This window comes from Bombina bombina, chromosome 3 (assembly GCF_027579735.1).
Source record: "Bombina bombina isolate aBomBom1 chromosome 3, aBomBom1.pri, whole genome shotgun sequence".
Lineage (NCBI taxonomy): Eukaryota > Metazoa > Chordata > Amphibia > Anura > Bombinatoridae > Bombina > Bombina bombina.
Genome location: NC_069501.1, coordinates 461512923 through 461657101, shown reverse-complemented (window position 1 = coordinate 461657101; position 144179 = coordinate 461512923).

The following is a 144179-nucleotide window of genomic DNA, read 5'->3' as shown; positions in this document are numbered from 1 at the left end:
TGGTATCCCATAAGTAATGGATGATCCGTGGACTGGATACACTTAACAAGAGAAAACATAATTTATGCTTACCTGATAAATTTATTTCTCTTGTAGTGTATCCAGTCCACGGCCCGCCCTGTCACTTTAAGGCAGGTAATTTTTCCATTAAACTACAGTCACCACTGCACCCTATGGTTTTCCTTTCTCTGCATGTTTTCGGTCGAATGACTGGTAATGGCAGTTAGGGGAGGAGCTATATAGCAGCTCTGCTGGGTGAATCCTCTTGCACTTCCTGTTGGGGAGGAGTTAATATCCCATAAGTAATGGATGATCCGTGGACTGGATACACTACAAGAGAAATAAATTTATCAGGTAAGCATAAATTATGTTTTTTGCCATGCTGATATAATAAATCTGAAAGTTTGCAACCGAAAGACATTTATTGGAGATATGGGCAGTGTAGCACTGCTTTCAATCTAAATGGCTTAATCAAATTGGATTCTATATAAAAAAAAAAGACATATAATTCTTCAACACAATCCAATCCAGTGCAAATTTACCAAGGGTGGCTAAGTTACATAATTTAATATTTGGGAAGGCCAAACCCACATTAGTTCTAAAATATGATAACTTCTGAATTGCCAACTGTGCTTTTTTTCCCCCTGCCATAGAAATTTTGCACAAATTTTATAAAAAGATCCGGTCTGTCTATACTGCACTTGCTTGGAGTGCTTATACAAATGTGAGTGGTAACTTTTTATTTTACAATAATTTCCAAGTGAATGAACATATTACACTATAAGGCGCCTCCTATGTTTTGCTTGCTCAATGCACAATCTGGTGTTACAAGTGAACGGTTAAAAATGTTAAATAAAGCATCTTAACAAAGCTAAAACGTGTTCATGTATAGCATAGAGAGTCATATCAGGGCACTCATTTTATTAATTTTACAAGTGGTGATTTAAATGTTGGATTAGTGTGCAATCCAAAATACAGCTTTATATGAAACCCAAATAATATTGTGTGATTCAGACAGAGCATACAATTTAAAAAAAGGTTCCAATTTGCTTCTATTATCAAATTTGCTTTGTTCCCATGATACCTAAGTAGGTGTCTGGAGCACCTCATGACAGGAAATAGTGCGACCATCTAGTAGTCTTGCAAATGGATAACATTCTTGCAAAATTTCTTCCATATAGTGTTCCAGAAATGGTCAGGAGCCTGGGTTTATGTCCCTGCTTTTCAACAAAATATACCAAGAGAACAAAGAAAATTTGATAATAGAAATAAATTAGAAAGTAGTTTAAAATTGTAATCTTTATCTGAATCATGAAAGAAAAACATTTGAGTTTCATATCCCTTTAAAGGGACAGTATACTTTAACATTTTCTCCCATTTAATTTGTTCCCAATGATCCATTCTACTTGCTGGGGGGTATTACATTGTTTACAAATATCTCCTTTATTTCTGCACTTGAAATAGCTGTTTTTCCCACAGTATCTGTATACTGAAAGCAGGCTCGCCCTTTGGGTTGGGCGAGTGGGGCACTGGATCCGGGACCCGCGCTTTGGGGGCACCCGTCACAGAGCCAGAGATGCTGTGCGCAGTTAATGTCACTGAGACTCACGCCAGTAAAAGCAATGGCCAATAGAAAGGCAGGGCCATGGTAAGTATACACCAATGGTAAGACAGCATTAAAAGGAGCCTACAGGAGGAGGCAGAAATAACAAGTGCCTCGATGCACTGAACCCAGGCACGCAGTGATTGACCGGCTGGGCATCAGGCCTTTCACTGGCTATTACGCTTCAGCCTCTCTCTTTTTTAAAGCCCATGAGCAGTAAAGTGTAAGCAACAGATTGGGCTTTTTCAGAGAAGGCAGGACAAGTGTGCCACTTAAGGTTGCTCATTTCTGCAGTAGGCATCGCTCCTTTACACCAATGCAGTGCAGACCGAGCCCTGCAGTGCTATTACAGAGCCAGGTAGCTGTCACTGGAGGAGTATGGAGCTAAGTGCAGGAACTGGCCTTCAGAAGTTTTTCACCCTATGCCGCAGCACTTCGGATATTTGCAGCAGGAGGTAAGAATTAGGAATCTTTATTCACAGAATCTGCTCAGTATTACATCAATGATGTAGAAATCGGGCCAAGGGGGTATTTTGACCTGACAGGTGCAATCTTCTTAAAACTGAGATGCAGAGGAGAAATAAAAAAACAAGGCTTAAGGGATACTAACCAAATATGTACCATTAAATCTATATCTGCCTGACTGTTTAGCAGCCTGCTGCACAGTATTGCACAACTTCAAGTGGACCTATCTTGCTTACACTAGGATTTTATTGTAACTTAATTTTTTCATGTGCACACGTTATTTTTGGTTTTTAAGACTTATCTTTTTTCTTCTTGTGACTACGGATATTCTTTATTGGGATTACATTTACACACCTCCACATTAGAGGATCACCTTTACTTAGAACTCTCTCACAGATTAGTGTAAATCTGACTTTTTCCTCAATTTTTTTCTGATTAGTTTTCTTTCCTAAGATATGGTGAGTCCACGGCGTCATCAATTACTAGTGGGAATATCAATCCTGGCCAGCAGGAGGAGGCAAAGAGCACCACAGCAGAGCTGTTAAGTGTCACTTCCTACCCACAATCCCCAGTCATTCTCTTTGCCTTCGGGGCATGGAGGAAGTGAAGTTTTGGTGTCTGAAGAAAATTGGATCTCTTATCAATCAAGATTTTGTTATTTTGAAAGCCAGAGTAGTTTTGCTCTGATCTTTCCTCTCAAGATTGGGTCTAGCTGTACTCCATGTTAGTCCCTTCAATAGGACAGTGGTGGTTTTAAAGCAGTTAGGAACTTGTGAGGTGGGCCTCACTGCGTTTTTCCTAACATGTTGCTGCCCTTGTATAGAAAGCCAGAGTAGGTTTACTCTGTTCTTTCTTTTTTACACAGGTCTCTGTTAGGGGTGGCATCCTTCCATACCGTGTGAGCTGTCCTCCTGCCGGACAGCTGGATGTGCAGGTAAGTGCCTTTTGTCTTCTGGGGCTAGGAGGCTGGCACTGAAGGGGTTTAGGACTCTAAAGGAAAAGCTGCACTTAATGTGGGACAAGTAATCCTTCATAGAGGATGTTTTTCTGGCAGTGAGCAGCCACTGAGACTTGTATGTGACTTTGGAGACTTAGGGGTTAGTCAGTCAATGAAGAGCACAGGGGCCTTAAAAAGGTGCGCTTGTATGAAGTAGACCAATATCACAGGATAAGAATCCAGACGAAAACGGCAGCACTCTTGAAAGTAAAGTTAAAGAGAAAGTCCTGTGAAAAACAGAAAGAGAGGCGCCACATAGAGCAGTATTGTCTGCACAATTTACACAAAGGACAAACACGAACCCAGACGGGTGGCTACTCACATAGGAGAAGGCACAGATAAAGTGCCAAACACAGCAGGTCGGGACCTCAGAAGTCGGCCGACAGACTCACTTCCAAGATACAAGGCCGGGTACGTGTAAGTTACTCACCAATCCGGAGGAGGGAGCCCCAAAACGTCCTAAAAGCCAACACCAATCACTAATCGACAGCAGGAGGTGTGTAAGATCGGAGACTCATGCGTTTGCTGTTTTATCAGGGGTTTGCCTGGTGATCGCGATTATTTCTTAAGTGGCGCCATTCCTATGGAACTACTCACAGACTGACAGTATGTATTAGAGAAGGTTTCTGAGTACGTTCTTCCGCTCTTTGAAAGAAGAGCGGAGTGGTGCTATTTTTATTTTAAACATGCCCTGCTAGAACAGAGACCTTTGTGTCTTTTGGAGTATGATAAATTAACTTTCCAAATATCAAAAGCCGACTGCAGTATCAAGAGTAATTTTTCTCAGCATGAAGCGTTTCGTTTCTAGGCAGATTTCATGGCCCCGCCTCCTTCTCTGAGAAGCGTAGCGGCGCCATTTTTAGCTCTTGTTGCGTTCGGATATGGGATCCGCATCGTTCTTTGGTTGAGAGCTGAGCGGCATTCTCATTCTATATGGCTATTAAGAAGATGCAAGAATACGCATGTTAATAAGCAGACAAGTTCTTTTATTATCTACTTGTTTGTGCATTATCAAATCCTTAAGTTAAAAGATAATTCCAGTCTTAGAACCACTGTAGTTTCATTGTAATCTTCCAGGATGTAAATCCAGTCTAAGAGATGTAAAGTCTTTTGTTAAAGGGCATATATTCAGGGTCCTAGAACTCTTTTCCTAAGGAATATATGTTTATTGGCTCATGAGGACTAAATTGTTTTTCTAAATGTATCTGTCCCTCATTTTAGAATAAAAACTACAGACTAATAAATAAAGATATTCTTGTTTGAGCCTCATGTCTCTCAGGACTTCTTTTAGACAGAGTATTTGCATATGCTGTATGTTTCACCTACCTATTTAAAGTACAGATAGGTTGTTGCCCTCTGAGTTTCATGTTTCCCAGGATGATGCTGTTCAGGCAATGCCACAGCTTTCTCCTTAAGCGTCCCAAGTCTCTATGGCGTCACATGCAGTGCCCTCTGACTTAAGGGTGGGAACAGGTTTTTTTCTACCACTAGTCAAGAGGAATAGACTAAAGGAAAGTCTCCCTTTCCCTTTTATTACAGGAACAGTCCAGTCCTTTGGAATCCCAACCAGTCTTGGTCCAGGAGGTAGCAATCTAAGATTTCCTCCCAGGTGCAGATTTCTCCTTTGCTAGAGTATCTGCAGTCCAGGTATGTTGAGAGGCATTCTTGAACTGGGTTCAGCATCTTCCTCTCTGGGATTGATAGTTCAAGTTCCAGTCTGGGAATGGGATATAGGTATTTACCTCAAGTTTCTCAAGTTCTGACCTTCAAAATAATATCCATTCTCCTTTGGTTCAACAGGGTCTGTTCATAACGAACATAGACCTGAAGGATGTGTATTTATTGTTCACATGATTTGGGATCTTCTCAAGTTTTGAGTTTCATCATCCTAGAAAGACTTTTAGGTCTTGAGGTATTGCAAGGGTGCTTTTCTGGACAATATATGGTTCAGGTGTCATCTTTCCTTCGAGCAAACTCTCTTTCAAGAGATCTTGTCCAATCTACTTTCCCATGGATGGGAAATTAATCTGGAGATGAGTTCCCTTGTTCCATCTACAAGGGTGATTTATTTGAAGACATTAATAGATTTTCTATCTAGGAGAAGATTTCTAATAGAGGTCAGATAATCAAGGATTTATTCCTTTTCCTCTCTCTGCAGTCTACTGTCCGACCAACAGCAAGTTCTAGTGGTCTGGTAGATAGCTTAGCCATCTTGCAACCAGAAGCTGCTGTTGATTTTGCCTTCACTTTTCAGTGACTCATTGTATGGAGGGAATTGGTCTGATGGTTTCCATGGACATCATTTCCTATTCTATTTTCGATAAAATGGAGACCATTCGGATCTGTCTCAGAGGATAGATCTAGATCAGTCGACAAGATACTCTCTCCTGTAGTGGTTTTTCAGGAGTATCTATCTCAGGGCGCGTGCTTCTGGAGACATTCCTGGGTGATGTGACCAGGGACACCAGCCTGCGGGGCTATAAAGCAGTCTGGGACTTGTTTAAGGCTCAGGGATTATGGACTCGGAAGCATCTGCTCTCCTCTTTAACATGATGGCTTGGCCTCAGTTGTCTTTAGTTTGGTTCCAGTTGGACAATATATCCTCAATGACTTACATCAACCACCAGGGAGGAACTCTGAGTTCCTTAGCCATATCGAAGGTGATTTGGATTGTTCAGTGGGCGGAAGCTCACAATTGCTCTCTGTCATCCACTTTCCAGGGGTGGACAATTGGGAATCGGACTTCTGAACAGACAGATATTTCATCCCGGGTAGTGGGCTCTCCATTCGGTGGTGTTCTCTAGGTAACCCTCAAATGGGGGGTTCCGGAGTTGGCTTCTGAGGGTGTTTCAGCAGAACGCCAAGCTTCCCAGGTACGGTTCAACGTCAAGTGATCCGCAGACTGCCCTGATATATGTTCTGCCGCTTTTTCTTGGGATTTCATTCTTGCATACCTATTTCCTCCGTTTGTTCTCCTTTCATGAGTCATTGCTCGTATCAAATAGGAGAGAGCGTCTGTGATTCTAATAGCACCTGCATGGCCTCGCAGGATCTGTTATGCAGACCTAGTGGAAATGTCGTCTCTCACACCTTAAAGATTGCCTCTGAGGAAGGCTGATTCAGGGTCCCTTCCTTCATCCAAATATTGTTTCTCTGAAGCTGACTGCTTGGAGATTGAGTGCTTAGTTTTGTCTGAGCGTGGTTTTTTTCTGAGTCGGTCATTGAGACCATGATTCAGGCTTGCAAGCCAGTTACTAGAAGGATTTATCATAAGAGATGGTGTAAATATCTTTTTCTTTCATGTAATTGGCAAGAGTCCAGGAGCTAGTGACATATGGGATATACAATCCTACCAGGAGGGGCAAAGTTTCCCAAACCTCAAAATGCCTATAAATACACCCCTAACCACACCCACAATTCAGTTTTACAAACTTTGCCTCCTATGGAGGTGGTGAAGTAAGTTTGTGCTAAGATTTCTACGTTGATATGCGCTTCTCAGCGAATGTCAGAGGGACGTAAAGGGAGTCTCACCTATTGAATACGATGATTTCTCTAACGGGGGTCTTTTTCATGGGTTATCTGTTATCGGTCATAGAGATTCATCTCCTACCTCCCTTTTCAGATCGACGATATACTCTCAATTTACCATTACCTCTACTAATAACTGTTTTAGTACTGGTTTGGCTATCTGCTATATGTGGATGGGTGTCTTTTGGTAAGTATGTTTTCATTACTAAAGACACTCTCAGCTATGGTTTGGCACTTTATGCAAATTATATAAAGTTCTAAATATATGTATTGTACTTATATTTGCCATGAGTCAGGTTCATGTATTTCCTTCAGACTGTCAGTTTCATATTTGGGAATATAAACACTTTAAGAAATGTATTTCTTACCTGGGGTTTAGTCTTTTTTCAATTTGACTACTTTTTGCAATTGCGGGTGTTAGGCCTGCGGGTGCATCAAATGTTAGACTTTATTGCGTCATTTTTTTTGGCGCAACTTCGTCATTTCCGGCGTCATACGTGACGCCGAGACCTTTCACACGGTGGCATCATTAGTGACGCATGTGTGTCATTTCCGGTCATTTTTGGCGCCAAAAAAGTTTACGTTATGTTGTGCGTCATACTTGGCGCCAAATTTTTTTCATTATTTCTATACCCCATTGTTGTTTGCCTCCTGCTTTCTTTTCTATCAAGAGGCCTATGCTTTTGCATTTTTTCCCATTCCTGAAACTGTCATTTAAGGAAATAGATAATTTTGCTTTATATGTTGTTTTTTCTCTTACATTGAGCAAGATGTCCCAATCTGATCCTGCCTCTGAAGTTTCTGCTGGAACATTGCTGCCTGACATCGGTTCTACCAAAGCTAAGTGCATTTGTTGTAAAATTGTAGAAATTATTCCACCGAATGTCATTTGTAATAGTTGTCATGATAAACATTTACATGCAGATAGTGTTTCTGTCAGTAATAGTACATTGCCAGTTGCAGTTCCTTCAACTTCTAATGTGCATGATATACCTGTAAATTTTAAAGAATTTGTTTCTGATTCTATTTTGAAGGCTTTGTCTGCATTTCCACCTTCTAATAAACGTAAAAGGTCTTTTAAAACTTCTCATTTAGCTGATGAAATTTCAAATGACCAACAACATAATAATTCATCCTCTTCTGATGAGGATCTATCTGAAACAGAAGATCCTTCCTCAGATATTGACACTGACAAATCTACTTATTTATTTAAAATAGAGTATATGCGTTCTTTATTAAAAGAAGTGTTAATTACTTTGGATATTGAGGTAACCAGTCCTATTGATGTTCAGTCTAATAAACGTTTAAATGCTGTTTTTAAACCTCCTGTGGTTTCCCCAGGTGTTTTTCCCATTCCTGAGGCTATTTCTGATATGATTTCTAGGGAATGGAATAAGCCAGGTACTTCCTTTATTCCTTCTTCAAGGTTTAAGAGATTGTATCCTTTACCAGCAAAATCTATAGAGTTTTGGGAAAAGATCCCTAAAGTTGATGGGGCTATTTCTACTCTTGCTAAACGTATCACTATTCCTATGGAAGATAGCACTTGCTTTAAGGATCCTTTAGATAGGAAGCTTGAATCTTATCTAAGGAAGGCCTATTTATATTCAGGTCATCTTCTCAGACCTGCTATTTCTTTGGGTGATGTTGCGGCTGCATCAACTTTCTGGTTGGAAAATTTAGTGCAACATGAATTGGATTTTGACATATCTAGCATTGTTCGCTTACTGCAACATGCTAATCATTTTATTTGTGATGCCATTTTTTATATTATCAAAATTGATGTTAGATCCATGTCTTTAGCTGTATTAGCTAGAAGAGCTTTGTGGCTTAAATCTTGGAATGCTGATATGATATCTAAATCTAGATTACTATCTCTTTCCAAGGTAATAATTTATTTGGTTCTCAGTTGGATTCTATTATTTCAACTATCACTGGAGGAAAAGGAGTTTTTTTGCCTCAGGATAAAAAACCTAAGGGTAAATCTAAGGCTTCTAACCGTTTTCGTTCCTTTCGTCAGAATAAGGAACAAAAACTCAATCCTCCTCCCAAGGAATCTGCTTCCAGTTGGAAGCCTTCCTCAAATTGGAATAAATCCAAGCCATTTAGGAAACCAAAGTCTGCCCCTAAGTCCGCATGAAGGTGCGGCCCTCATTCCAGTTCAGCTGGTAGGGGGCAGATTAAGGTTTTTTCAAGGATTTTTGGATAAAATCTGTCCAAAATCATTGGATTCAGAGCATTGTCTCTCAAGGGTATCGAATAGGATTCAAAGTAAGACCTCCTGTGAGAAGATTTTTTCTCTCACGCATCCCTGTAAATCCAGTAAAAGCTCAGGCTTTTCTGAAGTGTGTTTCAGACCTGGAGTCTTCAGGGGTAATCATGCCAGTTCCTCCTCAGGAACAAGGTTTGGGGTTTTATTCAAACCTATTCATTGTACCAAAGAAAGAAAATTTGTTCAGACCAGTTCTGGATCTGAAAATTTTGAATCGTTATGTAAGAGTACCAACTTTCAAGATGGTGACTATAAGGACTATTCTGCCTTTTGTTCAGCAAGGACATTATATGTCCACAATAGACTTGCAGGATGCATACCTTCATATTCCGATTCATCCAGAACACTATCAGTTTCTGAGATTCTCTTTTCTAGACAAGGATTACCAATTTGTTGCTCTTCCATTTGGCCTAGCAACAGCTCCAAGAATCTTTTCAAAGGTTCTGGGTGCCCTATTCTCTGTAATCAGAGAACAGGGTATTGCGGTGTTTCCTTATTTGGACGATATCTTGGTACTAGCTCAGTCTTTACATACTGCAGAATCTCACACAAATCAACTATTGTTGTTTCTTCGGAAACATGGTTGGAGGATCAATTTACCAAAAAGTTTCTTGATTCTTCAGACAAGGGTCACCTTTTTAGGCTTCCAGATAGATTCAGTGTCCATGACTCTGTCTCTAACAGACAAGAGACATTTAAAATTGGTCGCAGCATGCCGGCACCTTCAGTCTCAGTCATTCCCTTCAGTGGCTATGTGCATGGAAATTTTAGGTCTCATGACTGCAGCATCGGACGCGATCCCCTTTGCTCGTTTTCACATGAGACCTCTACAACGTTGCATGCTGAATCAATGGTGCAGGGATTATACAAAGATATCACAATTAATATCCTTGAATCCCAATGTACGACACTCTCTGACATGGTGGATAGATCACCATCGTTTGGTTCAAGGGGCTTCTTTTGTTCGGCCAACCTGGACTGTGATCTCAACAGATGCAAGTCTTTCAGGTTGGGGAGCTGTTTGGGGATCTCTGACAGCACAAGGGGTTTGGAAATCTCAAGAGGCGAGATTGCCAATAAATATTTTAGAACTCTGTGAAATTCTCAGGGCTCTTCAGTTTTGGCCTCTGCTAAAGAGAGAACTGTTCATTTGTTTTCAGACAGACAATATCACAACTGTGGCTTATGTCAATCATCAGGGTGGGACTCACAGTCCCCAAGCTATGAAAGAAGTATCTCGGATACTTGCTTGGGCGGAATCCAGCTCCTGTCTAATCTCTGCGGTGCATATCCCAGGTGTAGACAATTGGGAGGCAGATTATCTCAGCCACCAGACTTTACATCCAGGGGAGTGGTCTCTCCATCCAGATGTGTTTTTTCAGATTGTTCAGATGTGGGGTCTTCCAGAGATAGATCTCATGGCCTCTCATCTAAACAAGAAACTTCCCAGATACCTGTCCAGGTCCAGGGATGTTCAGGCGGAAGCAGTGGATGCACTGACACTTCCTTGGTGTTATCATCCTGCTTACATCTTCCCGCTTCTAGTTCTCCTTCCAAGAGTGATCTCCAAAATCATCATGGAACAGTCTTTTGTGTTGCTGGTGGCTCCAGCATGGCCACACAGGTTTTGGTATGCGGATCTGGTGAGGATGTCCAGTTGCCCGCCTTGGCCACTTCCGTTACGGCTGGACCTACTATCTCAAGGTCCATTTTTCCATCAGGATCTCAAATCATTAAATTTGAAGGTGTGGAAATTGAACGCTTAGTTCTGAGTCATAGAGGATTCTATGTTACAAGCTCGTAAATCTGTCTCTAGAAAGATTTATTATAGAGTTTGGAAGACTTACATTTCATGGTGTTCTTCTCATAAATTCTCCGGGCATTCTTTTAGAATTCCTAGAATTTTTACAGTTCCTTCAGGATGGTTTGGATAAGGGTTTGTCTGCAAGTTCCTTGAAAGGACAAATCTCCGCTCTTTCTGTTTTATTTCACAGAAAGATTGCTATACTTCCTGATATTCACTGTTTTGTACAGGCTTTAGTTCGTATTAAGCCCGTCATTAAATCAATTTCTCCTCCATGGAGTCTAAATTTGGTTCTGAAGGCGTTACAGGCTCCTACATTTGAGCCTATGCATTCTTTGGACATTAAACTATTTTCTTGGAAAGTGTTGTTCCTTTGGCTATCTCTTCTGCTAGAAGAGTTTCTGAGCTATCTGCTCTTTCTTGTTAGTCTCCTTTTCTGATTTTTCATCAGGATAAGGCAGTTTTGCGGACTTCTTTTCAATTTTTACCTAAGGTTGTGAATTCTAACAACTTTAGTAGAGAAATTGTTGTCCCTTCCTTATGTCCTAATCCTAAGAATTCTTTGGAGAGATCCTTACATTCTTTGGATGTGGTAAGAGCTTTGAAATATTATTTGGAAGCTACTAAAGACTTCAGGAAGACTTCTAGTCTATTTGTTTTATTTTCTGGTCCTAGGAAAGATCAGAAGGCTTCTGCTAGTTCTTTGGCTTCTTGGTTGAAACTTTTGATTCAACAAGCTTATTTGGAGTCGGGTCAGGCCCCTCCTCAGAGAATTACAGCTCATTCTACTAGATCAGTTTCCACTTCGTGGGCTTTTAAGAATGAAGCTTCAGTTGATCAGATTTGCAAAGCGGCGACTTGGTCCTCTTTGCATACATTTACTAAATTCTACAGTTTTGATGTATTTGCTTCTTCAGAAGCAGTTTTTGGTAGAAAAGTTCTTCAGGCAGCTGTTTCAGTTTGATTCTTCTGTTTTTGATTTAAGTTTTTTTCTTTCATGATGAAATAAACTTATTTTTGTTTTGGGTTGTGGATTATGTTTTTTTGTATAAAGCACAATTATTTCCAAATTTCCTTTGTTGATGCTTTCTACTCCTTTCTTTATCACCCCACTGCTTGGCTATTCGTTAAACTGAATTGTGGGTGTGGTGAGGGGTGTATTTATAGGCATTTTGAGGTTTGGGAAACTTTGCCCCTCCTGGTAGGATTGTATATCCCATATGTCACTAGCTCTTGGACTCTTGCCAATATGAAAGAAATGAATTTATCAGGTAAGTTCTTACATAAATTATGTTATTTGTGGGAATCCATGGGTTACTCTTAGAGTAGGGTCAGGATTCCTAGGATTTTGTCTTTTGTCCAGGAAGGTCTGGTGAAGGGTTGTCAGTGAGTACCCTGCAGGGTCAGATTTCTGCATTCTCTATTTTGCTACATAAGCGTCTGGCGGTCGTGCCAGATGTGCAATCTTTTTTTCAGGCCCTGGTTAGAATCAGGCCTGTGTTTAAGTCTGTTGCTCCTCCTTGGAGCTGTCAGGTTAGGAAATGTCCAGAAGAAGACCCAAATGCTAGGGCGAACTTAATCAACACCTTTGCACTCTGAGTTTAATCCAGGACGTGACCCCACAACAACTTCTATAAAACAAGGTACTCACGATATGGAGCAGTGTTGGTCTGAGTTTTCTGGGAAGAGAAAAGGAATTCAGATATCAGCCGGATAGACTTTTGAAAAAAGGAGCTGATTCAGGCGGTTCAGGAATAGTCCTCCTCAGATCCAGGCATGCAGGTGTAGAGAACTTATACTCAGACAGAAGGAGGGTTAAACAAGAAACAGTTAATAATGCAGATTCTGGCAACAGGTTACCAAACAATTTGAGGGTTAAAAGAGCGTAGTCAGTACTTGCAGAGTTTGGCAATAGGTAATCAGGCCGTTTGAGGGTTAACACAGAGTAGTCAGTACTTGCAGAGTTTGACAACTGGTAATCAGGCAGTTTGAGGGTTAACACAGAATAGTCAGTATTTGCAGAGTTTGGCAACAGGTTATCTGGCAGTTTGAGGGTTAACACAGAGTAGTCAGCACTTGCAGAGTTTGGCAATAGGTAATCAAGCCGTTTAAGGGTTAACACAGAGTAGTCAGTACTTGCAGAGTTTGGCAACTGGTAATCAGGCAGTTTGAGGGTTAACACAGAATAGTCAGTCCTTGCAGAGTTTGGCAACAGGTAATCAGGCAGTTTGAGGATTAACACAGAATAGTCAGTCCTTGCAGAGTTTGGCAACAGGTAATCAGGCAGTTTGAGGGTTAACACAGAATAGTCAGTCCTTGCAGAGTTTGGCAACAGGTAATCAGGCAGTTTGAGGGTTAACACAGAATAGTCAGTACTTGCAGAGTTTGGCAACAGGTAATCAGGCAATTTGAGGGTTAACACAGAATAGTCAGTACTCGCAGAGTTTGGCAACAGGTAATCAGGCAGTTTGAGGGTTAACACAGAATAGTCAGCACTTACAGAGTTTGGCAACAGGTAATCAGGCAGTTTGAGGGTTAACACAGAGTAGTCAGTACTTGCAGAAATCGGCAACAGGTTATCCGGCAGTTTGAGGGTCAACACCAAACCAAGAGCACAGGAGCCACGAAGGAACAAACAAACGGGCACCGCAGAAACTGGAAGCCCGGGCTATGAAGCCTGAAAATGACGTCAGCTGAAGGGACGGCAAAAGCCGAGCTAGACGTCGCTAATGGCAACATAAGCATGCAAGGAGGACCGCCAGAGCTTCCCGGCGGCCGAGCGTGAAAGTGCCCCCTTCTCAAAGACCCCTCCGGGGGACCTGACCAGGCCTGGCAGGGTGTTTCATGTGAAAAGACAAGAGCAGGAGCATGAACATGATAGGCTGGTTCCCAAGATCGTTCAGTGATAGGGTAACCCTTCCAATGGACCAGGTAGTACAACCGATTGCCCATTAGCTTGGAATCCAGAATCTGACTGACCTCAAACTCTGAAGCACCCTCTACTGAAAGTGGAGGAGGTGGTTTTCTCTTGATGGAGTACCGGTTGTAGATGACAGGCTTGAGCAGGGATACATGAAATACAGGATGGATCTTGAGGGTTTTGGGTAAAGCCAGGTGGTATGCTGAAGAACAGACTTTGGAAACAATCCGAAAAGGTCCTATGTACTTAGGACCCAACTTTGTACAAGGTTGTTTCAGACGTATGAATTTAGTGGATAAAAATACTCTGTCTCCAGTACGAAGTAAAGGAGCCTTACACCTTCTGCGATCAGCATATCTCTTGTGCTTTAAGGAAGAAGAGAGTAGATTTTGATGAATAAGTTGCCAATGGTTACTGAGATTTTTCACAATACGATCTGCTTCAGGAACATCAGTAGTATTGGTAATCATAGGAAAAGTTCTAGGTTCAAAACCATAAGCCGCCTTGAAGGGTGAGGTCTGTAAGGAGGAATTGTAGCGTGAGTTGTGAGCTAATTCTGCTAAAGGCAATAACTGAGACCAGTTGGAGTGATGATGGTTTACATAATGTATAAGAAAAGATTCTAAGGATTGATTTACATGCTCAGTCCGTTGGATTGAGGATGATGAGCAGTAGAAAGGGATATGTTGATTCCGAAGTGCTTACAAAAAGACCTCCAAAATTTGGAAACAAATTGAACTCCATGATCAGAGACTATGTCAGAGGGGAATCCATGTTAACGAGATATATGTAGAACAAAGAGTTCAGAAAGCCTTTGAGCCGAAGGAAGAGGTATGAAGTGAGCAGCCTTGGAGAACCGATCCACCACTACCCAAATGGTCGTATTTCCAGCAGAAACAGGAAGGTCCGTGACAAAGTCCATGGATAGGTGGGACCAAGGGTAAAGAGGAACAGGAAGAGGGTATAACAAACCAAACGGTTGATGAGAAGATTGTTTGTTCAAAGCACAAGAGCTACAAGCAGCAATGTAATCCTTAACATCCCTCCTCATGGTGGACCACCAAACATGCTGCTTCAGTTTCCACAATGTATTGGTTACTCCAGGATGACCTGCAGAAATGTTGTCGTGAGCCCAACATAAAAGTTTAAGACGTAAACCTCTGGGTACATACAGGATTCCAGAAGGTAGTTTGCAAGAAGATGGTACCCGGACTTTAGCAGAATGTAAAGCTTGTATTGGAAAAGAGGATACTTGAGCCAAAACTCTGATTGGCCATAGAATAGGTTCAGAATCCAGTGGAGAAGTTTCAGAAGAAAGAAACTGCCTGGATAATGCATCTGCCTTGGAATTTTTGGAACCTGGAACATAGGAAAGTATGAAATTAAACCTGGAGAAGAACAAGGCCCACCGAGCTTGACGAGGATTGAGGCGTTTAGCTGTATGGAAATATAGAAGATTCTTGTGGTCTGTCAGAATGAGAAAAGGTTGACTGGTACCATCCAACCAATGCCTCCACTCATCCAAGGCTAGTTTTATAGCCAAAAGTTCCTTATTGCCCACATCATAGTTTAACTCGGCTGGATTGAACTTTTTCGAAAAGAACGCCACCGGATGTATCTTGCTGGTACACGGATCTTGTTGGGAGAGAACAGCTCCTGCAGCAATTGAGGAAGCATCTACCTCCAAAATAAACTGGAGATCAGGAATTGGATGACTGAGGAGAGGTGCAGAAGAAAATGCTGATTTTAGCGTTTCAAAAGCCTGTACTGCCGAAGTAGACCAGTTCTTACAATCTTGCCCTTTCTTAGTAAGAGTAGTGAGAGGAGAAGAGATGTCAGCAAAGTTTTTTTATAAACTTTCTATAATAGTTGGCAAAGCCAAGAAACCTTTGCAGGGATTTGAGAGTAGTTGGCCTGGGCCAGTCCTTGATAGCTGAAAGTTTAGCAGGATCCATCTCAAAACCAGATTCTGAGATCATATAACCCAAAAAGGGAATGGAACTCTGATGGAAAGAGCATTTCTATAATTTAGCGAAAAGGGAGTTTTCACGTAATCTTTGAAGCACAAGTTTTACATGATGTATGTGTTCCTGATGTATGTGTTCCTGTAAGGTTCTGGAATCGATCAGAATGTCATCGAGATAAATGATAACAAATTGATTTAGATAATCTCTGAAGATCTCGTTAACAAAGTGCTGAAATACTGCTGGTGCATTGCACAATCCAAAAGGCATTACTAGATATTCGTAGTGACCAAATCTAGTGTTAAATGCAGTCTCCTTTATGAATTTTGACCAAATTGTAGGCCCCACGGAGATCCAACTTGGAGAAAATAGAAGCACCTTGAAGTCGATCAAATAGCTCAGGGATAAGCGGCAGAGGATAACTGTTTTTTACAGTAATCTGATTCAAAGCCTGATAATCAATGCAGGGACGAAGACCTCCATCTTTTTTCCCGATGAAGAAAAACCCAGCACCCACAGGTGAAGAGGAAGGATGAATAAATCCTCTGGCTAAGTTGTCCTTAATGTATTCTTCAAGAGAGACATTTTCTTGACGAGAGAGAGAGAGGATAGGTCCTTCTCTTAGGTGGAGGGGCCCCTGAATACAATTCGATAGGACAGTCAAATATCCGGTGCGGAGGTAGCGTCTCCGCCTCTTTTTTAGAAAACACATCACTAAAGGCATGATAGCTATTAGGCAATGAAACAGGAACTTCCACCATAGCTATGACAGGACAGGATGGTTTAGAGGGACACTGCAGGCAATGCTTGAAACAGGTAGTTCCCCAGGAAATAAGTTCTCCTTTCGACCAAGAGAATACTGGATCATGAAGCTGCAACCAAGGTAACCCCAAAATCAATGGTATGTGGGGGGAAGAGATGACATCAAAACAAATAATTTCAGAGTGAAGTATGCCCACAGACAAAAGAAGAGGAACAGTAGAATGTTGAATGATTCCAGAACCCAGAGGCTGTCCACTGACTGTAGTTACCTTGATTAACTGTTTCTTGACTAGAAGAGGAATCTTGAGAGAGTCAACAAAACTTGAATCAATGAAAACCCCAGCAGCTCCAGAGTCTATGAGAGCTTGAGCTTGAAACTTAATGTTTCCAAAAGTAATAGTTACTGGAACAAAGAGTTTAGGATTGAGGGATGATATGGGATTCTGGCTTAACTCTGTCCCTCTATCAGTAGTTAAGCCTTGGCTTTTACTGGCCGGATTGGACACTCCTTCAGTAAATATCCTTTGGTACCACAATACAGACATAACCCAAGAGTACGCCTTCTATGGCATTCAGCTTCTGTTAACTTAATAGCTCCTACTTCCATGGGTTCTACAGACTCCGGAGAATGGGAGTTATTACTTGAAAGACTTGAGGTCCGAATAGGAGGATGATAAGTAGATCTAAACAAGGATCTCCGATTCCTATCTCTCTCCTGAAGATGTTCAGAATTCCGGGTATCAAGATTAATACACAAATTGATAAGACCCTCCAGCGAGTCAGGAAGTTCCCGAAATACAAGTTCATCCTTAAGAGGTTAGCAAAGTCCTTTGCGAAAGGCTGCCCGTAAAGCTCCATGGTTCCAATCAGTTTCTGCGGCTAAAGTCCTGAATTCAATAGCATATTGAGCTACAGAAAGGGATCCCTGTCTAAAATCCAACAATCCTGCCTCAGCTGCTGCAGACCTCCCAGGCTTGTCAAAAACAGAAGAAAAAATAGACAAAAATAATTCCACATCCTGAAGTAAAGGATCATCTTTTTCCAGAAGAGGAGATACCCAGGCTAGAGCCTTACCCTTCATGAGGGATATAATAAAGGTGATCTTGGAAGAAGAATTGACAGTTTGAGGGTTAACACAGAATAGTCAGTACTTGCAGAGTTTGGCAACAGGTAATCAGGCAGTTTGAGGGTTAACACAGAGTAGTCAGTACTTGCAGAAATCGGCAACAGGTTATCCGGCAGTTTGAGGGTCAACACCAAACCAAGAGCACAGGAGCCACGAAGGAACAAACAAACGGGCACCGCAGAAACCGGAAGCCCGTTCTATGAAGCCTGAAAATGACGTCAGCTGAAGGGACGGCAAAAGCCGAGCTAGACGTCGCCATGGCAACATAAGCACGCAAGGAGGACTGCCGGAGCTTCCCGGCGGCTGAGCATGACAGGAGCCTTAACCTTGTTCTTAAAGTTTTGCAGCAGACTCCATTTGAGCCATTGCATTCCATATATATTAAGTTGTTTTCTTGGAAGATTTTGTTTCTTATTACTATCTCTTCTGCTCGGAGAGTATCGAACTCTCAGCTTTGCAGTATGATTCGCCTTATCTTATCTTTCATGTCGATAAAGTGGTTCTCGTACTAAGTTAGGTTTCCTTCCTAAAGTGGTTTCGGACAGAAATATTATTCAGGAAATTGTTGTTCCTTCTCTATATCCTAGTCCTTCTTCTCATAAAGAAACTTGGATGTTGTGCGTACTTTCAAATTTTATTTACAGGCGACTAAGGATTTTCCCCAGTCTTCTGCCCTGTTTGTTTCTCTGGGAAAGTAAACGTCAGAAAGCTTCTGCTACTTCTCTTTCTCTCTGGTTGAGAAGTATAATTCGTTTGGTTTATGAGACTGCTGGACAGCAGCCTCCTGAGAGAATTACGGCTCATTTCGCGAGAGCTGTCTCTTCTTCTTGGGCTTTCAAAAACAAAGTTTATCTATCTTGAGAAAGGCCTAGTCTAGGCCGAAACGCGTTGGCATACTGGTGAGCTTGGTTTTAATTACCTATATTATATATCATATACAGTGTTGCACTATTTGTTTCTCTTTTGTTCCCTTTTAGGTATTTTATCGATGTATTTGTTTGTTATGGATCTTACCAAGGATTTTTAACATCTGAATTAAGGATTTGTTTTCACTAGATCTTTAGTGCTTTTTAATATTATCACTGATTTTCTATTTTTGTCTTTTGATATTTTTGTCTTTTTATTTTTGTCTTTTGATTTTTGACCTTTGTTTATCATCTGAATTCAAGTTTTCCACGTGGATTTTTTCACAAGTTATTTTTATTTTTATACACCTCACAGATTTACAATTTTTTAATTTAGAAGCTGAACCACAATAATTTGACCCACTCTACGTTTACATTCTACTATTATTGACTTCACATTATATTTCTACACGTCACTTTGGAGGAAACACTACTGGATTCACTTACATATAACCGGTTGAACATTTGAACATTTTTTATGTACGCCAATTTTTGTGAACACTATTTTTTGTGAATGCTATTTTTCTTTGTTGACAGCTATTGTGTGCATTCAATCACTCACTTAGGTTGTTTATATAATTGAATGTACATGTCCTTCTAACTCCTCATCACTGGCTCAATAAGTCAGCTTCACATGCTTTACTCCATTGGATATTTTTAGATATTTTTAGATTTGTTTATTATATATTTTTTTGTTAAGTCAGACATGGATCCATGCGTCAGATTGCTATTTGTAAATTTTTATATGTATTAAAATTTACTTTTTACTAGCCTTTTAAGCTTTTTTGGAGTTTATTAAATTGTTTACAAGTATTTCCATTACCCTTATATTGGCATTTGAAATAGTTGATTTAGCCGGTGGTATCCCCACCTATTCTGAAGTTTCTGGCCTTAGGGCCAAGCTATAGATAAGCTGTGTAAACACAGCAATTAGAAGAAATTACACTCCCAGTGGGTTATAGAAGAGATAAAGTAATACAATGTTAATTTTCCATTGTTCTCTCCAAGTTTTGGTGATTGGTTTACGGACAGATATAAGATAAAGAAGCATCTATATGTACACAATGTGATAAACTAATGAGATCTGATTATATCTACAAGCTCAAAATTTTTTATTAGGTTGTGACTTCAAAACACAAAATCAGCTAATTCATATACACAAATAAACCTTAAACAGCAATTCTCATACATATTATACTCTGCAGGTGGTAAAAAAGTAATTTGAAACACATTAAGGGAAAAACTATTTTATAGTATACTGTCCCTTTAAGTTTAAGACAGTTGTTTTTAACTAAAACTCAGGTACCTCTACACCTTTGTGTTATTCCTTTTTCCATTTTCCTTTTGGTCGAATGACTGGGGATTGTGGGTAGGAAGTGACACTTAACAGCTCTGCTGTGGTGCTCTTTGCCTCCTCCTGCTGGCCAGGAGTGATATTCCCACTAGTAATTGATGACGATGTGGACTCACCATATCCGGAAATGAATAATTTTATCAGGTAAGCATACATTTTCTTTGTTGTTAGCATATTTTCATATATCACATTTTTCTCTCTATCCCCAGTGGGATGTGCTCCTCAGTTTTATTGTCTTATTGTTTTATTTTGGTTAGTGTAATAAATGTATAATTTTTATGCATTCATCTGTTTTAATTCTACTTGATTTTTATTCTGCATATTTACAGTGTCTAATTATACCACTGCTTGTTTTATTTTGCCTATTTTATATTGCCTGGCTCATTGTTTAGCTTGTTGGCACGCTTATTCAACCCAAAATTGTATAACATGGTATTTAAACTGGTGAGTCATGAGACAGTTATTTGAATACATCTAAGGACCACTGTGAGTGCCTGGGCACTGGAAATAAATGAATATGGATGCCATGTTTACTTTATTATACTTTTTATTATACTTTTTGCATGCTGAATAAACATTCATTTCATTATTATGCTTCATTTAACCTGTCCACCCATCCAGCAACTTGCTAGTGAGCATGCATATTACATTATACAGGGCATTAACATTCCTCCCAACATTTTAAAATCCAAAAGAGGGACCCCCCACTGAGCAAAAGTGTGATATGTGGTGGGCAGGAGCAGGAGTGGGCTTAACAAGTGGCAGAACGTAACCCACATGATAACTTAGGTTTGTTACTAGGGGTACACTTTCTGGTAATGCGTGCAGACTTAGCTTGAAGCAAACTTTTTAACTGACAGCAGAAGGAATATTCCTAACAAATTAAAGCTGCTACTTTTTCTTTTTTTGTAGTGTTTTTCTTATGTTTGTACATGATACTCCCGAGGTTTAGCAGGTATTAAGTGCTCTGTGTAAGAAAACAAAAGGCATTTGAAGCAATATATAAATCCCACAAAAAAAAATGATAGCCCAGTATACAACTTTCAAATAATTGACTTGTGCTGCCGGACGGTTCAGAGACCACTACAGATCACTATGCAAAAAATTAAACTATTCAGCTGAGCAGACGCATTGCCCTGGCTGCTGCTGCAGTGGCACCCCCCCGCACCACTGCATCCCCGCCCATATCACCGCTGCCCCCCGCTACACACAGTGATCTGACTTTTTTGTACCTTTAGTTGTAGCAACAGTTTGATATCAGCCTGCCCCTTGTCCCCTCACCCTCTTGCCTGGGTAGTAAGACCGCCTCTCTTACATGTAGGATTAGAAGCAATGCCTGCTTTATGTGACATAATAATAGAGACTGGGTGCGGTCACTCCTCACACTGCAGGCATAGGTATAGGATTATGTTGCAAAACCCATTGTACAACTGTAAAGCAATAAATTGTGTATAAACAGCCTGGGATTAAAGGGGAGATAAATCTCTAGAGATGCTGATGATCCGACTCTGAGTCTGAGCTTCTCTTAGATCTTACTCGTGGCCAGAGTAGTCGTGATCGCCGTCCTCAGAGACTCACAGCACATTGCCACACTGCACTAGTAAGTAGACACAGTGAGACTCCTGAGGTAACTAGTCAGAACTTCCAAGTTAGTACTCGAGACAACACTGCGGCACGGTTGCTGCCTTCTCATGCCTTAGCTCAAAGACAATCAACACAACACATGCAGTCACATGTGCCAAAAACCACTGACTGTGTATTGGTAATTGATAGCATGTGGTCACGTGATGACTATGTATGGGCCCAATAGAATAATAAAAAAAAAATATTTAATTTTTAAATGCATGGGGCAATGCGGGACAGACGTCAATCTTCCCGGGACAGCGAGACTGTCCTGCAAAATTCAGGACAGTTGGGGGGTATACACGTTGTTCTTGTTAGTTTACATATTACTTTATACACATTTTACTTAACCTTTTTATGCAAAACATTTGACATGTTTTATTATTTTTCTTTATATGCATGAATAAAACATGACTTGTGTGTCAGTGTAACTTATAATTTTCTCTCTTTCAGATTCACTTTTGGGCCCCTATTTATCAAGCCGTCAACCGCAAATATGCTGGAATTCCACAGCGTAATTGTGGCGAGCCTGATTCCCCTTAGTTATCAAAGCCTACAGACTGGCAAAAGTAGAATTTTGTGACGTACCATACAATCTGCCGGTCTCAGTCCGACACAGATCGATGCTTACGTCACTACAGATGTTCCGAATGCAAATTCGGCACTATCTGACTACTTTTGCTAGTTATCAAATTTCTACCGGGTACGCTCGCCACTATTCCGGCCCATGGTACCTGGTTTTCAATCCGCCACCCTGGAGGCCACAGATGCCATAGGAATCAATAGCTTATGTTCGCTGCTGCCCGATATCCCATTGATTCCTATGGGAGAATAAAAGTAACGTTTACACCTAACACCCTAACATGTACCCTGAGTCTAAACACCCCTAATCTGCCACCCCCTACACCGCCGCCACCTACATTATACTTATGAACCCATAATCTGCCGCCCCTACATCGTCGCCACCTACATAAAGTTATTAACCCCTATTCCGCTGCTCCCGGAGCCCATCGCAACTAAATAAAGTTATTAACCCCTAAACCTAACAACCCACTAACTTTATATGAAATATTAACTCATCCCTATCTTGTAATGTATTTAAAGTTAACTTTAAAATTAAATTAAACTATATTAAACTAATAATTAATCTACACTAACTTTTATAATAAAATTACAATAAACTATATTAAACTGATAATTAATCTACCCTAACTGTTATACTAAAACTACATTAAACTACAATTTAAATTAACTATATTCTATATTTAAACACCTAACCCTACTCAAATAATTTAAATCTACACTAAGAAATTACTAAGTTACAAAAAACTAACAACTTAGTTATAAAAAATAACAAACACTAAGTTACACAAAAAAATAAACACTAACGGCTAGATTTAGAGTTTTGCGTCCAAAGGGATGCGTTAGCTACGCGTGTTTTTTTCCCCCCGCACCTTTTAAATAACGCTGGTATTTAGAGTTCTCTGAAGGGCTGCGTTAGGCTCCAAAAAGGGAGCGTAGAGGCATATTTACCGCCACTTCAACTCTCAATACCAGCGTTGCTTACAGTAGCGGCTAGCTGGAAAAACGTGCTCGTGCCCGATTCCCCATAGGAAACAATGGGGCAGTTTGGGTTTAAAAAAAACCTAACACCTGCAAAAAAGCAGCGTTAAGCTCCCAACGCAGCCCCATTGTTTCCTATGGGGAAACACTTTCTAAGTCTGCACCTAACACCCTAACATGAACCCCGAGTCTAAACACCCCTAACCTTACACTTATTAACCCCTAATCTGCCGCCCCCGCTATCGCTGACACCTGCATTATACTATTAACCCCTAATCTGCCGCTCCGGACACCGCCGCCACCTACATTATACCTATTTACCCCTAATCTGCTGCCCACAACACCGCCGACCCCTATAGTATATTTATTAACCCCTAATCTGCCCCCCCAACGTCACCGCTACCTTACATACACTTATTAACCCCTAATCTGACGACCGGACCTCGCCGCCACTATAATAAATGTATTAAACCCTAAACCGCTGCACTCCCGCCTCAAAAACCCTATAATAAATAGTATTAACCCCTAATCTGCCCTCCCTAACACCGCCGACACCTAACTTCAAGTATTAACCCCTAATCTGCTGACCGGACCTCGCCGCTACTCTAATAAATGTATTAACCCCTAAAGCTAAGTCTAACCCTAACCCTAACACCCCCCTAAATTAAATATAATTTTAATCTAACAAAATAAATTAAATATTATTAACTAAAGTCTTCCTATTTAAAGCTAAATACTTACCTGTAAAATAAACCCTAATATAGCTACAATATAACGAATAATTATATTGTAGCTATTTTAGGATTTATATTTATTTTACAGGCAACTTTGTATTTATTTTAGCTAGGTACAATAGCTATTAAATAGTTATTAACTATTTAATAGCTACCTAGTTAAAATAATTACAAAATTACCTGTAAAATAAATCCTAACCTAAGTTACAATTAAACCTAACACTACACTATCAATAAATAAATTAAATCAATTAACTACAAGTACCTACAATTAAATAAACTAAACTAAATTACAAAAAACAAACAAACACTAAATTACAAAAAATAAAAAAAGATTACAAGAATTTTAAGCTAATTACACCTACTCTAAGCCCCCTAATAAAATAACAAAGCCCCCCAAAATAAAAAAATTCCCTACCCTAATCTAAATTAAAATAGCTAACAGCTCTATTACCTTACCAGCCCTTAAAAGGGCTTTTTGCGGGGCATGCCCAAAGAAATCAGCTCTTTTGCCTGTAAAAAACACACAATACCACCCCCCAACATTACAACCCACCACCCACATACCCCTACTCTAACCCAAACCCCCCTTAAATAAACCTAACACTACCCCCTGAAGATCTCCCTACCTTGAGTCGTCTTCACTCAGCCGAGCAGCGATGGACCAAAAGAAGACATCCGGAGCGGCAGAAGTCTTCATCCTATCCGGGCAGAAGAGGACATCCGGACCGGCAAACATCTTCATCCAAGCGGCATCTTCTATCTTCATCCATCCGCTTCATCTTCAAGACCTCCGGCGTGGAACATCCTCTTCTACCGACGACTACCGACGCATGAAGTTTCCTTTAAGTGACGTCATCCAAGATGGCGTCCCTCAAATTCCGATTGGCTGATAGGATTCTATCAGCCAATCGGAATTAAGGTAGGAAAAATCTGATTGGCTGATTGAATCAGCCAATCTGATTCAAGTTCAATCGGATTGGCTGATCCAATCAGCCAATCAGATTGAGCTCGCATTCTATTGGCTGATCGGATGGATGAAGATAGAAGATGCCGTCTGGATGAAGACTTCTGCCCGTCTGGAGGACCACTTCGCCTGGCATTGGATGAAGACTTCTCCCGGCTTCGTTGAGAACTTCGGCCTGGTTGGATGAAGACTTCTGCCACTTCCTTGAGGATGGATGTCGGGTCTTCAGAACAGTAAGTCGATCTTCAGGGGGTTAGTGTTAGGTTTTTTTAAGGGTGTATTGGGTGGGTTTTATTTTTAGATTAGGGTTTGGGTGCAATAGAACTAAATGCCCTTTTAAGGGCAATGCCCATCCAAATGCCCTTTTCAGGGCAATGGGGAGCTTAGGCTTTTTTTTAGTTAGTGTTTTATTTGGGGGGTTGGTTGTGTGGGTGGTTGGTTTTACTGTTGGGGATTGTTTGTATTTTTTATTTACAGGTAATAGAGCTGATTTCTTTGGGGCAATGCCCCGCAAAAGGCCCTTTTAAGGGCTATTTGTAGTTTATTGTAGGTTAGGGTTTTTTTTATTTTGGGGGGGCTTTTTTATTTTCATAGGGCCCTTAGATTAGGTGTAATTAGTTTAAATCATTGATAATTTCTTTTTTTATTTTTTTGTGTAACTTAGTGTTTGTTATTTTTTATAACTAAGTTGTTATTTTTTTGTAACTTAGCAATTTCTTAGTGTAGATTTAAATTATTTGAGTAGGGTTAGGTTTTTAAATATATAATACTAGTCCTAAAGCCCGTTCACACGGGCCGTGTTGTGTTATATTTTCATTCTCTCTCTCTCTCTCTCTCTCTCTCTTCTCTTCTCTCTCTTCTCTCTCTTCTCTTCTCTCTCTTCTCTTCTCTCTCTTCTCTCTCTTCTCTCTCTTCTCTTCTCTCTCTTCTCTTCTCTCTCTTCTCTTCTCTCTCTTCTCTTCTCTCTCTTCTCTTCTCTCTCTTCTCTTCTCTCTCTTCTCTCTCTTCTCTTCTCTCTCTTCTCTTCTCTCTCTTCTCTTCTCTTCTCTCTCTTCTCTTCTCTCTCTTCTCTCTCTTCTCTCTCTTCTCTTCTCTCTCTTCTCTTCTCTCTCTTCTCTTCTCTCTCTTCTCTTCTCTCTCTTCTCTTCTCTCTCTTCTCTTCTCTCTCTTCTCTTCTCTCTCTTCTCTTCTCTCTCTTCTCTTCTCTCTCTTCTCTTCTCTCTCTTCTCTTCTCTTCTCTCTCTTCTCTTCTCTCTCTTCTCTTCTCTCTCTTCTCTTCTCTCTCTTCTCTTCTCTTCTCTTCTCTCTCTCTCCCCAGTTTTGAATAACCAACACAGTTATAATAATATACTTTTAACCTCTGTGATTATCTTGTATCTAAGCCTCTGCAAACTGCCCCTTTATTTCAGTTCTTTTGACAGACTTGCAGTTTAGCCAATCAGTGCCTGCTCCCAGATAACTTCACGTGCACGAGCACAGTGTTATCTATATGAAATACGGGAATTAACACCCTCTAGTGGTGAAAAACTGTTAAAATGCATTCTGAAAAGAGGTGGCCTTCAAGGTCTAAGAAATTAGCATATGAACCTCCTAGGTTAAGCTTTCAACTAAGAATACCAAGAGAACAAAGCAAAATTGGTGATAAAAGTAAATAGGAAAATTGTTTAAAATTACATGCTCTATCTGAATCATGAAAGTTTATTTTGGCCTAGACTGTCCCTTTAATATAGTTTAATGTAATTTTATTATAAAAGAGTAGATTAATTGTTAGTATAATATAGTTTCATTTAATTTTAAAGTTATGTTTAAATTTGTTATAACATAGGGATTAATTAATATTTCATATAAAGTTAGCGGTTTGTTAGGTTTAGGGGTTAATAGGTTAATTTAGTTTATGGCGAGGTGGGGGGCTGTCGGTTTAGGGGTTAATAACTTTATTTAGTTACGGTGGGCTCCGGAAGCTGCAGGATAGGGGTTAATAAGTATAATGTAGGTGGCGGCGGTGTAGGGGGTGGCAGAGTAAGGGTTAATAACATAATGTAGGTGGTGGTGGGCTCCGGGAGTGGCAGGATAGGGGTTAATAAGTTTAATAGAGTGGCGGTGGGCTCCGGGAGCGGCAGGATAGGGGTTAATAACTTTATTAGAGTTGTGGTGGGCTCCGGGAACGGCGGTTTAGGGGTTAATAAGTTTATTTAGTTACGGTGGGGTCCGGGAGCAGCGGGATAGGGGTAAAACAGTATAGTATAGTGGCGGTGTTTAGTGACAGTATACAAATAAAGCTGGGAAAAAGCCGAATAGCAGCGAGATTGATGACTGTTAGTTAACAACAGTCTGCTGCTCATCGCCCCGTACTTGGTGCGCGGCTTTTTGGAGAGCGTATTCAGGTCCGTGGCAACGATGTTAGGCGATGTCAGGCGAGTGTATTGGTGCTGTCGAATGCAAGTAAGTTGACGGCTTTATAAGTAGGCCTCTTGGAGTGATGTTCTTTAGTTTGACATAATATATGAAAAGTACACGAATAGTTTAAACTCACCGGAATGTGGTTTTAGCTCTGCCTATTGAGGCTTTAAACTGGGTGAAGCGTACATTATTATATGTAATAAGATTAAGGTCGTATAGACCAAAACATTGTTGTACTTTTTGAGGTGATGTTCCAATAAATACTTTATTGATATACTAAGGAACGGTGCTGATATTTTTTGGATGGTAAAAGTTTCTTGCCCAAAGACCATCTATGCGTTTTTTCTGCCACTGGACATAATAATAACATTTTTTACTTCCGCTCATAATTTTTACATTCCTGTAATGTAAAACTGTGAGCAGTTCTTGTCTGAATGACATGGAAATTACTAGTCCCTGGTTTATCTTACTCCTAAATTTTTACTTACCGAATGCATAACTTGGATCACATTTTTTTTGTGTTTCATCCTCTGCAGTTACTTTTTGCAATCTATCCAAAATAACTAATGAAACTGCTCCTGAATCTTGACAGTTTGACACTATTAATGGTTAGATCAACATCTAAGTGATTCCCATTATCTTTCACCATTTGATGCTCTGAACAAATTGAGGATAATGCATCTGCAATTAAGAAATATCTTCCAGGGGGTGAACTGTAGGTCACAATCCTATTTTTGCAGCTTAGAATAGCTTAGAATTTTTGGTCTCATAACTCTGTGGGAAATGATGATTAAGAGTTTATGATCAGTTTCATTTGTAAAAGATGCTCCATAATAATTGGATGTTTTAGTAGTAATGTAAAATAAACTGTATGTTTTTTTTTACTCAGACAAATGTTGTTTATATACTTTCCGCATTGTTGTACATCATAACTTACAGAATGTACTGACCTTAAACTCAAAAAGGAAATATTAACCACATTACAGCTAATGAGAATGCAACAGAACTAAATTATGCTTTTTTTGCACACATGGCTTCTATGACACTTATTGCAGACATCTAAAATTATGTTGAGCAGTTAACCATAATAATAAGAAAGTTATAATAGTCAGACATTAGCCCCTCTCAGTCATGTGCCATCATCAGACCTCAGATCAGACCCCTGGCCCTCTAAAAAAAAACAAAGAATCTCATTATACCTCAGATCTGAGCAGTCCAGGTCAGATCGGCATACCTTGGTACTTTGCAATTAAGCTCGCTCTTGATATACTTAAAAAATTAAAGGCCAGATAACAAGTAGAACATTATTTAACACTCACGCTCAAGCGTTAACTGCGATGGAAATAGGCTTTTTGCACACGTCGGGAAATGCACGTTTTACAAGATGAAAGTAAACCGTTTTCGCTGTTAAGCTAACCCGATTCACGTAAAAAACTAACTTAGAATATTGCATGTGCGATAACCTATTCCCCCTTAGAAGTCAATGAAGCAAAAAAGTGGAAAAAAAGCCCTACTCGCGCAAATCTGATTGCATATTCTCAAGTGCGCTAACCCGAAAATATGAATATTTCACATTGCAATGTTCTTCACATAAAAGAATATGTTCTATTTATTCATAAATACATATTTCTCTTTAATAATCTTTTATTGAGATTTTTAGTAGCAGCGCAATGAAAATGGTCATATAGGATACAGATGTGTAAATGTTGACTGGAATATAAAGATTAAATATACATAAAAGGGTATGGTAAGCGAGTTACAAGTACACTAAAATATACACATATACGCATATGCAGTGAACATATAAACATATGAAACCTCTATTTTCTATTTTATGCTCCCCATGGTAATCATAGGGCCACCTTTGGACCTAAAACCAACTTGTATTGAAATGAGAGGAGAATTAAGGAAGTATATAGCAATGATATAGGTATATTGTTCAATTTATATTATTATGTTGAGACTCCTCTGTGGGTCCCAGAGCGTAAATGAGATAGTAAAACACTGCTTAAAAATCAGCGGGTAAGCACCGCTTATGCATTAATTTAGTGCTGCATTTTGTATGATAAACTTTGAGATATACATGTACACGTACAAACACATCCGCACAAATGTATGAAGTAAAACAAAATTGAGCATCTTTGAAGTATATCTGCACAGATACATGGAAAAAAATGATTAAATAGATTGGAGTAGAACAAGAGACGGCTGAACTCCTATATGTATCAATATAAGATCCACTAGAAGTAGTCTTCATTCTGCCCATCGTAGATAAACTGATGATTAGGTATATAGAGATTCCTTCATAAACATGAAGTCATGAAACATGCGCATTGTAGTACTATGTTATTGTGACTTTAGTTATCGAGTTAAGGATGCATTGTTATCTAAGGAACAATAGCAGGGGTACTGTCAAAAGGCCTAAATGTGGATGTCCCTTAACTATAGGGGAGTAGTTGCCAGGTATAAGATTATAAACATGTAACCCAAAAGAAATACTAGGCTATACCAAACTTGGGTAAAGAGTGTGATTTGCTTCAGCAATAGTTGATACTTGTTGAGGCTAGGATAGTGTATAGCACTATTTAAACATTAGAATGAACTAGAACCTATAGACTGAAGCTAACTTAGTAAACATAGTATAAGAACACACAATCTACCTGAGATAAGCAAAATTTACCACAAAAATAAGCAAATCGGGTACATTCTGTAGGACTGTAGAGAAGATGTTTAGACTAGTCGCCCCACCGTTTGGGTAATACACAACAAAGTAAATATGGGCATACAGATGAATTGCCATAACAATATATAATAATAATAATTAAAAAAAAAAAGACACAGGCAGATCTCCTTTCCAGGTTCACCAAACAACCCACATCACTACTCTATGCCACAAGCCAGAGTCATTGGGACAGGTTCTGTCTCTGCCCTCCATAGAACCCCACTTGAAAGACGTCGGAGGCTCATGGGACCATGGTCAGTCACCGGGGCAGGGGAGCAGGTATGTCCCAAATGTTGGTTTGCTATATCCTTCGTCGAAGAGCAACTAGTGTCTCCTGCAGAATAGCTGAAGCCCGGTGTGTTTGTGTAATAGGGGACCGGGTACGGGCTGGCCAGATATTTCCATCTGCGCTTAACCTTATGGCCCCCAGCGATCGGCCGCATCACTAGGGAACCAGGAAACCACTGCTCCGTGTCCAATGTATGATTGGGGCTAAATCCTGAAGTAGAAAGGTTTCCTGTCGTCAGCTCCTCCAAGTTAGGCATTGCGTCTTCGTTTTGCTGCTTATCTAGCCGAGCGTGCTCGACAGCAAGGTGTTTATCCTGCCGGCTCGTGTCCTGTTGTCTGGAGGACGTTAGTGCAGGTCTGTATGGCATTTCTTCAGCAGATATATCACTCCGCACATCTTTTAGAATTCCCATAAGGGAGTTAAAGTCTGTCTCCATCTTGGCAGCTACCATTTGCAGCAAGGTAGTAGCTGTGATCTCCATTATAGGTTATAGTTGATAGTTTTGTAGCCGTTACACTCAGTTCTAATTGTCTGGAGTTCAGCCAGTGTTGGACTCCAGACAATTAGAGCAAGCTTTACCCGGTTCCAGCAAACCGGCGGGGGTGGGGGGGGGTGTAAGTAAGCTTATGTGAGGCCGCAGCCTTCAGGCACAATCAAATAGGTTTGGGTCCACTGAAAAGATTGGCTCAATAAAAAAAAGCTGTCGCCACTTTCTGTCTCCTCTCCGCAATATGTATTCACAATTTTTGCGTAGGATGATTTCAAATAAGTAAGATACTCATCCGATTATTTATAAGTTCATCAGAGCTTCCCAGTTTAGCGTCTTAGCATGGCTGCGGCTTGGACACCCCCCCCATAAATACATATTTCTATATATATCTGATGGATTTTTGGTAAAATATATATCTTTACCTATATATAGATGATTATACATAGGTATAGATATATACAGATGTATATAGGAATATCTATTTAAAAATATATAGAACATATTCTGCTATGTGCAGAACATTGGAATGTGAAATATTTACAGTAAATACACAGTATAGCACTTTATTAAAAAATAATATTGAATAAATGCTACTTAACTGCAAAGGGCTCAAATGCACCAATATATTGTATATGTCTATATGTGTGCACATATGTATTTATGTTTTTATATGTGTATTTATGTTTTTATATGTGTATTTATGTCTTTAAATACATATATACACATATAAATACATATATACACATATATATACATATATACACACACATATATATATATATATATATATATATACACATACATACATATCCATCTTTAGAGATGTATATATATATATATATATATATATATATATATATGTATCGCTATGTTAAAGCCTGCCTTTTTTACTAACACCTGAAACCTCACATCTTTGAGCCCTTATAATTTTTTTGTGATATATATATATATATTTATTGGATGATGTTATAATGAGTGTAACTGTACCTTGTAATGTATGTTTGATGTGTTTTGTTACACTTTTTTTGTTTGCGAAACAGTTAACCAGAGCTCTGAGGACACGGTAATCATTCTAGGGTAAATTGCAATTGCGCTCAAGCGATCACGTTTACTTTCAACATGTAATACGAGCAAAAAACCTGACACGCAAACAGCCGCAATAAACCCCTTTTCACTTGCGAGTAACTGTTAACGATCCACTCGTAATTTGGCCCTAAATGTACCTTGCTCAGCTGTCATGTATAAAGTTAATGTAAAAACGAGGGTTGTTTGACAGAATTTTGGGTCATTTAGTAATGTAGCCAGTAAATACTACAATGGAAACCATACCAGAGGTACAGCTTGCAGAAATCCATAATAAAAGTGTTCCCATTTATTAAAAGGCAAAACACTGACAAAAACAGCTTAATGTTTATATAAATGATCTAACCCCGAGAATGTATCTAAGCACCCAAAGATTACAGTTAAAGGAATAGTCTAGTCAAAATTAAACTTTCATGATTCAGAGCATGCAATTGTAAACAACTTTCTAATTTACTCCTATTATCAATATTTCTTTATTCTCTTGGTATCTTTACTTGAAAAGGCAAGAATGTAAGCTTAGGAGCCGGACCATTTTTGGTTCAGCACCTGGGTAGCACTTTCTGATTGGTGTCTAAATGTAGCCACCAATCAGCAAGCGCTACCCAGGTTCTGAACCAAAAATGGGCCTGTTCCTAAGTTTACATTCAAATACAGGTGGCCCTCGGTTTACAACGGTTCAATTTGCACCGTTTCAGAATAACAACCTTTTTTTTCAGTCATGTGACTGCTATTGAAAAGCATTGAGAAGCAGTGCATTGATTAAAATAGCCAGTAGGTGGAGCTGTCCGCTTGTGTTGCAGCAAAGATATGCAAGCCAAGCAAACTGAAATTAATCAGTTTAACTAGACCTGAACTATCGAGCATCTTGCAAAGGAACAAGATCTCCCTGTCTATAAATCAGTCCAGATTTGAATGCATAGAAAGAACTGTTTGCAGAAAAATGCAAGTAAAGTCTGTGTTGTGTTATTTTATTAGTTTTATAATGCTGTTTAGCAACTGTTTTTGTTCATTTAACTTAGTTTAATTATATATTCTGTGTTGTGTGATTATTTTATTAGGTTTATAATGCTGTTTAGCATTTAAAGTCTTCATTTCCATGCTTTAAAAATAATATATTAGGTGTTACTTATGACAATTTTGAGAGTGTCCTGGAACCTAACTCCATCACTTCCCATTGACTTACATTATAAACTGGGTTTCAATTTACAACGGTTTCAATTTACAACCATTCCTTCTGAAGCCTAACCCCGGCGTAAACTGAGGGCTACCTGTACAGATACCAAGAGAATGAAGAAAAATTGATAATAGGAGTAAATTAGAAAGTTGCTTAAAATTGCATGTTCTGAATCATGAAAGTTTAATTTTGACTAGACTATTTAAAATCTTGGGGCTTATTTAAAGGGATAGTCAAGTCCAAAAAAACTTTCATGTTTCAAATAGGGCATGTAATTTTAAACAACTTTCCAATTTACTTTTATCACCAATTTTGCTTTGTTCTCTTGGTATTCTTAGTTGAAAGCTAAACCTAGGAGGTTCATATGCTAATTTCTTAGACCGTGAAGGCCGCCTCTAATCTAAATGCATTTTGATAGTTTTTCACCACTAGAGGACATTAGTTCACGTGTTATAGATAGCACTGAGCTCATGCACGTGAATTTACCATGGAGACAGCTTTGATTGGCTAAAATGCAAGTCTGTCAAAAGAACTGAAATAAGGGAGCAGTCTGCTGATGCTTAGATACAAGGTAATTAGAGAGGTAAAACGTGTATAATTATAACTGTGTTGGTTATGCAAAACTGGGGAATTGGTAATTAAGGGATTATCTATCTTTTAAAACAACAACAATTCTGGTGTTGACTGTTCCTTTAACAAAGGTCTGTCGGACCTGATCCGACAGTGCGGATCAGGTCCGACAGACATCGCTGAATGCCTTTGTCTTTATTATTTTCGGACCATAAATGTGCAAAGCTAAAACTGTACATAGATTTCTTCATATTTTTAAATTTTTTTAATTTTTTTTTTTATTTCCTTTTTCCTTGGATCAGGTCTAACAACATATTTAAAAGAGATGATTTGTCCTTTATAAGGAATCTCTCAGCAATACAGTATCTTTTATAATATTCAGTACTTTCTGTTCACTCACTAGTATAAAATAAGCTATATCTTTTTTGACACACGTTCCTCAATCAAATAACTTGTATTGGTTGATAAAATACTTGCTCAAAAATTGTGTTATTTTCTCACTGAAAGTACCTTTATAGCCCACCCCCAAAAAATACATTAAAGACATTTTTTTCTTCATGATTCAGAAAGATCATACAATTTTAAACAACTAATTTGCTTAGTTCTCTTGGAATCCTTGTTTGATAAAAGCATACCTAGGTAGGCTCAGGAACTGGGAGCTAGCTGTTGATTGGTGGCTGCACATATAAACCTCTTGTCATTGGTTTACCAGATGTGTTCATCTAGGTCTTAGCAGTGAATTGTTGCTCCTTCAACAAAGGATACCAATGGATGAAGCACATTTGATAATATAAGTCAATTGGAAAGTTGTTTAAAAATGTATACTTTATCTGAATCATGAAAGAACAATTTTGGGTTTCATATCCCTTTAAAACTCTGTGCTCTGTCTGAATAATTAAAGTTTAATTTTGACTTTACCGTCCCTTAATGTCCAAGAAACACCAAAGATTCACAGTTTGAAAGGCAACTATCTTCTCTTTCAAACTGTGTAACTTGGTGGTATAAAGCAAAATCACAAAAAATGAAAAAAATTTGTCCCTCAAAACACTTTGTTCTAAAGTCCAGAGAAGCCCCTCTTTAAAATAAAGCAGCTATATAGGTTTTAATAGCTAAGTGACCCCTGGCATAAATAAATGTGCATTTATTTAAGTAGAGGCTCATGGGAGCCCCTATGTGCAGATCAAAGTGATATAAATATACCAAAAGGCCCTTATTTGTTTTGACAATACAGTTTAGAAAAAAAAAATACAGCCATGTTATAGTTTACAACCTGGTTTATTAAAATGCAAATATGGGGTTTGTTTTTCACACTTTTTGTTATAGATTTCTCACATATCATGATATTTACAGGTGTGTGTGTATATATATATATATATATATATATATATATATATATATATATATATATATATAAAATTTGTACATAAAATTATATAACTTGCAGAGTCTTTGGAAAAAAACCCAATACATAATATGTGTGGGTTTCTCACTGAAAAATGACCTACAGAAGGGCTTAAATATGAACAGCACCTAAAAACTCCAAAGTAGCTCAGCACAGGGGTGTGAAATGGCTCAACAGTTAAAGGGTTAATATTAATTTAATCTGTAATATTTATGACTTCTTGCTTCATCAGACAGATGCCATGGAAACTTTGCTCAAACAGGAGTAATATACTGTCTAGTAAAAGGACAGCATACTATAAAATTGTCTTCCATTTAATGCATTTTCAATTGTCCATTTTACCTGCTGAAGTCTGTTATTTGTTTACAGATAGCCCCTTTACCTTTATTTTGGCATTAGAAGTAGCTGATTTTACCTGTGGTATATTCATCTATACTGAAAATAGCAATATTTAAGTATTGGCTATAGAAAAGCCATGTAAAGATAGTCAGCATAAGGCATTACACCCGCAGTGGTGGGATGTAGAAGAGATAAGTAATAAAATGTTAATTTTCAATTGTTCTCTCTAAGGCCCTGATATTCAAAACATCGACAGACCATCGAGAAACTGCCTCACTGGCCTCGTCGGTCTTGCAGTCCGAAGGTCTATCAAGATATTCAAAGAATAAGGGCGAGAAGCGATGTCTCTCCAATAGAAGTCAATTGGAGCATGACGTCAACATTCACATCGCCAACATCTCTGCATGTCGGCATTTTGCTGTGACCGTGCACCTTATTTGAAGTTGCACACTTTAAATATCTCCATGGTGACCTAAGTTTTGTTACACCTACTCTATCTCGACAGCTGATAGCTGGTGAGACAAACACTTTGCTGATCCGAACATATTGATCTTTTGTCGATGTGTCCAAATCAAAGTGCAGGCTACTCTCATTAGCATGCCCCACTATCTCCCCCTGAAGTCTATATCTATGTTACATGTAACCTACACTCCACGTGCTCCCCCTCGCTACTTCCCACTGACCGCCTACACCTACATCACAGCTAACATACACTCCCCCTAAACTGCCCAGCTAACTCCCCCTGACCCCCTACACCTACGTCACGCCTAACCTACACCCCCCGAACACCTAGCTAAGTTCCTAATACCGCGTACACTTACATCATGTTTATCCTACACTCCCCTAGAACGCCCCAGCTAACTCCCACATACTGCCTACTGTCAAATCGCTTCTTAAAAGAAGTGCTGATCGAGCAGGGGATCAAGTCTCCCTTTTAGTATGTTGTCGGTAATTTGATGAGGTGCTAACTTCTGGGAGGAATGGGGGAAACTTAAATTCTGGTCCTCTATTACTCCCAGAAGAGGGATTTATAGTTCAAGACATGCGGTGGGTATGTGGCTGCATAGGGGTTAATAGGATAGAAATTACAGTGGGTATGTGACATTTTAGATCTTTATTAGTGTAGTGTTAGTTTGCGATCACGGGTTGGTTCCGTTTAGGGGTATTAGGATTAGTGGTTAGCTTAGGCATGCAGCTATATTCAAGGGATCTCTTTACTATGCATTGCCAATATGGCTGGCGATGCAGTGTCTTGACTATAGTCAGCATCGCCGACCAATGGAATTTATAGTAAACGTCACTCAGCAATGTTCCTATGTTGGTAGTTTGGAATATTTTGAAAGGCTCACTCGACAAAGCGGCGGATCCCTTGGAATATTTCGCCGCCTCATAGCACTTACGATCATCGGGGGCCTAAGTATTGGGCTTTGATATACAGACAGTGATACGAGAAATAAATATTTGAGTGTATAGAAAGTGATACGATAAGGAGGTTTGATTTTCCTGCAAGAGCTGCCAATTTTAATGGTTTATAGCATTAAATAATAACATCATGCTATTTCATATACAAAAATGAACATAAATGACACTTTTTACCTTTAATATTCTGCAGCTTGTATAACAAGTCATTGGAAACACATTAAGGGGAAACCAATTTTATAGTACACTGCCTCTTTAAATGACTACTACCCCTTTTTGTGCAACATAGTCCCTCATACGGAATCAAGTTTTTCATTAGGAATGGTTTTGTTTTTTTGTAGTTATATAGGGGGAGAGAGGGGGGAGAGAGACAGCAAAAGAGAGGGAGGAGAAAGATAGCAAAAGAGAGGGGGGAGAGAGACAGCAAAAGAGAGAGAGGGAGAGAGACAGCAAAAGAGAGGGGGGGAGAGAGCGCAAAAGAGAGGGTGGAGAGAGAGCGCAAAAGAGAGGGTGGAGAGAGAGCGCAAAAGAGAGGGGGAAGAGAGAGCGCAAAAGAGGGGGGGAGAGAGAGCGCAAAAGAGAGGGGGGGAAGAGCGCAAAAGAGAGGGGGGAGAGAGAGCGCAAAAGAGAGGGGGGAGGGAGCGCAAAAGAGAGGGATGGAGAGAGAGTGCAAAAGAGAGGGGGGAGAGAGAGCGCAAAAGAGAGGGGGGAGAGAGAGCAAAGAGAGGGGGAGAGAGAGCACAAAAGAGAGAGGGGAGAGAGAGCGCAAAAGAGAGGGGGGGAGAGAGAGCACAAAAGAGAAGGGGGGAGAGAGAGCGCAAAAGAGGGGGAGAGAGAGCACAAAAGAGAGGGGGGAGAGGGAGCGCAAAAGAGAGGGGAGAGAGAGGGGGGGAGAGAGCGCAAAAGAGATGGGGAGAGAGAGAGCGCAAAAGAGATGGGGGAGAGAGAGAGCGCAAAAGAGAGGGGGTAGAGAGAGCGCAAAAGAGAGGGGGAGAGAGAGAGCGCAAAAGAGAGGGGGAGAGAGAGCGCACAAAAGAGAGGGGGAGAGAGAGAGCTCAAAAGAGAGGGGGGAGAGAGAAAGCTCAAAAGAGAGGGGGAGAGAGAAAGCTCAAAAGAGAGGGGGGAGAGAGAGAGAGCAAAAGAGAGGGGGGAGAGAGAGAGCAAAAGAGATGGGGGAGAGAGAGAGAGAGCGCAAAAGAGAGGGGGAGAGAGAGCGCAAAAGAGAGGGGGAGAGAGAGAGCTCAAAAGAGAGGGGGGAGAGAGAAAGCTCAAAAGAGAGGGGGGAGAGAGAAAGCTCAAAAGAGAGGGGGAGAGAGAAAGCTCAAAAGAGAGGGGGGAGAGAGAGAGCTCAAAAGAGAGGGGGAGAGAGAAAGCTCAAAAGAGAGGGGGGAGAGAGAGAGCGCAAAAGAGAGGGGGAGAGAGAGAGCTCAAAAGAGAGGGGGGAGAGAGAGAGCTCAAAAGAGAGGGGGGAGAGAGAGAGCTCAAAAGAGAGGGGGGAGAGAGAAAGCTCAAAAGAGAGGGGGGAGAGAGAGAGAGCAAAAGAGAGGGGGAGGGAGAGAGCGCAAAAGAGAGGGGGAGGGAGAGAGAGCAAGGGGTGGGACCGCTGTACTGCAAAAAATGACCCATGTGAACGGGCTTTAGGACATATATATATATATATATATATATATATATATATATATATATATATATATATACACAAGTATGTGCAAAGATATATGTACAAATTCTAGCATTAATAATCATTTATAAAATAAAAAATTAGATAAAAGCATATGACTTCTAGAAATACAAATGCACATTAAAGTGAAGGTAAAGTTTAGCGCAAGTGAAAGCAGTAGTTTGTTAATTAGTTGATATATGCCAAGATTGCTAATTTTTTAACTCATTTTTGTATACATATCAATATAAAATAAATACTTTTTTTCTCCGTGTTCGGCCGCTTATAGCTCCTCCCTCCATCTAGTTCCTGGTTTTTCTTCTGTATTACGTATAGAGCGTTCCCACCCGCTCTATACATACTGTCTTTGCGCGTTCTCGATTCTCTGAATGTTTGCGCATGCGCACTGTTGCCAAATGTGTGTAAACACACTGCGTTCAGGCGAGTAGCTTGATTGACTGCGATTTGCTCATGCGCTAAGCTGGAACGAGCACGGCTCACAAGACATAGGAAGTGTAACTAACGCATGCGCACAATTTATACTAATGCAGTGACGTCAAATGACGGCCGCCTAACGGCCAGACATATGATTGGGTACTACGTAGAAAAACGTGAGCTGGTCCCGAAAAAAAAAAAAAAAAAAAAACGGGCAGATTACACAACGAATATTTTCAAGATTAGAAAAGCGGATAAATAGGTAAATATTGATAAATACGAAAATTGATGACTTAAACTACCATTATTTTTAATGCTATTTACATTTGCAAGCATCGACACAAGCTAACTTTACCTTCACTTTAAATTATGTGAAAGTATCATATAACAGATGTTTTTTGTATAACAAATAAATATAAAAATAACTTTCTATGAGATATTATTGTTTGTTGAGGTATAAATCTAGCTATTTCTTGGACATTAACAGATGAAAAATAAAAGATTAGCTTTAGAGAAATGTGCTTGTTCATAAACATTAATGAAATGGTATAAATAAAGTTGGGAAAAACCTGAATAACCACAACATCGATGACTGTTAGTTAATAACAGTCCGATGCTCTTCGCACCGTACTGTTGTTTCTGGCGAGCCTGAAGGCTCGCCAGAAACACGGGCCCTCAAGCTCCATACGGAGTTTGATAAATACGACCCAATGTACATACATATACATGTCTAAATCGAAATATATATATATATATATATATATATATTTATATTTATATGTGTGTACATATGTATTTATGTATTTATATGTATATATATATATATATATATTTATATTTATATGTGTGTACATATGTATTTATGTATTTATATGTATATATATATATATATATATATATATATATATATTTATATTTATATGTGTGTACATATGTATTTATGTATTTATATGTATATATATAGATATATACAGATATAAACACATAAATACATATGTATACATCTGTCTGGCTGTTGAGAGCGTGTCTCTCATTTTTTAATTGCTTACTCTCCTTGAATATTTATGCCCAAAGTTGTGTGAATGATAAAGTGGTACAGTGCCATGTAATGGATATACCGTGATACAAGCAAGATAAATGTAAATTCAGCCCTCGCTATAGAAGGGGCTTAGGCAGGGAGAACTTTTGTCAAACTGAATTGTAGTGAATGTGCAAGCGGTTTTAGCAAGGAACTTCACAATTTGAGATAGGGGAAATACTAGCAAATAGCTACAATCCCTTTATTTTGTATCTAACAGATTTATAAATTCATCCACTGCTACTCCATTGTAAGCAAGAAAACAACAGGCTATTTTCGACCTACTCAATATGTTTCTCTCTGCTAGCAACATTGTATCTGAAATATAGCCTTACACCAGTCCTTCAAAATTGCCTCTTAGCTACTCATTATTTTGATATTATTTTTCATTCTGGAGAGTTTAAGTGTTTTTAAACAAGTATGATTGTATAGTGATCCAATAAAGATAAGGTATGAAAGTATATTCAGTAAATGTTCCTGTACTGATGACACAAAAGAAGAGTAAATTGCGCTATATGTGAATGAACCATACTATGTCAGATGTATATGTATATACAAATATCCAAACACAAATAATGTGTGTATATATATATATATATATATATATATATAAACCAATAATGTGTGTATATATATAAACCAATAATGTGTGTATATATATAAACAAACCAATAATGTGTGTATATATATATATATATATATAAACCAATAATATGTGTATATATATATATATATAAACCAATAATGTGTGTATATATATATATATATATATAAACCAATAATGTGTGTATATATATATATATATATATATAAAAACCAATAATGTGTGTATATATATATATATATATATATATATATATATATATATATAAACCAATAATGTGTGTATATATAAAACCCAATTTGAATGAATAAAATAATAAACAAACCAAAGTCAACTCTTATTGGACTGTATATAGTAAAATGCTTAACCTGATATATATGGTTGTATACAGATAGAAAGAGGTTGATATTACAAATTAAAATCAATACAGTATATACTTTGCTTGTATGTGTAAATTATTAACACATTTAATGACTCTGTTTCACAGTACCTTTTGTTATTCAAATGTATATTGAATAAAAGTTCAAAAAAGGAAAAAGTCCCAGATGAGAATTATTATCAGATGCTAGCTGGTGTAGAAGAATATCCCTTTATATGTCCCTGTTGGTTTTCAAACACAAGTACTTCCTTATGCTGCTCCAATCAAACCAGGCGAATCCCAACCTCAGTTTCGGAGACAATCATATGTAAAAAAGGAGAAAAGAGAGAGTGCACAAAACGACTCGTGTAAATTTTATTGGGACAAAAAGGCGCACAATATATGTTGCACTTACTAGATATAAACTTTAAAATAGCCTTCAGGAAGATACGCTCATTCCTCAGCGTTTGGCAGCCTCACACTGCAACCTAGGATGTCAGTGTCTCCAAGATGTTAAAGGGACATGAAACCCAATTTTTTTCTTTCATGATTTAGAAAGAGCATACAATTATAAACAACTTTCTAATTTACTTCTATTATCTATTTTGCTTCATTCTCTTGATATTATTTGCTGAAAAGCATATCTAGATATGCTTAGTAGCTGCTGATTGGTAGCTGCACATAGATGCCTCCTGTGATTGGTTCATCGTGTGCATTTCTATTTCTTCATTAAAGTATATCTAAAGAATGAAGCAAATTAGGTTATAGAAGTAAATTGGAATGTTGTTTAAAATTGTATTCTCTACCTTAATCATGAAAGAAAATGTTTGGGTATAGTGTCCCTTTAAGTCAAAAACAGCATCCACACAGGGCTTTACGGATGCCCTGACTGTCTGCTTGTTTACCAGGATATGAGGACAGCAAATGTTTGAGTTATGGCGTCGGACCTGTCAGCTGGTACCTGCTGGTGATGCTGTTTTTGACTTAACATCTTGGAGACACTGACATCCTGCAGTGTGAGGCTGCCAAACGCTGAGGAATGAGCGTATCTTCCTGAAGGCTATTTTAAAGCTTATATCTAGTAAGTGCAACATATATTGTGCGCCTTTTTGTCCCAATAAAATTTACACGAGTCGTTTTGTGCGCTCTCTCTTTTCTCCTTTTTTACAAATGTTCCTGTACTATGAACTTTTGTTTCTATTTTGTATCTCTCTCTATATAATTGAGGGGTAAGCACTTTATTTTGTTGTTACATACTCTGTAACTCATCTACCTATACATCTATATAAGGAGCCCTTTGTAGTCAAGTAGCTGAAAACATGTATAATCATATTTGGAATGTATGGACATTTAATCTAATTTTGCTGTAACAATGTCACTACACTGAGGGTAATTTCCCCACCCAGGGGAAAGTACTAGAATTTCAACAGGGTTTATGCCCCACATGCAATGTCCAACATCCGAGATTCTGTCCTCTTGAGAAAGCCCGGCCGAGGACCAGAAAAGCATATGTAATAGCTCTTATTTCTTTCTTTTTTTATTTATTTAGATTTTTTATTGAGGTTATAAGAAAAGTTACATAACATAGTCATCCGATAACAAAGATATCATAAGTTTAAAAGATACATCCTTAGTACATAAACATAATCATAAACCAAAGAAGTAGCAGGTCTTGGAATAAATTCTATATCCCTTTGGAGGGAAATGTGTACAATAGTCATAGGAAATATATCTATGTCCCATAATCAAAACTCTCTTATGAAAGGGCAGGTATTTACAACCAATAGGTGGCATATGAGATTGCTATAGTTACCCATGTAAAACAAGGATGTCTGTAATGGAATATATGTGTGTGCATCAAATAATGGAACCTCAGTTTTCTATTTTATATATAAGCGATGTGGCCCATACCTTACCGATTAAAGAGTTTATAAGGTTATTTATTCTAGTAGGATTGAGGTAAGTGTGGGACAGTATTTGTGTAATCACTCTCAGACCAAGGTGGTCAAGAAGGGAGAAAAAGAGTTCAGCGGGCGAGAGCCGCTCGTGTTAGAAAAGGAGGAGAATGAAAGGGAATGAGGGGCGGAGCTATCTAAATGCCAATTTAACAATGTGAATGGAGCTATTAGAGGGCTTAATATCAAGTCACGAATATGGGCTCTACAAGTAGGGCAGTACCTGGGGATAGTTTGGGCTAGGAGTAGAGGGGTCTCATTAAGTACATAACCTAAAGCTTGTGTCAGGTGTGGCAAGAACACACAGCATATATAGGCTTCAAGCTGATAGGCCCAAATAAGATTGGATCTTGATGAAAGGAAACGCTACTTAAAGGGACATAATACTCATATGCTAAATCACTTGAAACTGATGCAGTATAACTGTAAAAAGCTGACAGGAAAATATCACCTGAGCATCTCTATGTAAAAAAGGAAGATATTTTACCACACAATCTCCTCAGCTCAGCAGAGTGAGTTCTGTGTAAAAAGTTATACTCAGCTGCTCCCAGCTGCAGGTAAACAAATTTAAAAAAATTAAGAAATGAACAGCAGCCAATCAGCATCAGCAGTGCTGAGGTCATGAACTCTTACTGTGATCTCAGGAGATTTCCCTTAACTCTCATGAGATTTCATAGTAAGCTTCCTTTACCTGATTGGTGAAATAATATGAGAGTGCACGATGCTAGTCCCTTCAGATGTCCCAGGACAAACACACTAAAATGCTGCTTAGAAATCCTTTACAATGGGAGGTGGCTACTGAGGAACTTTTGAGGTAAAATATCTTTCTTTTTTACATAGAGATGTTCAGGTGATATTTTCTAATCAGCTTTTTACAGCTATGCTGCATCACTTTCAAGTGTTTAAACATTTGGGTATTATGGCCCTTTAAAGACTGAGCAAAGAGATCATATTGTGTGAGGCATTGGGACTACAGTGTACTGTGCGACAAATGAGAGGGTAGAGGGCGAAGACCAATATTGCTAAAGTAGTACCTATCATTAGATTCACAGCAATAAATGTTCTGAACCAAGTAACTTGTGTAGTATTATGAGGGTAAGGAATTTACACTGAGCCATGTCTACAAATATTTAGTAGCATAGTATAGAAAGTGAGTATTAATATCTAGCGTGTCTATGAACCTAAATGTGTCATGTCATAGGTTCATTTTGTCATGAGGGTAAAATTTGATATTGTAAGTGCCTTCTGATTTATCAATTGCGTTCTATGACCACGCCTGCTATCGGTTTTCAGAAGCATAGGTGTTATGAATTAAATGTAGACCTGAAACCTCTGATACATACAGTATGTAACATGAGAGAAAAAAAACACAAAAAAAAACCAGCAAATGCATCTTATCAGATAGAACCCTACACCTGCTATTCAGCATCTAATATCCAACAGGAGAGCCTAAACACTTGAATACCCAACTAGAATTCTATGAAGTGAATTAAGTGAGACAAGGGGTGGTTGCAATACAAAATTAATAACAACAGTGACATAGAAAGATTGACAGGGAGGTAAATGTTAATGATTACTTGGTCGTGACAGGGTAAGCTATCATAGCGTAGAGTACTAAATCCATATATCATCTAGCATTTGCGAGGAGAGTGGATCCTCATGTAAGGGAGACATATAATACCCAGGTCACTATGCATAACATGCTTAGGGGGTTATGATGCGACATGAGATTTTCCTCTCATGGCGTATTTAGTGTAAACATCTTACTATAGAGTATTTACATTTGGAATAACTTTTAACTCAAAAGCATAAATAGTTATATATATAAATTACCTATATAACATAGATGGCTACGTGCTACATGAGTGGTGAGAAAGTATATGGAAGGTACAAGTAGACTGACTAGGTGGCTGGGTGTTAGATGAAAGCATTAGGCGTAATGGAGCAAGAGATCAGAGTGTGGGTTAGTTGAATCGCTCTGTCAGATATAAGCTCCCATATCCTTTCTTGTAGTAGTCAGGGATATGTTCTCAACTTAGGACTCCTTTCTTCTTCGTTTTTCCATAAAATTTTAGGTACTATCTAGGTCTTGATATTGTTTTTTAGTAATTCTATACGGAGAGCTGCAAATCTGCACGTCTGCTCCTGTTGCAGGCTAGCTCCGCCCCCGCTCTTATTTCTTTTAACAATATATACACTTGAGTCAGAGGTTGTGCTCTGTTTTCTTTTCAACAAATTTTAGATCCTTGTCAATACTGGAAAAGGAAACCCGAGTTTAAAGAGCTTTTAGGGAATTTCAATTTACTCTGTTTGTTGTTTTCCCTTTGTGGTTTATGATCGTTCACAAACTAAAGTGAGATCCCCTCATACTGAAAAGAACTGGTAATTTTCTTCAGAGGGCCTAATTTGCAATAACATTACCTTTATGTTTCTTTAAGTTTCATATCTCTATGCATTTAACAACATTGTAATTATTAGAACCCTATGGGTAAGATTACAAGCCGCGTGTTATGATTTTTCGGCACGCGATATGGTCTTTTCATAATCAATTTCCATTGCGCAGGTATTACAAGTCTTGAAAAATCATGATTGCGCGCATTCGCCTTTTACGCAACAATCCTTTCCGCGCTCAAAGAGCTGTAGTTAATGGTTTTGCCCAACATAAAAGTTTCAAAAAACACTTCAAAAATACATTACAAACTACAGTTAAACTCATAATAACACTATGTAATAAACATTATTTAAAAAAAAATATTGAATACAAAAGTTATAAGGGATCAAAGAAGATCTCATACATACACATACATAGAGAAACATGGATTTATATGTATAGAGATATGTTTAACTATGGAGATAATGAAAATATTTTACATTACAATCTTATGCACATTAAACAATATCTCAAAGGGTTTTTTAAAGAGATATTCACATATAGATCTCAAGATATCTAGACATATATATATTCATATGGATATCTCACTATAAATAGATATATCAGTCCAAAAATCATCACATATATAAATATTTATTTATAAATAAATAGAACATATTCCGTTACAAAAACATTTTCGTAATATGAAATATTCGCATTTTCATGTACACTTTTGGAGGAGAATACATCATGGACTTTGTGCAACAGATTAGGGTTTTAGTGTTTTTTTTTTTCTATTTGTCTTCTCCATTGACTTCCATAGGGAATACGTGAACGCGCACGCGGTTTGGATTACGTGGTTTTACACATGCCCACAATAAGTAATTTTGCAACATTTAATAGCTGCGCAACCCCAAAAACAAAAAAGCCATAAAGCGCGCAACTGATTTGCTTGCCCTATAAATCTTAAAGAATTGTGTGTTTTTTTAAAAATTATCTTAGTGTTAGCGCTTGTATATTTTATCTTATTGTTTTAATGGAAGAAAATAGAGCTGCCATCTTGTGCTCTTGCAAATGGATAACATTCTTGCAAAACTGCTGCCATATAGTGCTCCAGACATGTGCACGCTCCTGAGCTTATGTCCCTGCATTTCAACAAAAGGTTCCAAGAGAATGACGAAAATGTAATAATAGAAGTAAATTAGAAAGCTGTTTGAAATTGCATGCTCTATCTGGATCATGAAAGAATATATTTGGGTTTAATGTCACTTTAACTAAGGACAACGGTTTTCGCCCTAATATCAAGTTGGGGTCTAGCATATGTTGGTAAATAAACATTTCCAGTGGACCTATATGACTAAAGAGTTGGATCAATATAAAACCAGGACTAGGTACAGTATGTAGCAGAAGAAAACATGGACCTCAATTTGGCAAAGCTGAAGAGTCCCACACAAAACACATAGGGCTACATTTATTAAGCAGCGGACGGTGCTTCGGAGCCCCATCAGCCTGAAATGGAAGTTAAGAAGCAGCAGTCATAAGAGGTGACGGATTGAAATCATCTAGATCCGATCAGGATGATTGACAGCCTCTGCTCGTGGCCATTTGTGCAATGTGCAATGTTAAATGCAGACAGCGTATGCTGTCAGCATTTAGCGAGGTCGAGCTGACGTCTACTCGACTATTAATAAATCTACCCCATAAACTTTAGCTGTTAGATGTCAGAACTTTTCATATCAAAAGTCCCTCAAACCAACCCAAATAGTTAAAACTATTAAAAATAGAAGTCCCATGCTATCATATAACACATTGTATGTCTGTGCAACTTTCAAACCTAGATCACAGATAAACTGGGGCTCAAATAATGCAATAGTAAATATAACCTCCAGTAGAGTCACAATTTTGTAGCTAAGCTGCAGTATAGCAGCAAATCAAGGAAATCTAAATTGCATATATTTTGACTATAATAAAATGAAGCACTATCTTATTTGACAACACTGTATGATATTGGAGCAGATCCAACTGATTTTAAACAGCCCATATTGTCAACTAGAGCTTCAGTAATGCTAGCTTAAAGGGACAGTCAACACCCGGATTTTTGTTGTTTAAAAAGATAGATAATCCCTTTATTACCCATTCCCCAGTTTTGCATAACCAACACAGTTATATTAATGTACTTTTTACCTCTGTGATTACCTTGTATCTAAGAATCTTCTGACAGCCCCCCGATCACATGACTTTTTATTTATTATCTGTTACTTGCATTTTAACTCCTCGGGTGTGAACACAATGTTATCTATATGGCCCACATGAATTAACAGTCTCCTTTTGTGAAAAGCAAATAAAAAAGCATGTGATAAGAGGCTGTCTGTAGTGTCTTACAAACATGCAGAAATTTAGAGGTTTAAATAGTTGTGCAAAGCTGGGGAATGGGTAGTAAAGGCGTTATCTATCTTTTTAAACAATAACAATTTTTGTGTAGACTGTCCCTTTAAATTAAGATAGGACAGTTACAAAATAAAGAAACTATCTATCTGCAGCACATTATATAAAATAGGTAAGTTATTAACTCCTAGGTAAAAATACAGGTTCCCTAGATTGTGTGACCCCTCAAAGCAGAGAAGTAAACCTCTGAAAACTATTAAGGAGCATAAAGGGTCATGAAACCCAACATTTTTCGTTCATGATTAAGTTAGAACATACAATTATAAACAACTTCTATTATTAAATTTCCTTCATTCTCTTGGTATCATTTGTTGAAAGAACAGCAATGCACTACTGGGGAACACATTCTAGGATAACACACTGTATTCCAGCAGTAAGGTGGTGTTTGCTACTGCCAATATGGAGATGTAACTGTGCACTATGGTTACTAATAGTAAGGAGTAAATACTGCCAACTACTGGTCAAGTCTGGTACATTACCTAGAAACACAACACAAATACTGGACCCCTCTACACTTATCTTGCTAACAACTCCTGTTTCAGTAACCACCTATGGATTTCTCAAGCACGCCACAAGTGTTGGGAAGCAGATATCACTATATATATAATATCAATTGATTTATTGCATTCACAAAGAAATCTGATTAAAGCGTCTGTAGATTTGCAGGCAAGCCCATTTTAAATACACAAACACTTATATTTCTACTAGTTAAAAAACACGAGTCTTTTCACCACACTATATTTTAAAGTGTTAGGTGTTGTTTTCAGAGGGGGAGTGTCAGTCAGGACTTGGGCCCACCGTACCACCTGGAGATGAATAGATTATTTGATAAGGACATCCAGAGAACAGTAATTCAGACCACGCAGCAATGATCTAAACCTGTTCTGTTTATTGAAAGATACAAAGCATGTCTTATAGACGACAGATTTAGCGTATGGGGTTAACATGATGACACGTTATGGCAGCGTAATTTTACACAGTTTTACACAGTGTTTGTCAGGAAAAATACTAGCTCATAAACAATATTTCTATAGTCATAATAAGAAGTGCATCTAGGATGAAAACAAGGTTATTTAAACCTCTTATAGAGATAGTACCCTCCAGGCATTGCACCAGGAACATCTACAAGGTTAACTAGCTTTGCAGAGAATAATAACAAACATTTATTTCTCACTACAGAATAAACCATTATAATAAAGGTTATTCAGACAAGATGGATGCCAAAGACAAAATGGCTGCCAAGAACAAGATGGCGCTACTCACGCTAACAATAATTCCTAACATAATGCATATTATTATTTAAAGGGACAGTAATGTCAAAATTAAAGTCTCATGATTCAGAGATATCAGGCAATTTTACTATGATATTTGCTTAGTTCCTTCAGTATCTTTTGTTGAAAAGCATACCTAAGTGGGTTCAGGAGCGAACTAGCTAGTGATTGAGGGCGGCACATACACACATCTTGTCATTAGCTTACCCAGTTTATTCAGCTAGCTCGCAGCAGTGCATTGCAACTCCTGACTCTTCAACAAAGGATCTCAAAAGAACAAAGCACATTTGATAACAGCAGTAAATTGGAAAGTTGTTTAAAATTGCATGCTGTATCGGAGTCAGGAAAGTTATATTTTTAGTTTACTGCCCCTTTAACCCTTTCAGTGCTAATGCCATCACAGAGTTTCTCATTCTGATGCTAATGACGGCTCAGAGCCGTCATGAGCACTCTCCCACCTTGAGGGAGATCTGGGGGCTCCTTTCTGCTCCTACCCCGGCGATCATGCCTGTAGAGTGACAGGCATCGCCGGGGATTCACGTGATGCGCGGTGACATCACGCGCAATTACGTGATGACGTCACCGCGCAACTTTATTTATACTTAACAATGTTAAGTATAGGAGGAGGGGGCATGCTGCTTAGAAGCCTGTATCTCAGGCATCTAAGCAGCTACAGACCCCCAAGACCCACTGTTGGAAAGGTAATCGCCTAACCTTTCCAACAAGTCTTGGGAGTCTGTAAAAAAAAAATTAAAAAGTTAAAAACATTTTTTTAAAAATAAAACAAATTAAAAAAAGAAAAGAAAATATTAGCACCCAGGTGGGAAATGGCTTAGCAGCCAAAGGGTTAAAGAAGAATGGTGCATGATACATTACGGCCCCCCAGTGGTTAAAGTCAAGATTGAACACTCCTAATTTACCCCTTAAAGGGACACTGAACACAATTTTTTTCTTTCATGATTCAGATAGAGCATGCAATTTTAAGAAACTTTCTTTTTTTTTTTTTACTTTTATTTTATAGTAAAGATAATATATTACAATAATCAATGTAAAAATACATCACAATGAATAAAATATTCCATATACAGTTTAAACATTAACAGTCCGTGTCAAGGTAAGGGTCAGCAAATCCCCTTACAATAGTGATTTACATAATAAAGATAATCCAAAATTTAGACAATCAACCAGAGTTTATCCTATGTGTATCAAAGTCTAAAAAACATACTACACTTGTGCAAATTTGTGATCATTTTTCATCTTTACTTCTTTTAATAATTAATATCCCTCCCAGGCATTCACACATCACACATAACAAAAAAAAAAAAAAAAAAAAAGGGGAAATCCGCAACTCTCTCGTCTCCCGCCCCACCTAATCCCCTGACCCAGAATCTGACGCCCAATCTCCAGGGAAATGGCCAGCTAAAATGTTTACCATAACATACTCCGAGTCTCTGAAAGGTTTAATTAACTTTTTCTGAAGTGCGAGAGGACAAGATCTCACAAGTGTTTCCCATTTTTTGAAGAATGTAGGCAGATATTTATCTTGTGGATAGGGAATGTTGAATTGCTCAGTTGTGAAATGGTTAACCATAGCACTTTTAAATTGTTTCATGGTAGGTGCAGAAGCATCTTTCCACTGTTTAAAAATAAGATTCCGAGCTGTTAGGATTATCGTGTTTATCAAATTGTAATTCTTGGTTATTCCCTGAAATTTCACCAAAAAGAAAACATCCATTGGGGATACTTTATGATCTAATTTCAAAATTACTGTCATCCAGTAGGATATTTTCTTCCAGTATTGATGGATTTTGGGGCAACTCCAGAGACAGTGGAATAGATCTGCACTTAATGAGGAACATCTAGGACAGAGGACTCTTGATTTATACCATTTGGAGAGAACAGCCGGAGTAAGATATCTTTAAAGAGCAATTTTTATCTGCGACTCTCTCCACGAAGTCGGTACCCAGCTTTGCTGGATTATTTGGAAACTCCCTATAATGGTCTGTTCATCTATATCTGGGAAATATGTGTCCCACATTGCCACCATCTCAGTTACCTGTGTCTTTGACGTTTTCTGGTTTGTGAGAAGATATAGTGGAGAAATTGTATAGATTCCTGCCGCATACAGGGAGATCCTGGCCTGTAGCTCGCCCCGTGACCAATTATTCCCGTATTTTGAGCTTAGCTCCTGCAGATAATGTCTAACTTGGAGATAAGCATAGAATTCGCGTGGCTGTAGATCGTATTGTGTTGCAATATCCTCAAACAGTCGTGGGTATCCATCTGTACCTAGTAGTTGCCAAATATTTTGAAGACCCTTTGACGCCCAAGCTTTGAATATCTGGTTGGTTAAGCCCGGCCCGAACTCAGGATTACCACATATAGTTAAATATTGTGATATATGGGGGGAGCAATCGTTTTCCACACAAAGCCTCTGCCAGGCCACCAGGACGTTCTTAAAGGTGGTCATATAGAATATATTGGAGGGCAAGGAAGTGAGGGGACAGTGTAAAAGTGCCTTCAAATTGAACGGGGCCACCATTTGATTTTCCCAGATAACCGAGGAAATTTGGTCTTTCCCAGTTAGCCAGTCTAGAGCAAATCTGGCTAAGGTAGCCAGATTATATGATTGAATATTAGGGAGAGCGAGGCCGGCTGAAAGCTTAGAGTTCATAAGTCTATGGGGCGCAATGCGTGGTCTCTTACCATTCCATAAGAGCAATTTTAAGAAACTTTCTAATTTACTCCTATTATCAATTTTTCTTCATTCTCTTGCTAACTTTATTTGAAAAGAAGGCATCTAAGCTTTTTTTGGTTCAGACCTCTGGAAAGCACTTTTTTATTGGTGGATGAATGTATCCACCAATCAGCGAGGACAACCCAGGTTGTTCACCAAAAATGGGCTTGCATCTAAACTTATATTCTTGCATTTCAAATAAAGATACCAAGAGAATGAAGACAATTTGATAATAGGAGTAAATTTGAACATTGCTTAAAATGTCATGCTCTATCTGAATCACAAAAGAAAAAATTTGGGTTCAGTGTCCCTTTAATTTTGGTATGATTTACTAAAATTTAGCTCCTTTACATAAGAGCATACTCAGGAAGGCTCAGTACTCACCACATTTATTGAGTACTGAATGGCAGCAATGTTAGTAACAATGGTTATGCATATAGTGCTCAAGATACGTGCACTCTCCTGAGCCTACCTCAATATGATACCACAAGAAAGATGCACATTTGCTAATAGAAACAAATGGGAAAGTTTTGTTTTTTTATGGTATGCTCTATCTGAATCATGAAAGAAAAATGTAATGGCCCTTAAAAGATAAATGGAAATAAAATTAAACAACGTTCTAATTTATTCTATTATCAAATGTTCTCTTGGTTATCTTTTGTTGAAAAGCAGAGACGTAAGCTAAGGAGCGTGCATGTGTCTGGTGCACTATATGGCAGCAGTTTTGCAAGAATGTTATCCATTTTCAAGAGCAGTAGATGGCAACACTATTTCCGGCTATGTAATGCTTCAGATACCTTCCTTTAAAATTGATCACAAAAGAACATTTTGGGTACCTCACATAATTTTAAGGGGAAATGAAAGTCAAAAATAAACTTGCATGATTCAGCTAGAGCAAGTCATTTTAAGGAATGTTTAAATTGACTTCTCTTATTAAATTTACTTGCCATCTTGGTATCCTTTGTTTAAAGGCATATGTACATATCCTTAGCAGCACCAATATGCTACTGTAAGCTAGCTGGGAATTACTGGCTACACACATATGCCTATTTTCAATGGCTTACAATATGTGTTCAGCTAGGTCTCAGTAATTTCTTGCTACTCCGGAGCTGACTTTAACTATGTGTTTAACTCATATGCAGGAGTTAACCACATAGTTATATACAAGCAATAGCACAATAATAAAATGCTCTTACATATTAGAGGATTTTCTTTTTTTGCACATTTATGTCCCTGTAAAGGGACATTGTACACTAGATTTTTCTGTGTGTGTGTGTGTTTTTTTTTTAAATGTATAGTTTTGCTTCTTTTTAAATAGCATTGTGCTGATTTTCAGACTCCTAACCAAGCCCCAAAGTTTTAGATGAATACAGACTTCTGTTTGTATAATGGATCTTTTCATATGCAGGGGATGATCTACTATCAGCCCTTTTCAGTGGGTGTCCCAGGCTAATCTTAACAACAATGCCATATTGGGAGCTTCTAAGTAAGTTTTTAAAAGGTTTTATACTGGATTTTTATATTAGTATATGTGCATCTTATTCTTTATAGTAGTGTCTATTACATGCAGTTATGTTAAAATTGGTGTATACTGTCCTTTTAAGAGAACGAGCCCTTGTGAAGGACAGATTCATCTTTATGGGACCTGCCAAGTCTGTTGAAAATTAGTATTGCTTTCTTTTTTCTTTCTGTGCATACCTGATGTAGGTTGTGCATGGATCTAAAATTACAGACTCAGATATTCCACCTGTTCTCCTTTCAACAATATCTGCCCTGCAGTAACAGCTTGGCAGCTCTCACAGTTTGGATTGTGCTAACAGAAAAGAAAGATGTAACAAAAGAATTTCTTATTTGGCAGATCTGTAAAGGTTTGAGAAAGGAAAGGCACAGAAAAGATAATAGGGGTTGCTGATCCTGACAATGATGGAGAAGATAATAGGAGAATTGCAGAAATGCCTGTGCTTCAGAATACAAGTAGTAGCTTTACTTATTGGCATTCTTGTTAGACCTTTTCAGAACATTAGGGTTTGCAGAATGCTGCATGCTTAATAAGGACATTATGAGATGGTAGCTGTCATTTAAAAGCTGGTTGGGCTCATAAAAAAAGCAATAAATGCTGATTTATTATTGTAAAGCCCTGATTTCTAAACTAAATAGCTATTCATTTCTTTCTTTGGCTTAAAGGGATACTAAAGCCACATTTCTTTCATGTAATTAGCAAGAGTCCATGAGCTAGTGACGTATGGGATATACATTCCTACCAGGAGGGGCAAAGTTTCCCAAACCTTAAAATGCCTATAAATACACCCCTCACCACACCCACAATTCAGTTTTACAAACTTTGCCTCCGATGGAGGTGGTGAAGTAAGTTTGTGCTAGATTCTACGTTGATATGCGCTCCGCAGCAAGTTGGAGCCCGGTTTTCCTCTCAGCGTGCAGTGAATGTCAGAGGGATGTGAGGAGAGTATTGCCTATTTGAATGCAGTGATCTCCTTCTACGGGGTCTATTTCATAGGTTCTCTGTTATCGGTCGTAGAGATTCATCTCTTACCTCCCTTTTCAGATCGACTATATACTCTTATATATACCATTACCTCTGCTGATTCTCGTTTCAGTACTGGTTTGGCTTTCTACTACATGTAGATGAGTGTCCTGGGGTAAGTAAATCTTATTTTCTGTGACACTCTAAGCTATGGTTGGGCACTTTGTTTATAAAGTTCTAAATATATGTATTCAAACATTTATTTGCCTTGACTCAGAATGTTCAACATTCCTTATTTTTCAGACAGTCAGTTTCATATTTGGGATAAATGCATTTGTTTCAATCATTTTTTCTTACCTTAAAAAATTTGACTTTTTTCCCTGTGGGCTGTTAGGCTCGCGGGGGCAGAAAATGCTTCATTTTATTGCGTCATTCTTGGCGCAGACTTTTTTGGCGCAAATTTTTTTTTCTGTTTCCGGCGTCATACGTGTCGCCGGAAGTTGCGTCATTTTTTGACGTTTTTTTTGCGTCAAAGATGTCGGCGTTCCGGATGTGGCGTCATTTTTGGCGCCAAAAGCATTTAGGCGCCAAATAATGTGGGCGTCTTTTTTGGCGCAAAAAAATATGGGCGTCATTTTTGTCTCCACATTATTTAAGTCTCATTATTTATTGCTTCTGGTTGCTAGAAGCTTGTTCACTGGCATTTTATTCCCATTCCTGAAACTGTCATTTAAGGAATTTGATCAATTTTGCTTTATATGTTGTTTGTTTTTTTTCTTTTACATATTGCAAGATGTTCCACGTTGCAACTGAGTCAGAAGATACTTCAGGAAAATCACTGCACAGTGCTGGAGCTACCAAGCTAAGTGTATCTGCTATAAACTTTTGGTATCTGTTTCTCCAGCTGTTATTTGTATTGCATGTCATGTCAAACTTATTAATGCAGATAAAATTTCCTTTAGTACTGTTACATTACCTGTTGCTGTTCCGTCAACATCTAATTTTCAGAGTGTTCCTGATAACATAAGAGATTTTATTTTTTAAATCCATTAAGAAGGCTATGTCTGTTATTTCTCCTTCTAGTATACATAAAAGTCTTTTAAAACTTCTCTTTTTTCAGATGAATTTTTAAATGAACATCATCATTCTGATACTGATAATGGTTCTTCTGGTTCAGAGGTTTCTGTCTCAGAGGTTGATGCTGATAAATCTTTGTATTTGTTCAAGATGGAATTTATTCGTTCTTTACTTAAAGAAGTGTTATTTGCATTAGAAATAGAGGATTCTGGTCCTCTTGATACTAAATGTAAACGTTTAAATAAGGTTTTTAAATCTCCTGTAGTTATTCCAGAAGTATTTTATCTCCCTGATGCTATTTCTGAAGTAATTTCCAGGGAAGGGAATAATTTGGGTAATTTATTTACTCCTTCTAGACGTTTAAGCAAATTATATCCTGTGCCATCTGACAGATTAGAGTTTTTTGGGACAAAAATCCCTAAGGTTATGGGGCTGTCTCTACTCCTGCTAATGTACTACTATTCCTACGGCAGATAATACTTCATTTAAGGATCCTTTAGATAGGAAAATTGAATCCTTTCTAAGAAAAGCTTACTTATGTTCAGGTAATCTTCTTAGACCTGCTATATTTTTAGCGAAAGTTGCTGCAGCTTCAACTTTTTGGTTAGAAGCTTTAGCGCAACAAGTAACAGATCATAATTTTATAGCATTATTATTATTCTATAACATGCTAATAATTTTATTGGTGATACCATCTTTTGATATCATTAGAGTTGATGTCAGGTATATGTCTCTAGCTATTTTAGCTAGAAAAGCTTTATGGATTAAACTTGGAATGCTGACATGTCTTCTAAGTCAACTTTGCTTTCCCTTTCTTTCCAGGGTAAATAATCATTTTCGTTCCTTTCCTCACAACAAGGAACAAAAGCCTGATCCTTCATCCTCAGGAGCGGTATCAGTTTGGAAACTATTTCCAGTTTGGAATATATCCAAGCCTTATAGAAACCTATAGCCAGCTCCTAAGTACCTATGAAGGTGCGGCCCTTATTCCAGCTCAGCTGGTATGGGGCAGATTACGTTTTCTTCAAAGAAATTTGGATCAATTCCGTTCTTAATCTCTGGTTTCAGAAACATTGTTTCAGAAAGGTACAGAATTGGCTTCAAGTTAAGGCCTCCTGCTAAGAGATTCTTTTCTTTCCCGTGTCCCAGTTAACACAGCAAAGGCTCAGCATTTCTGAAATGTGTTTCAGATCTAGAGTTGGCTGGAGTATTTATGCCAGTTCCAGTTCTGGAACAGGGGCTGGGGTTTTATTTTATCTCTTCATTGTACCAAAGAAGGTCAATTCTTTCAGACCAGTTCCGGATCTATCATTATTGAATCGTTATGTTAGGATACCAACATTCAAGATGGTTACTGTAGGACTATCCTGCCTTTTGTTTAGCAAGGGCATTATATGTCTACAATAGATTTACAGGATGTGTATCTGCATATTCCGATTCATCCAGATCACTTTTAGTGTCTGAGATTCTCTTTTTAGACAAGCATTACCAGTTTTGTGGCTCTACCGTTTGGCCTAGCCTCAGTTCCAAGAATTTTTTTTCAAAGGTTCTCGGTGCCCTTCTTTCTGTAATCAGAGAATAGGGTTTTGGTATTTCCTTATTTGGACGATATCTTGGTACTTGCTCAGTCTTCTCATTTTCGAAGAATCTCATACGAATCGACTTGTGTTGTTTCTTCAAGTTCATGGTTGGAGGATCAATTTACCAATCAGTTCATTGATTCCTCAGACAAGGGTAACCTTTTTTAGGTTTCTAGATAAATTCAGTGTCTATGACTCTGTCCTTGTCAGACAAGAGAAGTTTAACATTGATATCAGCTTGTCAAAACCTTCAGTCACAATCATTCCCTTTGGTAGCCTTATGCATGGAAATGTTGGGTCTTAGGACTGCCGCATCAGATGCGATCTCCTTTGCTCGTTTTCACATGCGACCTCTTCAGCTCTGTATGCTGAACCAATGGTGCAGGGATTACTCAAAGATATCTCAATTAATATCTTTAAACCGATTTTACAACACTCTCTGACATGGTGGACAGATCACCATCGTTTAGTTCAGGGGGCTTCTTTGTTCTTCCGACCTGGACTATAATCTCAACAGATGCAAGTCTTACAGGTTGGGGAGCTGTGTGGGGGTATCTGACCGCACAAGGGGTTTGGGAATCTCAGGAGGTGAGATTTCCGATTAATATTTTGGAACTCCGTGCAATTTTCAGAGCTCTTCAGTCTTGGCCTCTTCTGAAGAGAGAGTTGTTCATTTGTTTTCAGATAGACAATGTCACAACTGTGGCATACATCAATCATCAAGGAGGGACTCACAGTCCTCTGGCTATGAAAGAAGTATCTCGAATTTTGGTTTGGGCGGAATCCAGCTCCTGTCTAATCTCTGCGGTTCATATCCCAGGTATGGACAATTGGAAAGCGGATTATCTCAGTCGCCAAACGTTGCATCCGGGCGAATGGTCTCTTCACCCAGAGGTATTTCTTCAGATTGTTCAAATGTGGGAACTTCCAGAAATAGTTCTGATGGCTTCTCATCTAAACAAGAATCTTCCCAGGTATCTGTCCAGATCCCGGGATCCTCAGGCGGAGGCAGTGGATGCATTATCACTTCCTTGGAAGTATCATCCTGCCTATATCTTTCCGCCTCTAGTTCTTCTTCCAAGAGTAATCTCCAAGATTCTGAAGGAATGCTCGTTTGTTCTGCTGGTAGCTCCGGCATGGCCTCACAGGTTTTGGTATGCGGATCTTGTCCGGATGGCCTCTTGCCGACCGTGGACTCTTCCGTTAAGACCAGACCTTTTGTCTCAAGGTCCTTTTTTCCATCAGGATCTGAAATCCTTAAATTTAAAGGTATGGAGATTGAACGCTTGATTCTTGGTCAAAGAGGTTTCTCTGACTCTGTGATTAATACTATGTTACAGGCTCGTAAATCTGTATCCAGAGAGATATATTATAGAGTCTGGAAGACTTATATTTCTTGGTGTCTTTCTCATCATTTTTTTTTTGGCATTCTCTTAGAATACCGAGAATATTACAGTTTCTTCAGGATGGTTTAGATAAGGGTTTGTCCGCAAGTTCCTTGAAAGGTCAAATCTCTGCTTTTTCTGTTCTTTTTCACAGAAAGATTGCTATTCTTCCTGATATTCATTGTTTTGTACAAGCTTTGGTTCGTATAAAGCCTGTCATTAAGTCAATTTCTCCTCCTTGGAGTTTGAATTTGGTTCTGGGGGCTCTTCAAGCTCCTCCATTTGAACCTATGCATTCATTGGATATTAAATTACTTTCTTGGAAAGTTTTGTTCCTTTTGGCCATCTCTTCTGCCAGAAGAGTTTCTGAATTATCTGCTCTTTCTTGTGAGTCTCCTTTTCTGATTTTTCATCAGGATAAGGCGGTGTTGCGAACTTCTTTTGAATTTTTACCTAAGTTGTGAATTCCAACATTAGTAGAGACATTGTGGTTCCTTCATTATGTCCTAATCCTAAGAATTCTAAGGAGAAATCGTTGCATTCTTTGGATGTTATTAGAGCTTTGAAATATTATGTTGAAGCTACTAAGTCTTTCCGAAAGACTTCTAGTTTATTTGTTATCTTTTCCGGTTTTAGAAAGGCTAGAAAACTTCTGCCATTTCTTTGGCATCTTGGTTGAAATCTTTAATTCATCTTGCCTATGTTGAGTCGGGTAAGACTCCGACTCATAGGATTACAGCTCATTCTACTAGGTCAGTTTCTACTTCCTGGGCGTTTAGGAATGAAGCTTCGGTTGATCAGATTTGCAAAGCGGCAACTTGGTCCTCTTTGCATACTTTTACCAAATTCTACCATTTTGTTGTATTTTTTTCTTCTGAAGCAGTTTTTGGTAGAAAAGTACTTCAGGCAGCGGTTTCAGTTTGAATCTTCTGCTTATGTTTTTCATTAAACTTTATTTTGGGTGTGGATTATTTTCAGCAGGAATTGGCTGTCTTTATTTTATCCCTCCCTCTCTAGTGACTCTTGTGTGGAAAGATCCACATCTTGGGTAGTCATTATCCCATACGTCACTAGCTCATGGACTCTTGCTAATTACATGAAAGAAAACATAATTTATGTAAGAACTTACCTGATAAATTAATTTCTTTCATATTAGCAAGAGTCCATGAGGCCCGCCCTTTTTTGTGGTGGTTATGATTTTTTTGTATAAAGCACAATTATTCCAATTCCTTATTTTATATGCTTTCGCACTTTTTTCTTATCACCCCACTTCTTGGCTATTCGTTAAACTGAATTGTGGGTGTGGTGAGGGGTGTATTTATAGGCATTTTAAGGTTTGGGAAACTTTGCCCCTCCTGGTAGGAATGTATATCCCATACGTCACTAGCTCATGGACTCTTGCTAATATGAAAGAAATGAATTTATCAGGTAAGTTCTTACATAAATTATGTTTTTTTGTTTCATGATTCAGATATTGTCAGGGTACCAGGAATCAGACTTCACACCTTTATTAATAACAAAAAATAATAAAAAGTCCATAAGCCAAATGACAAGCCAGGAGTCAAAGCCAGGGATGGTAGTCAGACGAGCCAGGATCAGGAACTAGGACAACAGCAGAATCAGGAACAAGCCAGGGATCAGGAACCAGAAGGGACGTCAGACAAGCCAGATAATACACAGGAACTGGAACGCAGGCACTAACAAACAAGTCTAAGGCCTAGATTTAGAGTTTGGCGTTAGCCGTGAAAACCAGCGTTAGAGGCTCCTAACGCTGGTTTTAGGCTACCTCCGGTATTTGGAGTCACTCAAAAAAGGGTCTAACGCTCACTTTTCAGCCGCGACTTTTCCATACCGCAGATCCCCTTACGTAAATTGCGTATCCTATCTTTTCAATGGGATTTTTCTAACTCCGGTATTTAGAGTCGTGTCTGAAGTGAGCGTTAGAAATCCAACGACAAAACTCCAGCCGCAGGAAAAAGTCAATAGTTAAGAGCTTTCTGGGCTAACGCCGGTTTATAAAGCTCTTAACTACTGTACTCTAAAGTACACTAACACCCATAAACTACCTATGTACCCCTAAACCGAGGTCCCCCCACATCGCAGACACTCGATTAAATTTTTTTAACCCCTAATCTGCCGACCGCCAACTACGTTATCCTTATGTACCCCTAATCTGCTGCCCTTAACACCGCCGACCCCTATATTATATTTATTAACCCCTAATCTGCCCCCCTCAACGTCGCCTCCACCTGCCTACACTTATTAACCCCTAATCTGCCGAGCGGACCGCACCGCTACTATAATAAAGTTATTAACCCCTAATCCGCCTCACTAACCCTATAATAAATAGTATTAACCCCTAATCTGCCCTCCCTAACATCGCCGACACCTAACTTCAATTATTAACCCCTAATCTGCCGACCGGAGCTCACCGCTATTCTAATAAATGTATTAACCCCTAAAGCTAAGTCTAACCCTAACACTAACACCCCCCTAAGTTAAATATAATTTTAATCTAACGAAATTAATTAACTCTTATTAAATAAATTATTCCTATTTAAAGCTAAATACTTACCTGTAAAATAAATCCTAATATAGCTACAATATAAATTATAATTATATTATAGCTATTTTAGGATTTATATTTATTTTACAGGCAACTTTGTAATTATTTTAACCATGTACAATAGCTATTAAAGAACTATTTAATAGTTACCTAGTTAAAATAATTACAAAATTACCTGTAAAATAAATCCTAACCTAAGTTACAATTAAACCTAACACTATACTATCATTAAATTAATTAAATAAAATACCTACAATTACCTACAATTAAACCTAACACTACACTATCAATAAATAAATTAAATACAATTCCTACAAATAACTACAATGAAATAAACTAACTAAAGTACAAAAAATAAAAAAGAACTAAGTTACAAAAAATAAAAAAATATTTACAAACAGAAGAAAAATATTACAACAATTTTAAACTAATTACACCTACTGTAAGCCCCCTAATAAAATATCAAAGACTCCCAAAATAAAAAATGCCCTACCCTATTCTAAATTACTAAAGTTCAAAGCTCTTTTACCTTACCAGCCCTGAACAAGGCCCTTTGCGGGGCATGCTTTAAGAAGTTCAGCTCTTTTGCATGTAAAAAAAAACATACAATACCCCCCCCCCAACATTACAACCCACCACCCACATACCCCTAATCTAACCCAAACCCCCCTTAAATAAACCTAACACTAAGCCCCTGAAGATCATCCTACCTTGTCTTCACCTCACCAGGTATCACCGATCCGTCCTGGCTCCAAAATCTTCATCCAACCCAAGCGGGGGCTGGTGATCCATCATCCGGTGGTTTAAGAGGTCCAGAAGAGGCTCCAAAGTCTTCATCCTATCCGGGAAGAAGAGGCATTCCGGACCGGCAACCATCTTGATCCAAGCGGCATCTTCTATCTTCATCCGATGACGACCGGCTCCATCCTGAAGACCTCCACCGCGGACCCATCTTCTTCCGGCGATGTCCAACTGAAGAATGATGGTTCCTTTAAGGGATGTCATCCAAGATGGCGTCCCTCGAATTCCGATTGGCTGATAGGATTCTATCAGCCAATCGGAATTAAGGTAGGAATATTCTGATTGGCTGATGGAATCAGCCAATCAGAATCAAGTTCAATCCGATTGGCTGACCCAATCAGCCAATCAGATTGAGCTTGCATTCTATTGGCTGATCGGAACAGCCAATAGAATGCGAGCTCAATCTGATTGGCTGATTGGATCAGCCAATCGGATTGAACTTGATTCTGATTGGCTGATTCCATCAGCCAATCAGAATATTCCTACCTTAATTCCGATTGGCTGATAGAATCCTATCAGCCAATCAGAATTCGAGGGACGCCATCTTGGATGACGTCCCTTAAAGGAACCGTCATTCTTCAGTTGGACGTCGCCGGAAGAAGATGGGTCCGTGGTGGAGGTCTTCAGGATGGAGCCGGTCGTCATTGGATGAAGATAGAAGATGCTGCTTGGATCAAGATGGTTGCCGGTCCGGATCGCCTCTTCTTTCCGGATAGGATGAAGACTTTGGAGCCTCTTATGGACCTCTTCAGCCACCGGATGATGGATCGCCAGCCCCCGCTTGGGTTGGATGAAGATTTTGGAGCCAGGACGGATCGGTGATACCTGGTGAGGTGAAGACAAGGTAGGATGATCTTCAGGGGCTTAGTGTTAGGTTTATTTAAGGGGGGTTTGGGTTAGATTAGGGGTATGTGGGTGGTGGGTTGTAATGTTGGGGGGGTATTGTATGTTTTTTTTTACAGGCAAAAGAGCTGAACTTCTTGGGGCATGCCCCGCAAAGGGCCCTGTTCAGGGCTGGTAAGGTAAAAGAGCTTTGAACTTTAGTAATTTAGAATAGGGTAGGGCATTTTTTATTTTGGGGGTCTTTGTTATTTTATTAGGGGGCTTAGAGTAGGTGTAATTAGTTTAAAATTGTTGTAATATTTTTCTTATGTTTGTAAATATTTTTTTATTTTTTATAACTTAGTTCTTTTTTATTTTTTGTACTTTAGTTAGTTTATTTCATTGTAGTTATTTGTAGGAATTGTATTTAATTTATTTATTGATAGTGTAGTGTTAGGTTTAATTGTAATTATTTTAACTAGGTAACTATTAAATAGTTCTTAACTATTTAATAGCTATTGTACATGGTTAAAATAATTACAAAGTTGCCTGTAAAATAAATATTAATCCTAAAATAGCTATAATATAATTATAATTTATATTGTAGCTATATTAGGATTTATTTTACAGGTAAGTATTTAGCTTTAAATAGGAATAATTTATTTAATAAGAGATAATTAATTTTGTTAGATGTAAATTATATTTAACTTAGGGGGGTGTTAGTGTTAGGGTTAGACTTAGCTTTAGGGGTTAATACATTTATTAGAATAGCGGTGAGCTCCAGTCGTCAGATTAGGGGTTAATAATTGAAGTTAGGTGTCGGCGATGTTAGGGAGGGCAGATTAGGGGTTAATACTATTTATTATAGGGTTAGTGAGGCGGATTAGGGGTTAATAACTTTATTATAGTAGCGCTCAGGTCCGCTCGGCAGATTAGGGGTTAATAAGTGTAGGCAGGTGGAGGCGACGTTGTGGGGGGCAGATTAGGGGTTAATAAATATAATATAGGGGTCGGCGATGTTAGGGCAGCAGATTCAGGGTACATAGGGATAATGTAAGTAGCGGCGGTTTACGGAGCGGCAGATTAGGGGTTAATAATAATATGCAGGGGTCAGCGATAGCGGGGGCGGCAGATTAGGGGTTAATAAGTGTAAGGTTAGGAGTGTTTAGACTCGGGGTACATGTTAGAGTGTTAGGTGCAGACGTAGGAAGTGTTTCCACATAGCAAACAATGGGGCTGCGTTAGGAGCTGAACGCGGCTTTTTTGCAGGTGTTAGTTTTTTTTTTCAGCTCAAACAGCCCCATTGTTTTCTATGGGGGAATCGTGCACGAGCACGTTTTTGAGGCTGGCCGCTTGCGTAAGCAACTCTGGTATCGAGAGTTGAAGCTGCGTTAAATATGCTCTACGCTCCTTTTTTGGAGCCTAACACAGCCTTTATGTGGACTCTCAATACCAGAGTTATTTTTATGGTGCGGCCAGAAAAAAGCCGGCGTTAGCTTTTCGGGTCGTTACCGACAAAACTCCAAATCTAGCCGTAAGACAACACAAGGGCCAAAGCATACTGAACAGAGGCCCTTAAAATAATAAGTGTGACATCATAATCCTGGGACTGCAACCTGTCTCACACTGATGATGTTCACCAGTTTGGCCTTAAAGGGACATGAAACCAACATTCTTTGCTGAAAAGCATATCTAGATATGCTTAGTAGCTGCTGATTGGTGGCTGCACATAGATGCCTCGTGGGATTGGCTCACCCATGTACATTGCTATTCTTTCAACAAAAGATATCTAAAGAATGAAGCAAATTATATAATAAAAGTAAATTGGAATGTTCTTTAAAACTTTATTCTCTACCTGAATCATGAAAGAACAATTTTGGGTTTAGTGTCCCTTTAAGAGGGCGCCCAGATGAGAGAACAGCATTACACACTCTACATCAGATTCAGTGAGAAAGGTAAGAAAAATGGCAGCCAGCAGCAAATAGCAAACAAAGTAGGGTGAACCCCTGACAGACATAGCATGCAATTTTAAGCAACTTTCTAATTTACTCCTATAATAAATTTTTCTTTGTTCTCTTGCTATTTTTATTTGAAAAGCAGAAATGCAAAGCTTAGGAACCAGCCCATTTTTTCATTAAGAACCTGTGTTAGGCTTGTTTATTGGTTGCTAAATGTAGCCACCAATAAGCAAGCACTATCCAGGGTGCTGAATCTAAAATGGGCTGGCTCTAGGGTTGCCACCTGCCCCGGTTTCACCGGGACAGTCCCGGTCTGAGGCTCTGTGTCCCGTGTCCCGGAACTAGCCTCAAATGCCCCGGGCTAAGCGCTCCCCTGGCGCAGCAGTGAGCAGACTTTACAAAAAATTAGCTGGCCAGAGGAGCGCTTAGCCCGGGGGTTACATACAGGAGCGAGCTGATCAGCCAGCAGCATGTGAGGATTCCTCTGTTAACAGCATTAGCACAGTGCACTTAGTCTATTTGCAAACTTTACTCTGCTACTACAAAACGGGTAGGGAAGGGAGGGACTCGGGAGGGACTCTGCAGGAGAGAGTGAGGAGATTGGTGTGGGAGTCGGACAGTGGGAGGGGGGAAGAGGGTCGAGGGAGTCGTCACATCCGGCTGCAGCTGAGAGCGGCAAAGACAGCCTCGAAGCAGTTGTTGGTGCGGTGGCCGCGCGGCGGGCTGTCTCTCTGCCTGCCGGAAAAATGGCGTTGTTACCTTCATGGTACCACCTCCCGTCGACTGTGCAGCATCCTTCCTAAGCCAACAAGTGCAGAGCAGCCACAGACTCAGAGAAACTGTGAGTAATACTTGGCTGTGTCTGCTGTTTTTAAATTCAAATTGGTATGGTAATTTTTGTTTTTTGGGGGCTGTCTTAATTATGTGTAAATATAATATATTATATATCATATATATATATATATATATATATATATATTATTATATATCATATATATATATAATATTATATATATATATATATATATTATATATATATATATATATATATTATATATATATATTATATATATATATATATATATATATATATATATATATATTATATATATATTATATATATATATATATATATATATATATTATATATATATATATATATAATATTATATTATATATATATATTTATATGTGTATATATATATATATATATATATATATTTATATATATTTATATATATAATATTTATATATATATATATAATATTATATATATATATATTTTATATATATATATATATATTTATATATATATATATAATATTATATATATATATATATATATATATATATATATAAATTGATTTCATAATGAATTTGAGGCCGCGAGAAGCCACGCCCCAAGCCACGCCCCAAGCCACACCCTCTCCACGCCCACTTAAAAAGTGTCCAGGAATTTTCTGGGCAAAAGGTGGCAACCCTAGCTGGCTCCTAATGAAGAAAAATTGATAATATGAGTAAATTAGAAAGTTGCTTAAAAGTACATGCTCTATCTGAATCATGACAGAAAAAAATTGTGTTTAGTGTTCCTTTATGGGCCTAATTCTTTAAAGGTCTCTTGTTTGTTGAGATTCTATAAGAAGCCTTGTCAGTGTTATTAGTCCCCTCAGGGATTGTTTTAAAGGCAATTATTTTGAGAACTGTGTATTTCATTAAGGGGCGTTCACTCATTTACATTATGTCAATGGACATTTTTCTTAAAGGGGCAGTCAACACCAGAATTTTTGTTGTTTTAAAAAAATAGATAATCCCTTTATTACCCATTCCCCAGTTTTGCATAACCTACACTGTTATATTAATATACTTTTTACCTCTGTGATTATCTTGTATCTAAGCATCTTCTGACAGCCCCCTGATCACATGACATTTTTTTTATTATTATCTATTGACTTTCATTTTAGCCAATTAGTGCAGTGTCTGCCAGAATTCACGGGCGTGACCACAACGTTATCTATATGGTTTACATGAACTAGCTCTCCCCTGTTGTGAAAAGCAAATAAAAAAGCATGTGATTAGAGGCGGTCTTCAAGGGCTTAGAAATGATCATATGAGCCTTTCTAGGTTAAGCTTTCAACTAAGAATACCAAGAGAACAAATCAAAATTGGTGATAAAAGTAAATTGGAAAGTTGTTTAAAATGACAAGAAAGGTTTTTTGGACTTGACTGTCCCTTTAATTTCATTAAAAAGTCTATTCAGTTTTATCATTCACAATTATCTCCAGCTTCACCAGTTCTTTTGTGGTTGAAGCTCACTAATCTCATCATTATTTAGCGAATTAGCGGCCTAGAATAACATGGCTGCGGTGGTTGGTGAATTTATTAAAGGCTAAAGGGACATAAAAGTAGAAATTAAACTTTCATAGCGCATATAGTTTTAAGATACTTTTCAATTTACTTCTATTAGCATATTTACTTTTGTTGGAAAGCATATGCTCATAATATCAGCATGAGAAACACAGTTCTGAGAGCTAGCTGGTGATAGGTAGATACACACATTTTTCTCTTGTCATTGGCTCACCAGATATGTTCAGCTAGCTCCCAGTAGTGTATATACACATAGAGAACTGCTCAACCAGGAAGGAACAACAGCTCAGTGGCTCGTTTCGGCCAGTTACCACCTGGGGGCATTTTTTTTTTTTTAGCCCAATTGTGCCTTTCACAGAGGAGATCTTTCCTGATGTCAGTCTTATCCCTCTTAAAAGGGTTAGTTCAATTCTCCTCTGAAAAAGGAACATGGCAACCCCAGGGTATTGGTTCCGCCTTCTGGGGGCCTTGTTAGTGAGGTGTAGCTATATCTCTCTATGCATATTAGACAAGGATTCCCCCCTTCAGCAGACTTTCCCCAGGGTCATAATAAAAGTATACACAGAGAGAAGTCATCATCTGGGGTTCCTCATTCAGAGGAGAATTGCCTGGTATTTCAGGGGGGGGATTAGCTGGTGATTTGTAGATCCATAAATTTGTCTCTTGTCATTGGCTCACCAGATGTGGTCAGCTAGCTCCCAGTAGTGTATATACACATAGATAAATGCTCAACCAGGAACAAACAGCTCAGTGGCTTGTTCTAGGCCAGTTCCCCACTTAGGGGCAGCTATTTTATATATAATATACTTCTATCCTATACTTTTAATGGATATCACTACTGTGCTAAACTTCGCTCATATTACAAGTTGAAAGTTATGGGTTGCGAGCACCAAAAATGAAATGTGTTTATATGTGTACATATACACATACAAATAAATACACACATACATATATAGATCTACACCTTTCAGCAGGGGGCACTAAGGTGGGTGCAGCGGGTTCAGAGCACACAGGTGCATCAAGAGGATAGGAGGATCAATCTGATGCTGATCCAGGTAGGGTTGCCACCTGCCCCGGTTTCACCGGGACAGTCCCGGTCTGAGGCTCTGTGTCCCGTGTCCCGGAACTAGCCTCAAATGCCCCGGGCTAAGCGCTCCCCTGGCGCAGCAGTGAGCAGACTTTACAAAAAATTAGCTGGCCAGAGGAGCGCTTAGCCCGGGGGTTACATACAGGAGCGAGCTGATCAGCCAGCAGCATGTGAGGATTCCTCTGTTAACAGCATTAGCACAGTGCACTTAGTCTATTTGCAAACTTTACTCTGCTACTACAAAACGGGTAGGGAAGGGAGGGACTCGGGAGGGACTCTGCAGGAGAGAGTGAGGAGATTGGTGTGGGAGTCGGACAGTGGGAGGGGGGAAGAGGGTCGAGGGAGTCGTCACATCCGGCTGCAGCTGAGAGCGGCAAAGACAGCCTCGAAGCAGTTGTTGGTGCGGTGGCCGCGCGGCGGGCTGTCTCTCTGCCTGCCGGAAAAATGGCGTTGTTACCTTCATGGTACCACCTCCCGTCGACTGTGCAGCATCCTTCCTAAGCCAACAAGTGCAGAGCAGCCACAGACTCAGAGAAACTGTGAGTAATACTTGGCTGTGTCTGCTGTTTTTAAATTCAAATTGGTATGGTAATTTTTGTTTTTTGGGGGCTGTCTTAATTATGTGTAAATATAATATATTATATATCATATATATATATATATATATATATATATATATATATATATATTATTATATATCATATATATATATATAATATTATATATATATATATATATATATATATATATATATATATATTATATATATATATATTATATATATTATATATATATATATATTATATATATATATTATATATATATATATATATATATATATATATATATTATATATATATATATATATATATATATATAATATTATATTATATATATATATTTATATGTGTATATATATATATATATATATATATTTATATATATTTATATATATAATATTTATATATATATATAATATTATATATATATATATATTTTATATATATATATATATATTTATATATATATAATATTATATATATATATATATATATATATATAAATTGATTTCATAATGAATTTGAGGCCGCGAGAAGCCACGCCCCAAGCCACGCCCCAAGCCACACCCTCTCCACGCCCACTTAAAAAGTGTCCAGGAATTTTCTGGGCAAAAGGTGGCAACCCTAGATCCAGGGGTGGACTGACCGCTCAATAGTAAACAGTTTGCAGTAACAAAATACAATCCCATATCTGCAGCTCATGATGTCTTAGAGTGTGTGTGTGTGTATAAGAGTGTGAGTGTGTGTATGAGAGTGTGTGTATGAGAGTGTGTGTATGTATGTATGAGTGTTTGAGAGTGTGTGTATGTGTGTATGAGAGTGTGTGTATGTATGTATGAGTGTTTGAGAGTGTGTGTATGTGTGTATGAGAGTGTATGTATGTATGAATGAGAGTGTGTGTGTATGAGAGTGTGTGTGTATGAGAGAGTGTGTGTATGAGAGTGTGTGTGTGTATGAGAGTGTGTATGTATGTATGAGAGTGTGTGTATGAGAGTGTGTGTATGTATGTATGAGAGTGTGTGTGTATGATAGTATGTATGAGTGTATGAGTGTATGAGTGTATGAGAGTGTGTGTATGAGTGTATGAGAGTGTGTGTATGAGTGTATGAGAGTGTGTTTGTATGTGTGTATAAGTGTGTGTATATATGAGTGTGCATGTGCATATGAGAGAGTGTGTGTATCACAGTGTGTGTGTATATATAAGTGTGTGTGTTTGAGAGTGTGCATGTATGAGAGTGCATGTGTATATAAGAGTGTGTGTGTATGAGAGTGTGTGTGTATATATGAGTGTGCCTGTGCATATGAGAGAGTGTGTGTATCACAGTGTGTGTGTATATATAAGTGTGTGTGTTTGAGAGTGTGCATGTATGAGAGTGCATGTGTGTGTGTGTGTGTATATAAGAGTGTGTATGAATGTATGTGTGTATGAATGTATGTGTGTATGAATGTGTGTATGTGTATGAATGTGTGTATGTGTATGAGAGTGTGTGTGTGTGTATGAGAGTGTGTGTGTGTATGAGAGTGTGTGTATGAGAGTGTGTGTATGAGAGTGTGTGTATGAGAGTGTGTGTATGAGAGTGTGTGTATGAGTGTGTGTGTGAGTGTGTGTGTGTGAGAGAGTGTGTGTGTGAGAGAGTGTGTGTGTATGAGAGTGTGTGTATGAGAGTATGAGAGTGTGTGTATGAGAGTATGAGACTGTGTGTATGAGTGTATTAGAGTGTGTATATGAGTGTATGAGAGTGTGTTTGTATGTGTGTATAAGTGTGTGTATATATGAGTGTGCATGTGCATATGAGAGAGTGTGTGTATGTGTGTATGAGAGTGTGTGTATGAGTGTATGAGTGTATGAGAGTGTGTGTATGAGTGTATGAGAGTGTGTGTATCACAGTGTGTGTGTATATATAAGTGTGTGTGTTTGAGAGTGTGCATGTATGAGAGTGTATGTGTATATTAGAGTGTGTATGAATGTGTATGTGTGTATGAGAGTGTGTGTGTGTGTATGAGTGTGTCTGTGCATATGAGAGAGTGTGTGTATGAGAGTGTGTGTGTGTGTGTATAAGTGTGTGTATATATGAGTGTGCATATGAGAGAGTGTGTGTATCACAGTGTGTGTGTATATATAAGTGTGTGTGTTTGAGAGTGTGCATGTATGAGAGTGCATGTGTGTGTGTGTGTGTGTGTGTGTGTATATATGAGTGTGTATGAGTGTATAAAAGGGAATGAAAAGGTAGTGTGTGTATAAGTGTTTGCATATGCATGGACTGAACTTTTTTTTTTTTTACTGACAATACTTTGACAAAGGCCTGTTAATAATGGGTGGTAAATTATAATTGCACAGCAGATATGAAAATATTAAAATTACTTTTACAAATTACACATTTTTCTCTTGTCATTGGCTCACCAGATATGTTCAGCTAGTTCCCAGTAGTGTATATACACATAGAGAACTGCTCAACCAGGAAGGAACAACAGCTCAGTGGCTCGTTTCGGCCAGTTACCACCTGGGGGCATTTTTTTTTTTTTAGCCCAATTGTGCCTTTCACAGAGGAGATCTTTCCTGATGTCAGTCTTATCCCTCTTAAAAGGGTTAGTTCAATTCTCCTCTGAAAAAGGAACATGGCAACCCCAGGGCATTGGTTCCGCCTTCTGGGGGCCTTGTTAGTGAGTTGTAGCTATATCTCTCTATGCATATTAGACAAGGATTCCCCCTTCAGCAGACTTTCCCCAGGGTCATAATAAAAGTATACACAGAGAGAAGTCATCATCTGGGGTTCCTCATTCAGAGGAGAATTGCCTGGTATTTCAGGGGGGGATTAGCTGGTGATTTGTAGATCCATAAATTTGTCTCTTGTCATTGGCTCACCAGATGTGGTCAGCTAGCTCCCAGTAGTGTATATACACATAGATAAATGCTCAACCAGGAACAAACAGCTCAGTGGCTTGTTCTAGGCCAGTTCCCCACTTAGGGGCAGCTATTTTATATATAATATACTTCTATCCTATACTTTTAATGGATATCACTACTGTGCTAAACTTCGCTCATATTACAAGTTGAAAGTTATGGGTTGCGAGCACCAAAAATGAAATGTGTTTATATGTGTACATATACACATACAAATAAATACACACATACATATATAGATCTACACCTTTCAGCAGGGGGCACTAAGGTGGGTGCAGCGGGTTCAGAGCACACAGGTGCATCAAGAGGATAGGAGGATCGATCTGATGCTGATCCAGGGGTGGACTGACCGCTCAATAGTAAACAGTTTGCAGTAACAAAATACAATCCCATATCTGCAGCTCATGATGTCTTAGAGTGTGTGTGTGTATAAGAGTGTGAGTGTGTGTATGAGAGTGTGTGTATGAGAGTGTGTGTATGTATGTATGAGTGTTTGAGAGTGTGTGTATGTGTGTATGAGAGTGTGTGTATGTATGTTTGAGAGTGTGTATGTATGTATGAGAGTGTGTGTATGAGAGTGTGTGTATGTATGTATGAGAGTGTGTGTGTATGATAGTATGTATGAGTGTATGAGTGTATGAGAGTGTGTGTATGAGTGTATGAGAGTGTGTGTATGAGTGTATGAGAGTGTGTTTGTATGTGTGTATAAGTGTGTGTATATATGAGTGTGCATGTGCATATGAGAGAGTGTGTCTATATCACAGTGTGTGTGTATATATAAGTGTGTGTGTATGAGAGTGTGTGTGTATATATGAGTGTGCCTGTGCATATGAGAGAGTGTGTGTATCACAGTGTGTGTGTATATATAAGTGTGTGTGTTTGAGAGTGTGCATGTATGAGAGTGCATGTGTGTGTGTGTATATAAGAGTGTGTATGAATGTATGTGTGTATGAGTGTGTGTGTGTATGAGAGTGTGTGTGTGTGTATGAGAGTGCGTGTATGAGAGTGTGTGTATGAGAGTGTGTGTATGAGAGTGTGTGTGTGAGAGTGTGTGTGTATGAGAGTGTGTGTGTATGAGAGTGTGTGTATGAGTGTATGAGAGTGTGTTTGTATGTGTGTATAAGTGTGTGTATATATGAGTGTGCATGTGCATATGAGAGAGTGTGTGTATGAGAGTGTGTGTGTATGTGTGTATGAGAGTGTGTGTATGAGTGTATGAGATTGTGTGTGTATGAGAGTGTGTGTATCATTCCCAACAGGAAGTTGCAAGAGGACACCCACAGCAGAGCTATCTATATAGTTCCTCCCCTAACTGCCATATCCAGTCATTCTCTTGCAACTCTCAACAAGCATGGAGGTAGCAAGAGAGAAAGTGGTGAAATGTAGCTGTTATTTTGCTTCAATCAAAAGTTTATTATTTTTAAATGGTACCGGAGTTGTACTATTTTGTTCCAGGCAGAAAAATAGAAGAATCTGCCTGTGATTTCTATGATCTTAGCAGGTTGTAACTAAGATCCCTTGCTGTTCTCACACATGACTGAAGAGAGAGATAACTTCAGCGGGGGAATGGCGTGCAGGTTATCCTGCTATGAGGTATGTGCAGTTAAGATTTTTTCTAGAAGATGTGAAATGCTAGAAAATGCTGCTGATACCAAATTTATGTAAGGTAAGCCTCATTACAGTGATTTAATAGCGACTTGTATCATGCTTACTTTCTGAGGTAATACTCTTTTATATTTACAATATAAAACGTTTGCTGGCATGTTTAAACTTTTTATATATACTTTGGTGATAAAACTTTATTGGGGCCTAGTTTTTTCCACATGGCTGGCTTAAATTTGCCTAGAAACAGTTTCCTGAGGCTTTCCACTGTGTTACTATGAGTGGGAGGGGCCTAATTTAGCGCTTTTTTGCGCAGTAACTTTTACAGACTCAGACATCCAGCTTCCTCCAGGAGTCCCCTGAATGCTATAGGACATCTCTAGAGGGCTCTTAGGCTTTCCAAAATTGTTTGTTGGGGAAGGTAGGCCCACAGCAAGGCTGTGGCAGTTTGGTGTGCCAGAGAAATTGTGTAAACTGGATAAATACTATGCAGTGCCGGTGTGCACTGATGTTTTTCCAATACCTAAAAGGTTTACAGAAATTATTACTAAGGAATGGGATAGACCAGGTGTGCCGTTCTCTCCCCCTCCTATTTTTAGAAAAATGTTTCCAATAGGCACCACCACACGGGACTTATGGCAAACAGTTCCTAAGGTGGAGGGAGCAGTTTCTACTCTAGCAAAGCGTACTACTAACTCTGTCGAGGACAGTTGTGCTTTCTTAGATCCAATGGATAAAAAGTTAGAGGGTTACCTTAAGAAAATGTTTATTCAACAAGGTTTTATCCTACAGCCCCTTGCATGCATTGCTCCTGTCACTGCTGCTGCGGCGTTCTGGTTTGAGTCTCTGGAAGAGGCTTTACAGGTAGCGACTCCATTGGATGACATACTTGACAAGCTTAGAGCACTTAAGCTAGCCAATTATTTTGTTTCTGATGCCATTGTTCACTTGACTAAACTAACGGCTAAGAATTCTGGTTTTGCTATCCAGGCGCGCAGAGCACTATGGCTTAAATCATGGTCAGTTGACGTTACTTCAAAGTCTAAGCTGCTTAACATTCCCTTCAAGGGGCAGACCCTATTTGGGCCTGGTTTGAAGGAGATTATTGCTGATATCACTGGAGGAAAAGGTCATGCCCTTCCTCAGGATAGGTCCAAATCAAGGGCCAAACAGTCTAATTTTCGTGCCTTTCGAAACTTCAAGGCAAGTGTGACATCAACTTCCTCGAATGCAAAACAAGAGGAAACTTTTGCTCAGTCCAAGACGGTCTGGAGACCTAACCAGACCTGGAACAAAGGTAAGCAGGCCAAAAAGCCTGCTGCTGCCTCTAAGACAGCATGAAGGAACGGCCCCCTATCCGGTAACGGATCTAGTAGGGGCAGACTTTCGTTCTTCGCCCAGGCGTGGGCAAGAAATGTCCAGGATCCCTGGGCGTTGGAAATTATATCCCAGGGATATCTTCTGGACTTCAAGGTTTCCCCCCCAAAAGGGAGATTTCACCTTTCACAATTATCTGCAAACCAGATAAAGAGAGAGGCATTCTTACACTCTGTACAAGACCTCCTAGTTATGGGAGTGATCCATACAGTTCCAAAGGAGGAACAGGGACAGGGATTTTACTCAAATCTGTTTGTGGTTCCCAAAAAAGAGGGAACCTTCAGACCAATTTTGGATCTAAAGATCTTAAAAAAATTCCTCAGAGTTCCATCATTCAAGATGGAGACTATTCGTACCATCCTACCTATGATCCAGGAGGGTCAATACATGACTACAGTGGATTTAAAGGATGCTTATCTTCACATTCCGATACACAAAGATCATCATCGGTTTCTCAGGTTTGCTTTCCTAGACAGGCTTTATCAGTTTGTAGCTCTTCCCTTTGGGTTAGCTACAGCCCCAAGAATTTTTACGAAGGTTCTGGGGTCCCTTCTGGTGGTTCTAAGGCCGTGGGGCATAGCAGTGGCCCCTTATTTAGATGACATCCTGATTCAGGCGTCAAACTTCCAAATTGCCAAGTCTCATTCGGACATAGTGTTGGCATTTCTGAGTTTGCATGGGTGGAAGGTGAACGAGGAAAAGAGTTCTCTATCCCCCCTCACAAGAGTTTCCTTCCCAGGGACTCTGATAGATTCTGTAGAAATGAAAATTTACCTGACGGAGTCCAGGTTATCAAAACTTCTAAATTCCTGCCGGGTTCTTTATTCCGTTCCTCGCCCTTCGGTGGCTCAGTGCATGGAAGTAATTGGCTTAATGGTAACGGCAATGGACATAGTGCCGTTTGCACGCCTACATCTCAGACCGCTGCAACTCTGCATGCTCAGTCAGTGGAATCGGTATTACACAGATTTGTCCCCTCTACTAAATCTGGATCAAGATACCAGGGATTCTCTTCTCTGGTGGCTATCTCGGGTCCATCTGTCCAAAGGTATGACCTTTCGCAGGCCAGATTGGACAATTGTAACGACAGATGCCAGCCTTCTAGGTTGGGGTGCAGTCTGGAACTCCCTGAAGGCTCAGGGATCGTGGACTCAGGAGGAGTCACTCCTTCCAATAAATATTCTGGAACTGAGAGCGATATTCAAAGCTCTTCAGGCTTGGCCTCAGGTAGCAACTCTGAGGTTCATCAGATTTCAGTCGGACAACATCACGACTGTGGCTTACATCAACCATCAAGGGGGAACAAGGAGTTCCCTAGCGATGTTAGAAGTCTCAAAGATAATTCGCTGGGCAGAGATTCACTCTTGCCACCTATCAGCTATACATATCCCAGGTGTAGAGAACTGGGAGGCGGATTTTCTAAGTCGACAGACTTTTCATCCGGGGGAGTGGGAGCTCCATCCGGAGGTGTTTGCTTATGTGTTTCCACCGTTTCCTCTGCTCCCTCGTCTGATTGCCAAGATCAAGCAGGAGAGAGCATCGGTGATCTTGATAGTGCCTGCGTGGCCACGCAGGACCTGGTATGCAGATCTAGTGGACATGTCATCCTTTCCACCTTGGACTCTGCCTTTAAGACAAGACCTTCTACTACAAGGTCCTTTCAATCATCCAAATCTAATTTCTCTGAGACTGACTGCCTGGAGATTGAAAGCTTGATGTTATCAAAGCGTGGCTTCTCCGAGTCAGTCATTTATACCTTAATACAGGCACGAAAGCCTGTCACCAGGAAAATTTACCATAAGATATGGCTTAAATATCTTTATTGGTGTGAATCCAAGGGTTACTCATGTAAGGTCAGAATTCCCAGGATATTATCCTTTCTCCAAGAAGGTTTGGAAAAAGGATTGTCAGCTAGTTCCTTAAAGGGACAGATTTCTGCCCTGTCTATTCTTTTGCACAAGCGTCTGGCAGATGTTCCAGATGTTCACGCATTTTGTCAGGCTTTAGATAGAATCAAGCTTGTGTTTAAACCTGTTTCTCCGCCATGGGGCTTAAATCTGGTTCTTAAGGTTCTTCAAGGAGTTCCGTTTGAACCTCTTCATTCCATAGATATCAAACTTTTATCTTGGAAAGTTCTGTTTTTGGTAGCTATTTCCTCGGCTCGGAGAGTCTCCGAGTTATCTGCTTTACAATGTGATTCTCCTTATCTGATCTTCCATGCGGATAAGGTAGTCCTGCGTACCAAACCTGGGTTTTTACCTAAGGTGGTATCTAATAAGAATATCAATCAAGAGATTATTGTTCCATCTTTGTGTCCTAATCCTTCTTCAAAGAAGGAACGTCTATTACACAATCTGGACGTGGTTCGTGCTTTAAAGTTTTACTTACAAGCTACTAAAGATTTTCGTCAAACATCTGCTTTGTTTGTTGTCTACTCTGGACAGAGGAGAGGTCAAAAGGCTTCAGCAACCTCTCTTTCTTTCATGTAATTAACAAGAGTCCATGAGCTAGTGACGTATGGGATATACATTCCTACCAGGAGGGGCAAAGTTTCCCAAACCTTAAAATGCCTATAAATACACCCCTCACCACACCCACAAATCAGTTTTACAAACTTTGCCTCCAAGGGAGGTGGTGAAGTAAGTTTGTGCTAGATTCTACGTTGATATGCGCTCCGCAGCAAGTTGGAGCCCGGTTTTCCTCTCAGCGTGCAGTGAATGTCAGAGGGATGTGAAGAGAGTATTGCCTATTGAATGCAGTGATCTCCTTCTACGGGATCTATTTCATAAGGTTCTCTGTTATCGGTCGTAGAGATTCATCTCTTACCTCCCTTTTCAGATCGACGATATACTCTTATATATACCATTACCTCTACTGATTCTCGTTTCAGTACTGGTTTGGCTTTCTACAAACATGTAGATGAGTGTCCTGGGGTAAGTAAGTCTTATTTTCTGTGACACTCTAAGCTATGGTTGGGCACTTTATTTATAAAGTTCTAAATATATGTATTCAAACATTTATTTGCCTTGACTCAGAATGTTCAACTTTCCTTATTTCCAGACAGTCAGTTTCATATTTGGGATTATGCTTTAAATTATCATATTTTTTCTTACCTCAAAAATTTGACTTTTTTCCCTGTGGGCTGTTAGGCTCGCGGGGGCTGAAAATGCTTCATTTTATTGCGTCATTCTTGGCGCGGACTTTTTTGGCGCAAAAATTCCGTTTCCGGCGTCATACGTGTCGCCGGAAGTTGCGTCATTTTTGACGTTATTTTGCGCCAAAGATGTCGGCGTTCCGGATGTGGCGTCATTTTTGGCGCCAAAAGCATTTAGGCGCCAAATAATGTGGGCGTCTTATTTGGCGCCAAAAAATATGGGCGTCGCTTTTGTCTCCACATTATTTCAGTCTCATTTTTCATTTGCTTCTGGTTGCTAGAAGCTTGATGTTTGGCATTTTTTTCCCATTCCTGAAACTGTCTTATAAGGAATTTGATCTATTTTGCTTTATATGTTGTTTTTTCTCTTACATATTGCAAGATGTCTCACGTTGCATCTGAGCCAGAAGATACTACAGGAAAACCACTGCCTGCTGGATCTACCAAAGCTAAGTGTATCTGCTGTAAACTTTTGGTAGCTATTCCTCCAGCTGTTGTTTGTAATAATTGTCATGACAAACTTGTTAAAGCAGATAATATTTCCTTTAGTGATGTACCATTGCCTGTTGCAGTTCCCTCAACATCTAAGGTGCAGAATGTTCCTGATAACATAAGAGATTTTGTTTCTGAATCCATAAAGAAGGCTTTGTCTGTTATTTCTCCTTCTAGTAAACGTAAAAAGTCTTTTAAATCTTCTCTCTCTACAGATGAATTTTTAAATGAACACCATCATTCTGATTCTTTGGACTCTTCTGGTTCAGAGGATTCTATCTCAGAGATTGATGCTGATAAATCTTCATATTTATTTAAGATGGAATTTATTCGCTCTTTACTTAAAGAAGTACTAATTGCTTTAGAAATAGAGGATTCTAGTCCTCTTGATACTAATTCTATACGTTTGGATAAGGTTTTTAAAGCTCCTGCGGTTATTCCAGAAGTCTTTCCTGTTCCTAATGCTATTTCTGCAGTAATTTCTAAGGAATGGGATAAATTGGGTAATTCATTTACTCCTTCTAAACGTTTTAAGCAATTATATCCTGTTCCGCCTGACAGGTTAGAATTTTGGGACAAAATCCCTAAAGTTGATGGGGCTATTTCTACCCTTGCTAAACGTACTACCATTCCTACGTCAGATGGTACCTCGTTTAAGGATCCTTTAGATAGAAAAATTGAATCTTTTCTAAGAAAAGCTTATCTATGTTCAGGTAATCTTCTTAGACCTGCTATATCATTGGCTGATGTTGCTGCAGCTTCAACTTTTTGGTTGGAAACTCTAGCGCAACAAGTAACAAATCGTGATTCTCATGATATTATTATTCTTCTCCAGCATGCTAATAATTTCATCTGTGATGCCATTTTTGATATTATTAGAGTTGATGTTAGGTTTATGTCTCTGGCTATCTTAGCCAGAAGAGCTTTATGGCTTAAGACCTGGAATGCTGATATGGCTTCTAAATCAACTCTACTTTCCATTTCTTTCCAGGGAAACAAATTATTTGGTTCTCAGTTGGATTCTATTATTTCAACTGTTACTGGTGGGAAAGGAACTTTTTTACCACAGGATAAAAAGTCTAAAGGTAAAAACAGGGCTAACAATCGTTTTCGTTCCTTTCGTTTCAACAAAGAACAAAAGCCTGATCCTTCGTCCTCAGGAGCAGTTTCAGTTTGGAAACCATCTCCAGTCTGGAATAAATCCAAGCCTGCTAGAAAGTCAAAGCCTGCTTCTAAGTTCACATGAAGGTACGGCCCTCATTCCAGTTCAGCTGGTAGGGGGCAGGTTACGTTTTTTCAAAGAAATTTGGATCAATTCTGTTCACAATCTTTGGATTCAGAACATTGTTTCAGAAGGGTACAGAATTGGTTTCAAGATGAGACCTCCTGCAAAGAGATTTTTTCTTTCCCATGTCCCAGTAAATCCAGTGAAAGCTCAAGCATTTCTGAATTGTGTTTCAGATCTAGAGTTGGCTGGAGTAATTATGCCAGTTCCAGTTCCGGAACAGGGGATGGGGTTTTATTCAAATCTCTTCATTGTACCAAAGAAGGAGAATTCCTTCAGACCAGTTCTGGATCTAAAATTATTGAATCGTTATGTAAGGATACCAACGTTCAAGATGGTAACTGTAAGGACTATATTGCCTTTTGTTCAGCAAGGGAATTATATGTCCACAATAGATTTACAGGATGCATATCTGCATATTCCGATTCATCCAGATCATTATCAGTTCCTGAGATTCTCTTTTCTAGACAAGCATTACCAATTTGTGGCTCTACCGTTTGGCCTTGCTACAGCTCCAAGAATTTTCACAAAGATTCTCGGTGCCCTTCTGTCTGTAATCAGAGAACAGGGTATTGTGGTATTTCCTTATTTGGACGATATCTTGGTACTTGCTCAGTCTTTACATTTAGCAGAATCTCATACGAATCGACTTGTGTTGTTTCTTCAAGATCATGGTTGGAGAATCAATTTACCAAAAAGTTCTTTGATTCCTCAAACAAGGGTAACCTTTCTGGGTTTCCAGATAGATTCAGTGTCCATGACTCTGTCTTTAACAGACAAGAGACGTCTAAAATTGATTACAGCCTGTCGAAACCTTCAGTCTCAATCATTCCCTTCGGTAGCCTTATGCATGGAAATTCTAGGTCTTATGACTGCTGCATCGGACGCGATCCCCTTTGCTCGTTTTCACATGCGACCTCTTCAGCTCTGTATGCTGAACCAATGGTGCAGGGATTACACGAAGATATATCAATTAATATCTTTAAAACCGATTGTTCGGCACTCTCTAACGTGGTGGACAGATCACCTTCGTTTAATTCAGGGGGCTTCTTTTGTTCTTCCGACCTGGACTGTAATTTCAACAGATGCAAGTCTCACAGGTTGGGGAGCTGTGTGGGGATCTCTGACGGCACAAGGAGTTTGGGAATCTCAGGAGGTGAGATTACCGATCAATATCTTGGAACTCCGTGCAGTTTTCAGAGCTCTTCAGTTTTGGCCTCTTCTGAAGAGAGAATCGTTCATTTGTTTTCAGACAGACAATGTCACCACTGTGGCATACATCAATCATCAAGGAGGGACTCACAGTCCTCTGGCTATGAAAGAAGTATCTCGAATTTTGGTTTGGGCGGAATCCAGCTCCTGTCTAATCTCTGCGGTTCATATCCCAGGTGTAGACAATTGGGAAGCGGATTATCTCAGTCGCCAAACGTTGCATCCGGGCGAATGGTCTCTTCACCCAGAGGTATTTCTTCAGATTGTTCAAATGTGGGGGCTCCCAGAGATAGATCTGATGGCCTCTCATCTAAACAAGAAACTTCCCAGGTATCTGTCCAGATCCCGGGATCCTCAGGCGGAGGCAGTGGATGCATTATCACTTCCTTGGAAGTATCATCCTGCCTATATCTTTCCGCCTCTAGTTCTTCTTCCAAGAGTAATCTCCAAGATTCTGAGGGAATGCTCGTTTGTTCTGCTAATAGCTCCGGCATGGCCTCACAGGTTTTGGTATGCGGATCTTGTCCGGATGGCATCTTGCCAACCATGGACTCTTCCGTTAAGACCAGACCTTCTGTCACAAGGTCCTTTTTTCCATCCGGATCTGAAATCCTTAAATTTAAAGGTATGGAGATTGAACGCTTGATTCTTGGTCATAGAGGTTTCTCTGACTCCGTGATTAATACTATGTTACAGGCTCGTAAATCTGTATCTCGAGAGATATATTATAGAGTCTGGAAGACTTATATTTCTTGGTGTCTTTCTCATCATTTTTCTTGGCATTCTTTTAGAATACCGAGAATTTTACAGTTTCTTCAGGATGGTTTAGATAATGGTTTGTCCGCAAGTTCTTTGAAAGGACAAATCTCCGCTCTTTCTGTTCTTTTTCACAGAAAGATTGCTATTCTTCCTGATATTCATTGTTTTGTACAAGCTTCGGTTCGTATAAAACCTGTCATTAAGTCAATTTCTCCTCCTTGGAGTTTGAATTTGGTTCTGGGAGCTCTTCAAGCTCCTCCGTTTGAACCTATGCATTCATTGGACATTAAATTACTTTCTTGGAAAGTTTTTTGTTCCTTTTGGCCATCTCTTCTGCTAGAAGAGTTTCTGAATTATCTGCTCTTTCGTGTGAGTCTCCTTTTCTGATTTTTCATCAGGATAAGGCAGTGTTGCGAACTTCTTTTGAATTTTTACCTAAAGTTGTGAATTCCAACAACATTAGTAGAGAAATTGTGGTTCCTTCATTATGTCCTAATCCTAAGAATTCTAAGGAGAAATCATTGCATTCTTTGGATGTTGTTAGAGCTTTGAAATATTATGTTGAAGCTACGAAATCTTTCCGTAAGACTTCTAGTCTATTTGTTATCTTTTCCGGTTCTAGGAAAGGCCAGAAAGCTTCTGCCATTTCTTTGGCATCTTGGTTGAAATCTTTAATTCATCTTGCCTATGTTGAGTCGGGTAAAATTCCGCCTCAGAGAATTACAGCTCATTCTACTAGGTCAGTATCTACTTCCTGGGCGTTTAGGAATGAAGCTTCGGTTGACCAGATCTGCAAAGCAGCAACTTGGTCCTCTTTGCATACTTTTACTAAATTCTACCATTTTGATGTGTTTTCTTCTTCTGAAGCAGTTTTTGGTAGAAAAGTTCTTCAGGCAGCGGTTTCAGTTTGAATCTTCTGCTTATGTTTTTTGTTAAACTTTATTTTGGGTGTGGATTATTTTCAGCAGGAATTGGCTGTCTTTATTTTATCCCTCCCTCTCTAGTGACTCTTGTGTGGAAAGATCCACATCTTGGGTAGTCATTATCCCATACGTCACTAGCTCATGGACTCTTGTTAATTACATGAAAGAAAACATAATTTATGTAAGAACTTACCTGATAAATTCATTTCTTTCATATTAACAAGAGTCCATGAGGCCCACCCTTTTTTGTGGTGGTTATGATTTTTTTGTATAAAGCACAATTATTCCAATTCCTTATTTTATATGCTTCGCACTTTTTTTCTTATCACCCCACTTCTTGGCTATTCGTTAAACTGATTTGTGGGTGTGGTGAGGGGTGTATTTATAGGCATTTTAAGGTTTGGGAAACTTTGCCCCTCCTGGTAGGAATGTATATCCCATACGTCACTAGCTCATGGACTCTTGTTAATATGAAAGAAATGAATTTATCAGGTAAGTTCTTACATAAATTATGTTTTCTTTTTGGCTAAGAAGCATAATCCGCTTAGCCTATGAGACTGCTGGCCAGCAGCCTCCAGAAAGGATTACAGCTCATTCTACTAGAGCTGTGGCTTCCACATGGGCCTTTAAAAATGAGGCTTCTGTTGAAAAGATTTGCAAGGCGGCGACTTGGTCTTCGCTTCATACTTTTTCAAAATTCTACAAATTTGATACTTTTGCTTCTTCGGAGGCTATTTTTGGGAGATAGGTTTTACAGGCAGTGGTACCTTCCGTTTAAGTACCTGCCTTGTCCCTCCCTTCATCCGTGTACTTTAGCTTTGGTATTGGTATCCCACAAGTAATGGATGATCCGTGGACTGGATACACCTTACAAGAGAAAACATAATTTATGCTTACCTGATAAATTTATTTATCTTGTGGTGTATCCAGTCCACGGCTCGCCCTGTCATTTTAAGGCAGGTATTTTTTAATTTTAAACTACAGTCACCACTGCATCCTATGGTTTCTCCTTTCTCTGCTTGTTTTTGGTCGAATGACTGGATATGGCAGTTAGGGGAGGAGCTATATAGACAGCTCTGCTGTGGGTGTCCTCTTGCAACTTCCTGTTGGGAATGAGAATATCCCACAAGTAATGGATGATCCGTGGACTAGATACACCACAAGAGAAATACATTTATCAGGTAAGCATAAATTATGTTTTTGTTGTGCGGTATGGTGCGTTAAGCTCCATACCGCACAAAACCCAAGGCCTGAATTTACGTGCTCATGCACGCTTTCCGCCATAGACATAGCTACTAATAAAATAAACCTATTATCCCCTAAACCGCTGGCCCCTCACATCGCAATACACTAAATTAAACTATTAACCCCTAAACCTAACACACCTAATTTTAAATTAAATTTACAATATAACTATCTTTAAATAAATAAAAACTTACCTGTGAAATAAAAAAAAACTAAGTTTAAACTATAAAGTAACCTGACATTACTATTTTAAAACAATAAAATTAACGAATTTTTTTTTTACAAATTTAAAGAAATCCTAAAACTACGAAAAAATTACATTCCAAAAAAATAAAAACTCTAAAGTTACGAAAAATAAAAAACTTTGATTACAAGAAATAATAAACGAAATTATCCAAAGTAATAACAATTAAACCTAATATAATACCCCTATAAAAACATAAAAGACCCCCAAAATAAAAACACCCCCTAACCTAACAGTAAACTACCAATAGCCCTTAAAATGGCCTTTTGTAGGGCATTGCCCTGAAGCCAATAGGATTTCAGTATTTGAAAATGTCAGGCAATAGGAATGCAAGGTACCCCATTTTTAAACGGGTACCTTGCATTTAAGCTTCAGTGTACGGCGGTGACCGTATGAAGAGGATCCTCCATGCTGGATGTCCGCCCTGCCCAGAGACAATCCCCAGTGCCTCCACAACTCCTTACCTCCATAGCTCCTTGCCACCGGAATGAAGATAGGAGATGCCCCCGCGATGCATGAAGATGTCGCTGCCTGGATGAAGACTTCTCGCCGCCTGGGTCAAGATGGATGTCCAGTATTTTTTTTTTTGGGTGTTGTTTTTTTTTTTAGATTAGAGCTTTGGGCACAAAAGAGCTGAATGCCATTTTAAGGGCAATGCAGTGGTTTAGGGGTTAATAGCTTTATATAGTGTTGGCTATGTGGGTGGGCGGCGAATTAGGGTTTAATATAGTATTTGCGATGCTGGAGCGTGGCAGTATAGTGGTTAATACACTGTGTGCAGAATTATTAGGCAAATGAGTATTTTGACCACATCATCCTCTTTATGCATGTTGTCTTACTCCAAGCTGTATAGGCTCGAAAGCCTGCTACCAATTAAGCATATTAGGTGATGTGAATCTCTGTAATGAGAAGGGGTGTGGTCTAATGACATCAACACCCTATATCAGGTGTGCATAATTATTAGGCAACTTCCTTTCCTTTTGGCAAAATGGGTCAAAAGAAGGACTTGACAGGCTCAGAAAAGTCAAAAATAGTGAGATATCTTGCAGAGGGATGCAGCACTCTTAAAATTGCAAAGCTTCTGAAGCGTGATCATCGAACAATCAAGCGTTTCATTCAAAATAGTCAACAGGGTCGCAAGAAGCGTGTGGAAAAACCAAGGCGCAAAATAACTGCCCATGAACTGAGAAAAGTCAAGCGTGCAGCTGCCAAGATGCCACTTGCCACCAGTTTGGCCATATTTCAGAGCTGCAACATCACTGGAGTGCCCAAAAGCACAAGGTGTGCAATACTCAGAGACATGGCCAAGGTAAGAAAGGCTGAAAGACGACCACCACTGAACAAGACACACAAGCTGAAACGTCAAGACTGGGCCAAGAAATATCTCAAGACTGATTTTTCTAAGGTTTTATGGACTGATGAAATGAGAGTGAGTCTTGATGGGCCAGATGGATGGGCCCGTGGCTGGATTGGTAAAGGGCAGAGAGCTCCAGTCCGACTCAGACGCCAGCAAGGTGGAGGTGGAGTACTGGTTTGGGCTGGTATCATCAAAGATGAGCTTGTGGGGCCTTTTCGGGTTGAGGATGGAGTCAAGCTCAACTCCCAGTCCTACTGCCAGTTTCTGGAAGACACCTTCTTCAAGCAGTGGTACAGGAAGAAGTCTGCATCCTTCAAGAAAAACATGATTTTCATGCAGGACAATGCTCCATCACACGCGTCCAAGTACTCCACAGCGTGGCTGGCAAGAAAGGGTATAAAAGAAGAAAATCTAATGACATGGCCTCCTTGTTCACCTGATCTGAACCCCATTGAGAACCTGTGGTCCATCATCAAATGTGAGATTTACAAGGAGGGAAAACAGTACACCTCTCTGAACAGTGTCTGGGAGACTGTGGTTGCTGCTGCACGCAATGTTGATGGTGAACAGATCAAAACACTGACAGAATCAATGGATGGCAGGCTTTTGAGTGTCCTTGCAAAGAAAGGTGGCTATATTGGTCACTGATTTGTTTTTGTTTTGTTTTTGAATGTCAGAAATATATATTTGTGAATGTTGAGATGTTATATTGGTTTCACTGGTAAAAATAAATAATTGAAATGGGTATATATTTGTTTTTTGTTAAGTTGCCTAATAATTATGCACAGTAATAGTCACCTGCACACACAGATATCCCCCTAAAATAGCTATAACTAAAAACAAACTAAAAACTACTTCCAAAACTATTCAGCTTTGATATTAATGAGTTTTTTGGGTTCATTGAGAACATGGTTGTTGTTCAATAATAAATTTAATCCTCAAAAATACAACTTGCCTAATAATTCTGCACTCCCTGTAGGTAGTTTATGGGTGTTAGTGTACTTTGTAACATTTTAGTTATGAGTTTTGTGAAAATATGAAAATATGAATATTTCATATTCCAATTTTCTTTACTTAGAAGAATATGTTCTATATATATATATATATATATATATATATATATATATATATATATATATATAAAATACCGTTCACAATACAGTGTTACCCTCCTTAGGATATCTGCCTGGCTGCAAACATGCAATAGATACTCCTGGATAAACGGATGCACTCTCAGGTCTTTTTTGTGCAGAAAAAATCTTTAATGGAACGTTTTCAGGGACTTACTCCCCGTCATCAACATAAATTTAGTGTCAAACTCACAAAAATATATATCAATACATGTGATTAAACAATATCAAATACCTGTGTTGAAATTCAGTGAGCTGGCGCCAAACCAGTGTGTGTGGAACGCATCTCCTGCGTTCCATTGTGTGTGTACCGGAACTAGTTAAACCACTTGTATTTCCGGTTATTACAATCAATGTTAAATGGAAAAAAGTGAAAATATACTTATAACTTCTTGTGAATAATGTGCAAAGTATATTACAAATCAGGCTCAAGTGTACCAGGAGTATATATATATATATATATATATATATAATGTTGTTTTGCACAAATATATATAGGTATAGATATATAAAGGAATATCTATTTAAAAATACATAGCACGTATTCTGCTATGTGCAGAACATTGAAATGTGAAATATAAATATACATATACAGTAAATACACAGTATAACACTTTATTAAATATGTTTATTGCATAAATATGTTTTTACATGTTTTCATCCAATAGGATTCCTTTTGTTTTAATACTGATTCCCTATTACCACCCCTTCTTAGTTTATCTACTCCATCAATTATTTGCCACCTTAATTGACTGATACTGTGACCTGCACTTAAAAATGACACAATGAAGGGGCTTCCTGATCTCCACATCTAATGTTGGATCTGTGTTGACAAAAGGAATCCTATTGGATACATAAATTGGATACATTGATCCCTAAAAGCATCAATATTTCTATAATGTGCATTAATAATATGTGAATTAATTTGTTTACTTGATCTGTATATTTTATCATCAATATGTACATAGGTAAATGGTATATTGTTTTTAATTTTATATATGTGTTTAACTGTAATAATAAATGTAACCACTAGGTGGTAGTATTAGGTGATATAATTCACTTTGTAACAATATACAATGGGTTAATATGTAGGCCTATAAATGCATCTAACCAGATGAGGCCCATTAGCATGATTAAGGGATAATTTCCCGAAATGTTGCTATTGCTGTTTGTACCTACATGGGAGAAGAAGTTTAATAAAATTTGTTGAAAAGGAAGGTGCTGTGGAATTTGCTAATACATCACATTAGTTTATTTGTCAGGATTTCGCTAATCATATATTTTGTGATTACTGTATAGTAAGTGGGCCCACTTTCTTCAATGATATGAATTGTGGTTATAGGTTAATTAACATCAAAGTGTTCATGATTGTCATGTAAAAGGTGAGATATCATTGGAAGCTATGTGCACAAATATCATATTGATTAATTCATTCATATAGGAAACTTTATTACTGCATGCATTGGCTGCATTGTGAATAAAAGCTGGAATGGGTGATATCAACCCCTCTTATTCTGAAACACAGATAAGTAGAACAAAGAAATAGACACTTGTAAAACTCAGGATGTCACTTTAAAGAGGATCTTTCTTCTATGTAATAAAATTACCAGGTAATGACCCCCTGAGGGGAGGGAGCCCAAGAGTCTAAGACTTACAAGAAAAGCAACCACTTAGCATGCGAAAGCTAAGAAAAAAAAAAAAAGAAAGCTAAGTATCCCATGCCGGGCTAAAATACACAACTCCCCAGACAAACTGACAATGTAAATCTTGGTTTTAAAAGGAGAAGTTAGAATTTCATATAAAATGAAATTGTGTCATTTTCAAATGTTTCATTTATACTCAGATCATATTAAAAATATCTATACATATGTATTGATCTGAAAAGTATACTATATTGGATGAATGTCTGCTGTATTGAATGATTAGCTACATTGATACATTTAAAATGTGTTCCAAAATCTCAGAATAATAACAAAATGTTTTTGCTCTTTTGATGTACACATTAGGTTCCAAATATGACAAGTAGTTACGGCAAAGTTTACTTCCAATTACATTTATGATATAAGATGATGACTGGGAAATTAAATATATACCAGTATATCAAATGAACTGATATACAAATAAAGTCAGATATACATATATCTTTTATTGGTTTATACTACTAGTCCACAAATAAAATGGAACTTTAAAATGCATCCTTTAAAATATTATAAGTGAAATACCTCATATTTAGTCTTAAAATACTCAGATTAAATAGTATTAACTGGTTCCATACATATTGGACATATTGCAACACAGCAATCAGCACACCCAGGAGAGGAGTGCAAGAAAAATAGGCACACATAGCTTGCTTGTGAAATTTAATGTAATGTATAACAAAGCACATTACAAAAAGTTAAGGCATGTTAGCATAAGTGATACGGCTGGCAACACCAGTCAGGATAAACAGGTCTTGCACTCCTCTCCTGGGTGCGCTGATTGCTGTGTTGCTGTTTCGTGTTGGAGCTAGGGTGGAGCGCTCCTTTCTCTGCACCGGTCGAGTGAGAGTGCTACGTCAGCACGACGCTCTTGGGGGTGTGACTTACTACTTGAAGGCCACTGCAGGTATTTGGATACAAGGCTATTCCGGCTCCCGTGTCTGAGCGCTCCCTGATGATTGATTGAATATTGGACATATTGGTTGCTGATACCGGAAATTATAAGTGTATTTAATGAACACTTTAAAACATGTATATTAAGCTGTAGCAATAACTTATAATGAAACTGTTTTTCTATTGTTTTTTGCCCTCCTGTGTTTGATGTGAGAATTGCAACCAAAAGGCATTTGGCTGCTCAGGAGGCATTTCCCAAATAACCTATGAGAGACAAGCTTGGATTAAGGGCGTGACCAAATTCTTGTTGGAATGATTAGAGAAGGAGGGGTTATATCTTTGATAAAACACCCACACACTGGTAGACAAAGGACATACTCAAACAGAGACACTCACTTTGACTGAGAGAGAAACACACAGATTTGTGCCGGTATCTTCTCTGCATTTTGGTTGGGACCCTTTCTTAGGATAAGAAAGAAAATAATTGAGGCCTGTATCCTTGCAAAATAGTGGAATAATCCTTCTTATATGACCAAAAGGAAGACCCAGAAAAATCTGAACTCTTATCTGGTTATTTGGTAAAGTATAAGCGATTGTTAAGTATATTTCATATTTAAATCAAGGTATTCTAAACCTATAACTAAATTGTAGCTGATATTTAAAGGGGTATTTTATAGTCATGTCGCTAGTATTAAATAGACCAGTATATTCCATGTATTAAGCATACTAGTGGTAAGACAATTACTACTGAGAAAAGAGTCAGGCATTAATATTTATTAAGTCATTGGAGCTACTGTGATATATTATAAAAATTGCATCCATTAGTGTATTTAAATTTCTGGTGGCTTTATTGAATATATATATATATATATATATATATATATATATATATATATATATATATATATATATAACTCATTGTGTAGTTCATTAACAAATCTAGACAGGCCCAGAGGCTTGTTTTCCCACAGAAAACCTCTGAATTACATTGTTTCCAATGCAGCAAAGGATTCTGGGTAAGATGTGCAAATTAAGTACACAATGACACACCTCAGCAAAGGTCTCCTTTATATGGAGTAAGTTACTACATTTTTTCTTTGTTTATTGGCTATCTTGGTCATTTGAGTCTCCATTTATTCGCAGTCCTTTGAAAATTGAAACCCTACACCACAATTCTGTGAATTCACATTATCTGGGGACATACTCCACTGGAGCTGAACAACTACAACTTATGGAGTGAGTATACTGCACCCATATTCATTGGCTTCTACACATATTTCAAGACCCTTTTTCTCTTCATTCATTAGAGAAAAAATTATTCAACAGACCAGCGCCATCTATTATCCTTCTGTCAATTTAACTATAACCTGTAATTTTCTCACAAGTTAGGAATATCATGCTTATGTAGAATAGTTGTGGTGAAGTTGTCTTCTTTATTTGACCAGAGCTCTCCCTATATTAATCAGAATTGAGGACTTATACAGAATATAGAAACATATCTTGTCTTTTATATGAAACTATAAAGAATTTAGGGTTAACAGAAAAAGTATGCTCAGACATGGAGCAGGAAGGAGTCTGGGATCCATGATTTGGTTTCCTATTACTATGCTGCCATGTTAGCTCAGCAACATTTTCGCACAATACAGGGGACACTATAAGATGGATTAGACTGGAAAGCTGACATATTCAATATCCTGCCCATCTATAAGTTATTGTGATTGAGGAAAGAGCATAGATCACCCTCTCTGAGAAATTTAACAGTAACAGCTCATACTGTATTCTCTGGGACCCTCTTACAAGGAAATTTCCCCTAAAAGCTGAAAACTCTAGACCTACACCAATTGTTACACAATAAAATGAATGGTAAGTAGGCTAATAAAGGTATTACAATGTATTGTAATGCGGATGCAATGAATGACAAGGAAAAACTTACTTTTAAGCCATGTGTAGCATTGGAGGAGTCAGATACACCTAGGTGGCTCCACTACATTCAACTTCAATCTAGGATTAGGGAAGTGCTGGCTCACGGAGCAATAAGACATTTTTAGATAAGCTCTGTCTAGAAAACTCTTGGGTTAAAGGGGCAGTTGCAGGTCTATATCCCATTTTGAATCTGCCTACTAAGCAAACTCACCTACATTTTATGAGTAGATGGGAGGAAGATATCCAGGTTGATTTTTGACAGCGCATTGGTCAAAACTATTAAGAAGGGGTACTACATTTATCTGTAGTGCCAATCTCCAAGAATTTGTTTTATAAAAGTGGCGTATATAAGGTATATTTCCCCTGATTGGTGGCACACACAATCAAAATATCAGAATAACTTATGCTTTAGAGGTTGTGGTTAGAGAGGACCTACATACACATTTGGTGGACCTCTCCACTTGTTAAAAATCTCTGGACCCAAACCTAAAGTTATTAAGTAGCATATTTTAAAAAGAGATTTCTCTTAAGTCAGCTCAGTCTTTACTTCATCCACATATTAAAGGGATGAAAAGATACGCCACTAAATTAATAGCAATCACTTGTACAGCAACTACAAGGTTATAGCCTGATAAAACAGGGATTATACACTAAGAAACGCGTCGCTATTGTTACTATTTTAATGAATTGTATCCACTTTTACCTCTGCTGCATTGGATACCTGTTATTCCTGTGTGGAGTTCCCTGCGCTTTGGTGCCTTCTTATTAGGTACTTGACAATCTAGATTCTTTAGATGCCTACGTTCAGCATTTGCATGAGGACAGAGATCCAGCACTGGGGGTGAGTCTGCTAGGCGAATCCAAGGATATGGCCTGCTTGTTTAGCACGTTTCTGTGCTTCACCATATGTGAGTAATTTTCCAAATCTGTTCCTGCTCATAGCCACTTGGTGCGGTCTGTCTACCCTTTTGAGGCGCCTTCTTTCCTGTTTTTGTATTGCAGAATTTCCTAGTGTCTGTCCATATAATTATAATTTTTCCAATACCGTTTTATACATATAATCTGTTTTTTATATATATATATATATTTAAACTGATAAAGAAATCAGCTCATTTACATTGCAATAGGAGCTCAATGAAAGTTCAATCCTATTGGCTGATTGGATCAGCCAATAGGATGAAATCTTAATCCTATTAGCTGATTGCAACAGCCAATAGGATTTTCCCCCTTTAATTCCTATTGGCTGATAGAAATCTTTAAGCCAATAGGAATGTAAGGGACGCCATCTTGGATGACGTCACTTAAAGGGAAACTTCAGTTGATGCCTACAACCGTAAGAAGAGGATAATCCGCGCAGGATGTCTTGAAGATGGACCCGCTCCGCGCTGGATGGATGAAGATAGAATACGCCGTCTGGATTAAGACTTCTTCTCGCTTGGATGAGGACTTCACCGGCTGGATGAAGATCGAAGAGGCTGCATGGATGAAGACTTTTTGCCCCTTGGATGAGGACTTCGCCGGCTGGAGGAGGATGGATGTCCAAACTTCGATAACTGTAAGTGGATAGTCGGGGGTTAGTGTTAGATTTTTTTAATTGGTGGCAATGTTAAGGGCAGCAGATTAGGGGTTAATAACTGTATGTAGGTGGCGGCGATATCGGGAGTGGCAGATTAGGGGTTAATAGTTTTATTTAGTTTAGGTGGCGGCGATGTTAAAGGCGGCAGATTAGGGGTTAATAACATTATGTAGGTGGCGGCGATGTCGAGGGCGGCAGATTAGGGGTGTTTAGACTCAGGGTTTATGTTATGGTGTTAGGTTTAAACATAACTTTTTATTTGCCCATAGACATTAATTTGGCTGCATTACAGAACTTTTCTTTCCACGATCGCAGGTGTTAGGCTTTTTTTTTGCCGGCTCTCCCCATTGATGTCTATGGGGATATCGTACACCAGCACGTCAAAGCAGCGCTTGTATTTGTGTGCGGTATGGAGCTCAACGCAACCATATCACCTGCACAAGCCAGGTTTTTGTAAACTTGTAATAGCAGCGCTATAGTGAGGTGAAATAATGCTGCTTTTGTGGCAGTTGTTAAAATCCCTATAGCGCTCAAAACTCGTAATCTAGCTGTCAGTTAGATAAAAGAGCTTTATGTTTTGGAATTTGAGAACCCTAGATTTTGTGGAAAGAGAAGAATAGAGTAGAGGAGGATCTAATTAATATGACAGGTAGAAAATAGTGTGTATATATATATATATATATATATATATATATTTATATATATTTTCTACACTAAACAACTTTGTTTGCATATTAACCTATACAGGGAATGTGGGAATAGATTCCTATAGAGGCGCTTTTCTCTAAACCCCTCACTCTCCATTTCTGCCACTGGAGGGATATCCCAGGACATCCCCCCTTTCTTTGAGATATACGACTGCCACTACTGAACCCCCTACCTACCCTGCAACCTAAGCCACTTCCTGCGCTAACTAGGTTTTGTAGGGACTTACCCCCTACAATATACCCCCCACTTTGTCCATATATATATATATATATATATATATATAAATCTTTATAAAAAAATGGTGGAACTTCATGGCGGTGGCCATGATAGGTGACGACTCTGAGAGCTGGAGAATATCATATTAACAAAACAAAAAAATCCAGAAAAATGCATTTCAAAAAAGTTATAAATTGATTTGCATTTTAATGAGTGAAATACATATTTGATCCCCTATCAATCAGCAAGATTTCTGGCTCCCATGTGTCTTTTTTGTTACAGATAACAAGCTGAGATTAGGAGCACTCTCTTAAAGAGAGTGCTTATAATCTCAGTTTATTACCTGTATAAAAGACACCTGTCCACAGAAGCAATCAATCAGATTCCAAATTCGCCACCATGGCCAATACCAAAGAGCTGTCCAAGGATGTCAGGGACAAGATTTTAGACCTACACATGGCTGGAATAGGCTACAAGACTATCGCCAAGCAGCTTGGTGAGAAGGTGACAATATTTGGTGCGATTATTCGCAAATGGAAGAAACACAAAATAACTGTCAATCTCCTATAGTCTGGGGCTCCATACAAGATCTTACCTCGTGGAGTTTCAATGATCATGAGAACGGTGAGGAATCAGCCCAGAACTACACAGGAGGATCTTGTCAATGATCTCAAGGCAGCTGGGACCATAGTCACCAAGAAAACAATTGGTAACACACTACGCAGTGAAGGACTGAAATCCTGCAGCGGCCAGGACAACTTCACTGCATTAAAGGGACGATGGACAGGGCCATGTACCATAAAATCTTGGGTGAGAACATCCTTCTCTCTGCCAGTGCATTGAAAATGGGTAATGTATGGGTATTCCAGCACGTCAACGACCTAAAACACACAGCCAAGACAACAAAGGAGTGATTCAAGAAGAAGCAAATTAAGGTCCTGGAGTGACCTAGCCAGTCTTCAGACCCTAATCCCATAGAAAATCTGTGGAGGGAGCTGAAGGTTTGAGTTGCCAAACGTCAGCCTCGAAACCTTTATGACTTGGAGAAGATCTGCAAAGAGGAGTGGGACAAAATCCCTCCTGAGATGTGTGCAAACCTGGTTGCCAACTACAAGAAACGTCTGACCTCTGTGATTGCCAAAAAGGGTTTTGCTACCAAGTACTAAGTCATGTTTTGCAAAGGGGTCAAATACTTTTCACTCATTAAAATGCAAATCAATTTATAACTTTTTTGAAATGCGTTGTTCTGTCTCTCACTGTTCAAATAAACCTACCATTAAAATGTTTGACTGATCATTTCTTTGTCAGTGGGCAAACATACAAAATCAGCAGGGGATCAAATAATTTTTTCCCTCACTTGTAGATAGTTAGAAATCTGTAACCTTCGTTGGGTCAATATGTACTGCAAGTGTAGCCCAACATGTAGACCGTTTTTTTGGCATTGGTATCTAGTTATATAGGAGGGATAGCTTTTTGATTAATGACATAAGGAGTATTCAGTATTTATTATCAAAAAGTATGTTATTGATTCCCTTAAAGTAATTCATAATACCTATACTCTACAAAAGGTTTTCATTCTAACATCCTCCCTCAGTTTTATAGTTATGCTCTGTCTGCGGCTGGGACAGAATAACCTACTCTGATTTTTTTCTACATTCTCTGTGGGGAGTTTAAATTTATGCTTTAAAATGTTTTCCTCTTATATTGATTCTGCACTGTACTGTTAGACACAGCTTTGCAGAAAGTGATATATAAGAAGCAAATACAGAGCATATGCATCTAAGGTACAAGAGCATACTAATGTTGAATTATCCCTTAGTGGTGCTTATAGTTTCTTATGCTTAAATTGGCCTCTGTTTATTTCAATGTATAGTTTCATGCTCCTACAATTACCTTTAGAGAGCTTTTTATCCTCAATCTCTGCATACATTAAATAGATTTATTTGGAACGTTATGTTAGCAGTCATATATTAGTGTTACAGAACATATGCATCTAAAGCTAAATAGCATATTAATGTTAAACTATCCCCCAATATAGCTTATAGCATATTAGGCTTAAGCTGGTTTTTAAAGGGACAGCCAAGTCCAAATTAATCTTTCCTGATTCAGATAGGGCATGCAATTTTAAACCATTTTCCAATTTACTTTTATCATCAAATTTACTTTTTCTCTGTATTCTTTTTTTGAAAGCTAAACATAGGTAGGTTTAACCCTTTAATGACCGTGACCATGTACCCTGTACATCACTGGTCATTAATGGATTGTCTGGGTGTAATAGCTTGCGGCAAGTCCGTTCTATTTAAAAACACACCCCCATAGAAACATCAGTGGTGTACAGGGTAAGCAGCTGGTCATTTTAAGGGGTTAAACTGAGTTCTAAACCGTTGAAGGCAGCATCTTATCTCATTGCATTTTGACAGTTTTCACAGTTAGACACTGATAGTTCATGTGTGCCATTCAGATAACATTGTGCTCACCCCTGTGGAGTTATTTATGAAGAGCAAAGTGATTTCTCCTATCTGTGTGTTCCTCGGACAAAGCACCTCTCCTCGCCCCTGCCCCAATAGGTACTAACAGTGAACAAGGCAATCAAATACAATGGCTCACATACAATTTTACTCACTGATCGTTGCTTCAGTACTCGGTCCTGGGGGAGCGCAATCCACCCGCCAACTGCAGTATCTCTGGCTCTGCTGTCTGCTCCCCTGCTCGAGCTAACTGGGATCCTCGATGCCATGTGAGTTCATGTGGCGAAGCTCAGTTCGGCGTCTGATGTCACTGTGTAGTCCCGCCTCCGTTTCCTATTGGGTGGGCGAGGGGGCTCAACCTGGAGCGATGTAACCAGGCTCCCGCGTAGGCTCAGGATAAAGGAAAGAAAGAAATGAAGGAGATCCAGTACTTCTTGGTGCACTTTGTAGAAACACGGCTTTATTGGCAAGTAAAAACAGGTATCAACAGCTCCAACATTTCACTCATTGCAGCAGACAACAGCACAGGATGGTGGTCACTAACGCTGACGCGTTTCAGCTTCCCACGACGTAGTCATAGCATAATTAGTGACCATCACCCTTGGTTTACTACACAGTGATGTCAGACACCGAACTGAGCTTGGCCACATGAACTCACACGGCATCGAGGATCCCAGTTAGCTTGAGCAGGGGAGCGGACGGCAGAGCCGGGGATACCACAGTTGGCGGGTGGTTTGCACTCCCCCAGGACCGAGTACTGAAGCAACGATAGTGAGTAAAATTGTATGTGAGCCATTGTATTTGATTGCCTTGTTCACTGTTAGTACCTATTGGGGCAGGGGCAAGGAGAGGTGCTTTGTCCGAGGAACACACGGATAGGAGAAATCACTTTGCTCTTTACATTTGTTATAATGGGTTTGGCTACCCTTTCTCTCCTAGGTGTGAAGAATTGGACTTAAGAGAAAGCATACTAATTACTGCTTTGTCCCTTTGTGAGTGACTTGTTGCCTGACACCGGCTTTTAAAAAAGAGATAGAATAGTGCAATAAAATCTTTTGATACAACAGCGTCTAAAAGTCAACATAGAGAAAGTTTGCTTTAATGTTGTGGAAACTAAGCTTGAATACCGATACAGTGTAGTATTTTGTTTTTCACCTTCTATTTACAGCCATTATAACCATTTAGAAGAGATGTGTGAATTATTCTCTTTAAAAAAAAACACAGAGAGGAAAGGAACTGACATTGAGTTGGACAAAAATTTTACCACTGACAAATCACAATTAACATTGAGCAGCCTGTTTTGATGATATGGAGCTTTTATTAAGAAGGGAAATGAAAACTATATGCGATATACAGATTCTCATGAGATATCATGAAATGGGGATAATACCCAGAGGACTCCGCATGAACAAATTTCCTACGTTCATAACTGATAACAAGGAGTTTATTTCATGGTGGAATGAGACTTTGTCAGAGTGCTCACTTAAGCTTATATTGTTAATTGTTGAATTTAATATATATCTTATTAAAGGAAATACTAGTCCAGATAGGGTTAACTCAATCAGAACTAAACAAAAGAAAAGATTTTGAGGATTTTCTGAAATTTGATAAGATTTTATCAGAAAGCATATCAGAAGCAAAAAAGTTGTTGTTAGAGATTAAACATAAGAAATATGTCAGGGACCAGAGTGATTATGATCAAAATAGAGTATATGTCTGGAATAAAAGGGACAGATCATTGTCCAGGAATTACCAATTTTACAACAGAGGTAATAGGGGTAGGAGAGGTAGAGGAAGAGGCAGAAGGGGCAGGAATTATTATCAATATGATAACAGGAGAGTTAGGTTCAGTGAAAGTAAGGCTGAGTCTACTGATGAATTCTCCAGTTTGGGAGGAGAAGATGAACAAACATACTCAGGGAGAACTCACTATATTCCACCCCCAGGTCCCAACCAAGAGAGATTTGAGGAATCTGCAGTTAAACCAAAGATTAAATCTATTCTAGTTCAACCCCCTCCCCCACCTCCCCCAATAGTTACACACAGTACGGAAAGTACAGGCAACTGCAGTAAATATGTACCAACATCTAAAAATGGAGGTATAGAAACTAAGACAAATAGCGAGCTTGATAAGGTTTTTTGCCTGGGCCCAGTTGGTATAGAAGGGAGGGGGCCAAAAGGTGATAAACAGCCTGAACCCCCGTACACCAACACTGGAACAAGGCCCATCAGAACAGATCAGGTCCAACCGCTATCCACAAAGAAGTCAGAGAAGGGGTTATCACACAAAATACCAATAGATAACAATATAATTAATATCTCTGATTATACACTCACAGAGACTGAGATTAAAGTTTTGAATAAAGGACTTAGTTTCGTCCCTACCTCCAATTTCAACTTATTCTCAACGTTATTAGATGTCAACAAATTAATTAGAACATTGACACTAAAGAAATTTTACAAACAGACTGAAAACATAGACACTGACTGTGACAAAACCGACATCGCCACAAGACCCAACCTCACCTTTGATGAGGATTGCGATAGAGTGGCCTTAGAAGATTTGCACTCAGCAAGAGCAGTGGGGCCTTCAGACACCCTGAGTCTGCCAAAATTTAAAGGCAACTCATCATTTTACCCCATACAAAATAGGGGACAAATCTTAGAGATTTTTCAAAAAAGGGTGGAAGATGACCTCACTGCACTTTCTGTTAGTAGCAGATCACATATGGGTAAATCAAATCTAACCACAAAAGAAAAAGAAGCCCTAACTAGACTACAGAATAACGAAGATCTAGTGATCAGAGCCGCGGATAAGGCGGCTCAATAGTGGTCATGAACAGAAGTCAATACATAGCTGAAGCCAGGAGACAACTAATGGATGTAGAGCACTATATATTGGTTAATAAAGATCCTACAAGTGACTTCAACCTTGAACTAATGGATCTACTAGATGAAGGTAGAGAGATAGGGATGTTCGATGACGATACCTATAAATATCTACAAGTAGAGTTCCCCATCAGACCCACATTTAATCACTTGCCCAAAGTCCATAAACCAGGCAGAGAAATACACGGCAGACCCATTATAAGTGGCATTGGATCTCTAACGGAGAGGCTCTCACAATGGCTTGATGCGATATTACAGCCATTTGTGGAAAGTTTACCAAGCCATTTGACAGATAAAAAACATCTACTAGGATTGTTGAAGGAACAAGGCTGGAATAGAACTAATATCTGGCTTACCATAGATGTTAAATCTCTTTATTCTTCCATACCACATAAGGAAGGCCTAAAAGCCATCAGGTATTTCCTAACTAGATCGGGACAATTTGAGGATGAACAATGCAGTTTTATACTGCGAGTGACACACTTCTTACTCACTCATAATTATTTTTGCTTTGAAAACAGTTTCTATCTCCAGAGATGTGGGACTGCCATGGGGGCCAAGTTTGCCCCCTCCTACGCCAACCTCTATATGGGGTGGTGGGAGCAGTCCCACATCTATGGAGATAGAAATTAGTACAAACAATACATCCAATTCTATAAGAGATTTATAGACGATCTCATAGTGATCTGGCAGGGAGATACAGATTTGGTCGTGAGATTTATTGATGAGCTAAACAATAATAACATAGGCCTAAGTTTCACTTTTGAAACCAATCCCAATACAATTAATTACTTAGATGTGTCTTTAACAGGAGTAGCATCAGGAACAAAAGGCTATATATCCACGAGTGTATTCCGCAAACCTACAGCCAAAAACACAATGCTAAGAGCAACCACCCAAGTAGAGTCTTTAAAGCTATTGCCAAGGGACAATTTGTCAGGACATTGGGGAACTGCTCTGACAAATCCACATTTCAGACACAAGCAAGTGAGTTAACAGACAGGCTAGTCTCTAGAGATTACCCCAAGAAAATAGTATTAGGTATCAAGAAAGAGATTAGCAAAAGAGACAGGGACTCCCTATTGGTGACAAACAAAAATAAAAACAGTGACCAGACTAAGGGCTACACACAAAATATAACAACATTTTTGACAACTTACAGTGACCAGTATGGGGAGATTTGTAACATAGTGTCCAAACATTTTCCCTTACTTCTAGCGGATGAAGGCCTAGCTGATGTAGCCAGAAAAGACTGCCGTTTTGCATTTAGAAGAGGGGCCACAATAGGAAACAAAGTGGCACCCACTATGCTTAGAGCTAGGAGTAGGGATACCCCAAGCTCTTGGCTGAGCACAAAGGGGGTCTTCAGATGTCACTATACTGACTGTATAGCATGCAACCATCTATCCGTGGGAAATGGTTTTGCTAGTACTATGACTGGAGAGACTTTTGAACATGAGAAATTTTTTAATTGTAGGGCTACCTATGTAATTTACTTTCTAACATGCACACAATGCAATTTGCAATATGTAGGAATGACCTCACGAGAAGTCAGATCCAGAGTACGTGAGCACATTAACAATATCAAAATAGGTACCCTCACTATACCCTTGATCACACATTTTTCACATGTTCACAACAAAAGTTCTGTCTCTCTAAATTGGATCATTGTAAAACATATCCCATCTCCCCAGAGAGGAGGGGATAGGGATTTATTACTAGCCAGAGAAGAGGTCTTTTGGATATTAAAGCTTAAGACAAGGAGACCTTTTGGGCTAAACAGTGAATTTGATCTCATTAATTTTTAGCATTAGGGTCTATTCAGTTCATCTATGTTTCCGAATGAGAAATATGCAGCACATAATTTAAAACAATATTTTGTATTGTAAAATGCAAATGATGTATAATGTGAGATATAAGTTACCTAAATTGGCACCATTTGATTATCTCCACACTTAGTGTGTAATATCTATCCTTTTGATATTTTTTGATTGAGACAAAACATTATGGAACCAATGCATTTGGCTGTTCTTCTAACTGTAATTTATAAATGCTGTTATTATTTTTCTAACAGTTTACCATTGCTCATATCACACTCTGACCTAACTAATCTTTAACATTTGTATTGGATTGATATAAGCCTTACCCAAATTGAAATATATTGCTATGCAAAGCTGAGGTATTAAGGTATACTAATACGAATACACATATCTTTTGATTACCACCAGTCATGTTATATTGCCCTAGATAGAGGCTTTATCTTAAATGTATAATCTTTAAGAATTACGTCATAGGAGCTGTGTTTAACATTTTAACCAATAGGGTGTAAGCAACACCTTTTTAAACCAAGGGTGATGGTCACAAATTATGCTATGACTACGGCGTGGGAAGCCAAAACGCGTCAGCATTAGTGACCACCATCCTGTGCTGTTGTCTGCTGCAATGAGTGAATTGTTGGAGCTGTTGATACCTGTTTTTACTTGCCAATAAAGCCGTGTTTCTACAAAGTGCACCAAGAAGTACCGGATCTCCTTCATTTCTTTCTTTGAGTTATTTATGAGTCAGCACTGATTGGCTATAATGCAAGTCTGTCTAAAGAACTTGTTGACAGCCTCTAATCAAAAATCATTTTGACCACTAGAGGGCATTAGTTCATGTGTTTCATATAGATAACATTGAGCTCATGCACGTTAAGTGACCTAGGAGTGAGCACTGATTGGCTAAAATGCAAGTCTGTCAAAAGAACTGAAATAAGGGGGCAGTCATCAGAAGCTTAGATACAAGCTAATTACAGAGGTAAAACATGTATTATTATAACTGTGTTGGTTACGCAAAACTGGGGAATGGGTAAATTAAGGTATTATCTATCTTTTTAAACAACAAAAATTCTGGTGTTGTAGGATGTAGTCTGACCACCCTATTACTATATAATACAAAGATCCCAGCACTGGATTATATAAAAATGTATTCATATATATAGATACTATCATTACAATGATGTAACATTACAAGAAACTCATCTCATTCACATACTCCTCCTCACTTAAACCCACATCCACCAAAAACAGAAAAAAATTAAACAAATCGCCAATCTATTGGCAATAAAATAAATAAAAAGCTTGCCAATTTTTAAAGAACAGAAAAGAAAAAAAATCAGATACAGTATATATAGCCCCCAAGGCGTCCCAAGGGGGAACTGACAAGTTACTATAATTTGTATAGACCCCAGCTTTTTAGATTCAAAGATTCCTGAGTGGAGGTGAGTTTACACCTATTGCCAACACTCTCAAGTTATACAATCCCATTGTGTTATAATTGTTTCATCAAACCGGACTTGAAACAAGGTATCACTTTCGAGATTTGCCAGTTATATCATCCAGTATATGACCAGTATTTCACCAGGCTAAACTTGACATGAAATATCGCTTTATTGGGTTTGACATTGGTCTGTGACCTGTAACATCTACAATAGGTTAGCGCTATTTTGATACAAAGTCCGTATATTCGTGTGGCAGTGATACTGACAATAGCAAAAACATAACGGCTTACGGCTCAATCTTCACTCGCTCCGACCACCAATATTCCTACTTGGTACACTCATAAACTTGCCACCACACCTGCGGTTTGTTATTGGCGAGTCCGTGTCACAAATATGTGGTCCGTGGTGTCCGTGGTAGCCTGGTGAAATACTGGTAATATACTGGACGATATAAATGGCAAATCTTGAAAGTGATACTTTGTTTCAAGTCTGATTTGATGAAACAATTATAACACACTGGGACTGTATCACTTGAGTGTTGACAATAGGTGTAAAATCACCTCCACTCAGGAATCCTTGAATCTAAAAAGCTGGGGTTTATACACATTATAGTGACTTTCGCCTAGATTTAGAGTTTGGTGTTAGACGTCAAAAGCAGCGTTAAGGAGTCCTAACGCTGCTTTTTAACGCCCGCTGGTATTTAGAGTCAGGCAGGAAAGGGTCTACCGTTCACTTTCTTTCTGCGAATCGAGGCTACCGCAGATCCCCTTACATCAATTGCATATCCTATCTTTTCTATGGGATTTGCCTAACGCTGGTATTATGAGTCTTGGAAGAAGTAAACGGTAGAGCCTCTACCGACAAGACTCCTACCGACAAAAAAAGTCAGTAGTTAAGAGTTTTATGGGCTAACGCGGGAACATAAAGCTCTTAACTACCGTGCTACAAAGTACACTAACACCAATAAACTACCTATGAACCCCTAAACCAAGGCCCCCCCACATCGCAAACCCTATAATAAATCTTTTTTATCCCCTAATCTGCCGCTCCAGACACCGCCGCAACCTACATTATAGCTATGAACCTCTAATCTGGTGTCCCTAACATCACTGACACTTATATTATATTTATTACCCCCTAATCTGCCCCCCCCAACGTTGCCGCCAACTACCTACACTTATTAACCCCTAATCTGCCGACCAGACCTCGCCGCCACTATAATAAATGTATTAACCCCTAAACCGCCGCACTCCCGCCTCGCAAACACTAGAATAAATTTACTATAATTAAATAAATTATTCCTAATTAAAACTAAATACTTACCTATAAAATAAACCCTAATATAGTTACAATATAACTAATAGTTACATTGTAGCTATTTTAGGATTTATATTTATTTTACAGGCAACTTTGTATTTATTTTAACTAGGTACAATAGCTATTAAATAGTTAATAACTATTTAATAGCTACCTAGTTAAAATAATTACAAAATTACCTGTAAAATAAATCCTAACCTAAGTTACAAATACATTTCAACTACACTATCAATAAATTAATTAAATAAATTACCTACAATTAGCTAAACTAAAATACAATTAAATAAACTAATCTATAATACAAAAACAAACGCTAGATTACAGAAAATAATTTTTTTTACAAGAAGTTTAAACTAATTACACCTAATCAAAGCCCCTAATAAAATTAAAAAGCCCCCCAAAATAATAAAATGCCCTACCCTATTCTAAATTACAAAGTAATCAGCTCTTTTACCAGCCCTTAAAAGGGCTTTTTGCGGGTCATTGCCCCAAAGAAATCAGCTCTTTTACCTGTAAATAAAAATACACCCCCCCCCAACATTAAAACCCACCAACCACATACCCCTACTCTAATACACCCAAACCCCCCTTAAATACTAACCCCCTGAAGATCTCCCTACCTTGAGTCGTCTTCACCCAGCTGAGCCGAATTCTTCATCCAAGCGGAGCAAGAAGAGGTCCTCCATCCGGTAGAAGTCTTCATCCAATCAGCCAATCGGATTGACCTCGCATTCTATTGGCTGTTACGATCAGCCAATAGAATGCAAGGTAAATCCGATTGGCTGATTGGATCAGCCAATCAGATTGAACTTCATTCTGATTGGCTGATTGAATCAGCCAATCAGATTTTTCTTACCTTAATTCCGATTGGCTGATAGAATCCTATCAGCCAATCGGAATTTGAGGGACGCCATCTTGGATGACGTCCCTTAAAGGAACCGTCGTTCATCGTTAGTCCGTCGGTTGAAGAGGATGGCTCCGTGTCGGCTGTATGGAAGATGGCTCCGCTCTGCTCCGGATGGATGAAGATAGAAGACCCCGCTTGAATGAAGACTTCTACCGGATGGAGGACCTCTTCTTTGCCCCGCTTGGATGAAGACTTCTACCGGATGGAGGACCTCTTCTTTCTCTGCTTGGATGAAGAATTTTCTCGGCTGGGTGAAGACGACTCAAGGTAGGGAGATCTTCAGGGGGTTAGTGTTAGGTTTATTTAAGGGGGTTTGGGTGGGTTAGAGTAGGGGTATGTGGGTGGTGGGTTTTAATGTTGGGGGGGGTTGTATTTTTATTTACAGGTAAAAGAGCTGATTACTTTAGGGCAATGCCCCGCAAAAAGCCCTTTTAAGGGCTGGTAAAAGAGCTGATTACTTTGTAATTTAGAAAAGGGTAGGGCATTTTATTATTTTGGGGGGCTTTTTTTATTTTATTAGGGGGCTTAGATTAGGTGTAATTAGTTTAAACTTCTTTGTAATATTTTTTTTATTTTCTGTAATTTAGTGATGATTTGTTTTTGTATTATAGATTAGTTTATTTAATTGTATTTTAGTTTAGCTAATTGTAGGTAATTTATTTAATTAATTTATTGATAGTGTAGTGTTAGGTGTATTTGTAACTTAGGTTAGGATTTATTTTACAGGTAATTTTGTAATTATTTTAACTAGGTAGCTATTAAATAGTTATTAACTATTTAATAGCTATTGTACCTAGTTAAAATAAATACAAAGTTGCCTGTAAAATAAATATAAATCCTAAAATAGCTACAATGTAACTATCATGTTAGGGTGTTAGGTGTAGACTTAGAGAGTGTTTCCCCATAGGAAACAATGGGGCTGCGTTAGGAGCTGAACACTGCTTTTTTGCAGGTGTTAGTTTTTTTTCAGCCAGCTCAGCCACATTGTTTCCTATGGGGATATCGTGCACGAGCATGTTTTTCCAGCTTACCGCTACCATAGGCAACGCTGGTATTGAGGGTTGAAGTGGAGCTAAATTATGCTCAACGCTCCCTTTTCTGAGGCTAACGCAGCCATTCAGACAACTCTAAATACCAGCGTTGTCTTAAGGGTGCGCTGGAAAAAAAAGGAGCGTTAGCACCGCGGGTCTTTACAGACAAAACCCTAAATCTAGGCGTTTGTTTGCAGGTGATGCTGGTCATTTCCCCATCGGGCTCCTTGTTGGGGCTATATATATATATATGATTTTTTCTTTTCTGTTCTTTAAAAATTGACAACCTTTTAATTTATTTTGTTGCCAATAGATTGGCAATTTTTTTTTTCTGTTTTTTTGGTTGATGTGGGTTTGAGTGAGGAGGAGTATGTGAATGACATGAGTTCCTTATATGATTACATAATTGCAATGATTTAAGTATCTATATATGAATAAATTGTTATATAATCCAGTGCTGGGATCTTTTTGTATTATATAGTATTAGGGCGGTCAGACTACATCCTATCCCGGGCACTAGGCATAGCATTGGTTATTGAATGGCTTATTCGGTACTGTCACATAGTATATTTACTATCAGTATATACTATACTGGTCGTCCTTGACTATGCTACTCGCTAGCCTGAAGCAGTTCCACTTCGTAATAGCTCTGCAAAGTCCATTGCAAAAGAGCTAATGCTGATGTTTAGCAGAGTAGGGATACCTAAGGAAATTTTGACCAATCAAGGAACTTTTATGTCCAGGGTTACGAAAGAATTGTGTAAATTGTTTTATATAAAACATCTAAGGACTTCAGTTTATCACCCTCAGGCGGATGGTTTAGTGGAGAGGTTTAGTAAAACTCTCATGAGTATGCTAAGAAAAGTAATTGTTATAGATTGGAAAAATTGGGACCTTTTGCTACCCTATTTAGGGCTAGATTCAAAGTGGAGTGCAAACCTTTGTGCCCGAGTGATAAGTGATGTATTGTGGGGGGTTTACGCTAATCGGGCTTACCGCTCATATTACAAGTTGAAAGTAAACATGATTGTGTGAGCGCAACCACAATGTAAGCTAGAATGAATACCACGACTTCAAAGCTCTGGTTAACTGTTTTATGAATTATAAAAGTTGCACAAAACACATTTGGCCTTTCCAGTTGTGATTTTATCTTAGCTGTGAGTTAGCTGGTGAGTGCTGGGTGTCTCTATGGGTTGTATTACTTTTTGTTTGTAATCCCCCTTGTTTCTTGCACCCATTCCGGACTGGGGATAACTGCCTGTGGCTCTGGTGACATCACAGCTTTTTTGGAGTGCTATTTAGCACCCAGGGCTGGGATGTTGCTGAGTCACTGGATGTGTACCTGGTCCGGTCCTGGAGTGCAGTTCCCTTCCGTGTTTTGTATTTCTCTGGGTGATTACATACACCTGTGCACCCCTTCTTTGTTCTCAGCTTGTTTGGCTTTGTGAGCTTGCATGATGTGGCTGTATTAGGGACTCAGGCAGCGGAAAGGACCTTGACGTGGTGCCTGAGCTTTTCCCATTTGGCCAGATGCGGTAACTAACCTTTCTAGTTGTGATTTTATCTTAGCTGGGAGCTAGCTGGTGAGTGCTGGGTGTCTCTATGTGTTGTATTACTTTTTGTTTGTACTCCCCCTTGTTTCTTGCACCCATTCCGGACTGGGGTTAACTGCCTGTGGCTCTGGTGACATCACAGCTTTTTTGGAGTGCTATTTAGCACCCAGGGCTGGGATGTTGCTGAGTAACTGGATGTGTACCTGGTCCGGTCTTGGAATGCATTTCCCTTCCGTGTTTTATATATTTATCTCACACAGAGAAAACCAAGCACTCACTTACAAGCTCTCAGCTAAGATTTAAAAGCAAAAATGGAAAGGTTAGTTACCGCATCTGGCCAAATGGGACAAGCCCAGGTACCTCGTCAAGGTCCTTTCCAATACCTGGGACCCTAAAACAGCCACACAATGCAAGCTCTCAAATCCAAACAAACTGGGAACAAGGAAGGGTGCACAGGCATATGTGTGTTGTATTAATTTGTTTTGTAATTTTCCCTATGGTTCTTGCACCCAGACCCGTCTGGGTTTAACTGCCTGTGACTCTGGGGACAGCACAGCTTCCTGTGAGTGCCAGTGGCACCCAGGGCTGAGCATGTTGCACGGTCATGGGATGTGTGCCCGGTCTAGTATGAGAGTGCAGTTCCCTTCCGTGTTTTGTATATGTCTAGGCTGATTGCATATGCCTGTGCACCCTTCCTTGTTCACAGTTTGTTTGGATTTGAGATACTTTTTGTTTGTAATCCCCCTTGTTTCTTGCACCCATTCCGGACTGGGGTTAACTGCCTGTGGCTCTGGTGACATCACAGCTTTTTTGGAGTGCTATTTAGCACCCAGGGCTGGGATGTTGCTGAGTCACTGGATGTGTACCTGGTCCGGTCCTGGAGTGCAGTTCCCTTCCGTGTTTTGTATTTCTCTGGGTGATTACATACACCTGTGCACCCCTTCTTTGTTATCAGTTTGTTTGGCTTTGTGAGCTTGCATGGTGTGGCTGTATTAGGGACTCAGGCAGTGGAAAGGACCTTGACGAGGTACCTGGGCTTGTCCCATTTGGCCACATGCGGTAACTAACCTTTCCATTTTTGCTTTTTAATCTTAGCTGAGAGCTTGTAAGTGAGTGCTGGGTTTTCTCTGTGTGTTTTATATATATATATATATATATATATATATATATATATATATATATAAATATATATATATATAGAACCAAAGTACCCTCAAATATACAGTATGTAGAAATATTTATTTATGAACAAATAGAACATATTCTGTTATGTGCCGAACATTGGAATGTGAAATATTCATATTTTCATGTTAGGTTGGTGCAAATTAGAATATGCAATCCTGTACGTGTGTTTTTTTTTCCCCCCCACATTTTTTCTCCATTGACTTCTATGTGGGAATGCGCAAAAGCATATGCAATATTAACTTCATATTTTTACATTCATTGGGTTACCGCGAGAGCGAAGACAGTTTACTTTCAACAATAATATGAGCACAAAAATCGTATATTTCTAGCGCAATCAACACTCAAGGGGGAGCGTTAATTTGCGCTCCACTCATAATCTGGTCCTTAATGTTGTCTATTAGAGACTGTTATGTGGGTGACATCCCAGGGGGCTACTGGATATAGTTAAAGAGACATGAAAGCAGGCAGGAGACAACAACATATCCCAAATGCAGGACTGTATGGAAACTCTCATGCCCATTATTAGAGAACATATAGGAAAAGCCCAAGAAGTGCAAAAAAGTTTTAACTGTAATGCTAGGGTTAGAGTGTTTCAGCCTGGTGATAGGGTGGAAAATAAATGTTTGGCTACTTGGCAGAACCCATATGTTATAATTGAGAAAGTGGGTAGTAAGCCAGCAAGGAAACCCGAGCAAATTTAGTATGTAAATCTGTTAAAACCTTAGAGGGATACGGAGGTTTTAGTAGCTATAAAACCTACAGAACTCCTTGTCACTGAGCCGGATGTAAAATATATCTGAATCTCTATCTGTGCACCAGAAGCAAGAGGTTAAGGATTTAATCAGGAGAAACAAAGAGGAATTTTCAGTAGTACCGATGAAAACATATGTGATTAAGCATTATATAATAACACAGCCAGGTAGAAAAAAAATCGTAAGCCATATAGAGTCCCTGAGGTCTGTAGGAAGGCTATTAAAACTTGAAGTTAAAAAAAACAGTTATAACTTGGGGTAATTGAAAAGTCACACATTGAGGCCTATTTATCAAGCTGTCAACTGTGCTGCATTCGCCATGACCAATACGCTCGCCTAACATCGCGACCGCAGACCTGAATATGCTCTCCATATTTAACAAAAAAGCTGTCAAAAAGCCACGCACCAAGTACGGGGCGATGAGCAGTGGACTGTTGTTAACTAAACAGTCATCGCTCTTGCTGCTATTCGGCCTTTTCCCAACTTTATTTATACCCTGTCACTATACTAAAATGTTTAACCTCTATCCCGCCGCTCTCAGAGCCAACCGCAACTCTAATAAAGTTATTAATCCCTATCCCTCTGCTCCCGGAGCCCACCGCAACTAAATAAATGTATTAACCCCTAAACCTCTGGCCTTCCACATCACTACCACTTACTAAACCTATTAACCCCTAAACCGCCAGCCCCCCACATCGCCATAAACTAAATTAACCTATTAACCCCTAAACCTAACAATCCGCTAACTTTATATTAAAATTACATCATCTCTTATAATAAATTTAAATTTACCTTTAGAATTAAATTAAACTATATTAAACTATTAATTAATCTACCCTAACTATTATACTAAAATTAAATTAAACTACAAATTAAATTAACTATATTTTATAGTTAAAAACCTAACCCTACTCAAATAATTTAAATCTACTATTAAAAATTACAAAGTTACAAAAAACTAACAGCTAAGTTACACAAAATAACAAACACTAAGTTACAAAAAAAATAAACACTAAGTTACACAAAATAAAAAAATAAATTATCAAATATTTAAACTAATTACACCTAATCTAATAGCCCTATGAAAATAACCCCCCCCCAAAACCTAGCCTACAATAAACTGCCAATGGCCCTTAAGAGGGCCTTTTGCGGGGCATTGCCCCAAACAAATCAGCTCTTTTACCTGTAAATAAAAATACAGACATCCCCCCAACAGTAAAACCCACCACCCACACATTGGGCATTTAGCTCTTTTTCTGCCCAAAGTCCCTAAGCTAAAAATAAAACCCACCCAATAAACACTTAAAAAAACCTAACACTAACCCCCGAAGATCCACTTACAGTTTTTGAAGACCGGACATCCATCCTCAACGAAGCGGCAGAAGTCCTCAGTGAAGCCGGCAGAAGTCTTCATCCAGACGGCATCTTCTATCTTCATCCATCCGGTGCGGAGCGGCTCCATCTTCAAGACATCTGGCGCGGAGCATCCTCTTCAATCAACATCTTCTGGAACAATGAAATTTCCTTTAAATGACATCATCCAAGATGGCGTCCCTTAGATTGCGATTGGCTGATAGATTTCTATCAGCCAATCGGAATTAAGGTTGAAAAAATCCTATTGCCTGTTGCAAACAGCCAATAGGATTGAGCTTTCATCCTATTGGCTGATCCAATCAGCCAATAGGATTGAGCTTGCATTCTATTGGCTATTCCAATCAGCCAATAGAATGCAAGCTCAATCCATCATGTTACGTCACAGATTTCAACTTTTGCCGGTCTGTAGGCTTTGATAAACGGGTTGAATCAGGCTTGCCACAATTACGCTGCAGAATTCTGGCGTATTTGCAGTTGACGGCTTGATAAATAGGCCTCATTGAGTGGAACAGTTCAAATGTGCTTGTTCCAAAACCTGATGGTTCAGTGAGGTTTTACAATGACTATCATAAGTTAAGTTGTATTTCTAAATTTGACACTTAACCAATGCCTAGAGTTCATGAGTTAATAGAAAAACTATGGAAAGAACTGTATCTCACAATAATTGATTTGACAAAAGGCTATTGGCAGGTGCCAATACTTGATCAAACAAAGTTAAAAACTGCCTATTTAGCTCCAGATGGCTCATTCAATTATACAGTGTTGCCATTTGGTTTGGATGGTGCCCCTGCCACATTTCAGAGGATGATGGATAACAGTCTGAAACCTCATGTTTGTTATGCTGCAGTATATTTAGACAATGTTATAATTTATAGTACAGATTGGGAGTCTCACCTACCAAACGTTCAGGCCACACTTGAAGCAATACGATCCACTGGTTTAACCCTCAATCCTGCAAGGTGTACTATTGGTATAGAGGAGGCCAAATACTTGGGATATGCCATTAGTAAAGGACTGGTTAAACCACAGACAACTAAAGTTGAGGCCATACAGAATTGGCCACAGCCTTTAACTGAAAAGCAAGTGAGAGCTTTTCAGGGTTTGACTAGTTATTATAGAAGGTTCATTCCAAGTTATGATAGAACAGACTTTTAAGCATTTGAACGATGCCCTCTGTGCCCATTCAGTTTTGGTAACCACTGACTTCTCTAAAGATTTTATTGTGCAGACAGATGCTTCTGATGTTGGTATAGGAGCAGTCCTCTCCCAAGAGTATCAAGGTGAAGAGCACCCTGTTCTTTTCTTAGGCAGAAAACTAAACCCACAGGAGAAGAATTACTCTATAGTGGAGAAAGAATACCTTGCTATTAAGTGGGCTTTAGAGACCCTTAAGTACTATTTGTTGTGAAGGAAATGTAAGTTAATTATGGACCATGCTCCTCTCACATGGATGAGCTAGAATAAGGAAAATAGTGCAAGAGTTACTAGGTGGTACCTTACCTGAAAACCTTCTATTTACAATTTATCTTTTGCATGACAATGCTGATGGTCTTTCTCATGTACATTCTTTAATGTCCCTGGTCGCTCAACTCGCAGGGTATGAACTGGGGGGTGGGAGGATATGTGACAGAAAACATGGCCTGGTAATAAATGGGAGGTATGAAAGACCTATGAGGGCTGGTGTGTTAAAAGGACTTTGTTACTGTGAATGATTTGTAAAAAAAGGACTCTGTTGCTGTAAATAATTTGTGAAAAGCACATTATTCTACAAAGTTCTGGGAAATTCTTTGATGTGCTACAGAGAATGGATTTTCCCTCCTGAATGTTATACTGCCTGTTTTGCTGTTTCAATAAAGTCCTTGAAACTAAAGTGGACTGAACTGTGTGACATTTGTGCCCTAGAAGACTGTGGTTTAAAGCATTTCCTGTTACAATATGTATGTGTGTGCGTGTGTGTGTGTGTGTATATATGTGTGTGTGTGTGTATGTATGTATGTATGTATGTGTGTGTGTATATATATATATATATATATATATGTATATATATATATATATATATATATATATATGTATATATACATGTGTGTATATGTGATTACTAATTAATATATATAAATATTTCAGATGAATAATTCCTAGAGGGATTCCAGCAACTTCAGTTTGGTTGCTGAAATCACTTTTAGAAATAAGTGTGCTGTGCATCTGTGAAAATGATTAAAGCTGCAGAAATATAAAACTTGTATAATATAATTTTAAGAAGTAAATCCTAGCATTTGTGAAACGCTAGGATTTACCAGTGGAACAAATAAAGGGGACTTTCTGTCATGAAGTATAAAATAATTTATGTCACATAAACAAAAAAATTGGCGACGTTTCAGGGTGACAATCCCTTAGTCATGCCATACCAAACAATCACACTGTAATGACTTATATACACTTATACCACTAGATGGCGCTAAAGGTCAATTAACCCTTTCCTTATCCACAACCTATATGCTGAACATTTACTTTTTTTTCTTTTATTCATAGAAATGCATAATTCCAGTGGTATATTTCATATTTTGTAACTATATATATATATATATATATATATATATATATATATATTATAAACAGATGAAAAAATAAAATACATTTGAACTAAAGCAAAAAAATATTATTTTAAAACAGAAAAAACAAATTTTCATACGCTTCAGTTCAAGAGATCCTAGCTCATAAATCCAAAATGATTCTTTTTGTTCAAGCTTAAGTTTCCCATCCCCCCTCTACGTGGTTTTTCAAAGTGATCAATTACTTGAAAGTGCAACTGACTAACTGTGTGTCCTGCAGTAACAAATGTTACTTTTGTGTTCAATAATTCACTCTCTGACACTTCTTGTAGATTCTCCAATATAAACCCTCCCACATTGACATTTAACCATATATATGATGAATGTAGTATAGCATGTAAAGAAACCTTTTAAGGTATATTTCTTTCCTGTGTGAGGGTTTTCTCTTGATTATGTTACTGCAGCATGAATATCCTAAACATGGGTAACAGCCATAATTTTTTGTAGTAATAAACCTTAGACATCAACCCTCACCAGTTTTTCTTGAATGTTCATACCTTTTTTTTATAAGCAGGCATAGGGACCTTCTGGAATTCCTGTATGGCAGGATTGCAACTAGAAAGTATACTCCAGCGTTTCCTAATAATTTGCTGAATATCCATACTTTGGTCAGTATACTCTGATCAGATGTTGAGTGTGGTGGGGAGTCCATCGGTTTAGGGGTTAATTGTGGGGGCTTAGGGGGTTATTACTTGAAGGTTTAGTGATTAGGTTTAGAGGGTTGTGTTGTAGGGCTTTAGTGCCTTTCGTTTTGGGGATCCAGCTGCTAGGAAGTAAAGTGTGGTGTGTGTGTGTGTGTGTGTGTGTGGGGGGGAGGTCCGTCCGTTTAGGGGCTTATTAATAGCAGATTTAACAGTTAGTTTTGCGGACAGTGGGGGGCGGCAGAGTACTTTGGAAGCTTGCATGCTTTGATATTTATTTATAAAATATTTTACCAGGAAGGATACATTGAGATTTCTCTTGTTTTCAAGTATGTCCTGGGCCTACAAAATATTGCATTGATACAATAGGGTACAATAAAATACAAAAACAATATTAATACACAATATATACAAAATTTAACATAGAATAGGTAGGACATATATAATCAACCATGACAGGTGCATTATGTTTTGAGATATGTAGAGAGGGATCTCTTAAAGGATTTTAGGATTGGGGAAGGTTTGAAACTATCCAATTTACTTATATTGACAATTTTACCTTATCATCTTGGTATCCCTTGATAAAGAAGCAGGAATGCACTACTAAGCCAATGAGAAGAGGCATATATCGGCAGCCACCAATCAGCCTGTGTGTGTGTATTTAAAGGGACAGTAAACATTATGAAAAATTTGACATAATTCTTTACATAATTCTCCACTATGTGCATAATTATAATCATAAGGATAGCTGTATCATTTAAAAAAGATATCAAAGTACACTTTTATGCACCCCAACGTTTCCTTTTCATTCATTTATAGCTGTCAACTGTGGTGTTGCTTTACCAAGCATGGGAGCGTGCTACATTTATTTGAATGGTGCAGTAGGGTGGGTTGTGATGTTAAAACCTTTTTAGTTGCTTGTAACATTGACTGGAAATGCTGAATTTTAAGTAAATTGATTGTGTATTTCTGGAGTTATCAAGTGTTATCAAGTACTTTTTCCTATTTCTTAACATTGAAAATGATCAGCCAAACCTACAGCATAAAATGATGTGCCAATATTTATGAAAGCTGGCATACAGATAGATTTCATTGTATGGGTTTTGTCAAAAAAGAAAATTTGACCAAAAGATGCATCTAAATAGCACTTCTCACTCCATGCATATTAGTGGTTAATTACATCATAATCTGGGGTGTGATAAGGTTATTCATTTAAAATGTAACTTTTATTTCAAGTGTTAAAACAACATAACACAAACAACATACATATATTAAAAAATACAATTTGATTGTTGTCTGAAGAAATTACAAATTTTGACTGTTTCAGAGGTTCAAGTATGGGTGGTCTTGACAGAATACAGTTTTCTCAAAGTGAGATAATTAGGATTGAACACTAAATCAGTGTATTCGTTCTTAAAATTTAGATTATGTACTTGATATATCTATATACCATTTGGTATCCTATTGGTCAGATATTCATTTTTTATATAGGTGAGAAGGATAAGTTCAATCGTTTGTTCTTTGTATATATTCAAGTGTTAAAGGGACACTGAACCCAATTTTTTTCTTTCATGATTCAGATAGAGCATGCAATTTTAAGCAACTTTCTAATTTACTCCTATTATCAATTTTTCTTCGTTCTCTTGCTTTCTTTATTTGAAAAAGAAGGCATCTAAGCTATTTTTTTGGTTCAGGACCATGGAAAGCACTTGTTTATTGGTGGGTGAATTTTTCCACCAATCAGCAAGAACAACACAGTGTGTTCACCAAAAATGGGCCGGCATCTAAACTTACATTCTTGCATTTCAAATAAAGATACAAAGAGAATGAAGAAAATTTGATAATTGGAGTAAATTAGAAAGTTGCTTAAAATTGCATGCTCTATCTGAATCACACAAGAAAAAAATTTGGGTTCAGTGTCCCTTTAATATATTCTTGGCAATCTCTTCTGCTAGAAGAGTTTCTGAATTATCTGCTCTTTCTTGTGAATCTCCTTTTCTGATTTTCCATCAGGATAAGGCAGTTTTGCGGACTTCATTTAAATTTCTACCCAAGGTTGTGAATTCTAACAACATTAATAGAGAAATTGTTGTCCCTTCTTTGTGTCCTAATCCTAAGAATTATTTGGAGAGATATTAACATTCTTTGGATGTGGTGAGAGCTCTGAAATAATATGTTGAAGCTACTAAAGTTTTCAGGAAGACTTCTAGTCTATTGGTTAGCTTTTCTGGTTCCAGGAAAGGTCAGAAGGCTTCTGCCATTTCCTTGGCTTCATGGTTAAAGCTTTTGATTCATCAAGCTTATTTGGAATCGGGTCACTCCCCGCCTCAGAAAATTACAGCTCATTCTACTAGATCAGTTTCCACTTCCTGGGATTTTAAGAATGAAGCTTCAGTTGATCAGATTTGCAAAGCTGCAACTTGGTCTTCTTTGCATACATTTACTAAATTCTATCATTTTGATGTATTTGCTTCTACGGAAGCAGTTTTTGGTAGAAAAGTTCTTCCGGCAGCTGTTTCAGTTTGATTCTTCTGCTTCTGATTTAAGTTTTTTCTTTTTATTTATGAGACTAAACTTATGTTTTGGGTTGTGGATTAATTTTTTTCAGCGGAAAATGGCTGTTTTTATCCCTCCCTCTCTAGTGACTCCTGCGTGGAGTCCCACTTCTTGGGTATTGCTATCCCATACGTCACTAGCTCATGGGCTCTTGCCAATTACATGAAAGAAAACATAATTTATGTAAGAACTTACCTGATAAATTCATTTCTTTCATATTGGCAAGAGTTCATGAGGCCCACCCTTTTTATGGTGGTTATAATTTTTTTGTATAAAGCACAATTATTTCCAAATTCCTTTGTTGATGCTTTTTACTCTTTTCTTATCACCCCACTACTTGGCTATTCATTAAACTGAATTGTGGGTGTGGTGAGGGGTGTATTTATAGGCATTTTGAGGTTTGGGAAACTTTGCCCCTCCTGGTAGGATTGTATATCCCATACGTCACTAGCTCATGGACTATTGCCAATATGAAAGAAATTAATTTATCAGGTAAGTTCTTACATAAATAGTTTTTTTAAAATATTTTTTATTAGATAGTGTTATGAGTGTAACTACTTTTTATTGTATTTTTGATGTTTTTTCTGCAACTTTTTGTCTTGCGTAACAGTTAACAAGAGCTCTAAAGCTACGCTAACCTGATGCACATACATTTAAATTGCGCTCGAGCAAACCCGTTTACTTTCAACTTGTAATACGTGAGCTACTTCAGATGCGCAGAAACACCTGCTATAAACCCCTTATTGCTTGCACATAAGTTAGTGCTCCACTCGTAATCTATCACTTATTTGATATTTGGGAATAAACCATCTGAGGCCTGGTGTAGTAGTAATGGCTTCACTACAAATGTAGAACAGTTTTTAAAATATTAGAAATAAGAAAGGAGCTTCATTTCTCTTTATTTGTTTTCCTTAACACTTTCTTTCTTCTCTCCCCTTGCATCACGATTATGGAGCCCGAGCAGGATATCTTCAAAATTGTAGCGTGATTTTCTAGAAATGTCTTCCCATATTGATACTATGGGGTCGATTTATCAAGGGCCGAAAGGCCCCTCATGCCCCTGTTTCTGCACGAGCCTTTAGGCTCGCCGGAAACCACATTTAAGAAGCAGCTTTCTTAAGACCGCTGCTCCTTAACTCGTCTGCCTGCTCTAAGGCTGTAGACATCAATCCACTTGATCACATACGATCGGGTTGATTAACACCCCTGCTAGCGGACGATTGGCCGCAAATCTGCAGGGGACGGCATTTACCAGAACTGCTTGTGCAATGTTAAATCCCAACAGAATATGCTGTCAGCATTTAGCGATGTCTGTCGGACATGTTGATACGTCTCAGGAGTGTCCTCCAGTAATGTTGGTGTATTTATTAGCAGCAGTTGCCACCAACGTGTTACGTATTGTAATTATGAATAATTAATAGCAGTATAAAATTATTTTCAGCGATATCTACAATTAATAAAGCAGAATTTTGTCAATACACCCCAGTAAGATGTTAAATCACTGTAGTGTACCCCAAAATATTACTATTGAGATATCTATAAATTTGACAACAATATTATTATTAAAAATTAATATTTAATCTCAATATAAAATATTCCTAAATTTTGATCAGTTAATCTTTATATAGCTGAATATCACCTATGACCAGTTATATCTATCAATTTATCAATACAATATTAAAATATAAAGCAGGCCATAGAGATATTTGGATTAATTACTATTTAATAGATATGGTCTATTATCCCATGCATGGACACAATATTTCTATAAATTAACCTTAACTCAAAATGAATCACTTAACAAATATCCCACATTAATTTTACAAGAACAATTTGTATTTAACCAGCAACACTTACTCCAATACCAAAATATGGACTAGTAATTTAACAATGCTTAGTTAACAATATAACCAAATATTTCAACACAAATCTAATAGAACTTCCAGAAAAATATAATTAAACTATTTGGCCCAAAATTGTCTTATAATACTTTAAATAATCAACCAGAGAGATTTATATATTATCAGCACAATAGCCAATTTATGTACACTTCTTAAGAGAGTTCACAGTAAATAAAAAAAAAAAAAATGAATTTATAAATATGGAATACAAAACCTTTCCTCTCAACAGTAAATTGCTTAGAGCTAGTATATTTAGTATATATATATATATATATACTAGATAGAAATAAAAGAGCTTCAGCTTTTTTTTTCCAATCAGAGATTTTCCAAAGTCATACGTAAAGGTATTTTTGCAAACAGGGTATCACAAACACATAGGTATTTCTCTATTTTCAACAGAGAGTTATTCCATGTCAGACCCCAAACCAAAGTTTGTTTTTGTGTCTCCTACCTTCTTTGCATAGATTTTTTTGACTCTCACAAAAATCCACCTTCATTCACCCAATGGAAATCCTCTGGATACGCACCTTTAGTCTGCGCTTATCTATCATTGGCCCTTGGAAATGCATATGGTAATTTTAAATTCGCTGACAATTTAAAATACCCTTTGGTTGCAATTCTCGTATTGAACACCGGGAGGGACAGTAGGCAACGGAATGCAGTTTCATTAGCAAATACTACTATAAAAATATATATTCTTAAATGTATATTCAATATATTTATTATTTCCAAGTATTAATAAACTATCTGTTCAGTATATGGCCCATCTAATATAACTGAGCACATATTTTTTAGACTAAACATGGGTACACTTAGAATATATATATATATATATATATATATATATAAAGCAATGTAGGAAACGGCACACTTCACATCAGCAATCACCTGGTGCACTGCTGAATAAACATGCAGCAACGAGTAGTGAAGACGGCCTGGCTTGTGTTTACCATTGACAAAAGCCCATGGGAGGGCTGAAACGTTTGGTTGTTTATAAATTAAACAGATGACAAATTCCTGATGTGCCTGCTTTGTGAAGTTTATTCTGGATACGGAACCCATCCGTTTGGATACTCATTGCTATAAATATATATATATATATATATATATATATATATATATATATATACATACACATACACATATGATATATATTTCCTACTTATAATATTTTAAAATATGTATTTAAAAGTCATATTTCTATGAGTGGACTAGTAGTTATAATCAGTTGATAATTAGTTATACTATTATTTGATTTTGATAGAATCATATCATTCCATATCTAGGTAATACATTGCATTTTTTTAGCATATCTCTATATTCCATACATACCTGCAATAGAATTTTGTTGGAACCAATATCACCATAGATAAATACATATATTTAACTTAATTATTATTGACTATAAAATATATATATATATATATATATATATATATATATATATATATATATATATATATATATATAAATCATCCAAGTAAATGCACTCTCAGGTCTTTTCAAATAGGTTCTTTTAATGGAACGTTTTCGGGGTTCACAACCCCTTCATCCATTAAAAGAACCTATTTGAAAAGACCTGAGAGTGCATTTACTTGGATGATTTATATTACTTATTTCTGCACCCAGGCGGTTGATACTTGGAGGGTAGAGCTGGAAATTGTTTGTATACTATAAATATATATATTCATATATTATTTGAAGTCATTCCTTAATAAGGTACAGGAATATTGTCTCATATCTATGATTATAGTCATAGGACAATTTATCTAGTATGTATTTATTTCAAAACCTAATTTTCACACCAGATTCTGAAAAACAAATGTTTTATTCTAAAACAGTTAAACATTTTAAATTCACCAATGCAGCTACCCACTCAATACAGCAGAAACTTATTTAATATGTATTTTAGTTTTAAGTTTTTTATATACATTCTAGCTTACACAGGGTTAAGTATACTTAAGTTTCTCCTGCTATTTTCCAAAGATACGTAAGTCTGAGCTTCTTGTATTTGACATCTTAGTAGCGCTACGTGGTGTTGCTCTTAAAGTCATTAGAACTAGAGGTAATTTTACATCCCAGTCTCTACCTGTTTCACTCACAAACTTTTTGAGTATTTTCACAATGGACTGGTTTTAATGCTCTACACCACCACTAGAGGCAGCTCTATATGCTATATGGAGCTTTCTTTTAACACCTAGTATCTTCACATTTTTGTCATCAGTGAAGTCATCTAGTGAAGTGGGTCCCCCAATCTGATTCGATTCACTGGGGTAAGTCAAATCTGGAAAACACGTGGTTAATGAGAAATGCTGTGCAAGTTTCATCACTTTTTGTATTTAGATGCACTGATGTACTCTACCCATTTGGTTAACAGGAATGTTACTAACAACATGTATCTGTTACCTCTTGATGACCTAGTTACTGGACCAATAAAATCAATTTGTATGTCTGACCACGGCATTACCATCCTCCTTTTCTGCAATGGTGCTATATGCGTTGGCACAGTGGATTTGAACTGTTGACAGATTAAACAACCTTGAGGTTTGAACATCCTTCAACATATGCAACCAAAAGGCGTAGTCACTTAATATCTCATATGTTAACTTGGCACCATGATGGCCAGATGTGGGAGCATCATGGGCATGTTAAAGCATGAGACCTCTGAACTGGTTAGGTACCACCCATTGTTGGATACCTGTTTTGGAGGTTCTAATTGACAAACCATCCTGTAATTTTAATTGTGATTTGGACTTCATTAAGATCCTAAGATCTTCCTTACCAATACAGTCCTCTTTTGAGATGGGGTTGTTTTCAGGATTTTATTATTGTTTATAGAAAATACCTATAATGGGGTCTTATCTTTCACTAGTGATCAGGTCCTCACTAGGAGAATCCTGACTCCATTGTACCAGGTTAGACTAATTTTTTTGTTTAGCCTGGTTTCTGGTAATGACCTCTACATGAATATCACCCATTAAGTGGTCAATATTGAGAAGCTCTCCAGTTATGGCTCCTTGTTTGGCTAATAAATCTGCATGATCATTGCCTTCCTTATCAGGACCTTGAATTCTGAAATGACCCTTGGTCTTTTTCCAGTGTATGGTTAACCCATTGGAAACCACTAATTTTATCAATCTTGCAGAACAACTTACCATGTTTGACTGGTTTGTTGTTAGTTTTCTGCATGCCATTTCTTTTCCAAGTTGGCAGGTATTCAAAAAAACTGTCACACAAATAATATGAGTCAGTAATCATCACAAATTCATGAATACCTTGTTCAATAGCCATCTCAATGTTTTTTAGAACAGCAGTTAGGTCTGCAACTTGACTGGATCTTGGTCTAATATTGCATCCTACAGAAATATTTGGGAATCCATTTGCCCAAGCTATACCAATGCCAGCGACTAATCTGCACTCATCAATAGTGGCATGGTAAGAACAACCATCAACATATACCCAAGGTAATGTTTGACAATGGTCCTCATTGTATATTTTATATGCAGAAAGCAATTGTTCCTCCAGGAAATCATCTTCCCCATGATCAGTACAGTCATGGAGCTCAGCAAGCCCCTGTGTGACTGGATTATTTTGGTTTTGCTTATAGCGAATTTCTAAAGGCCAGCCTTGTAAGGAAAGAGTCCAAGCTGTTATAAGGCTATTGGACAGGCTCCCATCTCTAATTTTCTTACTTTGCAAATATAGCAAAGGCTGGTGGGCTGTTTCTACAATCATTTTCTTGCCCTGTATGTAGCTGCAGAAATTTTGTAGAAATTTTATTTCTACTGGGGATAAAGTTTTGCTCGCATAAGCAATAACATTGCTTAAATGATCATGTTTTTGATCTAAAACAGCACTCATGCTTACATCAGTGTAACCTGTTTCTAAGTAGAAAGGTTTACCACCTTCAGGGTAAGCTAAGCAAGGTGCTCGAGTGGGGTTTCTCTTAAGCTCTCTTATGGCCGTTTCTTGAGCCTCACTTCAGTGCCATATTACATCCTTCTTTAGAAGAAGTAGCAGTGGTTTAGCTAATTCTGCATAATTATCAATAAATTTGCACCCATGGGCAGCACTGCGGAATCTGTTGGCGCTTTATAAATAAAGAATAATAATAATACCCAGGAATGATCTTAATTCCTTTAAATTAGTGGGGTTCTTAGCATTTATTATGGCTTCCACCTTTTTCTTCTGAGGATTTAACCCTTCAGAAGTAACTTCATGTCCCAAGAAGTTGACACGAGTGCGACACCATTGGGCTTTTTGTAAGGATAATTAGACACCTTCCCTTTTAAGTTGGCTGAGGACATGTTTAAGCTCTCTTTGTTTTTTAAAGTCTGTGCTTTTGATTAACACATCATCAACATAAGATAACATTCCCCTTTCCAGTGCATCAGGCATAGCCTTATGCATGAATACTGCAAATTAATGTCCTGAATTTATGTATCCAAACGGAAGTCTTTGGAATGTATACTGGACTTTCTGGAAGGAGAATGCGAGCTTATACTGGTCTTCCTCGTGTACCTTTATGGTCCAATATCCTTGTGCGCAATCAACGGCAGTGAATATCTTATATCCTCGCATCTGCGCTAGGCACTGGTCAATATATGGCACAGGCCAGCCAGACATGTACTGTAGACTCATTTGTTTAGCTTTCTTAAGTCAGCACACAAACGCCATTGTCCATTGGGTTTATGAATACCTAGAATAGGATTATTATAGAAACTGTGCACCTGTCTGATGATACCCCTTTGTTTTAAGTTCCTTATGATTTCTGCAAGTGAGTCATATGAGGCTAAAGGGAGTCTGTATTGCTTAACAAATACAGGTGGGGCATTGGGATCTGTTTGGATTCTTGCAATGTGTAGATCTGTAGTACCACAGTCATAAGAATCCCTTCAAAAATATCCTGGTATTCCATCAGGAGTTCTCATAGCTGTTGGCGTTCATCATCACTGGAATAACTATTAGCTAAGGATATTTGCTCTTCGACTATTTGTTGAAATCCGGGAAAGATTTCAGGCTGTCCTATCTCATAGGATTCTTCAAGCCTAGAGGTGAGGTCCCCTTGATTATAATTTACATTTCCCCCATGATTCTGTGTATTGGGGTATTCTTGTTCTTTGATCGGTTGATCAAATACCAGGGAAGATTCTTCAATTTTACAGATGCCTTCCTCTGAGCTGAAAGGGTAAATAGACTGTATTGTGAATAATCCTTCTTGCATGGATGCAAAGGATTGTTTTATTAACTGCTCTTCATTACATTATTCGAAAGTATAACTGGATTCCAGAGCATATCCTATGGTAGTTAAGGTGATATAGTGTGGGGTTATGTTATGCACAATAACATGTATTTGAATAGTTCCAATATTTACCATAGGAGTATGGGTCATATTTATACCCATATTTTCCATTCACTGGGAGATGCAAATTAGCGCTTCAGAAGTTTTTAACTTCTGACCCCATTTTACCTGTAAGAGTAAGAGAAATTTATCAGCCCAAGCAGGGATTACAATATCACTAGACACCTGCATATTCACAGCATATGGCATTTGCTGGTTTGATTTTAAGGCTGCATTTTCATCCTGAGATACCTCAGGGTCCCCCTTTAACCTGCTTCAGAGGCAAAGGTTAATCAAATTGATTTGTATGGCATATCTATGCAAGAGATCACTGCCAATGTATATTTGATTATGGGGATTATTTAAAACTAAAAACAGGTGTTTTGCTGATTTATTACCTATGGATATAAATAATAAACATTTAGCTATAATGTTATAGCTTTCAGAATTATCATTTAGGTCATGGACCCAGTGATCTTGGGGAGAAAGATATTTAATAATTTTAGGATCTGCCATTTGTGCTAATAAGCCTTAGCTTATGTAGCTAGCTTCCTGTTTTAGGTTTAATTTAGCATACTTGGTTTTTCCAAGGTCATGCACTTGCATAGGGACAAATAAATCATCCTTAATTTTCTCAATTTCTGCAAGGAATTGAGAGTAATTGTCCCCTTTAGGGCATTTAGGATCCCCCTTGTGGAGAGATATGGTTAATACATTACCGTCTAGGGAAATATGGAATAATTTCCCGGGCAAAATTTTAATGGTATGACCATCAGAGTCACTTAGGGGAGTCTGATTATCGATTTGTAGGACAGTTATTTCCGGTACTGAGCTATTACTGAAATTAATTTTGACAGCATCTGGCTTCTCTTCCACCACATGACAGTTATGTCTGGTGTGAGGTGTGCTGGACCGTTCTTAATTAATAGGTCTTTTGACTTGTGGCCAAATAATATTATTAAAGCAATCAATTATGGTACTTTAACGCTTAAGAAGATCAATACCAATTATTAAACAATCATTTGGCAGATCCACTATAATGACATGCTGTCTTTTTACCCTGTTTCCCAGTTTAGCTTTAATCATGCAGTGCCCCAGACTTTGAGAGAGTCACCCCAACCCCTATTAATGAACCATCAAATTCCCTGAGTTTAGGCTTGTGGGGCGTTAGCTCATTTAGCTGTGTGTAGTACCTGTGGAATAAAATAGTTGCCTGAGATCCAGTATCAATTAATCCCATGATAGGGTTGGTAACTGAATCCTGGAGCTCAGCTAATACATAATATCTCCCTTCAGATTCTACCATTTCACACATAAAATTAGCATGTTCACACATTTGTGGGCTTCGCCACGAGTTACCTAAATCAGCCACGTTACCTAATACGGCATAATTCTTACCCACCCGCTCCTCTGTAATAGGGATAATGGGCCACCTGCGTACTGCGTAGCTGTCAGGACTTCCTTCTCCAGGTGAGGACTGTTCTGCGCATCCACCTATGGGAATAAAGTTTAGGGAGTACTGCAAAAGAGGAGATTCATTAATATTTCCTGTCTGAGGACACCTGTCATCAGTCAGGCCTTCCGTTGATGGGCTGTAGGGAGAGAATTTGATTAATATCATTATTAACATTCATTATCCCCTTTGATATTTCTCTCCCCCCCCCCCCCCCCCAGAGAAGAAGGAATTGGATAGGATCTTGGGTGAGGCTAGTAATAATGAAATTCTCAACAATAAAGAATTTAGATATATAAGCGTGGAGTATCCAATCACCCCTGTCTTTTACTACCTCCCCAAGATCCACAAAACACTCCACAACACTCCGGGAAGACCTATTATATCTGGGATTGGGTCCCTATCTAGCAATCTGTCTGAATATCTAGACAAGAACCTCCAAAAATACGTGACACAACTACCATCCTATATACGAGATTCCACCCAGGTACTGAATATCCTGGAGAATACAGAATGGGCAGAAGGTTATCTACTTGTCACATGCGATGTGACCTCCCTGTACACTAGTATACCACACGAGGGAGGTCGGGAGGCTGTGGAGTATTTCTTAGAAAAGGATCAAACCATGCCAGAACTACAGAAGAAGTTCATCCTAGAGGGAATCAGTTATATTCTGACACACAACTACTTCCATCATGATGGGAAGTTTTATAGACAACTGTGTGGTACAGCTATGGGGACCAGGTTCACGCCGAGCTACGCGAACCTTTATATGGGCAAATGGGAACTCATATTTTGAGAATCCTGCCCGGCCGGCGCGGACCTGGTCTCATACCACAGATACATAGATGACATCCTCATGATATGGAAAGACTCCAAAGAGGACTTGGAACACACTATTTGTGTCATGAATAACAACATTCATAACTTAAGATTCACCTATGAGATCAGTAGCACCGAGATCACTTTCTTGGATCTAAAAATAACAATTGAGAATGGGAAATTGAAGACCTAAACATACTTCAAACCCGTGGACTGCAGCAATTATATCCACAGCAAGAGCTGCCACCACTCCAGATGGAAGAAGAATATACCCAAGGGCAGCTGCTTAGGCTGAAAAAGAACTGCTTGGATCCTGTCCTATGGGAAAAACAGACGGAAGAACTGAAAACACGATTCTTGGAGAGAGGATACGAAGAAGAAAAACTCAATAAGGATATGGAAGAAGTCAGAGGAAGAGACCGTAAGGAGCTTCTCAGATATAAGGATAAGAAAAACAAGATCATTAATAATGCCAACTCTATAGACGTCGCGTTCATAACGCAATACAGCGAAAACAGACGCGTTATAGAGAAAATAATAGAAAAACATTGGCATTTGTTAAAGAATGATGATATCATAGGAGAAACACTTATCGGCAAACCAAAATTTATCTACAGAAAATCTGACAATTTGAAAAACATCCTATCTCCCAGTATACCACGTTCAAGAACAACACAAGTGAGAGATGTGTCGGGTAAAAACATCAAAGGCTTCTTCCCATGCCCTAGCTGCAAGGCATGTAAGAGAGGCCTAAAAATGAAGAACTTCCTTTCTCACAACTCCAACAACAGACATGAGATTAAGGACTTGATAAGATGCAGCAACAAAGGCTTCATTTGTATAGTACAATGCAGTTGTGGATTCCAGTATGTCGGCCAAACTTCAAGGTGCCTGAAAGACAGAATTCGGGAGCACCTATTACAAATTGAACATGGTAACACTGACACTGCCTTGTACAGACACTTTACTATCCATCACAAAGGAAATATGAAAGATTTCAGCTACTATGGGATTCAATTAGTGAAACCCAATTGGAGGGGGGGTAACCATGAGAAGAAGCTTCTTATATCAGAATCCAGATGGATTTTTGAGCTAGACTGTCTTTACCCTAAGGGCCTAAACAACAAAGAAGACCTCTCCCATCTATTGAATCTGAAATAAGCAGACTTTAATAATGTCATGAAACCCATCCAGAACATCTATGTTTGAACACATGATAGACATCTCTGTACATATTGATTATTACAGGACCTAGAACATGATCCTAGAATAGGAGGTCCATATACTTTTACATTTCAAAATGACTCAACTTACCCCCACCCCTCTTTTAAGATGATGAGCACTCTTACATTATTCACTACTGTTTATCAAAATTGTGCTGCTTTTATTATACATTTTGATTCTGTCAACCATATTAGGACCTGACAATATTATATAATATTATATATAAGGATATACATGTTTTCCCTTCTGGTTTGAGGACTCTTTTAGCTAATGGTTGATCTTGACAGGATCCGACAGTATTACGAAAATGAATAGTCCCGTTCCAACCCTATCTCATAACGACACTAATTCTATAGGTCTTTGTACCATTAGTGATTTTTCTTGTACCCATTATCTGAGTTATTGATGTTTTTACCTTTTACATATTTTATATCATTTTAGAGTATTTCCCAATCACATATAATTCTCGCATTCAAGCGAATATATATATATATATATATATATATATATATACACGTCTTAAACACTTGTGTCTGTTTAGGGGAGAGCCCATTTAGAACGACTAAGATATTGATTTAGAGGTATCCAACACTTTGAGAAACACTATGATATAGGCTAAGAGGTCATACTATGAAATCGAATTGACCAATCCATACTACCTACATCATGGATGCAGGTCTCAAGGGGTTATATGCTAGGTATTTGAGATCTGTAACAGATTTTGTACTCCTCTCTAGATTTAAAATAACATGGGCATTTATATAGATTACCCTTACAGCCCTAACGTATCAGTTTAGCCGGTTTAAGAAAGACACCACTGGAAACATTGTGGAAATAAATATAGATACTATTGGAAACAATGTTGAAATAAATATAGTTCATGTTTTATTTATCTAAGCTTGCACAAGCAAGACCCTATTAATATTTAACATATAGCCCTCATCATCGTTATAATATATTATCCATCCATTGAATAAACCTTTCCACTTGTGTCTGTCACAATTTTTGAAGATAGTATGTATATTATTGATATTCATATAAATTAATTTGTACAAATGTATATTTCAATCAACCCTAAATCGTGTATTTCCAATCAGACCACACAGAGATATATGTTTATTTACTATGTTGTTTTGTGTCAGTTTATGTTTGGCCAATCAGATCATACCTGTTTTATATCCAACCCACAAATGAATCCATCATACTCTATTCATTGCTATGCAACCGGATGGTAAATAAGTGTTTCACTTCCGGGAACCTACCGGAAATATACGTCACCGTCACTTCCGGTTTTAAGAAACCTCTGACTTCCGGTTTTACGAAACCTCTGACTTCCGGTTGAGCGTAATCGCACAATTCCGTTCAGAATATCAAGTAACAGTGGGCTAGTAAGTAGAACTAAGGCTTTTAGATCCTGCCTTAAACCTATTTAATTAAATTGTAGTATGCCTAAATGGAATACTGAATACTTAACCATGATGGACCAATACCGGTATAACACATCCGGTTTAATAGGTCATGAGATCCGGTACATCATTTCCGGTAACAACAGGTATTTTGATTTTTTGGCGCCAATGACAAAACACTCTGATTGGTCACATAAGGGTATAAAAGAACTCACTCACCTAACCATATACTAGTCTTGAGAAAGGCCCTATTAGTGGGCCGAAACGCGTTGGCAATATATGGTGAGTTATATTCCTTTCATTTGTCAAGTATTTTAACAGTATTATGCTATGTTATTATTTTTTGTCCACAGGTTTTGAGGACTTTCCATTTCTATTTTTGTATCACACAATTTATTAATTGGATCTATAACTGAGGAACACTTAACTTTTTGTATCATATATTTTTATTTTTTACATTTTCTATATACTTTTTGTATTTTTACTCTATTTTTTATGTGATCACAAAACACCCCCTTGTTGATACTTCACTAGTTTGTGTACACACTAGTTGTTTTTCACCTTTTGTCATTATTTTTTTAATCGTTTTTTATTTTTCATTTTCAATTTTTATACCCAATTTTTATACCTTATTTTTATACCTTGTTTTTCACTTTGATGTTCTTCACCTTCACTCTGCACCTACACTATGGATAACAGATGAGGAGAACTGTCACAGCATCAGAATAACAAATCATTTTGGACTAACGGTTTTTTCATACCCCCTTTTTTATGTATTTCCACACTGATTGTCTGACTATTTGATTTTGGAGCTTACACTGTCAGTGCTAATACGCTATATATATTTATATATATATATATATATATATATATTTATCTGCAGGGTTCATATATTTTGATATCTGTTTTAATCTGTAAGATTCATACATTTCGTTATTTGTTTTAATCCATTTTTACTGTAACCATGGATCCATGCATATTTATGTAAAACAAATTAAATTTTCTCAACTATAATTGTATTTTACTAATTATAATCTGTACCCACACCATAATTGAATTTTATTAATTGTAATTTGTACCCATACATTACATTGCTATATCCACCTTTTATGGTTCAGGTCAACTTGTATTTATTATTATAACAAACTTCTGTCTTAGACCTTGCCTTTTCTTAGGCGCTCCTCTCTAGCCCTCCTGCTTTTAGGACACCTGTCATCCGTCAGGCCTTCCGTTGCTGGGCTGTAGGGAGAGAATTTGATTAATATCATTATTAACATTCATTATCCACTTTGATATTTCTCTCCCCCCCCCCCCAGAGAATATCTGAGTAACTATGCTTGTGCCTGTGGCGCACTGTTGGCCAGTGGCGGTACCCCTAAAAAGATTATTAGGTTGCTGAGCTGTAAGAGCTTGACTCATATTAGCAAATTGTTCACATAAGTTGCCCTACCTGATTGTACAAATTATTTCTACCCATAAGCCGATTTCTTGATGCCCCAGGGTAGTGATTCCTGGATTCTTGGTATCCCTCAGAATCATAGTTATTGTGTCTATCTTGACGCGGTTGTCTTTGGGGTTCAACTTGTCCAATGTTAATATCCTGGGGTACACTATTTAATTGGGGTGTCTGGTTATCCTGAGAGTATCTGCGCCACTTATGGTATCTATTTCTACAGGGATACCGATTACCTTGTGGGTATTCGTCTTTCTGTCCTCGGTCCCCTACTCTTAATCTACACGTCATCACTAGGTTCCCTAATAAAGTCACACAGTTTCCAATTTCATTTGTATACCGACGACACCCAAATCTACTTCTCTGCACCAGACCTATCTCCTGTGCACCAGACCTAACCTGTGTCACTAACTGTCTTTTTGTGAAAAAAGAAAGAAAGTGTTGTGCTAACTGTACACTCACAGCCTATCCTGGGAGACCCTTTCCACAGGGATAACCAGTAGCAGAAGTTTAGGAAGAAGAAAGGATGGCACTACAAGCAGAGTGTATAAAATAAATTTAGCTAGTATGATAAACTAATAATGTACTGTGAAAAGAGTATCTTAAAGTGATCAACGGAATAAAGTGTGAAAACTAAATAAATATAGTTTGAATACTATAAAAGAATCACGAAATAACAGCTAATTAGCTAAAACGGTGTGGGTCCCAAAATTGGACGTGTATTAATACTAGTGTATACAAGTGTATAGAATACTACAAAAGTATTCAAACTATATTTATTTAGTTTTCAATCTTTATTCTGTTGGTCACTTTAAGATACTCTTTTCACAGTACATTATTAGTTTATCGTACTAGCTAAATTAATTTTATACACTCTGCTTGTAGTGCCATCCTTTCTTCTTCCTTAACTAACTGTCTTTCTCACATCTTTTCCTGGATGTCCACTCACTACCTCAAGCTAAATCTCTCCAAAACTGAGCTCCTTATTTTCCCCCTTTCTTCCAAAAGCTCCACCCCCAATCTCTCTCTAACTGTCGACAACTCCATCATTACCCCTACCCCACATGCCCGATGTCTCAAGGTCACATTTGACTCAGATCTTTCTTTCACTCCTCACGTTCAGTCCTTGGCTAAAACCTGCCGCTTCCACCTTAAAAACATCTCTAAAATGAGACATTTCCTTACACAAGACACAACTAAGATTTGAATCCACTCTCTAATCCTTTCCCGCCTCAATTACTGCAACTCTGTCCTCTCTGGTCTCCCCAGCTGCCACCTAGCTCCTTTACAATCCATAATGAATGCCTCTGCCAGGCTCATCTTCCTTACACGTCGCTCTTCATCTGCTACACCTCTCTGCCAAACCCTTCACTGGCTTCCTCTTGCCTCTAGGATTAAACACAAAATTCTTACTTTGACATACAAAGCCCTCAACTGCACTGGCCCCTATATCTCAGACTTTGTCTCCAGATACTCTCCCTGCCATCCCCTTCGCTCTGCTCATAACCTCCTACTCTCCTCCTCTCTTGTTACCTCATCACACTCCCATTTACAGGACTTATCCAGACTGGCTCCCATCTTGTGGCTATCTCTGCCTTGCTCCACAAGACTCTCCCCTAGTTTTGATAGCTTCAATCACTCCCTAAAGACTCTACTGTTCAGGGATGCATACAACCTGCACTAAACTTTTCTTTATACCAGTTCCTCTCCTCCATTGCTATCCACTAAACCCCCTTAGCATGTATGCCTAAGAGTCCAGCTGTTTGTAGATCACCTTCTTAAGAGCTTATAGCACTGCAGAATCTGTTGGCGCCCTACAAATAACTGATAATAATAATATCTATTTATTTGGGTATACCCCCCATTTTGAGTATATTCCCTTCTATTAGCCTGTCGATTATTCGCCTCAGCCCTTGGTGGGGGAGGGGCAGACTCAAAACTTTGTGGGGAAGGCCTGTTTTCTCTGGCCACTTCCTCATAAGTTTTCTTTTTGGATTCAAAATTTAGGGTGCTCGGTGACTCCCTGGTTTCTGCCACAATTTTAGCGTTGGGCCTTTGCTCTCTTTTAACCCCCTGTTCACTGGACTGCTGAATAGAGTATAATTTTGTACTCTCTCTGACCATCCAATCCAATGAACAGTTATCATCAAAGTATCTAGGCAGATTTACTTTGATGTGTGAGGGTAATGCTTCATCAAATAAATTTACAAATTCTGAGCTTTCAAATATACCGATTTTTTTTTTCTGGCCATTCTGTAAGCACCTTTTAGTGTAGAAATGAATTTGATTGGGCTTTGATTTCCGCCACATTTTAAATTGTATACAGCCACTTTAGCAGCGGTGGTGGTGCGATACAGCCTGAACTCACTTTTACACTGTTGCTTTGTTTCACTCCAAGAATTGATATTCATTTCTTTTTAGTGAAGCAAAGAATTTCCGGTGTTTAGCATCAAATAGCCATGGCAGAAATTTAATTTTCGACTGCTCACTTTTAACATTTAGCATAGACAAAGCACTTTCATAGGCCTCTAAGTGATGGATTATAGAAGTGATCCCCCTTTTGGAGAATACAGGTACTGCACTGCTTAAGAATTTAATTATCTTAAGGGTGTCATACACCTTTTTAGGTACATTTTGGGTTCTTTGGGTTTTGGGTATTAGGGCTGGAGCGCCCCCTATGTGTCCTATTTTTACTACGGGGAGATCCCTTATGTATATTATTATTATTATATGGGCTATCTGGGTAGCAGGCTCCACCCTCTAACTCACTATAATAACTGTCCTCTTCTTCTGAGGGGTAGAAATTCCCGGAATTTAAAACATTAGGTGACTGCCTAGTTGGGAAGTATAATTGTGAGCCATTCGGGGTCCTTTGTTTATATTCTTCTCTTATACCTTGTATCTCACCTGTCACAAATTCTTTTAAGGATTTAATAATCTCATTATTATTCCCACTATTTTCAGCACTAATAAAGGGGGGCTTATTATTGCTCAGTTGCTCATTTAAACTTTTTATTTTAGCGATTAATTTTTGGTTATGTTCATCTAAGGCGGCCATGTTTTGTTTAAATGTACAAATTTAATTTTGGGATATTTCTAAATTTTCTTCACTTTTACGTGATGAGCGAATTTCATCTCAGTTGCTGTAATGGACATTCCTTTTTTATAATGCGTGTGGACAATTCGTCATTAATGCATATTATGAAAGGCCAAGATTTGATTATTTTCTCATCCTACTTTTTAGCTCCCTTGCATTTGGGAAATCTTTTAATAATTCCTGAAAAAATGTATTTATTTCGTTCCACATTCTATTATCAATAGCAATATTTTTGGCCTTAGTTGTAAGCATATCAATATACTTGTTTAATTCACCTGAAATATTAAATCTATTTTTGATGTGGCTGATAGCATCCATTCTAAGGAACACATTTCAATACTGTGTATAGATTAATTTGATTCACTTCTAGTGATAGGCATTGTGATTTTAGCTTAGTATTTAATTAACTTAAATCGGCAATACATTTTCTTTTTTTTAATAATCTCTATTTACTACAAAATATTTTATATCAATGTGATAAAGAATAATGATCTCAGCAGTGCCTCCAATAAAACTTTGATACGTCTCAGGAGTGTCCTTCAGGAATGTTGGTGTATTTATCAGCAGCAGTTGCCACCAACGTGTTACGTATTGTAATTATGAATATTAATAATTAATAGCAGTATAAAATTATTGTCAGCGATATCTACAATTAATATAGCAGAATTTTGTCAATACACCCCAGTAAGATGTTAAATCTCTGTAGTGTACCCCAAAATATCACTATTGAGATATCTATAAATTTGACAACAATATTATTAAAAATTTATATTTAATCTCAATATAAAATATTCCTAAATTCTGATCAGTTAATCTTTATATACACATTGATTATATTTATGTAGTAGCTGAATATCCCCATGACCATTTATATCTATCAATTTATCAATACAATATTAAAATATAAAGCAGGCCATAGAGATATTTGTATTAATTACTATTCAATAGATATTGTCTATTATCCCCTGTATGGACACAATATTTCTATACAATAACCTTAACTCAAAATGAATCGCTTAACAAATATCCCACATGAATTTTACAAGAACAATTTGTATTTTACCAGCAACACTTACTCCAATATCAAAATATGGACTACTAACGTAACAATGCTCAGTTAACAATATAACCAAATATTTCAACACAAATCTTACCAAATCTTAATAAATCTAATAGAACTTCCAGAAGAATATAATTAAATGATTTGGCCCAAAATAGTCTTATAATACTTTAAATAATCAACCAGAGAGATTTATATATTATCAACAAAAAAGCCAATATATGTACACTTCTTAAGAGAGTTCACAGTAAATAAAAAAAATTAATTTATAAATATGGAACACAAAACCTTTCCTCTCAACAGTAAATTGCTTAGCGTTAGCATATTTAATGTATGAAATACACTGGTCTATTTAATACTAGTGTTGCAACTATAAAGTACCTCTTTAAATACCAGCTTCAATTAAATTACAATAATAAAGAATATCTTTGCTATAAACTTTTAAAAGTATTAGATCACAATACTATACCAGATACCAATAAGAGAGCTTCAGCTTTTCCTGTCAGAGATTTTCCAAAGTCATACGTAAAGGTATTTTTGCAAACAAGGTATCACAAACACAGAGGTATTTCTCTATTTTCAACAGAGAGTTATTCCAGGTCAGGACCCAAATCAAAGTGTGTTTTTGTGTCTCCTCCGGGGGACAATAAGCAACAGAATGTAGTTTCATTAGCAAATAGTACTACAGAAAAATATATTTTCTTAAATGTATATTCAATATATTTATTATTTTCTAGTATTAATAAACTATCTGTTCAGTATATGGCCCATCTAATATAACTGAGTGTGTATTTTTGAGACTAAACATGGGTACACTTAGAATATATATATATATATATATATATATATATATACATATGATATATATTTCCTACTTATAATATTTTAAAAGATGTATTTAAAAGTCATATTTCAATGAGTAGACTAGTAGTTATATAGATATATGAATATTTGATTTTATTTGTATATCAGTTGATAATTAGTTATACTATTATTTGATTTTCTTAGCATATCTCTATATTCCATACATACCTGCAATAGAATTTTGTTGGAACCAATATCACCATAGATATATACATATATTTAACTTCATTATTATTGACTATATAATATATATATTTTATTTTAAGTCATTCCTTAATAAGGTACAGGAATATGGTATGATAACTATGATTATAGTCATAGGACAATTTATCTAGTATGTATTTATTTCAAAACCTAATTTTCACACCAGATTCTGAAAAACAAAAAAATTTTTTGGCTAGATTACAAGTTTGGCGTTATGAGTAAAAAGCAGCATTAAGACTCATAACGCTGCTTTTTTACTACGACTGCTATTACGAGTCTTGTAGGTACAGCTGTCCCGCACACTTTTTTGGCCTTAGCTCAAATTAACTTATGCAATTTGCGTAAAGTCTTTTTTCAATGGGACTTCCATTGTTCCGGTATTACAAGCTTTTTTTTGAGGCCCAAAAGTGAGCGATACAGCCTATCCCGCAAGATTCGTAATGCATTCTAAAGTCAGCAGTTATGAGTTTACACTACAAACCGTAGCATAAAACTCATAACTAAAGTGCTAAAAAGTACACCAATACCCATAAACTACCTATTAACCGCTAAACCAATGCCCTCCCGCATTGCAAACACTAAAATAAAAAAATATTAACCCCTAATCTGCTGCTTCGGACATCGCTGCCACTATAATAAACATATTAACCCCTAAACCGCCGCACTCCCGCATTGCAAACACTAGTTAAATATTAACCCCTAATCTGCCGCCCCCAACATCGCCGCCACTATACTAAAGTTATTAACCCCTAAACCTAAGTCTAACCCTAACACCCCCTAACTTAAATATAATTAAAATAAATCGAAATAAAACCTAATATTAATAACTAAATAATACCTATTTAAAACGAAATACTTACATATAAAATAAACCTTAAGCTAGCTACAATATAACTAATAGTTACATTGTATCTAGCTTAGGGTTTATTTTTATTTTACAGACAAGTTTGTATTTATTTTAACTAGGTAGAATAGTTACTAAATAGTTATTAACTATTTACTAACTACCTAGCTAAAATAAATACAAATTTACCTGTAAAATAAAACCTAACCTGAGTTATACTAACACCTAACCTTACACTACAATTAAATAAATTACCTAAATTAAATACAAACACCTAAATTAAATAAACAAACACTAAATTGCACAAAATAAAAAAATAAATTATCACATATTTAAACTAATTACACCTAATCTAATAGCCTTATAAAAATAAAAAAGCCCCCCCCCCCAAAATAAAAAAACCCATAGCCTAAACTAAACTACCAATAGCCCTTAAAAGGGCCTTTTGCTGGGCATTGCCCCAAAGAAATCAGCTCTTTTACCTGTAAAAAAAAATACAAACACCCCCCCAGTAAAACCCACCACCCACGCAACTAAATCCCCCGAATAAAACCCTAACTAAAAAAAACCTAAGCTCCCCATTGCCCTGAAAAGGGCATTTAGCTCTATTGCTGCCCAAACCCTAACCTAAAAATAAAACCCACCCAATAAACCCTTAAAAAACCTAACACTAACCCCTGAATATCCACTTACAGTTTTGAAGAACTGACATCCATCCTCAAGAAGCAGCATGAAGTCCTCAACGAAGCCGGGAGAAGTGGTCCTCCAGACGGGCAGAAGTCTTCATCCAGATGGCATCTTCTATCTTCATCCATCCGGCGTGGAGCGGGTCAATCTTCAAGACATCCAGTGCGGAGCATCCTCTTCTTCCGACTCCCGGCGAATGAAGGTTCCTTTAAGTGACGTCATCCAAGATGGTGTCACTTAGATTCCGATTGGCTAATAGAATTCTATCAGCCAATCGGAATTAAGGTTGAAAAAATCATATTGGCTGATGCAATCAGCCAATAGGATTGAGCTTGCATTCTATTGGCTGATTGGAACAGCCAATAGAATGCAAGTTCAATCCTATTGGCTCATCCAATAGCAATCTGGGATGATGTCACTTAAAGGAACCTTCATTCATCGGTAGTCGTCGGAAGAAGAGGATGCTCAGTGCCGGATCTCTTGAAGATGGACCCGCTCCGCACCGGATGGATGAAGATAGAAGATGCCATCTGGATGAAGACTTCTGCCCATCTGGAGGACCACTTCTCCCGGCTTGGATGAAGACTTCTCCCGGCTTTGTTGAGGACTTCTTGCTGCTTCGTTGAGGACTTCTCCCGGCTTCGTTGAGGATGGATGTCAGCTCTTCAAAACTGTAAGTGGATCTTCAGGGGGTTAGTGTTAGGTTTTTTTAAGGGTTTATTGGGTGGGTTTTATTTTTAGGTTAGGGTTTGGGCAGCAATAGAGCTAAATGCCCTTTTAAGGGCAATGCCCATCCAAATGAGCTTAGGATTTTTTAGTTACGGTTTTATTTGGGGGGTTCGTTGTGTGGGTGGTGGGTTTTACTGTTGGGGGGTAAAAGAGCTCATTTCTTTGGGGCAATGCCCCGCAAAAGGCCCTTTTAAGGGCTATTGGTAGTTTAGTTTAGGCTAGGGGCTTTTTTATTTTGGGGGGGGCTTTTTTATTTTGATAGGGCTATTAGATTAGATGTAATCAGTTTAAATATCTTGTAATTTGTTTTTTATTTTGTGTAATTTAGTGTGTTTTTTTGTAATTTAGGTATTTGTATTTAATTAATAGGTAATTTATTTAATTGTAGTGTAAGGTTAGGTGTTAGTGTAAGACAGGTAAGGTTTTATTTTACAGGTAAATTTGTATTTATTTTAGCTAGGTAGTTAGTAAATAGTTCACAACTATTTAGTAACTATTCTACCTAGTTAAAATAAATACAAACTTGCCTGTAAAATAAAAATAAAACCTAAGCTAGCTACAATGTAACTATTAGTTATATTGTAGCTAGCTTAGGGTTTATTTTATAGGTAAGTATTTAGTTTTAAATAGGAATTATTTAGTTATTAATAGTGGGTTTTATTTACATTTATTTTAATTATATTTAAGTTAGGGGGTGTTAGGGTTAGATTTAGGTTTAGGGGTTAATAAATTTAGTATAGTGGTGGCGGCAGATTAGGGGTTAATAAATGTAGGTAGGTGGCGGTGATGTTAGAGGCGGCAGATTAGGGGTTAATAATATTTAACTAGTGTTTGAGATGTGGGAGTGCAGTGGTTTAGGGGTTAATATGTTTATTATAATGGTGGCGATGTCCGGAGCGGCGGATTAGGGGTTAATAAGTATAATGCAGGTGTCGGTGATGTTGGGGCGGCATATTAGGGGTTAATAAGTGTAAGATTAGGGGTGTTTATACTCAGGGTTCATGTTAGGGTATTAGGTGTAAACATAAATTTAGTTTCACCATAGGAATCAATGGGGCTGCGTTACGGAGCTTTACACTGCTTTATTGCAGGTGTTGGGCTTTTTTCAGCCGGCTCTCCCCATTGATGTCTATGGGGAAATCGTGCACGAGCACATACAACCAGCTCACCGCTGACTTAAGCAGCGTTGGTATTGGAGTGCGGTATGGAGCACAATTTTGCTCTACGCTCACTTCTTGTCTTTTTTTTAAGATTTAAATTCTTATATAGATTCTAGCTTACACAGGGTTAAATATACTTTCTTAAGTTTCTCCTGCTATTTTCCATAGAGACGTCAGTCTGAGCTTTGTGAATTTGAACTCAGCATAGGGTAATTAACACTTTGATGATAAGGGCCACATTCCCTGAGAATTTTTGTATATTCAAATATCAGTTCAGACTGAACGTCTGTTGTCTACAGGGGGCATCCTGAATTTGGTAAGTATCGGGCAATTATTTTAATTGAGTTATTTAGAAATACATCAAAGTGCAGTCTGTATATTGAGTGTAGAGAGGAGTCTGGGCTGAAAAGTCTAAAAGATTAGAATATAATGCAACTTACATTAGCCAGATTTTCATATACAAATTAATTCTTTATGTATGTAAGTATATATATTACATAATGTCACTCACCTTTTCCCTGACAGACATGATCTGATCATGTCGAACAGACAGTTGATAAATCTGCCCCTTTGTATTCTTTAACCTATGGCTTTAGTTACTTTTTCCTTTTAGATTTTGCTTCTTAATGTAGTCTAGTTTCTGGTTTCTCAACAGTACTGGGCCTTGACAGCCCTCCTGGTGGGCCACAACCTGAAATGTCCCCACTGCCAGCTGTGACAGGCCTGCTGGTCCACACATAAGAAATACTGGGCAGGCCTGTCAGAGTGCCAGTGCACATGTTTGTGCATACAGCAGCAGCTCAGTTGGATATATTTTCTTCCCACTTACTCAAATGCATTATTATATACTGTGTGTGTGTGTGTGTATATATATATATATATATATATATATATATATATATATATATATATATATATATATATATATACACATACATACCCAGCCTTGAGTTATTTTGGGTTGAGAACCACTGGTCTAGTTATTCTTCAATGGATAAGTTCGCTCTTCCCTTTGGGAGGGATTACTTTAGCTCCTACTGTACTCACAACACAACTATATGATTCCAGATTATAATATTTGGATCTACTATATGTCTGGGTTATAATGCCCTATTGCTGCACAATGTTTGTTTCTTTGACAGGTTTTATTAATTTCAGTTCCGGTCTCTTCTGAGAAATTGTAAGAGTAGAATGTGTTCTATCCTGATAATGTACACTCTCTTTAACCTACATCCTTCTTCCTTATTATTGCTGTGGATATCAGTACTTTATTGGACGGTAAAGGGACATTAAACAATTTGAGATGGAAATATAAAATGATAAATCATAGATATAAAATAAAGTCTGCAATATACTTTCATTATTTATTTTGTTCCCTTTTCCAGTATTTCCGTTTTGAAATAATGAGCTTTTCAGTTCATGTTAGAAATGGAAGTGCAGAACACTGTTACATTCCAAGCAGCCATCTACATGTTATTCTCTAATCTTTTATTTGACTGCATCATTCTATCTAGCATTTATTTAGTGTTTAAAGGGACATTGTACACTAGATTTTTCTTTACATAAATGGTTTTGTAGATGATCCATTTATATAGCCCATCTGGGAGTGTTTTTATAACAATGTATAGTTTTGCTTACTTTTTAAGAAGATTGTGCTGATTTTCAGACTCCCAACCAAGCCCCACAGTGTCAGATGCATACACACATTTACAGACTCCTGTTTGGTATCTGTCTTTTCATATGCAGGGAAGAGGGAGGGGTGTCTGCTCTTTTTGTATACCCAGCCCCTTCCACTGGGTGTTCCAGCTAACCTCATCAACAGTGCTAAACTTGGAGCTTTTAAGTAAGTTTTTAAAAGTGTTATACTGGATTTTTAGATCAGTATCTGTGCATATTCTTCTTTATAGTAGTGTCAATTACATGCAGTTATATGAAAATTGGTGTACACTGTCCCTTTAAAATTTATTTTACTGTTTAACCACTTGGCTTGGAATAACCTGATATGATTATGATTTAACTGATTATTTTACTTTTATTGATGTATCTTGCAGTGTATTGTTTACTGATGATATTCACTGAATGTTCAATATTTCAATAAAAATGCCAAAAAAAAATAGGAATGTCAGGAAATATAATATGATACAATATATTATTAGAAAAGAAAGTCTCCAAGCTTGATAGATTATTGTTAGTAATTAGCCATTGACCCTCTCTCTCTCTCTCTCTCTCTCTCTCTCTCTCTCTCTTGATACATATACATGCTGTATATATAAAATCATCCACTATATAATTTCTATTTCAGTCGTATAGAAAGGATACTGTAACATAATGGTTGCTGTAATATAATTTTCTTCTAAACGGCTCCTTTGTATTTTCAGATTCAAATGATGCAGCCCATGTCCCTTAACACAAAAAGGTTGTTACACAATTTGTTTTTTCTTTATCTGCATGTTCAGAATTTACAAGCGTGAGGTATCATGAGATTCATACATATTACGTACTCATAGCCTTTTAATTGTTTCTGATAGTATATGTAAAATGCCTCTTATAATACCTATCAGCTGTAAATTCGAGCACGCAGATAAAGATAGAGGAAATAGTGTAATAACTGTTTTGCAAAATAAAACAGAAAAGTGTCTATATGAATTGAGTTTGTTTGCATAATGTGCATTATACAGAAAATATGTCTGCAGATGGTTTGTCCACATAGGTACATTTTATTTAATTTAACCATGTTTTTAATATTTTTCTGACTTTTAAATATTACGACATGATGTTTTTATTGTCTTGACCTATTATTAGCTGAAATGAATCAATAAGAAATGTTAAAATGCACTTAGTTACAATCTATTGGAATTGTCTGAAGATCCTGCTATGGGAAAGAGATCATGGAGATGTTGGGGAAATTCTGCAGTCCCGGAGAATTTGCAGATATTGGCGGAGTAGGGAAATAAAGTTAATGGAAAGCCGGGCAATGGGCGTGGAGTGTGCTAAGGGTTAAAACTGTAGGGAAGTGAGATAGTAGATGAGGAGTAGGTTGGAATGTAGGGGCAACATTGTTGCAAGTGTTTGGGTCGGTCCCTTACTCTCTTAAGTTGCCCTCAACGATTTTCTGTCCTCTTTTTCCCTCTGGATCAGAAGCTGATAAGTTTGTGTCTCTGTTGCGCATCTTTTCTTCACCATGAAACGATTTTCTTCATGTCCAAAACGCCACCAGGAAGAATCTTTCACCAACAGCTACAAGCTAATAATGGATTAGTGACTGTGGCAGAGCTGACATTAGCCAAAATAATTTTGCTATACGATGTGTTCATAAGCTCTGAGACATAGACATACACATCATTTACACACTGAACTAGATCTAAAACAGGATATTAGAAACATATGTTAAAGCAAACATATTATATCTTAAATGCGTACAGTCATTTGCTCCTTTAGCTTCACTATCTATTAAATGGAGAATCAACATGAATGAATAAACTCATTTTTGTATTTGTTGATTTGTTTATACATGTTTCCACTAGTATGAACTAGACATGTTATTTGGCTGTTGAATTACAAAATGGAAGATGAATTTCAACTAATTTTGACCTAAATTCATTCAGGTCAAAAATATGTCTGCAGATATGTGGACAAACCATCTGCAGACATATTTTTGACCTGAATGAATTTAGGTCAAAATTAGTTGAAATTCATCTTCCATTTTGTAATTCAACAGCCAAATAACATGTCTAGTTCATACTAGTGGAAACATGTATAAATACAGTATTTTAATATAATTCGGTTAACTTGTAATATTGTTATCAATAATTGTATATTTTTCCGTATTTTGTGAAAATAATCAACTATGTTTAAAAAAAATAGTAACATTTAGTACACCTGTATAAAATTATGTGTCCACGTGGGAGGATTATATTGGACAAATACCACTAAGGGTTTTACAAACATTCTTATTCCTAAACATGACTCAGCTTCCTTGAAACCTAAGGGGACATATAACCTCTTATTTGAAAGTAAAGAATCTCTCTTTAACATTAGACAAACCAGTTTATTTTTGAGGGCTCTGATGCTTTTGTCTCAGCTACCATTAAAAAAATATACTTATGTAACACTTCATTGTAAAGAGAAACACCCCTTTTTTAAATGAGGTTATGAAATGCCATAACCCATGTGAAAAATGGCAATGGCATAAACCACTATACATCAAATGTAGTGATAAAAGGGTACTGTGCTAAATTGTGACACTTTTTCAGCTAAGAATACACCCATATTCTTCCATTAGACTGCCAGACAGTGAAGCTTGATTCATCATTCAAGAGAACACGTTTCCACTGCTCCAGAGTCCAGTAATGACATGCTTTATGCTACTCTAGTGGACACATGGCATTGTGTAATTTGATGCAAAACCCATTTTATGATGCTGTTGATGCACGGTTATTGTGCTGATACTACTTCCAGGGCTATTTACAACTCTGTAGTGAGTAATTCAAGAGATGATAGGAGATTTTTACATGCTACATGCTTTAACACTCAGCAGACCCACTTTGTGTGTTCACTTGATCTATCACTTCCTGAATGGGCTATTGCTCTTACTTCACAAAATTAGTACTTACAGTTTACCAGGGCAGATCTAGTTAGGACAGAAATTTCACAAACTGACTTGTGGCAGCGGTGGCATCCTATGACAAAGCCACATTTAAAGTCACTGAGCTCTTTAGTACAACTCATTGTACTACCAATGCTTGTCTATTATTATTATTATCATTTATTTGTATAGCGCCGCCAAATTCCATAGCTCTGGGTACAGTGATAGGGGTATACAGTGACAAAGATTTGTGATAAAATACAAAACATAACAACAAAACAAATCTAGTACAGGAGGAAAAGGGCCCTGCTCCGGAGAGCTCACAGTCTATAGGTTTAGGGTGCAGAGACATAAGGTTGGGGTAGCTTGTTACATTGGTTGTATTTGCAGCAGTGAGTCAGGCAGTTCATGTACATGTATTAGTTTGGTTTGGATGCGGGATGGAGGAGAGATGGTAAGCCTCTCTGAATAGGTGAGTTTTCAAGGATCGTCTAAAGCTATACAAGGTTGGAGACAGTCTAATGGAGCAGGGTAGAGAGTTCCAGAGGACAGGAGCAGCACGTGCAAAGTCTTGGAGGTGGGAGTGGGACGTAGAGATAACAGGAGTGTAGAGACGTAGGTCAGAGGTTGATCGAAGAGGACGGGATGGGGAATATTTCACAATGAGAGAGGAAATATAGTTGGGAGTTAGACTGTTGAGTGCTTTGTAGTTTAGGGCTAATACTTTAAATTGTATTCTGGAGTGTATGGGGAGCCAGTGTAGAGACTGGCAGAGAGGAGCAGCTGATGTTGATCGTCGACTTAGGTGGATGAGTCTAGCAGAAGCATTCATAATAGATTGGAGGGAGGAGAGGCGGTGTTTTGGAAGGCCATTTAGGAGTAGATTGCAATAATCAATGCATGACAAAATGAGGGAATGAATAAGTATTTTTTTAGTTTTTTGAGTAAGGAAGGGACGAATTCTGGAAATGTTGCATAGGTGTGAATGGGAAGGATTTGGTAAGCGCTTGTATGTGTGGGTTGAATGTGAGTTCTGAGTCTAGTGTGACCCCAAGGCAGCGGACCTGGGGTGAGGTGTTGAGAATAGAGTCTCCAACCATCAGAGAAATGTCAGGTGTTGGATGTCTCGAAGAGGGGGGATAAGAAGCAGCTCAGTTTTGGACAGATTGAGTTGGAGGTAGTGTGAAGACATCCAAGAGAAAATTGCAGAGAGGCAGTCAGAAATCAGGTTGAGTAAAGAGGGAGAGATATCAGAAGAGGAAATATAGATTTGGGTATCAGCATATAGGTGGTACTGGAATCCAAAGGAGGTTATAAGTTTTCCAAGGCAGGATGTATAAAGAGAGAAAAGCAAGGGGCCCAAGACAGAGCCTTGCGGTACCCCAACTGAGAGAGGCATAGGATCACAAGATATGTTGTTAAAGGAAACTGAAAACGAGCGGTTTGAAAGATATGATGCAAACCAGGAGAGGGCTGTGTCTCGGATGCCAAATGAATGTAGTATTTTTAGGAGGCAAGGATGGTCAACTGTGTCAAAAGCTGCGGACAGGTCAAGGAGAATTAGTAAGGAGTAATGGCCTTTTGCTTTAGCTGATAACAGGTCATTTGTTACTTTAGCAAGATCGGTTTCTGTTGAGTGTTTAGGGCGGAAACCAGATTGTAGTGGATCAAGTAAGGAGTTAGTTGTGAGAAATTGAGTTAGCCGATTATAGACTAGTCGTTCCAATAATTTTGAAGCAAAGGGAAGTAAGGAGACTGGTCAACAGTTAGAAGGCGTGGAGTGGTCAAGCGAGGGCTTTTTAGGATTGGTATGATTGACACATGCTTAAATGTGTCAGGAAATGTGCCAGCGGTGAGAGATTGGTTAAAGAGATGAGTTAAGGAAGGGGTTAGTGAAGCAGAGAGAGAGGGAATAAGTCGTGAAGGAATAGGGTCAAGTGGGCAGGTTGTGAGATGAGCCAAGGATAGGAGTGCAGAGACTTCTTCCTCTGTTACAGGAGGGAAGTAGCATAGGTTTTTGTTATTAGAAGGGGTGGGTAGG